The 144,179-nt window shown below is 43.0% G+C and overlaps 2 protein-coding genes and 3 long non-coding RNA genes across 14 annotated transcripts in view; 2 read left to right on the top strand and 3 right to left on the bottom strand.

Moving 5' to 3' along the window:
* The window catches only part of LOC131097098 (uncharacterized), a 153,413-nt gene extending 148,208 nt beyond the window's left edge, over positions 1 to 5,205 (top strand). Inside the window, exons 4-6 of the long non-coding RNA XR_009116036.1 lie at positions 1 to 122; positions 639 to 3,936; positions 4,707 to 5,205. The exon at positions 1 to 122 is cut by the window's left edge and continues 12 nt beyond it. This is a non-coding gene — a long non-coding RNA (uncharacterized LOC131097098). The remainder of the gene's footprint in view (positions 123 to 638; positions 3,937 to 4,706) is intronic.
* Positions 5,206 to 27,356: 22,151 nt separating this feature from the next.
* LOC131097097 (uncharacterized) lies at positions 27,357 to 32,805 on the bottom strand. The gene is made up of 2 exons (XR_009116035.1): positions 32,716 to 32,805; positions 27,357 to 29,061 (listed from the first exon to the last, which is right to left on the bottom strand). It is a non-coding gene; the product is annotated as an uncharacterized LOC131097097 (long non-coding RNA).
* Positions 32,806 to 38,286: 5,481 nt separating this feature from the next.
* On the bottom strand, positions 38,287 to 67,269 carry LOC131097096 (synaptic defective enhancer 1-like). 9 transcript variants are annotated; one of them, XR_009116033.1, is made up of 6 exons: positions 57,938 to 58,035; positions 51,050 to 51,131; positions 42,076 to 42,161; positions 40,810 to 40,983; positions 39,181 to 39,288; positions 38,287 to 38,358 (listed from the first exon to the last, which is right to left on the bottom strand). XR_009116033.1 is itself a non-coding variant. In XM_058045811.1 (4 exons), exons 1-4 carry the CDS (start codon positions 58,191 to 58,193, stop codon positions 38,389 to 38,391), a joined length of 480 nt encoding a protein of 159 aa, XP_057901794.1. In that variant the 3' UTR covers positions 38,331 to 38,388. The 9 variants fall into 9 exon arrangements, 2 of the variants coding, with proteins under 2 accessions (XP_057901795.1, XP_057901794.1); XR_009116032.1 differs by lacking the exon at positions 57,938 to 58,035 and adding an exon at positions 66,868 to 67,269 and having other exon boundaries at positions 39,181 to 40,983; XR_009116028.1 differs by lacking the exons at positions 39,181 to 39,288; positions 40,810 to 40,983 and adding an exon at positions 57,438 to 57,547 and having other exon boundaries at positions 57,938 to 58,193.
* Positions 67,270 to 70,375: 3,106 nt separating this feature from the next.
* POU3F3 (POU class 3 homeobox 3) lies at positions 70,376 to 71,736 on the top strand. The gene has a single exon (XM_058045810.1). The coding sequence runs from the start codon at positions 70,376 to 70,378 to the stop codon at positions 71,693 to 71,695; it is 1,320 nt and encodes a 439-aa protein (XP_057901793.1). The 3' UTR covers positions 71,696 to 71,736.
* A 7,331-nt stretch (positions 71,737 to 79,067) lies between these two features.
* Positions 79,068 to 86,119, bottom strand: LOC131096985 (uncharacterized). 2 transcript variants are annotated; one of them, XR_009116012.1, is made up of 4 exons: positions 85,986 to 86,119; positions 81,157 to 81,270; positions 80,122 to 80,220; positions 79,068 to 79,370 (listed from the first exon to the last, which is right to left on the bottom strand). It is a non-coding gene; the product is annotated as an uncharacterized LOC131096985 (long non-coding RNA). The 2 variants fall into 2 exon arrangements; XR_009116013.1 differs by lacking the exon at positions 80,122 to 80,220 and having other exon boundaries at positions 85,986 to 86,118.
* Between the last annotated feature and the right edge of the window lie 58,060 nt (positions 86,120 to 144,179).

The following is a 144,179-nucleotide window of genomic DNA, read 5'->3' as shown; positions in this document are numbered from 1 at the left end:
AATAAGATGTGGATGTTCATCTTTAATGAACTCTAGTCGCCAAGTGGAAGCCAGCTAAGTTTGATGATGCAATTGAATACCTTCTCAGCAGCAGCTGAATATTTGCTCCTCAAAACAGTAAGGTAATGTTGCATTCATAGACAATAGGAAGAACCACCTGTTGCTGTACTTGGATTTTTTTTTTTTTGTCTGTCATATAATTTCTTGGGACCTCTCTCATCAGTGGTAATAGCAGGATTTGCTGGCCAGTATTTATGCAGTCAGAAATGGTAATCAGCAAGAATAAAATTAATAAATAAGAATTAGAGTCTGTGTAATCCTGTAAAATATTGAGAAATTTATGTTTATGTATTTTAATCTATGTAAAGTAAGAAGTCCACTCATAACTTAATTGGTTTTGTTTGTTATCATGTTTGGCATTTTAGAGAAGAGTTCGCTAGAAGGGTTCTGTTTTATATTGTTCTCATTTTCTAATATAAGACTCTTATTTAAAAGACTCTTTGTTTTCAATTATGAAAATACTTTCCTGATCTCATTAGCCAAAAAAGATGAAGTGCTGTTTTTCCTTTTTATTTGTGACAATACAAATTAAACACACCTATGGCAAACCAATTACTGTGTTTATTCTTTTTATACAGAGCAAGCCTGTTAACTGCAAATGTGAAGAGATGAAGCAAGCAAAACAGAAAAAGTGTGAAGAGCTTTGCTGCCACATCATCCCTGTATCAGATAGTTTTGGGATCAATGAATGAACAGGTATGTAAAAGAGACTGATATTCTACAGAGAAGGGCTATTCCAGAGAAATGAAGGGGGGAAAATTAAAAGGCAGTACATTGTCACTATATGATGACAATATTAGAGAAAGAATTTCATTTATCTTCTTTTAATTTTGGATCTTTACAGTGGAAGAGTACTTCAGAGAGATCTTGATAATAATATCTTTTATCAAGTGTTGCCACAGTACCAGTATTTTTGTTTTCTTGTTGGAGTTACTCAAGTAAGAGGAACCACTCTGCTGTATAAGTTAAAAGTTCACATTTCGTCCTTCATTTTTGTGCTTTACATTATAAGACATTTTGTTTACTATAGAGGTAATAGATATCATCACCTTTGGTTAACCATGAAAATGTTGATTTTCAAATTACTAGAAGTTTTAATTATTCCAATTATAACTTAATACTGCTGCAATGACATTTCACATGCAGAAGTTATATCAGTGAAAATCACTTAGGATAACAGGTAGAAATTAAAATGTTTTCTCTGAGTATTCACAGTACACTGGAAATTGGGAGGTCAGGATTTCTCACAGATAAGACCATCCATTGCTGTGTTTCCATCCAAGGAGTTACATGCTACATTCCCTTCCTCCCTTATACACCAAAGCAAGAGAAACATTTCCCTCACTAGCAGGGATTCAGTGGTCTTCTTTGTCAGGCACTAGTTTTGGTGGTTTTGGCGCTGTACAAGGCAGAAGATATGAGAGATGTCTGGATTGTCAGCCTCAAGTGGTTACTTTAAATGCCAGAGGTGAAGGAATTCTGGAAAGAGCTGAAAAAATACAAGTAGATTAATTTGCACTTCACAGAAGTTTCTGTTAGAATAGAGACAGAAAGGGACTGAATGAGGCAGGAAGGGAAGAGAACATAGAGGCGAAGTAATGGCAAAAATTAAACATTTAATATTTCCTTTAACTGCACTCAGAGATGGGGATTATATTTGACCAAACAACGAAATCCTCCACCACAAGTCAGAGCTAAGGCTAACTCCACTTTTTCTTTTCAATACTTTCAACAGAAAGGACCCAGTCAGTTATTCTCTCTTCTCTATGGGTGCTACATAGTGTACTAGCAACACTAATCGACCAAGCAGATGGTTTTGTGGCATTGTATGAGTGGTATAATATTTTTCTGTAAATATAAATAGGATACTCACTCACCTTGTTCAAGTTCCCAATGTACTTCATAATAAACTAAATCATTTTAACAGAAAAATGTTGACCAACCCTAGCCTAACAGCATTCACAAAATGAGCTGAATAGTGACACAAATCCCACCCATTTACAAAAAAGTGGTATTACATTGACTTTGACAATTTGAAGGATAAACACAGATATGTGAAAGATGGAGCAATAAAAACCATGTACTCCCTGCTCTTCAAAGGTCTCACCAGAATCCACAAAGGTAATATACCTACTCTTTTTGATTTTAATAAGCTTTGTATGAGTCAAAAATCATTGAAAATTAGTAACAGGAAAAAGAATTACTCTGTTTATATTTGTTGGGCTATATCCATAATAAACTTATAAAAAAAAGAAAACAGTAGAAAACATTAAAACAGACCCAAATATTAAATTAATTCTAGACTTCAATGTTACCTCATTTTCTGGTCCAACATAAGTGTGTGATGACTTTTCCAAAGCCTTTATTGAAAACATTTCCGATCTTGGAACTGTGCATCTTGCTTTCCTCTTGCAGCTGTTCCTTCTAGGGACATGAATCCTTGGACAAGCAGTTACCAATATCAGAGGGTAGTCTGGAATGTACCACCCCCTGGGACACCCAAGGATTACAGATTGCTCTCATGGGAGCTGCTGGATGAGGGGTGGTGGGTCAGGAAAGCATCCAGCTAAAGCAGAGTGGCCAGGAGTGCCCCAGGGCACAGAAGCAAGGCCAAACACCATTCTGCCAGACACAGACGTCTGAGCTAACCTGGATTTTCAGGTAGAGCAGGTAGATTTTATTCTTTCAGTGGCTTTTTATCTGACAATAAAATAAAGCAAGCAAAAGAAGTATAAAATTAGATCCTCGTTCTGCATATCATAAAAGGAGAACTGAGGAAAAGACGGCTGGAGTGATTTTCTGGAGCAAGTTGAGCCCTAGGTCGAATTGGATCTCCTGCCTTGTTCAGAGGCTGCCCTTTCCTGACTGTGATGTGGAAGAAACACAGCCATTAGCAGGCACCTGCAAAAATGCTCCACCTGTTTTTGCTCAAAGTGACAAAGCCCAGAGGACGATGTCTGTGTTCCCTGCAGGTCTGTAGGGAGCATGATGTAGCTGATGCAATTCCCAGCTCCAGCACACCTGCAAGGTCTCATTGATCTGCTGTTCAGTGCTCTGAAAACTCAGAAATCTATTATCAGTGTGAGCATGTGCTTATTGATCAGGTTACCTGCTTCTGCTCCCTGTGTGTGCCTAATTCTACCAGCATACACACACACACACAGACACACGTAAATATTCACACATGTGTGCATAGATACAGGCACACACACATGGGTTAGGGGCATGTGTGTATGAAAAAGGCTTTACCTTTTCTCTTTTTTTTAGCTTTACAAAACTGCACATAAATAAAAAGAATGGACCTTCCCTGTGAAACGTGAGCACAGAAACGCTCACAAGTGGCCAAGAGCTGCTAAATAATTAATCAATAGAGCAGTGTGGCAGTTTGAAATGTAAATGTGATGGATGAATGTGTGATGCTTGTCATCAAGCAGAAAATGATGTGACTGGAATGGATAACCCACAGTACCTGCTAACTGGCAAGAGCTTGGACACAAAGATAAAGTAAAGCCATCAGAAAGCAGACCTGGCAACCCCTAATTCTTGCCTTTGACCCACAATTCACTTTCATGTCTCTGTCCCAGAAGAGATGTTTAAAAAAATGATGAAGAGAGATCTTGGGGTGGGAAAGGGGTGAGAAAAAAACCATCTGAAGAAATGCTACCTGACAAGGCTGCAGGCTACGTTCTTGAGAACACCTTTCTTTTCTTTATGTTCTCCTTCTCCCGTTAAATAAAAATGCGGCTCCTTTTTTCCCTTCCCTTTCTTCCGAAACTCTCCCGAGCCGTTCCTGCAAGTGGTTCTGTGACTCGGGAGCTGACAACAGCCGCATGCAAAGGAACAAAGAATGAGAGTGACAATTCAGAGTGCACGCAGGTGAGAAAGACACCTTTTACTTATCAAACTAGGCTGCAAAAAAATGCTCTTTTTACTCAGCGAGCTAGAAATAGCGGTGATCTAACAAGGCACTGATCCAAATTCTTTATTTATGCTGAGATGTAATGCTAACAGGATTTTTAGGTTGACTAGTAGTCTGTGGCCCCTCCGTTCAAGTAAGGAAGCATTCCTATGATTTGGAAAGAGGAAAATCCATATAATTACCGTATATTATGTGACAGGAAAATGTATGCTGTGATGGTAAAGAGTGACAGAAAATGTCCATCAAAAAATTTGTTCTCAGAGTCTTCCTATGCCAGTCATTGCATTCTCTCTGTGGAGAAACACGACGTGATAGAACTCAATTGGTCCAAATTTGAGAGAAATTAACTTTTGTAAAAAATGGGATTTTTCTGATCCTTTTTTTCCCCTACAAAATTGTAATCCTGCAAGTAGAATTTAAAAGTTCGATGCCTCCTTCTCCCTGGAAAAGAGAAACCTCTTTCTCAGTAAGTACCATTTAGCAGGTTGGAGATTTTTTTCTCTTTTGTTATCAAAAGCACACTTTACTGGAGGTGAAAAATACCACAGTTTCACATTAAATTTTCAAACTCCCCAAAATATACATTAGCAGTTAACACCCACTAAAAGTGAAAGCTAAATATAGATATATAATAATAGTGCTTTTGCATGCAAAACAGATGTTCTACCATTTCTAAGTCATAAAATATAAATACAAGTATTCTCTTAAAATCTTTCTGTGCTTTTAGGACCTCTACAGATGTGAAGCAGCCTGCAGAAGCAGTAGATCTCCAGGTGAACTGGCCAGTGTTTCCATATTTCCTCAAATGATTTTTTTTACCATTTTTGTTGGGATCAGGTTTTTAATCTTTATGATACCTTTATAAAGAGTCATCAAGAAAACACTTAAGTATTTCTACACAAAAAAAAAAAAAAATAACAACAAAAGAAAAACCAAACCAAAAAAAAAAAAAAAGGTGCCAAAATTAATTTTGGAAGTCAAGAATTAGAGCTTATATTAAAATAGAACCCTACTTTGTCCAGCTCCATAGTAAATAACCCACATTTTGTCTCGGACAGGTTGCTGATGTAAATCCATTGAAGGGAAATCCCTTCTGTAAGCTGGCTACCTGGATAAGCTTTGAGCAAAGTGCCAACTATCTGTGTATACAGGGAATCACCATGGTCCAAATAAATATTTTCTCTTTAGAATGGCAAAAATGTGGTCTGATTGGTAATTCAGCTTGAATTTCATTTTTGGGGCATTTTAAGTCGTGTTTTAAAACTTGATGTTTTGGTGTTTTCATCTAGCTCATGTCAGAGCCACTTAGCTGTATATATTTACTTACACAGCAGTGTGTTCATAATAATTTTTAGTGTTTTTTGACAGCTTCACAAATGCAATATCATCATAAGCAGGAATCAGACCTGAGAATTTGGAAAAATATGAGTACACTAGTCTGTGGGACGGAGGAATGATCCCACACTTTACATCTGTTATGTTTTTGATGGGATATGTTTGTAGATTTTGCAGGGTTAAAAAGGAATTTGGTCTAATGGCTCACAAAGATTGATGCTGAGTATAAGCAATTGCCATATTGCAGTAATGTAGCAATATTTATCACTAGTAGGTCTTCCATTCCCTCATAAACTGCTGTAGAAGTGGAAAAGAGACATTTTAGCACTCGGTTGTCACTAAACTCACAGAAGTCCATTTCTGTACCTCTAGTCTGTCTCAGAAGGTCTTGCAATAGAGAAATGACAGATTGGGCTGTAAATGCGCATCAGTCATCCCCAGCCTCAGGGAAGGAGAGAGCTGTGATGCACCCTGTCCTTGTGCCCAGACTGCAGGACCAGCTCATGCTGGACAGGCGCTTACCAGCCTGGCAAAGGGAGCACTGGTTCACTGTGGCAGGGACTGTACAGACACACCAGCATTAGCCAATATTTTCAAATACTATAGAAACAGAGGCACCACCAGGACTTTAAGTTTGGTAGGTACATAGAGGAAAGGGACATAAAAATTAACCTGACAAAGGCAGAGCTTAAAAACAGACCTGTGTCTTAAACCCCAGCAGCTGCCTACTGCAGAGGAGAAGATGCTAACCTCCTAGCAGAGTGTCCCAGATCACTGTCCCAGCCTCCAGCAATTTGAAGCTTGGACATTTCCCAGGTTAGGAAATTTTGCCTACTTTGCTGTAGCGATGATTGTTTAAATATACAGCCATGACTTGCCCATACAAGCAGGCTTTGTTTCACCCCAAGTGTTATGCCAAACTAGTTGTATATCATCATGAAGAATAGCTGCATTTCTCCAGAGCTGATTTCCTATGGCACATTTTACTTAGATACTTTCTCAACACCCTTGCAAATATGTCATAGATCTAAAGCACAATCTCCGTTTCAAAATGAATGGGTCTGATTACAGGCATATTCATTTTGTAAAAGGTACAAAAGGATACAAATGTGCCTTTCCATCTCCTATAATGTCAAAGTAAGACCCTCTTGCCCTTTTATTTCAATCCCCGCAATTTGAAAATATAAAAAATGACTTGATTATATGTTTTTTACCATTAAGTGTATAATTGCTTTTGTGTTTTGACATTTAATTCCTCTTACCAAAATACATGGTAGGAATTAAAAGTCAAACCTTTTATGTATTTGATGTACAGAACCTTCCACATATTTCAATGAGGAATACAGAGCAGTGAAATCTCACGGCAGGTACAGTGAAGCCATCTGAAAATGAAGTCACTTTTTATACTGGAAATCTGACTGTGGCCCCAGTTCTGCCCTCCCTTATCTAGGTCAATGGCTTTTGAAATCACTGGAAGGTCTGAATGAGTCAAAACCAGGCAAAACCTGCAGGACTTGACCTTTAAAATAGAGCTGGGATTATACCGTGCCCTCTCAGGCAGATTTTGAGATTACAGTCCAGTCTGAAAATTAGTTCTGAAAGCCCTAAGACAGGAGTTGGTCAGGCACTTGAGTGTATTGACCCGCTATGGGATGGCAGTAGGAAGGAACACGGATCCCAGAAGGGAGGAACAGGAGCAGCCAGGACATCAGTGGGGTGTCTCAGTTGGCCCAAGGCCAGCAGGAGGACTCTCATATTGAGAGAGAAAGTGAACTCTGGGCTGGTGAAATGTTGTAGCTGCACACAAAATGTTGCTTGTAGGTGTTTCACACAGGTTTTATCTTCCCTTTGTCTCAACTTTCCCAGTAAGGTTTTCTCACTTCCTGTATTGTCCTTCCCTATATTGCATTCTTCCCTCTCTTTCTCATGGTTTTCATATTCCTCCTTTTCCTCTGTTCTTCTGTCTCTCTTTCACTACTTGTGCCCTTTATTTGAATTCTCTCACTCCTTCCTTCCCTGTACTGCATGCCAAATTATCCGTCTTTAATTTCTGTTCATACTCATTCACAACCTATAGTTTGAGATTTCTTCTGGCTGCATTTCCTTCCACTGGTCACTCCATTGCGATTTATCCCCATTCACTCAAGTCCCAAAGTGACTCGGCCCTGCAGCCATAGCTGGGATTAGTGCCCTGAGGTTCAGATTTATGGAGTCTAGTGCTGTCTGAAAAAGTTTTCTGCAATCTGGGAAACAGACTCTGTCCGGGACATCAGATGAATTGATCTTGGGACTGCCTGAGCCAGGAATTTTGATGATAGGCAGTAATTGCAAACAAGAGCTCAGCAATGCTCTTCCCAATGTTGGTATTCTCACTCACAAATTCTGTCATGACTTCTAACAAAAACTGCTGGTCTAGGAGAATATGCTCTTGGAGTAAAATTTGTGCTGTCTTTCTCCTTTTCCCGAAGCCAGGGACACAGTTTTATTTCTTTTACCTCAGGAAAGATGCCATCAACAAAGGTAAAGGAGAATATAAAGGGTATCCAGGAAGAGAAGTAAAGGGAGCAGGAAATAGTTGTGTCAGGAAGAAGCAAGTCAGAGAGAGAGGGAGAGGAGGGGGAGAGAGAAAGAGTGTGAGAGCTGATAATATCTCCACACAACAGTTGTAAGTGTCACGAAATCTCATGGAGACACACTTAGCTCCCCATAATGAAAGCAGCTTGCATTGCATGGGTGCCAGCCACACAAATGCTGGAAATTGCTTCCCTTTGGCCATCATGTGCTTGCACTTTGCAGGGGGAATGAGAGAGCTTGGGGCAGTTCCAGACCAGCCATGGCTTCCAAGAGCCTCCTTTCCATGCATCCTACTGCTGGCAGGACTGTGAGCATGAAGAAATTTTCAGTGGTGTGTTGAAGGTTCATTTAGACATACACACGTGTGTACATGCACATGCACTTGCAAATTTTCTCATCACTGTTTGCACAGACAAAAATTTCCGTCTAAAAATGAGAAGGGAATGGAAAGCCCACAACATGTAAATCACATAATTGGCCCAAGCCCATACATTCAGGAAGGCAGATTTACAACAATGAGCAGAATTACTACAAAGAAATGGATCTCATTTTTGTTAAATTAGTTACTGCAAGTAATAGCAGTCATTGATTTATACCTGTATCATCCTGTCTTCAAAGAAGTCTCTTGATAGAATTTTAAGATCAGCCGTCTTTAACATCCTATGTTCATATGAGTAGCTATTTTACCCACAATTGGGTGTCATTTGAAAATTCTGTGTTTTTGAAAATCTGTAATCTTCTCAATTGACCTGCTTCACAGTAGCCATCAACTCAAGGAGATGCTTCAAAGTTAACAACTTTTTATTCTTTTATGATCATGCAGTTCTGAATTTGGGAGGTGCAAGACAGGTGCAAATTATTGCTTTCTTGCAGCTCTTACAGGGTGACCAAAGTCTTCAATAGGTCACCTTGCATGGTACAGTATTTCAGAACACACTTGCATCCAAACAAGAGTAATTACACATGCTACTCATAAGGGGTTGTCTGTTCACACCACACGCCAAATGGTTTTGGGGTCATTCACAATGACCTTTTAAATATTTTTTTTTAAGGAAATAATGTCAAACTACAGAATTTACTGCTGCTCAGCCTGAAAGAGAGCTTTTTCTCAGAATGGAGAACTAGGGGAAGATGTTTTCGCTCAGCTGGAAGTTTTATGGGGCAGATTTCATCCATAATCCAGAATTAAATGTCAGGTCCCTTGAGATCTTGAAACTCAGTGGATGTTGAGCCCCAGAAATCAGGTGATGAACCAGAACTTCAGACTCTCAGAAACCAAACACTTTGTGCTTCAGAGAGATTTGGTTTGGTTTTATGTTTTCTCCATTTTTTTTTTCTTTTTTTCCTTAATTTTGATGGATGATGTTTTGTTCTGCAATGAGTTTTAATGTGTGTAGCTGTGGAACATTTTCAATTGTCGCAAACAACAACAACAAAAAGCAATATTTCAATATTTCTCAAGAAAAGGCTTCAAAGGTTTCAGATCTTTTTAAAATGTTTCTGCTTTATTTTGACGTGGCATAAAAGTTTTGTATGCAGTCTCGCATCCGCTATTGTGACAGCTGTATTTAATGAGTGCAAAATGATCAGAAAAACATCCTTTTCTGTGGGTTGCCATTGCCAGCAGATGACAGGAGAGAGGCAGTACTGTAATAACAGAAGCGATGAAGTAGTTCATATTACTACTGATGAGGTATTTCTAGCTCAAACACCTAGGTATGCCTTTTGAAAATAATGCATTGGTCACATTACCTGATGGTTTCATCAGATTTTGTTTCCAAGAGCATTTTGAAGTAAAATTGTGCATTCTTAGCCTCAGGTCATGAAGTGGTTGGTTGTGACATATTATTTGGGGATAACAAAGTCAGTTTCCTTAAGATGAAGAGGGAAAGGTCCTAGTCTTGTCTATAAATACCGGCCTTTTCATCAAACTAACGCTAAGCATGAAATGCAGATCCACAGATATGCTAGAAATGAACCATTGCACAATGCGTTTGATTTCTATTTTATATGCATATTTATTATCAGACTATTTTAGTCCAAATTGGAGAGAGTATAAAAATAAATCTAAATGGATTTGAAAGGCAGGGTATTTCTTTTTTCAAAGCTTAGTCGTTCCTGACTTCCTCTGGTGACTGTTAGCTTATCATGCCTTTGTACAGGAGATCTAAGTATTTCATTCTCTCTTGTGTCTCCATATGGTACCATTTCGCAGATAGTCTTCCTTTGGTCGCAAGATGACAGTGAGAATGGATTGTCAAACTGGACCACTATGACAATTTACTCTGAGGGAGAAAATCCTGTGGGTGTTTAGAAGCTTTACTGTAAGTTATATTTGATTAACTTATCCTACTACTGACAAATAATTAGGTCAGCAATTAATTTCAAAATGCAAATGTGCTACAGGCCTTCATATTTTAAGAAATTCCCTTTGTCTTTAGTTTCTACTTGTGTTAAAGTCTTAATGGATTTAGCTGAATGAAGAAACAAAATTATGTTTTCTAATGCTTTATTTACTGGTTGAGTTGGACTTTTTCAGCAAATATTGACAGCAAATGTTTGTTCAGAAATGATCATGTGGAATGGAATTTAATGGAGTAAGAAAACAGAAGACTAATTATGAACCACACTTAAAAAAAAAAAAAGTAAATATATAATATATTTTCACATTTCTGCTGCAAAATATTTATATACCTTCATGAAATAGGAACAGAAAGACATACCAGAAGGTCAGGAGGAGATAATTTTGGCAAAATCTTTAGTACCTGCTTAAGCAGTCTAGGAAACCAGGGTATATCAGAAAAAAACCCCATACCTAACATTGATACAAGAGTGTCTCAAAGAAACTTTTCTATCAGCCTATCTCAGGGACTTTATTATTAAACAAACAAAGATTAAAGGCTCAACCCTTCCCAAGAGAAGCTCAAGAGAGTTTTCTGTTAACTTTAAGGAAGTGAGGCACCTAAGTCTATGTTTTCTGTGATTAAAATCATGCAATTTTTTAAAAAATATTCAAAATATACTGCTGCAAACAAAACTAACCAGGTATCCTGATGTAAAATCTGAATGAATTTACATAGGTGGCAGAATTATATTAGAATTTTCTATGAGTTATTTTGCTCAAATGTGTCAAATCAAGGAGAACAATCACTCAAAAATTTGGTGAGGGTTTTTCACAAAATTTTTACTGACCTGAAGATGAAAAAATTTTTTATGCTGAATGATGCAAGCCACTTTGGAAGAAATAATGGTTAAAAAAAAGGTCAAGTTTTGGCTTTCTGGGCTTTTTTGGTTTAAAATAATGCTTTTCTATCACATTCGCTTAAATTAGTAATGCAAATAATTACATGAGGAAAAAAATAGAAAATAAGATAAAACTAAGCATTGCATTTTTTAGGCGGTTTTCATATTGGAAGGAAAAGACAGAGAGAAAGAGAAAAATGGCATGGGGTCAAATGTGCCCCATGTACACAGAAAAATCTTGGTTTTCATTCTCCTCCAAAAGATAACATCCAAGACCCTCTTTCCCTCTTAAGCAGCTCCTGAAGAACTTTGAAGGTTCCACTAGGTAGGAGCAGGCAACACAAGACTGGAGCTTGATTTTGAATGAGGTAGAATCTCTCTTTTTCTCTCTCCCAGAATTGTGGGAAAGAAAATCAGAAACATATCTGGGTGCCAGAGGGCTGAGCTGTTGGGAGCTGAGCAGACAGAAGCTTTCTTGTAAGATAAGGCAGTGATCATGCTGCTCAGCTGCACGCTAGCAGGGACCCCATTAAAAAATCACTTTTCAAAAAAGATACAGCTGCCTTCAAAAGTGTCCGAAGGAGAGGAATGGGAATGATCAGAAATTTGGGAAATGTCACCTACAGAGAAATCTGAACTGGGGTGATTTCATCTGGAAAAGAAAATGAGTGGACATAAAATCCAAGGACTTCAAATGCTAAAAGCCTTCTGGGATGAGGCAGGGAAGAGTTTGTATTTCAGGACTACAGCCAGATGACAGAAAGTGACAGTACTACATTGAAACAAAGGAACGTCAGGTCAAATGCTGGCAAAAATTTTCTAACAGTGAAGATATTGAAGCTGTGGAAATTATTGTTTGTGGAGGGTCTGGAGTCTCCTCCACTGAAAACCTTTGAGAAAAGGCTGCGCAAGCTACTTTCCAAAATAATGTGAATATAGTTTTTAGCTGACAGCAATTCCTTAGCAGTTATTACATTGATATTTAATTTATTTTAAGAAGCTGATGGAACTCTTGCTTTTGTGGTACCATAAAAAAAACAAAAAAAAACAAAAAACCCTTTTAAATTAATCTAGGGTAAAAAACACACTATAAATGCCCAGTACAGCTGCCATTATGAGTGAGAGGAATTGTGGATGGGACTAATCTGCTGAAACAGGATGGATAGAATGGTCTGCATGACCAAAGGTGAGTTCATTCACATAACATAACAAAACAGAACAAAATTAAAAATAAAAATAAAAATAAAAATAAAAATAAAAATAAAAATAAAAATAAAATTAAAAATAAAAATAAAAATAAAAAAATTAAAATTAAATAAAAATAAAATAAAAATAAAATAAAAATGTAGAATCTTTCCATGATGAATTAGCTGGCTGAAGTACTATAAAATAAAGTAAGTCAATATGACAAAACTTTATCATCAGAATTGGAGTATATGCAACAGATTTTAGAAGCAGAGTCTCTATGACTGTGACCAAACAGAGAGTACAAAGCAATCCCAAACTCTGTTCCAATGTCAATAGCAACTTGATATAATAGCACTTTGCCAAAACTACACAGAATACAACCTGTATAATGTAAGTCTGAATGAGAATATTATTTCTTTCAGGTAGTATCTGTATATTTGATGAAAAAACATCATATAACCACAGAATCACAGAATATGCTGAGTTGAAAGGGATCCACAATGACCACTGAGTCCAGCTCCTGCCCCTGTTTAATACCATCCCCAAGAGTCATACCTGTATAACATTTACTTCACTCTTAAATACAAAAAAAGCAAACAAATATATCATTTAAAACATAACTTTTTCAAATCAGAATGATCTCTGGAGTCATAAGGGTTAAAGTATGTAACAAGCTAAAAAGTATTTTGAAATTTTGTCATACTCTAAAATTAGGACTTTTCACATTATTTCATTAACACATTTGTATCTGTTTAAATTGAGGCATCCATACTAGCTATCCTAGCCTTTTACAAAAGCCTTCTCCTGGCTTCCCTTCCCTTGGCTGCTGGTGTGTTAGTGCCTTCTCTTTGTCTCAGAAAGGGAGCGGCGCATCCCGCCTCACATGGTCTGTCTTTCTCTCTGTCATCCTTGGGAAAGAAGAGATTTCCCTTATCCTGTAAAATGTTGTCTGAGGATTTCCTTGCGGGGATCAGAGGCAATGGCTGAGGCCTGATGAGTATTTGTTTCTCCTGTCATCCATTCTGAGGGGCATAATCCCAAGGAAATCAGTGGGGAGTTTAATATGGACTTTGAAGGCCACCTACACCTAAGAACATAAAGGTGATTAAGAAAATATTCTACTGAAGCTTTCCCAACAATCTAGGGCTGGCATTTTTTGAAAAATAAACCAAAATAAAAACGTCTTCCTTTGTTTTTCATGAATGTCAGATGACAAATCTTAGCCCTTTCTTATAGCCTAAACCACATTTGCCACGCAACCGAAAACATAGGTTCCAACCTCAGGTAAACTTATTATGCTAAATCCTCCCAGTTGTGTCATTTGGATCCCAAGTGTAGTTTTGAAGTTGGCCTGATTCTTTTCTTATTTGGTTTCAACTCCAGTAAGGCTTGTTCATGTATATGAGAATAGTGGTACAACTATCTTTTATAAATGAGTGAAATTCACAAGATTTACCAAAAAATGCAAAGTTTAGCTTTATGAAATCTTTACAGAAATATCTTATCTGACATTCTGCTTAGATAAAGTTTTCCCTTTGTAACATAGTATGCATAGTATGGCTTTATAAAAGGCCTCTTTTTTTATAACAAGGTACAGTCAGACTCTAGACTGCCTGTTATCATCTCAGAGCATTTATCCCCTCTGCACCCCACAGCCGCCCCACAGTCTCTCCTTGAGTGTGTCCCATCTACTTGGGCCCTGGACATTTGGCATCCCTTTCTTTCAGGGGCCGAATCTCCAAACCAAGGAAGCAGATACAGACTCCAAAGGACCCACTGGCTTTCAGATCATGCTGTCTGCAGAGTGAAGATTTTATCACTCTTGAAAATCCTCTTCAGCACTCAACAATCTCCACTTCAAGTGTCATAACCACTTGCTGGCATCAACATCCTCTAACAGCTACCACAGAAGATATTGAAGAGCAACTGAAAGAGGAAAGCTACCTTAAGCCAGATGGCACACTTTAATTTTTTTAGAAATAGTACAACCACACACAAGAGCCAACCAGCAGAGGAAAAAAGTAGGGAAACAGAGGAGAATTAATTACCTGGAAATCACACACTGGTCTAGGAAGGGAGGTGAGGGGAGAAGCTTTCTTTTCCTCAGAAAACACATATTGCAGCGTCTTCAAGTATGTAAAGAAGTAAACAAGTATGAAACCTTGAGAGTGATTACCTGTGCTGCTCTCTTCCTTACCACCCTAGCCAGCCACCCATGACAACAGAGCCAGTTAGAGAGTCCCAGCCGGCAAAAGGATTAAAAAAGAAAAAAGTAAAGTGGAAAAATGCCTCAGGCCCCACACATGTGACTTCACAGCAAAACCTAGAGCCAGCCCTGAGGGGTCTGGTACAGAGAGTGAAGTAATGTGACTGTGATTAGGATGTGTGGAAATTAGAAACCCTCTTGTTTTAAGAAGGCAGGTTATCTACCAAGGCTGCTCTACACTTCTTTTAACTGTAATGTGGTGAACAAAGGCTGTCTGTACAAGATGCTGTATTTTTCTACTGAGCCTATGTCACTTAGAGCTTTTTATGCTAGACTCGTTTTAAAAACTTCAATTTAAAGCAACATGAAAGGTCCTTAAACAGTAAATAGCATATTATATCAAAAACAAATAGATTAAAAAGTGAACAACCGTAGCCAGTATATCTCTTTCCAGAGGAGTTTCACTTTCCACACTAACTAAAACTCTAAGACTGGCAGATCTGGGCCAGAGGTTTGTAATGGGCCTTTTACTTTTTTTTTCCTCTCTCTCCAGAGATAAATAATCACTTTTAGAGAACTGATAAAAAGAGACAAGAATGAAAAGTGAGTGTGACACATTTATGAGAAGGATTTTTCATCTGTTTCTTAAATACAGCACCTTTATTTCAGATTGTATTAAAAAAAGAGATGGGAGAGCCAACCAATTTATGTTGTGCTGCAGTAGTGAATACATATGAATGTACAGAAAACAGCCTGGAAGAGACAGAAAATTCACCCAAAAGTTCCTGACAAGTTGCAAAAAGTTATGTTATCATTCAAGAATCATTTATTTGAAAAAAGAAAAATAAAAAACAGGCCACATGACTAAAGGCAGCAGAGAACAAAACACATTGTTTCCAGACAAATCCCCATCAAAGACATATGACTCGGGAGTCTGAAGTCAAAATATCTTCGTATTTTAAATTTCCATGAGCACTTTCAAGAAAAGCTGCAGTTCTGCTAAAGGATTTGCTGCACACTTTTCATTACTGATTGATAGTAAGAAGTGGCATTAGCAGTATTTTTCCCCCATCGTTCCTCTGAAGCTAATGGAGTCGAGGATTCGTTACTTGATCTAATGGCAATAGCTTTCCAATAGACATGCACAGAATCATTGATTAGTTTGTCCTCTTCTTGTTTGCCTTGGAACACTGTTCAATTTACACCAATTAAAGAATGCTTGGTTTGTGTATTGAAGAATAATTAAGGGATGGAATTCCCTATAGGCTACTAAAAATGACATCTGACTAGAATGGTGATTACAGCATGAAGACAGCATTAGTATTTAAATAGTTTGACTGCTATATAAAATCATTACAGCACCTCACCATGAAAAAGAGCATTAGTTAATTTTGCCTATAACAAAATTAGTTGTATGTATTTGCCTGGTCACTTTAAGTAAATTTGACAAGGCTAATTTTAAAGCAAGCGATCCAGGTTTGGTGGAAGGAGCAGATAGACCACGGTTTAAAGCAATCATCTTGATAGATATGTATATAATCTTCAACCAAAAATACACAAAAATAAGTAACAAGAGCTTTGTCAGAGATGCTCAAATCAAACATAAACATTAAAAACACATCGGTTGCTAAAACTGAAAATCCAAGGGTAACTGACATGTTAATTATACAACAATCAAGGTTTCACAAACCGTAAACACACAAGAAATCCTTATTTGTCTGCCACTGTGATTGTCAAACCTTTGCTACCCTTTCTAGCACTGCATGGTAGAAAGAATCATGGGAAGCAAACAGGCACCATGGAAGGAGTCATCCTTACTAAAAGGACTTCCCTGTGAAATATCCCAAATCATTAAAGAAATTGGAGTGGCCTAGCCCATCTATATAATGCCTTGTTAGACAAGCTTGGGGTTTTTTTGGATTACAAGGTGGAGGTGAGGTTCATTCCTGAAAGTACTGTTGAGGAAAGAGGACTTTTTATCCTCTGTTTAAATTTCTCCATGCATATTAAATTCTATCTTCTAGCCTTAGATTATAGTATCTACAGCAATGATCTATCCAAAATGTGACAGCAGCATTACCGTAACATAAACTGCTTGGGGCCAGTCCTGAAGCATATTTACATTTCCATAGTCTACTTAAATAAAGTGTGTTTGTTTTACTAAACTTAGATACTGTAGTATATTCTATAAGGTCATCTGCCTGCCTCAAGACCTCATATTGCAACTACTATCCTTCCTATGAGAATTTATGCAGTTTCAATTGAAGGCTGTCAACACTCTCTTTAATTCAGCAAAGGGTTCTCTGTGAAGGAACATAAGACTTTTCCATTTAAGCCTCTAAGGGCATGTAGCCATGCTTATTAGCATGTGTACATTGTGCAATGCTCAACTGTGTCAAAGATGCCCAAGCTCCCAAGCCCACGTTCCAAATGAGGTGATACATCTGCACAGCACAATGTACCTTTATTTGCATGGCCCAGCACCTCTGGCCAATCTGAAGTGCCTCTTTGCAGATCAAATTAGTCTTTGGTGGCATGCTGTTCTTGTGAACATGCGTGGTTCTGCAGGTCATGAATGGATATTTTCAACAGCGCTGTATTCCACCAGATGGATCTGCCCTAGAGTTAGGTTTGGGACAGTACACTTCTTCATATAGTATATCCACTGACTTTCCATGGGGTTTTGTTCCAACATTTAAAAAGTCTTCTGTTCTGACTTTTGTTTTCATGTTGGACAAGTAGTTCTCGCTTCTGTACCAGACCTCCTGTTGGGATCTCCCACTATAATCTGCCTGACTAGAGCCTGGGCTTTCAGGAGTGAGACTAACACTTTTTTTCAATGAATAATATTCTTTTGCAACAGGGCTGATATAAGGGTGTATTCTTCCTTCCACCCATGAGAAGAAAGTCCATTAATTTCAATAGAAATTCTCCATGCAGAAAAGGGAGAACTGTGCCCCAGGGAACATTCACGGAAGATTAATGGCGAGGAGAGAAAAGTGATACAGTACAGGCAGAACAAAATCAGAACCCACCACACAAATAAAACTGGACAAGGGTTCATTTTTTAAAAGTCAGTCAGAAACGGCAGGAAGGCTTTGAAAAAAAAATCAGGGCTGTTTCAGCACTTTTGCATACATTGGCTTTCAGGAGACATGAATAGAAACCTAACAGTAACTCTTTTTGCGTACCTCCTTTCACAAGTCTCACTGGCAAAGAAGGATTTAGCACTTAATTCCTGTACTTTTATGTGGCAAATTAGGAATTTGCACCTTAAAAGGAAATTGCTTTTCAAACTCCCATAAATTCTGGATTCTATTTTTTTAAATGGTGGAAAACATTCCCTACGTTCATCCCAACACATAATAAATAGCACTCTCCATTACTGCTCCTCAGAAAGGTGTAGGAAACTGGACCTGGCCAAAGAGAGAGGTGTTTATCTTCTCTCCTGAGGAGATCCTAAGGGTCTAGACCCTGTCCTTAACACTTTTGTCTCCTTAGTCCTTTTTGATTTAGACTAGCACGTTTGCTCTCTTTCTCAAAATCAAGTATCTGTTGAGGAAAGCATTTCACTTGAGACTTGGTTGCTTGATGAAGTAGGGCATGCTGACACTGAATAGTCCAGACCAAAACTGGAATAAGAACAGAGTTCCAATATGTTTTATTTTTCAGTTTACCATCACCTAAAAATAAAGTCCCTACACCATTTTTTGCAACATTTCAGATAACAACTGCCTGATTGGCAACTGCACCAAAGCAGGAGGAAGATGGCAAAAGAGACTGACACAGCACGAGAGCCTGCAGACAGCAGTGGGTGGCTCCCCAGCAGGAAGCACTGAAATGTGGATGGTAATGCTGATCCCAACACAAGGTCCCATGTCTGGGGCACTTGAGACTGAGGTGGTGCCCACCAAAGTGGGACAAAGAACATGATCAGAGAACCTCTGAAGACCTTTTCTTCATGAGGGCAAGACAAGACTGAAAGACAAGGAAGTGCAGCCCAGTGTTCTCTCACAGTGTGGCACCATGGCTGTCATCAAAACACCTTTCATTCTGACTGTCAATACAGAAGTGAAAACAAGCTTTCAAAAAGGTTGGTACACACCCTGACTTGTTTTATTTTTGAGTCATTTATGGCCTGGTTTCTTTGTCTCTGCACTTTCTAGCATGACAAAAGACACAGGGCAGGTGTTTGGATGGCATCACTTTTTCTCATTTAATCTATGAGAACATAAAAAACAGTGAATGAGCATGGAGCATGCTCTGGATGTGTCTAAGAGTAAGTGGCTCAACTACTAACATGTGAATCTAGTAAAGTTAAACTCTGTGGAATGGAGATAAATGACAGCAGCAACTGAAGTTGAATGTGATATAGAAATCCAACTAACAGAAGACTGTCTGGAAACAATTATTCAGAAAGCTGCTGACCCTCTCTTTCTTTAAAGAGTTAAACATTTGGATCAGTTAACTGGCAGCTGCAATAATAGGCATATGCTCTAATCTTTGATCCATAGCTGAATTTTCAACTCTTTGTATGAGAAGCAGATCACATAGATTTGCATATTTTTAAGGATCTATGGGGAGAAGAAGAAGAACAAAACCTGGCTTTCCAAGACACCACACACAGTGTCATGGGTCCTCCCAAGTACACTAATGTTCAGAGCCAGTTGCAAGACTCAAAAATTTAATAAATGGCCCTAAACTGTGACATTTGCATCTGAAGATTAATCAAAATTCCTCCTAGAACAGGCTCTTGCAAGCCAAGGTTACATCGTAACTCTTCAGAGAGTTATGTACATCTATTCTTAAGATCCCATTTCCACATCCAAACTTGTGTCACAACTTTACTAAAATCTTAAAGAGTCCAGAAGTAATAGATAAATTTAAAAATGCTTTGTAACTAAATGAGAAACTGTTGACTAGACTCAAATTCATGAGCAAGTAAAAGATTTATGCCAAGATCTTGGCATTTTCTTAGATTTGGCAAAACCTTTCAATATTGATGAAAATTTCCAGAGAGAAGACAACCACAAATCACTCCATGAATGGAATGGATGTAATCAACCAATTGCTTTGCATTTAAAGTTCATTTCTTGTTCATCTCTGTTTTCAACACCAACTGAAAGATGTTTCCTAATCATTTTGGATCAACCATCATACCTATGGCACAGATTTCCTCCATTCAGTAGTAGTTCTTCAGGGAGTAGGTCCTACCAAGAGAAGAGAGCAGTATTCTGAGTACTGTGAAGTGAAGAAGTAATCATCCCTGCAAACATGCTCAATTGTGTGGATTGTTTCAACATAGTCTTTACTCGATTCATGCTTTACAATAGGCTTTCCCTCCTGGTTCACCTACACAACAGCTTTTTACATCAATGAAGATGATGAGAGCAGCTGTTTGTTATTTGTCTGTGAATATTTCCTATCATCCCAAGCAAAAGTGCGGACTACTGCATGGGAATATGCAGAAATGTGTGAGAAAGGCAATGCAAAGAAATCATTCTCCAAAAAACATTCTGTGTAGATTTCTTGTAGTTGCCCACAGTAAGCCATATGGGGGCATGGGGGATTTTTAGAAGCCTGACTGACACAGGAGGCAGCACTTCCAGACACTATCTGTCTTGACCTATCTGCCTTGTTAAGTCCTGGCAAAAATCCCATGAAGAGGAAAGGAAGGTGTTGCACATTCCTGGGTAAGGTGTAGTAAGGAGCTGGGGTGATGTGATGGTGGGTGTGATCAGACCACAGGCAGGTAAACCAGAATCTGAGCCTTGAACAATCATTTCAGTATCTTATAGAGGGAGAGAATGGAGAAGGAGAATAGCATACAAGTTTTAATGAGAAAAATTGATTGCTGATGCAGAGCAGCAGTCCCTTTGAGAAGGGACCAGCCTGTGTCCTGACAGCACATACATTCCACACAGTAAACAGACTTCAAAGTAACTCAAAAGCCAAAATAAAGGTTTGCTGCTTTTTGTACCTTTCCAACACCAGTAGTTGGTACTCTCCTCTCACCAGCATGGCCATGTAACAGGCTTTTCAAGTTCTGGAAGCATTATTAAAATAAAAGGCCATCTTTCCTTGCTTCTGAATTAGGAAGAGCTATAGATCTCTACAGGACTATTCTTTATTGTTGTCTTCTGTGCTTTGTATACCTTTTGGTGTCTCTTCCCAATGGCCTCTGAAAGATTTTTGATCTCCTAGAATGTTACATTTTAGGGCATTGTGTATCCTGCTTGTTTTGTGAGAAGGCAGAGTGCAAAAATTGAGAAATTGCCTTATGTGCTACATAGTATGATTTCAATCATTTCACTAAGTTATTGCTAACCATATTTTATAAATATCAACACATTATATTTTGTCTGGCCATTGAAATTATGCTTTCCAATTAATTCAAATGTGTATTCTGATATATTTTGTCAATATTACAATTGTACAAAATTGGTTATATCGGTTAGGAGAAGCATCTTAAAATTGCCTCCCTGCAATTCATTCTCGGTATCTTAACTTTGTGCAGTACTACAAGATCATTTTGCTCATGTGCTAAATGGGATCCTAGCATATCACTACATTCAGTCAAAATATTGTAAGTTAAAATAAGAATACCTGTAGATTATGAAAATGAGACCAAGAAAGTAGCATTTCTTGTTACATAAGCAGAAAAACTGGAAATAATTTCAGGAAAAACAGATTTGAATAGGGTTATTTTGGAGGCATTGTCATTATTGTAGACTACAGTAAAAGAAAAACGTACATCAAATCAGAATTACTTACCTTGAATTTAAAATGTTAATAAACCAAGACATTAGCAAAGAGAGAGTATCACCTTAGTGGTTTGCTCTAAGGCAATTGCCTACACTCCCTCTGTAGCTGAGAGAGAAAGCAACTCCAGCAGTAACAGAGACTTATTTTCATATGGCTGCACGAGATACCATCCTACAATGGCCATATGAAATGGTTGAACAGAGATCTGGAAGTGCTACCCATGACAGACAGGGAAAGAAGAGTTATCTGAGACTAGATAGCTAATTCTAAGACAGCCACAGCAATTTATAAAGAATCCTGGTCTGTACATGAAGTGCCAAATTTTAAAAAATGAAAGACCCAACTAATTTCTAAGGTATTTTCATTTATTACAGACAGATGTACTAGGGATGAGCATGACTGTTTGTATCTTGACATAGATTTCATAGGCTGGGCTTCAGCTGGCAGCTCTGCAGTTATGAATCTTGAGACACATTTCATTTCAATTTAGGAAGTTTTAGGAAGCTCAGGGTCTTTATTCACAAAAGCCTATGAGAAATAGAGCTTTCTGATTTTAATTCTTCATAAGAAATAAGAAAGTGAAATAAGGATACCCACAATAGGCTTTCTACAGCTTTTCCTTTCAGAAAGCTAGGACAAACTCAACAGCATAAATGCTTTTCAATTTGATGGATGAAGGTCATGGAAATGATTTCTGATATAGTCTCCATATCTGGGCTTCAGGCAGCTCTAGTGAACATCAGTCTCATATCCATACCATATCAAAGGGATTCTTGTCTGTATCTCAAATCAGACATATGTTTCTTTAGTGAATGCAGTACAAATTAACATAATTTCTTGGGTTTGAATCTATAAACAAGCCAAGTAATGGGCATCAAAGTTCATTGAAATATATTTTAAGTCACAAAACTCAGTAGTTTTTGTGAGTATTTTTTTCATAAAACTGACCTTCTTTTGAAATATTGGGACTGAAGGCCAATCTACACTGGCCAGGGAATAAAACAGGACATGGAGAGTATTTGCCCCATTTCTGATGTTCTAGTTCTGTCCTTCAAAATAATTAAAGACTGAATTTACCATACGGCAGTTTCCATCTTTCTCAAAACAGAAAGGGAGTGGAAAGAAACAGAAATAAAAATGCATAAATGAAAGAGCAGAAAAGAGAAGGGATTGCTCCAGCCCTCCAACTTCCATTTATGAAAGGCAGAAGACCAAAGGATTTTTCACTTGATGAGGGCCAGACCACGGGTTAGGATATCAACCCTGCTCCTCTTGGATTGTGGTGCTGAGCACTCATCCTGCCCGTTTGCTGTGACCTGTCAGGGGGTGGATTGCCAAGGCACTAGGGAAGGATTTCCTGCAGGACCAGCTCCTCTCCTGAGCATCTCTCTAGGGACAGAGCCAGTCTGCATGGGCGAGAATTTAACCCATGTGTGACAGACATAGTGCAGAGGAATGATACTGGGCTTAATAAACCAGCCAAGTAAAATGTGCTGGGATTGGCTGTAGTAACATAAAGAAATATCCTTCAGTGGAACAGCAAGAGAATACCAGTTGAGAGACAAGCCTCTCCTGTTGGTGAATACTATTCTTAGTCTGGACTTTGCACAAAAACATTGCAGAAATCCTCACAAAGCCATATACGGTGGGTCAGGAGAGTGCAACAAGCTAGCAGAGGAGTTAAATTAATCTCTTGCATTGTGTCTGCTGCTGAGAGCAGTGTAGAAATTCCTGTGCCAAAGGCACTTTGCAAAGAAAATCAGAGTGTGGCCTTTATACAGATTGAAGTCTCTAAGGAGGAAGTTGTAGAGTAACTTGAGAAACTCAAGTGCAGTAAATCACCACAACCGGATGGTGTTCATCTGGGAGTTCTGAGGGGAAATAAAGTGAGAAAAAGCCAAAATACTGACAAGAGGATGCCTTCTTCCCTTGAAAAATGCAGCAGCACAAGAAGGCTGGGAAGCACTATTATGTTGCCTATCGTCAAAAGGAGATGAGGAGAATACTGGGAATAAAAGAGTTTTGAAGTTTACCACAGTTTTAGGGAGACCAAAAACCCCAGTTCTGAACAACAGCTCAAGAGAGAGCTTGTTGGACAAGAACACCCCATGAAGGTGTTCTTCAGTCTCCCAAACCACTAAGGCAGTTAAAATGGGGGAAAGTGCACTCAGTTACTTTGAAAAACCAGTGGAGCAGCCTTCAGAGGAAAAGTGGGATGACAGAGTCTTCTCAGAGAAAGATGACCAAATGATCCAAAGATTCTAAAGGTTTTATGGAGGTCAATAATGAGCAATTGTCACAGAGAATATTAAGAAATAAAACTGAGAATAATACTTGATGATGATTCCATCATGGAATGAACTACAAATCAGTCTGGAAGGACTGAATATGAGAAGAATTTCTCTTTCTATTGAGACAGGGAAAGGTGAACACCCAGTAGTAGGTATCAGGACTAGTGTCATAACAAATAAATGAGTCTGAATCCCAAGCCCCAAGGCATTCAAATTAGAGTATCCAGAATCCACCCAAGATCTGGATTCACATGTCACACATGTGGTTCCCATCTTAAAAGAGGACAAATCAATTCCTGGGTAGAAACTCCTGAGGTTTGTGCTCTGAGGTTTGAATACTCCATATTCAAAGACTTCAGCCTACACAACAGTTACATATGAAATATGGGGGGTGGGAGGAGTGCATGTGTACACATAGCATGCAAAGGAAGCAATTAAATATAAGCCCAAAACAATTTAAAAAGTGATCCATGGCAAAAAGTGCTCTGATGCAGAGACTGTATTTGTTCTTTACATTAACTTGCTGCAGCTAGCTGAAAGGACACAAGATTACAAGTAATAGACAGTGGGAATTTTGCTGGTTTGGTAGCCTATTTACCATCAAACATTTAAAATTATCTGGATTTACATGGCTTTGTACCCTTCCATCTTCTCTCCTAGTTATTTTTAGTTCCTAGAGTAGGCCCAGTGTACTGAAGGCAAAGCATTTCCAGTTTTAATTTGCTTTGTCTTGAATTTATTAGATTTTGAAAGCTTTCAAAGGAATTCACAGGTAGGAATTAGAGAAAATATAGAAAGTGGGACATTTCTGACTAGCTTGTATGTTTCCAGTGTCTAAAAAGAAAGCTTTTTTTAAAAGCAAACTGTAGGAGGGTTTGTAAAAATAGATATTTACATTTACATATTGGGACAGATCCTCAGCTGCCATGGAGCAGTATTGCTCCATCCTCTTGAACAGGACACAGATGAGAGCCTGCCTCTCACACATGCACATACATGTGTGGAGTATGTCCAGGATTCTGTATTTTTCCAAATGTACAGGAATCTGCTTCTCCCTCCAGGTACTTTTGCTTGTGCACTAGGTTGTGGGAGTTACAGCTCCTCTGTTTTTAACTGAGGGTAGTGTCTTCAGGAAGGCAGGGTGTGATGGAATGTTGAAGTGTTAGGAGAGGGACGCATGAACAAAGAAACTCAGAGAAGAAGGTGATGGAGAGAAATAGGAAAGAAAATGGTATCCTACGTAGCCATGCTGTGCCAAGCAATGTCTGCATTCACAGCAACAGGGAGTTAAACTGTGATTATGAAGCAACCATGACTTCTGGAAAACACCTCAGGTGTTTCCAGCTAGGTAACAGGAATAGCAGGAGACCTGCTACTGATAGCAAGGTGGAGAAAAAGGAGCTCTGGGCTCAGCTGTGCTGTTGCAGGAGTCACATAACACAGCACAGAGAGTAGGTGTCACATCAGATAGTGCTAATAGGTGCCAACAGCCACCTTCACCCCTTTCCCCTCAGTCTTTCCCTGTGTGAGAGTCAAGTGAATATCAATGTGAAACAACTCTGCGTGACTGTGTGCTTCTGCCCACAAAGTGGGACCCTGGTAGTGATTCAGACTGTACTGGACTTTAGACACATAATGTACACTGAATATCCATAATAAATAATAATTACCACAGTAGGGGGCAGCAGCCAGCTGTGGAGGAAGAGTAGGGCCAGCTGCTGGAAGAGATGTAGGCACTGGCTGAGCATGCAAGCTGGGCACTGGGGAGGGCGAGAGGGCCATGGCTGGGAGCCAGTGGCAGTTTACTGCCAAGAAAAGGGAGATAAAAGCACAAAAGAGTTTCACCAGAGGGAGCTGCTCCTGGCCACCCCTCAGCAATCGGTAGCGGCCCTGATCCAGGAGGGAAGGCTGATGGCAAACAGGAGCATCGCCAGCCTGTGAGTGTGGCCAACACTGCTCACACGCACCATGCTGGAGCTAGCACGACGGGTGTCTGTAAGCCAAGCAAGCCTGCTGCAGGGAAACAGCCCTGCACAGACCTCTGGCTTGCAGGAGACACATACCTCCTCCAGAAATGAGGACCGACCCATCTTGTTCCCCTCAACATGTCCCCAGATGCACGTCCAGCTAAAGCAGAGTCAATACTCCAGAAATGAGTGCAGATACAAAAGGGACCGATAGACACATGGTCAATGTTTTTCTGAATCCCCTGGTGCTCAGGTCTCCTTGATTTCATCTACAGAGAAGTGTCCTAGGAGCACTGAAGATTCCAGAAGGGATTTTTTTGTCTGAAGGGCTATTTTTTGTCTGAATTCCTCAGAAGGCCTGACACTTAGTGCTTAGGTTGCCCAGGTGGTATGATAAACACAAAACTGCTTTTGAACACACTGCACACACTCAGCAGTCCAGTCATCCAGTACAACAAAAATTTATCAGAGATTTAAAATATTTTTCTAACCCCTCTGAAAAGTAATTTCTAAGACGAAATCAGCTCACCAGTCTCATTTTCACAAGGACATTCATGGCATGCTCCTCACACACTGGCTCCTAAACAAGAGTCAACAGCATCCCAGGGTCAGCTCCTCTCTTTGTCCCACATGGAATACTCAACTCTTGCACCAGCACAGTGTAACAATTAATTAGCACATGTTCTCTGTAATAATTATAACAATGTGGCACATTTCCCTTGAATTTAGCGTAGTGATATTTATCTTTACTCATATTCATATCTTACCTTCAAACATGCTTTCTCTGCCTGGTTATTTTTCACTGAGTTCAATTGCAAATAGATAAAACCTGTTTGCTTTTCTCTCCCAAGGAGGAGTATGTGTATTTCCAGATTCTATTCGCATCCACCAGGAAAAGTCACACACAACAACTGAAGCTCAGTTGGGCTTTTTTTTGCCGTGTTCCTGGTTGGTGGAGGATAGGGGGTGTAGTATGAGGGGTGTTAAAGTAAAGCTGCTTTTCCTCCCTTTCTCAGTATAGCAGCTGACAGATTTTTCAGTCCCAGTAAAAAGAAAGGGCTCTCACCTGAATCTCAGTTTATGTAGCCCACAAGAGAGTGAAGAAATTGATAGAGGACAAACCAGGCAAATAAGGTATAGAATCAGGGAGAAACATCCATCAATTTTGCAGGTAGTAGACAAGCATAACCCATATGTGAGCTCAAATGCAAATTCATGGGCAACAAAAAGCCTATATGTTGAACATATCTACAGCTCAAACATAAAGAATCACATTCTTTCTGAATAACTTATTTCTGAACATCTGACCTTAAGAACCAGCCTCAGTTAAGCACTGGCAAACACCAAGATTTGGAAGGAAGCTAGGGGTGTTGCACTACTTTGAAAGCTCTGTTTTGAACCAGCTGTCATTACGAATGTCTGCTGGTACCCCGCCTTAGCACACAGCCTGTCACGGGTGAGCATAATGAGACTGAGCCAATGGAGTATACTGAGCTATGTCTTCTTGCATGTCCTTGTAGCTCAAATTATCCCTTCATACAGCCATAACAGGTAAGCTCTGAATCTACTTATGCCACATTCTAATTGGTTTCATTTAATTTGTGTATATGTCTCTCTGTGTTTGTATATACATATATGCATATTTATATGCACATATGTATATTTGGACATCATTATTAAAAGTAAATATGCATACTTTCACAGATTATTTCTATGCTTGTAAGAGATTCTTAGAGTAATTTGCTTTATTACACAATAAAACCATGGAAATTAATTGCCTTCTTTAAAATAAATAAGAAACACAGGACTCATTGTACCATATATGTTTAATAGTTTGGACATCTCAGTGCCCACATAAAACAAGGAAACATACACTGCAATAGGCAGGATAATTATTTCAGCGAGGAACATCCATCCCACACTCATAGAAATATGAGATTCAGCATCACGAGATTCTAGAATTATGTCATCAGCTGCACGAGTTTCACAGCTTATCTTTATGATTTTATCTTACAGAAGTAAACTCCAACAAAAATGTATAACACTGCCAAATTTAACAGCACATTCATGTTAATACTAGCTGTAAAGATTTCAAAAAGGTGAATAGCATCAGCATTTCTATACGTCTGTGTGCACTTACGTATATATTCACATGTATACACAGACATGCACATATAAATGCACACATACATGACTGTGCTATGTATATAACCTGTCTTTAAAGATGCCATTATTTTACAAGGTTAATTCCAAGTACGTTAAACTTGAAAACAACGTTCTATACAGTTTACCCATTTAAAGAGGTCCCTGCTGGTGCACAGAAGATCGAGCTAGTTGAGTTCATTAAGCATCATCGGATGAGGCTGCAGGTAGCCGAAACATTCCTTAATGGAAATTTAAAGAGAGCAGATTAAAATTATATTCCTCCCATCCAACAGAACACAAAGGTAAAGACAGTCAATTACAACCAAGATCTCATCTAGCACAAAAGGAGTATTGTAGTTTGTAGATCAGAACTTATTGCCTGAAGTGAACAGCTAGGCTTGTCTCTGTGTATATAATCACTTTCTACAATGTACTCTTCTAGCATTCAGATGTAGTTATGGAAGATGATGTTTTCCATAATGTTAATCTGTTATGTTCATGACCAAGAGTTAGATAATCTCAACAGCATCAAAGATGTTTTATCTGTGCTATTCTGTCTGTTTACTCTATGAGAAATAAATAAAAAAATGCCATGTACTTTATTTTTTTAACTCCTAGGTTAACTGTTTTAGTAGTGTTTTGTGGGTCAATAAAGTGGCACCAAGGAAGTGGTTCAAGCAGGATACCTGTGTGCCTGTTCAGAATGCTTGCAGCTTTCCCCTGGACACGGTGACAAGACACTAAGGGGGCTCAGCTCTACACCAGATCTGTTGTTAGATCAGAGAAATGCACCACGTCTTTAAAATCTCATAACTAAAAAAGATACTGACAGGCAGTTGTGTGATGAGAGGAAATGAAGAATAACAAGAGGGGTGAAAGGACTGCTACATTAGGAAAGATTAGGTGAGCTAAATACCTATGAGTTTCCTTAATGCTATCTAAAGACAACATCACACTAGTTAAAAGAGATCAAAGGGAAAAAAGGAAATTTGCAAAGGGACATAAATAGAAGAAACATGATGACGTTAACAATGGGAAAAAACTCCTGACAACAGGATGCTCTAGGCAACACAACCTCTCCCTTGAGATATGGCATCACTTAGGAAATTTAATCTAGGCACAAAAAACCAAAAAAATATGCCATAAGAAACAACTTCATACTGTCAAGAAGATGTACTGGATGACCCAAAAGATACATTGCTAATTGGTGTGCACCTGTTATCTGTAATTTTCCTTGCTTGTATGGCCAACTCATCATTACTTGTCTGTATTTGGTTTCTCTGGGTCCCATCCAACTCATGCTGCAGTCAACAGAAGTTTCCGACAGGAGCAAGAGGACCTCGATGCCTGTTCCCAGTCTTTGCTGTTCTAAAAAGAAGAGGGGAAAAAAGCCCACACAACTTTGCAAGAACTTAATGCATCCAGTGTATGAACCCATATGCAACTGAACCCTTAAATTTTTTTGTATATTTAAACCTGTGTTTATCCTTAGAAATATCTGAGGAACTGTGCATTTGCTTTCACTTGGTGCAGCTAAAATTTTTGCTGGGGAGGAAACTTACAGTTCATCTAAAAATACCTTCTAATGAAAAACTGCTTTGGTCATGGAAGAGTGAAGAAAATTCTCTACACCAAATTAAAAGTAAATTCTATACATTACACAGAAATGGCAGAGACCTTTCTATCACTAAAGCAGTAATGCAACTGATTAAATAAACTAACCATGAATTCTGAACTCAAGACCATAGTTTTCAAATATTTTTACCCAATGTCTTATATATATAATCAAATTGTACTTAAAATCCACTTGCTTGCAGGTAGAGAATCACAAGTTTGTGGCAGCTCAGTGTTGGCCCCTTGAGAGACACAAATTTCTGTGTGAGGCTGAATGTCCAGGGGTCAGAGCTGTGTTGGTGCTGTCCATATATCTAGCAGCTGGTATTGTTAATCTTTAGAACAACGTTTCTGAAAATACTAAACAGACACTTTGGTAGCCAGTATTGAGCCTGTGGCTACACCGCTTCAGGCTGTGATCTTGTCAGGTTTTACAAGATAAGTAGGGTCAGGCAGGGTCACCACTTGGATTGGAAATCCTAAGGAAAGGCGGGAGCTGCCGGAAGTGTCTCAGGTGATAGAATAGCTGTAACCATTTTCCCTGAGCCTTTTCTAATATCCCAATGAAGGCATAATGCCAAGCCATGACGCAAGAGCAAGATCCTCACCCTCTGCAGCCATCAAGTGCATCATTTGCAAAGGGATCTTTCCCTGGCCTGGCATGGAAGTCTGAGGTGCAGTATATGGGAGATGGCAAAATTCAGGTGCTGCATGTGCACTTGGTCCTGGATAAACAGCATGTAAATGTTGGGCTCCAGCATGTTTCATCAGGAAGGAGGTAGAGGTGAATGCCCTTTCTGACATTTTGGGAATGCTGGTAGCTCCAAATTAGGTTTTGTCCCTGTCTATAAAGCAAAAGACAAGCCTATTGAGTGAAGATCCTATACACTAACTTTCAGCCTCACACACTTCTACAGAAAGTATAGAAATACATATAGATAATGAAATCCTTGCCCAATGGTCTACATTGCCAAGAATTTTAAATTGTAAGTTAACCAATTTCTCCTCTAAAGTTCAAACAATAAATAAAATTCTATGTGAAAAATGGAGCCTTTTATTCCTTTGTTAAAATCTGATCAGAGTAAACTACAGATGTTAAAAGGCATTGTAGTTCAAAGAATTAAAAGAATCTTACAGGGTTTGTACAAAGAAAAGAGTTTTAGAGAATAATATGGAAAATATTATAATGCTATTATATAAATCAGTGGCACATCCTCACTTTGAATACTGTCTTCAAATTTGGTCACCTCATCCCTGAAAAAAGAAAGTAGAAATAGAACAAGTCCAGAGAATGGTAATAAAAATGATAAAAGTCAAAAGGATGGGAAATTTCTTGAGAAAAGAGAAAGAACATAGGCATCACCTTGTCTCTCAGGAAAAATATATTCTCATGGGACATTCATAGATATGGCACTTAGGGACATGGTTTAGTGGTGACCTTGGCAGTGGTAGGTTAATGTTTGGACTTGATCTTAGAGGTCTATGATCCAAACCATACTGAACTGAACAAAGCCTCTCCATATACTTAGAACACATGCTGTTGTCTCAGACAATCTAGAAAATGTCCTTGGACCCCAGCAGTTCTGGAAAGCCCTGGGACCTTTCATGAACCAGATATTGTAGGTATTTTCCTCAGTGTACTCTGTTGTTTTAAAGAACTTTCAGCCACTGGAGGCCAATCTGACTCATGAACAGTGGACAGGACACAGAGCTACATATTAGAAACAGTTTTCCTTTGTTAAATCATAGGATCATAGAATGGTTAGGGTTGAAAGGGACCTTAAAGATCATCTAATTCTGATCCCACCACCATAAGCAGGGATACCTTCCATTAGAGCAGGTTACTCAGAGTCCCTTATAACCTAGCCTTGAACATTTCCAAGGGTGAGGCGTCCCACTTCTCTGGACAACATGTTCCAGTGCCTTACTTAGAAACTCTTATAGTAAAGAGTTTCATCGTAATATCTAATCTAAATCTATTCTTCTTCCTCTTATGGCCATTGTCCCTTGTCCTGTCACCCTCATGCACTTGTAAAAAGTCCTTTCCAAGGAACTGGACTACAGTCCTAACTCATTTTTTGGGTCTAACTTTTAGAAACTTCTCTTTTCCCTACCTTTCTCTTCTGAAAGGCATAGGTGGTTGAGAGATAACAATCCATTGACTTGACTGGCAACTTTTTCAGTTTAATCACTCATCTTCCTTGAAAATGTGCCATGTGTCTATTAAAACAGTCTCAGTCCCAAAGGACTTGCACAGTCTCCCTCACTTTGTGTGAGGGGATCCCCAGGCTTCGTCAGAGTTCTACTTAAGCATGACTATAATATAAATAACATTTTGTCCTCAGGATCTTTGAACTTTAATTAGCAGCAGAGGAAAAAGTCTTTCCTATCCTGCAAGGTGATACAAAAAGGTATTGAATTTTAAATGGATGAAAGGAATTGCTTTTCCAAACAATGTACAGCTAATTAATGGAACTTGCTATCATATGGTTAGTAAGAGAAACAGCATCATATTTGTAAACAAGAAGTCAATCTTAGGCATAAAAGCAAAACTTCACACAAAGCTCAGGTTGGGTTAAATTCAGTTGAAAGCAGAAGATCAGATTAGATAATAATAATGGTTGCTTGTAGCCGTAAAAAAATCTGTGTTTTACTAGCTGCTACTGTACAGTGATGCCAAATCATCCCAGTGGTTCGTGGTACGTGCCAATCAATAGGCAGTGTCAGGACAGCACCTTCACACATGGTAAACCATCACAATGGGCCTTCAGAGGGTCAGGAAAGTCCAGGAGGCTTTTCAAATTGGTGACTGTCTCATCTCTTTCTAGAATGGGACAAATTCTTTCTCCTCCAGCCCTGTACGGGAACCTTGGAGGCATCAGTCATACTCATGCTAGCATGGTGGTTCTTCAGCTCTGTCTGCAGGTCTGCAGGATGACCAAGTCCAACAAGGTAAAAAGGGCAAAAAAGGTTTGGAGGAAGGTGAGGAAATCAAAAGGTCAATCTCTTGACTGGTATGACAGCACACACTGGAGTCCCAGTGCCCCATTACCCACATCTGCATCCCTTCTATCCCATCCAAACCCAGAACCACCCACAGGAACCTGAGGAAGCAGAAGGTCCATCCTCAGGTGCCCATGGTTGAATTGTTAACTGAACCTTGGAACGGGACAACATTCCCCGTGGACAAGTGTGTTCTATGGTGTTTCTGGCACTCTTTTCTACTTGAGATATCCTAAGGTGGGAGCAGAACCAGGAGATCTCTTTTGTCCTTATTGCCTTATCTCATATTACCTTACTGTGGTGGGGCATGATAGATACCTGATTCATCTCTGAACTGTTAAGAATATGTTCATGCTGACAAGGTACCAAGAGAATAGAGGCACTTTTTGACATGATTGCACTTACCTACAACTTCAGTCATCTCATGGGCCCCCCCAAGAAATCAAGGAGGATGTCTTCTAGTGAATAGCTGTGCTGGGGTCATTTCAGTTAAGGGAAGTTGTTTCAGTCTTGTGGGTTCAAAAAGTTATCTCCTGGGGGAAAAAGAAAACAAAAAAAATTAAAAGGGGCAAATCAGCTCCTTACACTGGCGGTTTTATACCATCAAGGTGTACTTTTACATAAAGTCAAAGAATACACATAAAGTAAGCACAAAATGCTCATGCAGTTGCTCTTCCAGGATGTTTGTAATGGCAAGCTAGATTGTAAATTATTTCTTTGGAGGCCAGAAAGCACAGTGGAAATAATGTATATTATTCATAAAAATGATTGTCCTGTTCACTTGTATACCTCTGCAATTTATTCTGTAACAGCTTTTTACTTCAAAGAAATCACTAGCTAATGACATCTCAAACTTAAAAAAATCCACTTATTCACAACCCTGCCCCTGAGGGAATTCCTGCATGTTATCAGAAATTTTTCCAAAGATCATTAACAGATATTACAAACCAATTGAAACTGAGTATTTTCTTTGCAAATTACTTTTAACTTTAGAGCTATTGAAAAAAGACATTGAGTGATTTAATTTACTTAATCTGTCTACAGATTGCAGCTATGTGCATATCCTGTGATTGCATTTCCAACAAAAAGCATATATAACTATCCCTAATAGGGATATTTTTCTAAATTATCGTACAAGATCAGTAAGATCTCTGCAGATATTAATGTTTACTTTTTCATTTAGAAAATTGCACTCAAAAAAGAAATGGGCATCTTTATTCTGTTGTTATTTTAGAAGTAATAGCACACTATAATACTTATTTTACCTGCTATTTTAATTAAAACTCCAATAATCATCATATCCTTTGAGGTTATGTTCTACTGATTTTTCTGAAAAATCACTGTATTTTCATTAGGCTATGAAGACAATGTTTTAGAAACACCTTACACAGCAATGAGTATACCAAAAGAGATCCTCTATCTTGCATCAATCCAAAACACCAAGCTAATTCAGCAGTGGATGGCTGGAGATTGTATTCTGTACCTCATTGCCTTAAACTCCTCCCAGACAACCTTACATGTGTCAGCACCACTTCTGCAGGAAGTATGAAAAATCTCTCCCCCCATGAATATTTAGCATGCAGCTTCCTACCGAAGGGTCCTGCTCTCTCTGCAGATAAGAGATAAGGGCTTGAAGCCCCTGAAGATTGGGTGGAGTTTGAAGTTAATGCCTTTGAATGACAGTGAACACAGCTGCTGTACTTTGTGTACTGCTCAGTCCTGATCATGTGTTACATGTGCTTTACCACGAACTCTTGGAAGACATATGGGTGAAGCAGTGGATGGTTTGAGGAGATGAATCAGGATTAACTGCTGGGAAGTTCAACTTAGCTGAGCTGGTGACTGTCAAAGAGACATGAGCAGAAAAAAGCTTTTAGATGTCTTAAGAACTTTTGTATCAAAAATGCAGGTGATAAAAAATGCAAAGGATGAGTAGATTGGGAACCTGGACTTGGACATCTATATCCCACACAAGTCTCAGTTATCCCCTTTCATGGCCTTGGGCCCAAAGATAACTATTCAGAGAAGGATGCAGATTTTTCACAGCAAATAGATGCATAAACATCTTTTAATATCTTGCTTTGAGTGGTGAGAGAAATGGCAGAAAGGGTAACAGAGAATTTGCAGGTTGTAGTGCCTTCCTTGGATAGTCTGCATTTTCCTATCAGCTGGGTCAGAGGTCTGCAACCAGTCTAAAAACTTCTCCAGTCCCAGTATTATTGAACTCACTCTCTTGCTGTTTTCCTTTCCTGGGTTATGACAGAAAGATCTCACAATTAAAATAATTTTTTTTACAGTGCATCAAAATACATGGGGTCAGTTAAGCTAATGTCCAAACTCTGTCAAGAGCTGAAAAAATTACTCCCTGAGCTACCTGATGTCCAGTTTTGTCCTGTAAATATTAAGAAACCATAAATCTTTACAAAGGTCCCATGCCATTAGCTGTTCCTGCCACCATCCTGTGAAGGTAGGTAGGCATGAGAAAGAGGAACTGGCTGCTACTGAGCAATATCTGGGCTGGTTACTGGCCTGGTGTTAACCCACACAGCACTCAGATATCTGCAAAGGGAGGATGCCTTTTTCCCTGAAAAAATGCCCTTTTCCCCTGATAAAATTGCAGCCTCTCATTCCTGCTCTTCATTCACCCCCATGAACTGCTCAAGACACTTTTCTAGTCATGGTCCAAACCTCTAGTTTACAGCTATAATAGCACTGAGACTGTCAGTAGCTATCTCTGTGAAATTCAATTGCTTTTCAGGATCCCCTGCTTTTAAATGTGTTTCCCTCACCCTTCTGCCGCACACTTGCAACTGGCATTACAGTGTCAGATCAGATGGCACACATGGAAAGCCAGAGCCTCAACACATTTGCTAGTGGCTTTTGCTTCTCAAGCAGTGCAATGTCTTTGCATATCCAGCTTCAGGGACCAGGCAGTTCAGCACTCTATCCTCTCTGTCTTCCCTGCCTGCCATCCTCCTCCCAGGAGTCCTGTGTTGTTTGTGCTTTACTACAACCACACGCCTGGTGCTCTGGTCTCTGTCGGCAGCTCCTTCTACTTGGAGACTGGTGACAGAGGCCACCAGCGTGCCTCTGTCAGGGGTGACCTGGCCTTTCCACCTGCCAGCATCGGGTGCTGTGCCATCAGCTGCCAAACTGGCACAGCTCCACCGGCTGCAGCAGCTGAGCGTTTCTCTTGTCACTCAACCCAGGACATCTCCACGGAGTCTGATAACACATCTGCTAATTAATGCCAGTTGTGATCATTGGTCAGATCCTCAACTGGGTTAAATTGAAACGCGTCCATTTAAGCCTGTGACAATTAGCAGCAGCTTAGAGCTGACCCGATGGTTTTCTCTATGACGTGAATATGTGTCTTGTTCTAAGTGAGTAAAACCCACCAACAAATTGCATAAAAACTGCCAAATTATCAGAAAATGAAATGAGTGTTAGTAACTCCAAGCCAAGACAAAACTACAATGGTGGCAAAGTGATAGCCCCAGCTATATTAACAACTTTCTGAGCCATCCAAGTTCCTTATAATAAAAATAATTAATAATAAGAGATATGCTTCTGGACACATTCACCTTTCTGTAAAGTAAGCATAATGAGTCTGTGTTTTGAAAAACAGACTGTCAGAAAATTTAAGTGTGATTCTATTAACTTGTAAGCATAGTGTTTAACATTTTAACAATAGAATAGATAAAATCTATTGTTGAATTCAGTTTTTAAGATTTGTAAAGCAGCACTAGTAAGTGGAAAGGAACAGTTCAAGAATTTTCTTTGTATTTTGTTTCTGCCCTTTGTCAAAATTTTATTGCAGTCAATACTTCCACCCTGTTAGGTTGTATTACCAGTTCTCTCAACCATAACAAGCAGAGTTGTAGAAGGTATTAAATCTTAAACAGAGGTAAGTAAGGTACTCCTGGAAATAAAGCAAAAGTTTGATAGGTTGTGTCAAAAGGAACTGCAGTTATTATTATAATTTATTATTTGTTAAGCACTGACAATGTGCTCAGTTCTGCTGATTAAGTTTTTCTGAGCAAGTTCTACTGATTATCTTCTGAGGACAACACACTGTACTACAAAGAAGATATGTGACAGCTATCAAGACTTTTGCTTTCAAGACTCACTTAGCAAAACAATTACATGCCAGTTATGCAGGTTTTATGGAAAAAAAGAGAGAAAATGCATAAACTGAGTAAATATCATGACTTTTGTGTTCACTAATTTTCCTACTCCAGATCTCTCACTTCAGCACTGTCTGACAATCTCAAAGTTACAGTGAGATTTGAGGAAGATCTAAAGCCTCATCCCTGTTTATATTCAGTTATAAGCATCATGTTATATTAGAGGCATGCACACAGGCTGTATTGTTAGAATCTGTCTTTGGATCTGGGACTCGCTCCCCAGCAAGGGCAGAGATGGCTGAATGGGGCCAGCCTGAGACAGACAAAAATCCAGACTGGAGACAGACAACGCCAGACTCACACATGCATTTCCTTCATGCCACAAAGCAGACCAGACTGAGCCAGCCTGTGCTCTACCCATAGGTGGTGATCTGACCGTACAAAGATATTTGGGGTGCAGGTGCCTCAAGGGAGCCTTCCTATCCTTGCTAGAGGGCTCTCAGGGCTGTTTCTCTAACAGACCTATTGTTAAGTTTCTCCAGCCTGAGCTATAGGCACGTTCTTGGGCATCTAGGAGTCAAGGATGTTTGGGTTTTGCTGATCTAGAGGCACTGCAGATATTCTATTCCTGTTAGCTCTGTGCCTGGTTTATATCTACTTTAGCATGTAAAGAAATCACAGTTTCTCCCTTCACCTTTACCCTCAGATCATTTATGTACAGTTTACCTCCAGTGTGGAAGATCCTCCAAAACAGGCATTTGATGGCAAAATAATGTCCATGCATCGGTGTATGCACAGCAAGGGACAGGGCAGAGGACTGCTCTAAGAATCTCTGGCCAAATTTGCATGTCAGGAGGGTGCCAAACAGATATTGTCCCTTGCCCCAGCCAGGCAACACCTAGGCTTTCAAACCACAGCACTGCCAGGGTTCCAGCTGTGCAGATGTTCTTAGACGAAAAACTCCCTTTTGTCTGCTTCTATCCTTTAGCCTGCACACTTCCCTAAATCCTGCCAGCATGCTTTTTTTTTTTTTTTTTTTGTAACTGACAGAGAGAAGTGAGTTCTTATATAAATCTTTTGTGTGAAGATCAAACTGCGCACATGTAGAACTATTTTTTTTTTTAGGGAAAAATCTGCCCTAAAATAATCATTCCATGTTATCCTCACAGAGCGCCTGCACTGCCTTTTAAAACGCATCCAAGGCCACCCTCAAGAGCAGACTCAACGCTGTCAGCTGCAGCTGAAGCATTTGTGCACGGAGTGTGCACTGTGTGTGCACGGAGGGCAGAGCGTGGGCAGCCCGGGGCAGGACTGGGGTCAGGGGCAATGCAGCTGGAAGGGACCGTAATCTGAGTTGCTCCTTGCAGACAAAGTCAGCCTTTGTACTGATAGAAACTTGTGGGGCAACTCAGGAGCCGAGCTGGGTCATGTGAAAAAGGTGTTTCTTTACCTAGCCAGCTTGGACTCCTCAAACATCCAGCTGGCAGAGCCTGAGGTTTCAGTCAAATCTTGTAAGTTAACATTAGTTTACTAATAGACTGAGGAGCAAAGGATTTGGCCCTTCATAGCCTTTCATTCACAAACTCAGAAACTTTTGTAATGGAGAGGAAAATCAGTAAAAATTATCACCCGATAACAGTACTATTGGGAAATTCTTTCTAAAAAAAGAAAATACTGCAGAAGATTGCCCCAAATGGCAGTACACCAGCAGTTTTAGAGTCAATTTCAGTGCTGTTTTGTTTCACTGTTTACAATTTAATTACCAGCTAGAAAAATGATCAGGTATTAGGTATAGTGAAGCCCCCATGTGTTGCACCAAGCAGTAGCACAACTCACTGTAGCAGCTTATCTTTGGGAGGCCTCTCTCTCTCCCTTTTTCACTATTCTCTTCATCCTGCTTCCTTCTTCTGCTCCCAATTTCCTTAAATACAATATAGTCAGAGTTTTGCACTCAGCTTTCATTTTCCCAGAAAGGACAGCCCTTAAAAAGCAGCACAAGTTATTTTACTCAAGACCATAAAAAGGGACTTGCACTCCAGTGCAGCCATCTAATAGACAGATGAACCAATTCCATTAATATAAAAACATTCTACCTGTGCCCTTCCCCCAGCAAAGCTTTTGCCAAAACTGGAACAAAACCCTAATCTAGCCTTTATTAAAGTGGAGAAAAATCAACTTCCTTTCACTCTCCCACTCATTTTCCACCACTGTGATTTTCTAAATTTCAGGCAGGCCTGTGACCAAGAGCTACAGGGCCAAAAGTGGCTGGATGTGCTATATTCCTGGCCCAAATGGAAGCAGGAAATACTAAACATCTTGCATGGAAGCCTGTTCTCATCAGGTTTATAGCCCAGCTTTTTTCATCAAAAGCAGTGAGGATAGTACACAGTTCAGAAATGCATCCAAGCATATGGGAGTCTCTCTACACTAATCCTCCTTTTGAGTTTCATCCAGCACTAAATCAGAGCCACACCGGAGAGAGAAATAATGCAATAGCTTGTGGAAAATACATGGCTCCTCTCTGTTAGGGTATGGAAAATCAAACATGACTCACTTTTCTCCTTAAAAATTGTTGGAGGAATATTAACAGCATAAAGTATGACAGAGATTGGAAAAGAACAAAAGCCAGATACCTTTTAAACTTGCCTGCCCTGGGACTGTACATCCCTGGGTAGCCTTTGCTGGGACAGCAACAACAATCTTGGAAGAGTAACAGGATAATGACACAGGTGACAAAACTCACCTGAGAGGCTAAGAAAACACCTCTTTGCAGAGTTAACCTGCAATGCTCACAGCATTGCAACTGCAGCCACCACTTTGAGAGGCCCCCGAGATCATCACTGCTGGAATTCTGGGGAAGAAGGGATGCACAGTCATATTTTCCCAGACAGAATACAGAGCTCTCTGTCTGGGGGAGAGAAAGGGCTTTGCTGAGCTCATCCAAGGACAAGAGGGCCCTATGGCTGCACTGAGGCCCAAAGAGTGTGCTGTCAGTGCTGCCTTGGAGGTGGGAGCAGAAAAGGCAGAGTGCTGACACCCCACTCCCCACCACAGCATCTGGCCTCACCTACTGAAAGCAAAAACAGAAAAAGCGATAAGAGGAGACCTACACAAACTTCTCAAGATGCTGTAGCAGAGAAGCACAGGCTGACCAGGCCTTGAGCCCTTCATTCCCTTTTCAGTATGTCAAAAGTAAAAAAATTCGAAATACAGCCCTGATCCACAGGCTCCAAACGCCACTCTCTGGACTTCAGACAGGGACAGAAATGAAAGTTTTTAACAGAGCTTGCTTCAGGAGTGCTGATGTGTTTGGGAGCTGAAAAAGAGCTGTCAGCTGACAAAATGATGTGGGTAGTTAAGGGTACAAGTTAGGAGAGGCATTGGCTATGTAATTAGCAACAGGAAAAATAAATGCAGCTCCAAGCACACAGGCAGGTACACGTGCAGAGCCAACTTGGAACTTGTAAACAGCCTATTGTTTCCATACATAAGGATTTGCAAACAGCCTATTGTTTCCATACATCAGCATCTTCAAACTTGAATTTTTCTTGATCACATTTATTGCTTTTTCCTGATTAAAAGGAAATTACAGAAATCCCTTTTTTTTCTTAATTTTCTAAAAGAAAGAAATCAGTATTTGACTTCTAGCTCTTGAAAATTATTGACCAGAATCTTGTTTGGCATAACTCAGCTTTGCTATCATAGAATCATAGTTATCACGGAATTCTAGAATCACAGAATTGTTTGGGTTGGAAGGGACTTTAAAGACCAACTAGTCCAACTCCTCTGCCTTGCACAGGGACACCTTCCACTAGACCAGGATGCTCAAAGTCCCATCTAACTTGGCCTTAAACAATTCCAGAGATAGAGTATCCACAGCTTCTCTGGACAACCTGTTCCAGTGCCTCGCCAGCTTCTCAGTGAAGGATTTCTTCCTAATATCCAATCTAAACATACCCTCTTTCAGTTCAAAACTAAATTGCCATCTACAAAGCAGAGCATCTTTACTGAGGCTTAAGATTTTCTCCCATATGCTGTTTCTTTAGAACAACTTGTCTTCCTCTTTTTCTTTTTTTTCCTTTTTTTTCACAATATGCATCTGGTTTAAGGTGACTTTTTCTTTCCCAGCATATGGAGCAGAATGATTATGATGATTTAGATTTATTTTAAATCACAACCTACTAAATGGAAAAATAAATGCTAATATGTTGATATTGTTTACTTCTGAATGAATTATTGATATGAATGAGTAGTTGCTTCTATCATAATGTCTTTATTAAATGAATATATTTTGAATTAGACATCCTTAATTAAGAAATCACATTTTTTCCTGAAAATTCTTTCCCTGGTGCTAGTATAAAAAATACCTTACATTACTCAATGGAGAAAAAAAAAGGCTGGTGAAATTATTCTATTTTTTATCTTTTCCTTTGCTCTGTGAATTTGGCAGTGCTTTGTGCATATTCCCTTTCACTGCTTCTCTTCTCTAATCAGTTAAGTGAGGCTCTTTCCCCTCTGTTGTTTGTGTGGATCTGTCACATAGCACCTAGAGACAGAAAAAACCATTTTAAGTAGGAAAATGCAAAACACAAAAACTAAAGGATTGAGGATCAGATACCTGAAACTCCTCTCAACATTTTCTTTCAAGCTGAGCACGTTTCAGATTAATAGTGACTCTTTAACATAAATAATGATCTAATGAAATAAATATGAAATAGAAAGAATCATAAAAAGAATTTTACATTTAAGAATGCCATCTGTGTAACACTTAGCCTAACAATGAAATCATTTCAGTGCCAAAACAGCTCACTCTCCTTCCAGCACAAGTTACAGGAGAGGGTAATGGCTTTGTAAAATGGCATAAAAGTCTGAGCTCAATCACAGAAGGAACACCTGGGTTCAAAGTCACTCTGCTTCACACAGACAATGGGTCTCACACATGAGTTTTGAGCTCACCCCTGCTAATGTTTCCACCTCGAATCATCACGAATTTTTCACAAAGCTGACGATTTTTATTGCAGGGATATAAGATTTTGTGGGTCAAGGTGAGGGAATCTTGCAACAACTGACTCTCTGCTTTCCAGCTGTGGAATCCAGAGTCGGTATTGTCTGGCTGAAGTGCACAGGACTCAGAAACAAGACCCTGTGTAAGTACCTCTGCCGCAAGAAAAATTCCCTCATTCCCTCACCTAGGACTTAACACCAGAGCAGCAATCAGTTTGGGGCCAGTGTCCTAAGCTGCAGGTCTCGCTGGGCACGCACTGCGTCGCAGAACGGAGATGCTGTTTCTGAGAGCAGGGAAGCCAAGCTCTTGCCATGTGCAAGGCGGCGCAGCAGAGCCATGCAGAACACAATGGAGATTGTTTGTTTATACCAGCCAAAGAGAAGGGAACATATTTGTTTTGAGTGAGCTGTGTTAGAATACATATTGTTGTATATGCCCAGGCCTCATTACGCCATGCTAGTCTTCAATATGGATCAGATCCTAAAACTGCTCGACATACTGAAATAAATGTGAGTTCTACCCACAGAACATCTCCAGACTTAGGCCTCATGTCTGTCAATGTCATCTCAAAAAAACAAATGTTCAAAGAAGAAAAACAACAAAAGTATCTTAGAGACTGTGGAGGATGCTCACGTGTGGTAGATGCCATTCAAGGGTATGCTGAGGAATTACTTGGAGAGAGAGAAATCCACACACCAAGACTGGAGAAAAGAGTGGGCCTGAAAAAAAGGAGAGAGAATGAAGCTTCATGAAAGAAATATTTCTTACTTGTATTTCAGAAGTCCCTTCACATCAGCAATGAGGATGCATTAACATCTCCTCAGGCAAAGGTGGCCACAGCACAAATTTTGCTTAAAGATATAATCGTGAGGGCATTCACAGAGGAAGAGTTAAAGTGCTGTTCAGTAAACAACCTGAAGTGCTGTATGCTGTATTCATATAAGGAAAGGTATGAGCCAACGGAGAGAGATGTTCAGCTGCAATCAAAGAGGATCTAAGCCTAACTGAGCGCTCACATGACAGTTGGGATCATTTCGGATCCCTTCCAATGAAGATAAAATAGCATCAAAAGCAGAGAGGGTTTTTTTTTTCTTTCTTTTAAGGATGAAAACACAACATCATTAGTCAAATTTACTCTGAACTTCCACCTCCTCATGTTGATTTGTACTCAGGTTCAGTAAACATATCTTTCCATCAAGGTAAATAAATGTAAAAGCCCATCAGTAACTTAATTGCTTAACGATGGATGCAGTGTGGGGTGTAACAGTGTTTCTGACTATACTGTTCAAGTTAACGACCTCTCAAAAACACCTATTATACAGCTTGGCAGTAAAAAAAAAATCTGTTCCTGCTTGGAAATCTGCTTATAAAATTTCAACCTTTTTTTCCTGATGCTGGGGACGGGGCGGAAACCTCTGAGGACAATTTTTCAGGTGGACTGATGTAAAATGGAGTTTATTCATTTGAGATGCCATCCTTTGTGGGTCTGCATGACCCAGGGAAATTGGGCTCAAGAGAAGTGGGGAATCCACAGTGAGGGCAAAAGTTACACAGCCTGGGGAAAACATCTCCAAATTAAAATGCTCGGGGTTCTGAGTGGGACCATTTTCTGGGAGGGGTAGAGGGCTGGGTCTGCAGATGTCAGGAAGACGTCTGATCCTGCATGCATAGCACACACCTAGGGACATCTGGAAATGTGACCTCCTCCTCTGTCCTTGCACACCTAGAGCACTGGACTGAGGACCCGTGAGAGAAAGCAGTTGTTCCCATTAAAACCAAGGCGTTTAATAGAGGTGAAGGCAAAATCAGCTCTCCAGTGAGAGAACAGTGAGGGTGGAGGGTATGCCAAGCATCTGAGAGTGAAATCTGGCTCACGGTGGGCAGGCAGGCTCAGTGCAGAGGCACAGCTGCCAGCCTGACATGATGGATCAGAAAAGCTACTAAGGAGCTGTGAGAGTCCGGGCAATTGAAACAAAGCAAAACATGAAAAGGCAATAGGTCAGACCTTCTTTGCAATCTATCAATTAAACAAGCATCCACTTCCAAAGGAGTATGATGTCCTAAGCAGTAGACATCCCAGCACGTGATTGCTACTGTGATGGAGGGACAGGCTTACCAAAAAGAATTAATAATAATAATTACTAGTAGTGCTAATAATTTGGTTGAAATTGTTCTTTAGTGAACCCCTCTGAGGAAATAACATGGTTGGGCATTTTGGCTTAATTCTATAGTCCCATACCAGCTTTACTCAGCCTGTTTAAAAACAAAGGTGTGTTCAAATCTGTCCATTACATACATACATGGGAGGCTTGTGCCAAAATCTTGCCCTCCTTCAGTTAGGCAACAGTGGTGAGTGCCACAGAGTTGGCTTCAGCTGCTTTCTCCAAAAACCCTGAAGCTTTCAGAAACATTCATTTCTGCTGGCATCACTCAACAGCTCATTGTTAGGATTTGTACTCATTGGCATGCAGGAACTGAGACTGATGTACAGGGTGATCCAGAGTGACAGCCTTCAGCCCCAAAAGTGGATACCTGCTTCCCTTAGAGTCCAGCAACTCACACTTGACTCAGAAGGATATATACAAAAATTATCTTTCCTCTCTCATTTGTGCGTGCTAAAGCTAAGTGTGTTCAGCCAAATTAGCAATCAGGCAAACTGTGCACGCAGAAATCTGCACTCGTACAAACTGTGCATTTTTTTTGTAACATTCCAAGATTAAATATCTTGACAAAAGATGAAAACCCTTTAACAAATTTGCCTCTAGAGAAAAGTAACATTTTTTTATTCCATTTACTGTCAAACGACACATAGTTGAACACAGTCCTATAGGTTGATTTGTTGCTTTAAATAATGTCACTAACATCCAGATATCAATGTGATGGTACAGAAAAAAGAGTTCACATTGAGCTAGATTCAATTACAGACCTAGAAATTGAAATTAAGTCTGATGCTACATGCTTAATTCATGTTTGTGTGACTGAGAAAGGGAGTATCTGGTTTACCTTGAATTTCCTGCCTTAGTGTGGTGAAAACATGACCCGTCGCATTAATTAAAAAATAGTTTACAAATGTAACTTAAGTGGTATTGCACTGGCAGGAGGAGACAAACACCTTTTTGTCCTTGACATGTTATGTGATATAAAGGAAGCTGTTCAATAGCTTTTTCCTCGATTCCAAGGTAGGTCTTACAATTCCCACTGAGGAACAGGAACAAAGGTATGATGACACTTCGCAACGAGAAGCCAAAGATTGTGCTTTACTTTAAAAAAAATTTAAGCATTTATCCCTCAAAACCCATAACCCTCTTCTGACCACACCGTTTATACAGGTGCCTATAGGTAGCTGTCACATATGTTATGCAGGTCTATATTTATCTAATTTGAGCATGTTACTCAGGTTGATATTTTCACGTTTAATACCCCAAAATACCATATCACAGCAATGGACTTTCAACCAGCACACATTTGACTACTGATTTCACATATGCGGCTGGGACTAACTTTTCTCCTAATATGGTGATGGCACAGGCACTATTTAAATGATTCCTGAGCCTCGTAAATATACACCAGATGTATCTTTTGTAAATGTTACATTTTTCAACATCTCAGCATTTGTGAATAGTTGAAAGCGATGCCAGCCATGCTTTAATGGGGCACAGAAGCGTACTGCATTCAAAGAAATGGCACACCATTGCAATAGTCAAAATTACAAGTGCTGTCAAAAAGCTACATTTTTGCTTTATTGATTAGCACCAGGTAACACAGTGCTTCACATAATACCTTCATACGTGCCTCTTTCAGCTGATGATGTTTCTCTGCACATGGACAACACAGAGAGGGATGTGGAACTTCCCTGGGGCTGCTCTGGGGAAGGAGAAGGGCAGAGGGGCCTGGAGAGTCACATGAGGCCAGAGGTGGGGGCAGAAGGGCTGGGGGAGCTGCCACTCCCACAGCCATGGTCACAACCCACTGCCATAAGGATGTGCCCACCGTCCCAGAGCTGGGGAGGGAGCAAAGCTCACCTTTCCCACAGGTACTGATGCAGTTTGAAGCTACGACACATTTTCCTGCAGCTCAGGCTTCTGCTGCTTGGTCCTCCCTTGTTGCACAGGTAACTCAGCACCAGGGAGAGGTATCTCTGTTAGGGACCTCTCTGTGAGCACAGGGCGAATTCAGCATAAGAAGAAGCCACCTCCTGGGCTTTTCCAGACCTCTCTATTTTCCTAAGCTTTTCCTGGCTTTCCTGTGTCATTGCAGAAATCTCACAGAAGACCCAGGAGCATTTGAGTAACAGGTTATGGGAAATGTGCTCTCTGCACCTTCTACCTCCTCACACTCGCCCACCACCACCACATCCAGACTGCCCTCACAGTCTCCCCATTAGCACCAGGCAGTAAAAGGAGCTGTCAGAAATCAGCCATCACATTTGCCTAAAACTGCAAATTTTTGTGGAATTTGTTCCCCAATTCTCTCACAGATAAGAGGAAAGATCTTTATAATATTGCAAAATTACTATTATTTGCAAGGCAGAGTGCTTTTGCTCAGTGAATTTTGTGCTGTAATTGCACCATGCAACCCAGTTCAGCAAATCAGCTAAAATCAAAGCTAGGTGACACAGGACAATAAACTTAGAGGGAATGGACTAGACATAATGCCCCACTACAAGTATTATTTCCAAGTTCACAGGCTTGCAAATTAAAATGTCCCTGGACCAGTGCCATAAGAAAGAACATTAAAAATCAGGGGAAGAGGTCTGGGCATCTGTTAGAAGAATCTAATATATACCAAATGTGTATGCTGAGCTTCTTAGATATATGCATTGCTGAAATATAGCCTACGATTAATGTAAAAGCAGAAATCTTTTAATTGTATTTTTCCATTTGATATTCAAATGAAAAAAATATATCTTATTAAACACAACGCTTGGCTTTGCTATTTTAATAAAAAAATAAGTTGTTGAGGAAAAGAAAAGCAAAACTACTGATTCCTTTCCTTATGATGATCAAATGAGCCTTTCATGTTTGTATCTTATACTTCACTTTTTAGCATTTTGAGGCAAATAGCAGATATCAAAACTTAGTAAATAATCAAAGACTTATTCAGTTTTCCAAACTGTCATGCTGCTTATCTTGTAATAACTGATCTCTTAGGTAGCATAAGCTATTTAATTGCTACTGAAGATTATTTGAATGAAAAATGAGACGACATTCTCCCTTACCCCTCAAAAAGACAAAACTATATTCTTCAAAAAGACACATGCCGACAGATAGATTCTGATCTCTTCTACACATGCACAAGTGCAGTAGCTAATTTTACAAGATTTGATAGGAGCTGTGTATCTGAGATTACACCCTGTCCTCCAGACTGCACATTCCACATGGAAAATGACTTAATTTGGAAATAAATTTTGTTGCTGATAAATCCAGACTCTCAAGTCTCTGGGCATCCAAAGAACCAAACCTATTAAATTATTGTAAAAAACAGCTACTGCATTTTAAAGGGACTTTTTACAGTGTTGGCAAAGTGCGTATTCATGTATCCCCCCTGACATGATAGACTGTAATGGTTCCAGTCTGTCATGTCAACCATCTGCATATTAAACAGTCCCCAAGTACACATTGACACAGCAGACCCTAATAGCTCTGAAGCTGTAACAATCTATTGAGTCAATAATATGCATGTTAAAGAGCATCTCCTGTACTTCCATCAATATCTTTTATCTTTTCCTTAATTTCTATCTTCTTTTTTATATGTATATTCAGAGTAAAAGTTTTAGGAACCTTTATCCTTTAATGTGCTGCCACAGATGTGAAACATGTGGCACAGAGAGGCACATGCAGTAGCAAAATCCTTCCCTAGTATTGGGGCCAGACCTTAAAATAAGAACTGTAATATTTTTACACTGACAGCATACATTCTTCCAGATAAGGTGGAAATGGCCCCTCTTTTCTGCTGGGCTGGACGCAATGATAGTGAAAAGCCCGGGAAAGGTTCCTGATGATTTCATGGGCTTTGGATGGAGCCCAGTGTGATGATACTCATTTCCTATTATGCATTTCCTTCTAATTAAATGAAATAGGTCACAGGGGGAAAATGAAACAAAAGACAAATGTATTTACTTACAGTAATATCAACCCCCCAAAAACGGCAATCAAAAACAAGAGAAAAGATAATACAAAACATACTGTCTCTACATTAACTTGAAATCATGTCTGTTACCACAGTCTTAATTCATTCCTGCATGATCTTGGGATCTTTTATACCATAGAAGAGAGAGACTGTTATTTAAGCATAAGAAAATGGAGATTTTACTTCTTTTGTCTAAATAACTGGAGATAAAAATTCTAATTTTCTTTTGCTTAACTTCACCGTACCCTGCTGCAATCCTTTCGCTCCCTGATTACAGGACTTCCCCATCTTCTTCCAATCTTCTTGGTCTCTATAAGCATCACAATTTGGCTTACACATTTAAAAGTGAAACCAAAGTACAATTTGTCTTTCCAAAATGTAGACCTAAGGACAGGGAGGTCACCTGACCCTATCAGCAGATCTTAGCTGTCCTAAATTCCCTTCTCCTTTCCATTAATTTGATACCAATGTATCTTTGATGCACATAGGGATTTATTCCAGCATATTCTTGATTAACTTTCACTCCAGTGAGAACAGAATCATGGTACTCTCCCTCTTGCTTTCCAGGAGTGTGCAGTTCATCCTACCTCTGCCTTGCATCACTCCATGTCCCGAAGGCACACTGGACCAGATCATCTACTTCTGTGCCTCATTCTGTACAGCATCCCTTAACCGCATGACAAGCACAGAAGGCACCTGCCTTCTATGAAGTCCTTGGTAACATCTCGTAGCCAGCAGGCTTTTCTTCCCAATGTAATGGTAGGGAAGTGGATCAGATGTCCACATGAATGCCCAGGGATTTGCCCAGCCATGAGGCATGTCCTCAAAACCTCAGACTAGTGCATAAACTTCATCTTATATGTGTTGTCTACTGTGTGTCTTATCAGGACAGGACTTTCTAAACTATGAATAACACGGTACTCAAAAAGCCACAGTAGTCACCTTTTGACCTTTTTCACTGAAGATCTTGCAAGCAGATTTAGTTTTGGGCAGGATATGATTTTCTTCCTAAATGAAAAAAAAAGCTATTTGAAAAAAACCTAAGCAAATGAACAAAACCTAAAGAATGGGTGCCATTAAAACAAACAAAAAAAAAAAAAAAAAAAAAAAAAAAAGAAAAAGAAAAAGTCACTGAAAGTCCTGCTATGTTGCCTGTATTTCCTTTAGCTGAGGGAAGCAGCCCCAGTGTAGCTCTGGAAGTGCTTGTTCCTACAGAAATGGTTTGTTGTCAGGTCCTCTCTGTGATGCTGCAACTCATCACCAAATTATAAATGAAGCACGGTCTTCTCTCTGTAATATTATGGGTACAGCTATGTCCATTTGAGGAATATAGGTCCTCTCTGGACCTCCTGCAGGAGCTGTCCTGTTATTCACTCTGGTACTTGCTGCAGAGCAACCCAACAGCCTAGACCGGTCCAGCTCTGGTGAAGGCAGTAACATCACACAGCAACCACACAGCAGGTCTGGATAATTTATGACATCCCTTCCTCCTCTGACACTTCTGTTTGTGCCTGATGAGCCTTTTAGGCTTCCCAGAGCTTAACAGAATTACCAGGCAATGGCAAAGAAGGACAGGAGGAGAGCTGCTGGCCCTGCAGCCAGAGTCCTTTAACAAAAATCCTCTGCACCAAGGGTTACTGGTAGGTCACACTCACTCTGGATGGCAGTGCTTCTGGGAATTGTTCCACTGATTTAAGTGGATAGGTTGCCCAGTCCAACTCCATGGACTTAGAGCAACCGATACCTGCCACCAAGCGAAAGAAGAGCCACCAGCCTTGGTCCGTAAATGAGATCGGTAAGAGAGATGAGAGGAGGGCAACGAAGGAAACATAATGCTGTAGGTGAAGTGCTCCATGTTCCCCCAGCAACCTTCTTGTGGGTGATATGAATGTAAGGTGGGCTCGCTTCCTGCTGCCTCGTCCCCCTCCTGCACAGCCTGTTCCACGCCCAGCTGTAGCTGAGCCTACCCCAGGCTGGCCTGACCCTGAATGGAAAAATTCCCAATTACTTCAGTGAAGAGGGCTCTGTGTCATCAGACAAATGCAGGAGAGCAAAATTTGGGTAGGGCTATGATTTCACTGCCTGTGTGCATAGGATGTCTCCTTTCCTACACAGAGGAACGCTGGCCACCCTTCCCACTTTTTTGGTTCTCAGTGTTCATCACTGCACCTGGAGTTATCTCCCATTTACCAAGGAGTTGATTTAAGTGTCTGACTCAGTCACATATGTTTGGCTCCCTTATTCAGAGTAAGATTTGGCCTACTAGCTGTGAAAACAGCTTATATCACATGTGCTGCAAAGCCTAGCCAGAACAGGCTGAATAAAGGATGAAGTTTAATCATGGAAATGTTGACCTACAAATAGAGAACAAAATGTTAAACCACATGGTATAGGGTGCTGCACGCCCCAAATATCAAGGAGAGATAAGAAGAATTGAACACATTTGGAAAGTAAAGCTTACTGTTTGGGGTATGGTTGGGGTTTTTTTTTACTTTTTCTTTCTGCATATTCGGAGAGTCAGACCCACACTGTTCCCGCTCGCAATGACACCCTGGCATCCGAAGAACAACATAACACCCACCACAAAATGCTACTGCTGGCTGGCGCCGTCTAAAGCAGCAAGGTTTGGTGAGGGAGGTGAGACTGCCAAAGGCAGGAGAGTGGGGGAGTCACAGAGAGTGGGACCCGGCCGCCAGTGTGACTCCAGTCTGTGGGACCTGTACAAACTGGGCAGAGGTAAATGTGATGAGGATCAAGACCCCTTTCATCTTGTGTCCTTGAAAACTTGACCTGAGTTACCTCTTACAGCTGGGGAGTGGGGGGATGTTGTCATTATTTACACACCACCTTTCAGCTGGGACATCCTCACCTTTGTGTCTTTCACACAAAGAAGGGCAGTGTTTTTGTCAGAGAATCCATTTCCATTTTTAATCACAACCATCACACAGACAGTTAATCTCATAGGATGGGAAAACTTTCTCATAGGCTTTATTTAACATAATTTTGGGTATTGCAAAGGACAAAGAATAATTTTTTTAATCAGTCATCTTGCTTTCAATAACTCGCCGGCTTTGTCTTTAGGTACACTACATTTTAAACAAATGTAGTTAACAGCAGCCGGCCAGGCCTTACTGACTGACAACTGTTCTTTACAGGATTTCTATGTGCCAAAGAGCTGGACAGTAATATCCATTTGGTATTCATGGAAGGTACTTGCAGAACAATAATGACAATAATTGCTTCTGATTCTTGTGTTTACAACACTGCCAAAGTATCATTAGAGCCTTATTTATAGATAATAATGCTTATTAATCACACATATTTGAATTTTGGAATGTATTAGATTAATATTCTTTTGTAACTTGGTTCTGTACTAATGCTATGAAAAGCACTTTCTGAATGCAGCCCACTGGGAAGTGCTTGCCTCGGTAAAGTAAAAGCATCCAAGCCATCTGCAGGTGAGGGACAAAGGGCATACCTCTTCCTCAGCGGGCATACACCAAAGCCGGACACACCAGTTCCAAAAGCAGCTCCTTTGGATTAAAATCAGGGGCAGACGCCTGAAAAAAAAATACCGTGAAAGGTGTGATTGTAGTGTTGTTCTTGAGCTTGCTTTTTGATGCTCTATGAAAAGGTTTGTTTTCTACTGCTTTATAAAGAAACTGGGTTTGGAAGGTGAGGAATAGATCCATCTATCATCTCACTCTCTAACAGCCCATTCTACCCTATGGGTGAGTTTCGCCTGGACCTTAGAATTCCTTATCGGTCAAGAGGTTGGCAATGAGAAATATAGGAAATATACTGCAAGAAAACACTCTTAGTTTTGGTTATTAAATAATTCCAACTCTATCTCAACACCTTCTACAATTCAATAGCATGATAGAAGAAAAACAGATTTTTTTAAAAGACATTTTCAACGTGTGAAAGTGCCACCCAAATCTAAATACCAAATGCCCTATATTCACATCCTCCTTTGTTTCCCTGTAGCTCATTACAATGGTGAAAAATATACCAAAGCAACTTACAATACCAAACTCTCCAATTTTTAGTGTGTGACCAGCACCATAAATTTTTGTTTAAATAAATAAATTCCAGAACAGTGTAGAATGTTGCTTTATTATTATTATTTTAAGATAGTCCTTCAAGCAAATTTGCAGAGGCTCTGTCAGCTTAGAGACAACATTTCCATCTGTTTGGTTGGGTTTTTTTCCTTTTTACCCACCGCCGATGCAGTGTAACTACTCTAACACCAGAAAGTAAAGAAACCAGGAAGCGGGGGAGCGGGTGTTGTTTTTTATTCTGTGTGTCCATTTTGTGGTTTTTATGGTGCTCCCTGCACATTGAGGATAACCTGTTGCTAAGTGTCACAGCCCCATTGTCTCCATGGATCTTTTACACTAACAGAAAAAAGAGAAATAATTAAAATGCAAAAGCTTTAAATTGTGAAGAACACTTGTGGCTTTACCGCAACTCCCCCAAGCTGCCCCTAGCCAACATGTTTTAGCTCACAAAATTACAAAGTGATGTTGCCCCTTTAAAATGTTTCACCTATTAATATTCCAGTGTGCTTTGCTTACCGTTTTTAGAAAATGCCAGTATTGAGGTTTCCCAGGAATTTCAAACCTATCAAGACAGCCAGTGCTGAGCACAGTCCAATCATCTCTAACTGAAGCCAGGATTTAAAATTTTAAAAACTGTAATAGAGAGATTAGAGACAAAACCAAAGCACAAAGTTGGCGTCGGGATGCGGAGGGAAGCCCTGTCCCTATGGGTTCTGCACAACAGAGCAGCCCTCCCATCCCAGAGACACCAGCTCCTACTGGGGGCTGTGGGGCCAGCTTGTCCTGGGCATTACTGGGAGGAGGGTCACGGCTTCAACCACCACTTTCAGACAACGGAATTATTTCTCAAATGTGGGCACAGGGGGTGCAAAGAGCTTTGGACTGTTCCTTTCCCAGTTGCAGCTCAATACTATCCAGTCAAAACAGATCCTAAAACTTGAAAGTCCTGCACTGAGGGGACTTTGATCAATAACTAGTCATGGGTTTTCGTTCTTCTGCTAGTCCTCTTCTGAAAAGAAAACCCATAGCCCCCGGTGCACACAACCTGCTACAGCATTCACTGGCGCAGAAGCATGTGCAGATACCCTCCTCTCCCCAGCCATTGGTGGCTCCCTGAAAAGTTTGGTATATTTTCCTTAGGTTTCAGAGTGTCACAGTGCAAAAAGCTGTTTCTCTAACAGGTGTGTGAAATCTGCATCCTATTCTTTCCTAATAGTTATGAAAATAGCTAAGAGAGTTCAGTACAAGGATCCTAATTTCAGAAAGGCAAATCAGCAGTTTACAAAATCATAATTCACCCTCTGCAGTTTACAGACTTCTTATTTTCTTAACTGAGTAGTGAACAATGATTTCTATTGTTTCTGTCTTTTTTTTTTTTCAGGGCAGTGGTGTTTTAATAATTTTTTCTACCTCTTAGAAGAAAAAGGCAAAGCAAACAGTTATCACATGAGGAAAGGTACATTTGCATTTTATATACATATAGCTAATGTTAAACCCACACAAAGATAAAAACAGACATTTCCAGCTATAGAATTTTACTATTTATTATAGCCAGACTTACACAAGTCAAATCTCCATGACATTTGACTTTCTAAAGAAAAATTGCCACTTTTTTTAAATACTGAGTTTTCACAGTTCTCACTGAAGTTAAATGAAGGTGTGAATGCCCAATGCCCTTGAAAAATAGTCGCTTTCCTGCAGTATCCCTTTTCTGTTTCTATCAGAATCCCCAGTATGAAAAAGCTGTCCTTCTTGCACAAAATAAGTAGATGACAAAATAAACACTGTTCACATGCACCAGAAATTTCAGCATGAGTTAGGGTATGCAAAATCAAGTCTCAAGTAAAATCTAAGCAAACAAGCAGCAAAATCACCCTCCTAACATCAAGTGAATTTACTACAAGTTGCATTTTTGGATTTGTAGATATGGGATAAGAAAATCAAGACAGAAAAGTATTGACTGGCTTGTTCACTAACTATATCTCAATAGTAACAAATGATTAAAAAGGAAAATTCAACTGGAAAAGTTTTAAACACGGAGGAAGTTTCATAAGTGTCTTTTTGTAGTATCATTTTATTTCCTATATTTCTCACTAGGACAATATTACTCTGCTTGTATTTAACATTGAGTTTATTGTCAAATAATTATTCTTTCTGTTTTCGGATTGCATTATTGTGTATTTCTTCCTCCAGATGCGTATCATGAACATTTTTCTTTCTTAGTTTTATATCATATATAGCAACTAAAGCCTGGAATTTGTAGCTTCCCATCACCTTCATAGAACTGTAAGATACAAGCAGGAATAAAAATAAAAACATACCTTATCATCAAGTAGTATGCTAACCAAAAGGAGAAAAAAAAGCTTTGTGTATTTCTAAATAGTCCTCTAGGAGTCTTATACTTCTACTACATGCTATATATGGTTTCTCCCTCTGTTATGACATCTCTGATTATTAAAAAAAAAAAAACTTTCAAAAATGTTAAGGCACAAACCTTTGTATGGAATACTTTTAGTATGCTTTTTATTCTGACAAGATTAATAATTATCCTATAAGCATGACACAGTGTTTTAAAATGTTTTTCATGCTATGAGTTAGGATTGTGCACATAAATGTGGAAAGAAAGGTTATTTCACAGCAGAGAAAAGTATATTTAAACAAACTGTGATTAAATGGTAAAGCTGCTTAGAAAGGAAAAGCATGGGTTTTTTTCTCACCACAGTTATTCTGAATTTAAAATACGCATAGTAAGTTTCCAAAGGACATTGGGCATTTGTAATGAAAACACAAGCTACTGAAATTAATGAGAGATAATTGAGAGAACCATAGCAAATGTCCCAGAGCTTTGGCCAAAACTGGACAGAAAAAGATCCGCTTGTGTAGCAAGTGATAACTGCGTGCCCTCCCTACCAACACCACTCTGTCTTCTGTGGCACTTGCAGCCAGCTCATGGTGGGAGCCACTGGCTCTGTGGGAACCAGTCTACAGACTAACCAGGCTTTTGCTGTCCTTCAACAAGACACCTCACAAGTGCTGACAGTCCTCATGGCAGCCTTAAGTCTTTCCAAGAACACACAACTGCCTTTTCTGCTGAGCTCACACACATCCAGCACTTCCCATCGATGCAAAGACGCAGGTATGGGGTTTTTCATCGCTCAAAATGCTCAGTAATGTATGTCCTACTTATCAGTATGTAGTGACCACAATTATTGCTGGCCTGATTCGCTAGTCAAAGTGTGTAGGATGTAACCCTTAGACAGCTGAGGCACAAGGGCGAGATCAATGTGGCCCTCATACCTAACTCCATTCACATCATATAAATGTAACAATAATCTCTCCACTGACATTAAGGCCTAATGGAAATATTTCAGGGAGCAGAATGAGAGCTAGGTCCTGCTCATTCCAATCAAACAAAACTCCACGTAGCTTCAATGAACGGGACAAGCAAGATTTGGCCCATCTTGAGCAGCACAGGTTTGGCTTCCAGATGCTGAGGTCATATCCACTCGTTGGAGAAGGACAGTGAAACACTGGAGCAAATACACCTTGAACTAAGGAGACGACCAAGGGTAACACCTTGCCTGCACTTGAACGGATGGCAAGGCAAGGAGCAGCACCCAATTTGCCCCTGAGCTTTAGTGCTGGGCTTCAACCATGGTACAGTCTTTCTACTAACTTTACTTGAAGGAGTAATTTTAAAATAATTTAATGCCAAGTGCCAGAGGGCTCACTTTTTCACAACATTAAACTGAATCACATCAGTTCCCATTCTAAATATAAAAGATGATTGCATTACTTGACTCCATACTTTTTATAAAGGTCCCATTGTGGTGGGGTTTCACAAGGCATAAAAGCCCATACAGGTATTATGGGCTATATCAGTCCATTTCATCTGATTAATCATCTGCTTAAAAATGTTTTTCTTGAATCATAGTAGAAAAAATAAAATAAGTATTATTTTTTATCATTTCCAAAATTAAATTTATATTCCATAATGACCGTATTTCGTGTGCAAAATAACAAGATATGCTTACATACCTGACTTCCCTCCTTTAGTGAGTTGCTTCATTTGTAAAACATTGCATATAAGATCAGAACCTAAAATGAATTACTTGGTTTTTCTTGATATGAAATCTTGTTTAAGTTCACAGCAATTTTAAATATGATACATTTAAAATATTAATACTTCCCATATATTATTCACTGACTTTCAGGTTTCATCTCAAGTTAGTGGCACTTCATATTTCAAAGGAAGAACTGTTTCTTTTTTTCAGTACTAATGTTCTATTAATTCACTTTGTAATATCATTCTGGTTCAGACAAATAAAATTGCACTAAATTGCTTATGCCAAGAATCGTGCTAAAGTTGTTGGCACTATATAAAATTCCATATTCCATTACTATTTTATAAGTTTTTTATATCAGTGGCATCTTTTTAGGCATAATTCACAGTCCCATTTAGTTAGTTCTAGAAGGGCAAATACACACAGAGGGATTTTTATGCTGAGATGGGGGTGTATGTAGGTATTTACAGTAATGTTTGAAACTAAAGTGACTTTTGCAGTGTATCAGATACCAACTCCCAGTGAACTACCTTAATGACTTTTCCTTTATGGATATTTTTTGGTTTGGGCAGTTTTCTCTTCCAGCATGTTTTTTATCACACACATGTATAAACATATACATATACACACACATACATATGCACACACATACATTTGTGAAAAATAAATTTGTGTGCATACAGAAATACTTGAAAGGCCTCATATGCATATTATGCAACATATGCCTTTCATGTATTCACTACATACAAAAAGAAAATTCATTTTATAGATACAAATAAAATATGCTAAAGTAGTCCTTAAAGGACCCATAAAGTCCTAAACATAGACGTATTCTTCATCACATCCAAAGAACTGAAAGAACCATGGATAAATCCAATCTTTTTATATGTTCATTTATATTTTATACTTTTTACATAAAGTCCACGTGGCCTCATAGCTATTTCCAGAGATGTGGATGAAAGTTACACCTGGATAAACTGAAAACTTTAATGAGTAATGCAGCATCTAATCCCATGAAATGCCTTGCTGAAGTGAATAATTACTAAGTGCTGTAGCAAAAGTAGCAAACAGCAGTAAAATCACCTGTAAATAGATGCAAGGAACTATAAATACACTTTAGCATTTGTATAGTTGACTTTCTCTGACTGATTTCTCTCATCAAAATCAGATGTTCAGGAGGCAGAAATCCAACTCCAAGGAATGCAGATTAATACATATATATGAATATATAGTCTGTGACTAAGTTTGCAACATTGTTAATAATGTATGCTCCTTTTCTAACGCCTAGTATTTGCTCCCTCGGCAATTTTAAAAATAAGAAAATTTGATCCAACTCTTTCAAAAAATAAATTGCAAAATAACTGATGCAAATCCCTGTCACTTGTGAACACAATGAAATTATACAGAAAGGAGCAAATGCAGGAGAGGCTCCTCCTCAAAAATAGAAACGAATGCCCTGTTCCTATACGGTCCTCAAATGGCAGAATTTTGAAACATGGATTAGACCTCAAATGCAAATTAACTTCGGAAAGCAGGGAGAGGGGGAAAAAAATCAGAGACATACCAAGTCAAACACTCCTTTTCCTGCCTATCTCGTCCGCAATGGTAAAATAGGCTAAACAAAACAAGTGCACATCAAGATACAGCCAATTAAGGAATAGAGAGCGGGGGGAGAGGGTGGAGAGGAAGGCACCTCACTGAGCACATGGGGAGTGGGAGCTCAGCATCCCACCATACCTACCTTATGAGTGTTCAAAGGAAGACAACTGGGGTAAATTGGAGCCAGCTTTGATTTTTGCCATCCGGTTGCACCCGGGATGCGGGGGAGAGGGGTGGGGCAGAAGGGTCGGTCTGGGCGGAGGTAGACGGGTGATAAAAAAAGTGGGGCTAAATACTGAGCGAGGGTGCCGAACGCTACGCAAATAGTTGGTCTTTGTTTGTCGTTTTATTTTTTGGGGCGGTGGGGGGTGTGAGAAAAGGCACCGTCAGCGGCGAGGTGAGTGGGTCCCCGCACGGTCCGCACCCGCGCGGGGCAGGGCCAGGGGAGTCGTGCGGGAGCCGCGGCGCGGGCAGCGCTGCCCCCCGAGGGGCGCGGGGCCGGGCGGCGGGCGCGGGGGCCGCGCCTTCCCGGGAGCAGCGGCCGCTCCAGATGGGGAGAGAGGGGGTGCGGACCCCCCCGTTCCGTCAGTCATCGCCTCCCTAACCCCCCGACCGCTCCCCCCCCCGTCACGGCTGCCTCACCGCTCCCGGCGGCTCCCCGCTTAGAAATGGAGACCGGCAACTCTCGCCAGAGCTCGCCCGCATCCCACGGTCCTGAGGAAGGAGTTTGGGGCGGCGGGGGGAAGCGAGGCGTGGGGAGGGGGGGTTGTTTGAGAGTGACGGTGAGGCGAGGAGGAGGAGGAAGGAGGAAGGCTGGGAAGAAGGGGGTGGAGGGAGACGGCTTCTGAAATGGAGCCAGCCTAAACGGGAGACGATGCTGGAACAGGGGCTGCGTCATTTCGGGGCTGGGAGAGGGCTCAGCTCCCCTCCGCCGCTTCCCTGTCTGCAGGCAGGGAGGACAGATTACCAGCAGGCCAGGGCAGGGTGCGGGGCGCTGCGGGGTCGGGACCACCGCCGGCCGCCCTTCTCCGCCAGCCCCCGGGGCCGGGACGGGGAAGGAAAACCCCACGCTGGGAAAAGGGATAAGCCGCCTTCGGTCTGCCTAGCGATGCCAGAAAAGACAGGGGCAAGGAGAGGACTCCGGGACTCGTCGGCCACAAAGCAGTAGGCAGGACGGGTGGGGGGGGCCGAGACGAACGGGGCCCGAGGCAGGGCCGGCTCCCGCGGAGGTGACAGGGTCCCGGGACGGCGAGGGTAGGAGGAATGATCGGCATTTATAGCGCCGGGGGAGGCTCACAGCCTTTCAAAGAGTTTCAGCTGGGTGAGTGGAAATGCCTTCTGCCCCTTACACATATGGAAGCACAGCGATCTTGGGGGGAAGGGGGGTGGGGGGGGGGAGAGAAAGCAAATTTTCTGCTGGACAGTGGATCTCTTTGAGCCTATTGTTATGTCCTATGGCAGCAATTAAAAATAAACTTTCTTTCTGCAGAGAGGAAGTAGCAGAGACTGAGGGTCTGAAGCTAGCAAGTGGCCAGCAGCTACCCTGATCTTTTCTGGCCCACGCCAGCAGGGTGGTGGCCTGGCCCTGTACTGAAAGACTGAAGGCACAGTATGCTGCATGTCTGAGACTTAATAACTGGCCTGGGAATACCTTTCCTTCCTTCAACTCTTCCCATCCAGTCCAACACAGTTTCCTTCTGAAGCTCATCCCCTCAAAAGCTTTCTAAAGTCAGCTTCAAATACTCACGTTCACATATTTTAATTTTTTTTTTTATTATTTTCATACCATCTCTGTGGTCCCATATTAAAAAGGCAAAGCTGCTCAGTGGCTTGAGACCACAGGTGCCATCATGGAGGTCCATAATGAGTATCAGTAAAAAGCAAGAGAGAATTAAGTCCCCAGGCCAGATTATAGTCCTGGTACACAACCATGTACAGCCTTGTCCAAGCCTTCTGCAGCACCTGCCACAGTAAAGGTGTTGCTTGTAAAGTCCTGACAATATTGACCATAGTCATTATTGTTATGTGCATTAATATTTTGGCTTCTTTTATGACTCTGCGCATGTGTGTGGGGGCAATATCTGTCTGTGTGCATGCTCATACAAACACATTTATATCTATGTATATATTCAATAGTGATGGGCCTGTTAAACTGAACAGTGATTTCTCTCCTACAGATAGTTGTATAATACACACATAGTGATGATACCTAAGGTGTTTGGGGGTGGGGATGCATAATATCTTATAAATTTGAAGTTTTTATCAGGCAGAGCAGATTACTTTAAGCGTTCAATTTCTCAGCGATCCAATTTTATTAGGATTTACTATCATTTGTGCTGCACATCCCTGGGGAAATAATGCTTTGATTAATGTAATCCTGGGCTGGGATCCGCCACATGCCCCTCTCCCAAGAGAAGGGCCCTGTTTGACAAACAAAAATAGAGCAGCAACTATTGCAATCTGCACTCACCTTTCACAAGCACATAGACCCACATGCACACACAGACACAAAATATAACCTTCTCCTCCCCCCAACCCCAAATACAATAGCAGCATCTCAAAACAATGTGCACTTATTCATTTACACACAATGACTCTGATTCAATGTGGGCTGTACAGTCCAGCCCTCAAATGCATAGAGACGGCCCAAAAAGGATTCTGCCCTGTCCCCCGCTGAGAAGCTGAAGCATCTCTGGGAAGCTCAATGCTTCTCTCTGTTCCAGGCCCTCCTTGGGCTCCCAACATTTCTGCCTCTTTGTTTCCCACTGCAGGGCTTGCCACAAACCGATTTCAAGTCTTCTCCTTCAGACCCAGGGGCTGGAGAAGCTGTCCCTCCAAGGCTCCCTGGCACCTACTGGGGGGACATGCGCCTCTCTAAACGGGCCCTGGTAAGTGAATCACAGCCAGGCACTCTGCTCAGCTCACAGGGTGAGTGGGGGAACCCAGAAAGCAACATCAAAGAGAAAGACTTGTCACATACGTTTTTAAAGGGAAAAAAAGAAGTATTCCTCTGCCTTTGGGGGTTGCTGGGGTTTGAGCATCTTTGTTCCAGCCACCACCACCACCTCCCCCCCCCGCGGCTCCCCCCCCTTTCTGTTTGTGTCAAAGGCTGGCAGGAACAATAGCGTTTAAACAGAAGTAAATATGCCCAGATCAGAGCCCAGCCCCAGAGAAAGGGAAAGCTTTCTTTATATCCCTAGGTGAACTGGCCGTTGTTCCCCCTTTTCCTCCTTCTCCCCTCTTGCCCACAAAACAACGCCCATTCCCGGCAGCCCAAATAGCAGTTTAATGTTGAATTTCTTCCTTCCACCCTGCCGGAACAAAGCAGGTCCCACTGCGCCTGAGGAGGACATACAGTGTCACAAAAAGGGCTCTGGCAGCATTCGGGCCACTCTTTCCCAAGTCCGGAGTAATAAATCCAGGGGAAGAAGGAGGGGAGGGATCTACCGTCTGGAGATAAGGAGGGATGCGGTTTGCGCCAGGGTTTTCAATAAGCTGCTGCTCTCTCCTTCGTGTTTACCCACTGACCCCCAACACGGTGACTCAGCGATTACAGAGCACTGGGTGTCTGCGTGTGTAAGGGTGTGAAGGGGAGCGGGGGGATTTCCTCCCCCTTTTCCTTTTCTTTTCTTTCCTGATGAAAAACGTTGCAATTACATTTCTGCATGCTGATCAGAGAGTTCAAATAACAAGCCTTAAACGCGTTATCAGGCTCTTGTTAAAGAGGGAAGAGGGAAGTGAAGGGGGGAACAAATCCAGAGGTATATGCCTGGATGTATGCATACCTATATAGATACAAATTTAAATGACAGACCGCTACAAGAAGAGATGGGCCGTTGTTCGGACCGAGTGCCTTCACCCCAGCAGATGAGGAAAGAGCCTCAGTTTAAAACACCAACCAAACTAGAGAGGAAAGCAAGACGCACAAACCACTCCAGGGAAAAGTTATTTAGACACAATCTCTAGATTTTCCCAGTGCAAACTGACTTTCCTATCGGGTTTGATCCAGTTTTCCTGCTCCTCTTCCCTCTCCCACCCCGGGGGGGATCCACCCCTATTTCGCGATTTCCTTCTCAGAAGTGGCTCCTGCCGCCCCGCCCGGGAGGGCGTTCGCCGGGACCTTGGCGTGGCCGGGCCCGTTCCGCGCCCGCGGAAAGGCCGGGGGTCGGGGGTCGCCCCCCGGGAACACGCGGGGTGGCTGCGGGCTTTCGGGTTCCAGCCGCCGCCCCCCACACTGCTGCCCCCCTGACTCTTGGCAGGCGGCGAGAAATTGTTTCAGAAGTCGGGTGGTGGGGCTGAATTTAGAGAGGGGAGGAGGGAATAAATGCAAGGAGATGATGAATAACTTTAACTTTTGACTGTAGGAGTCATGATGGAGTTGAGCGAAGCTGCGGGGAAATATGTCATTTAATCCCAGGGCTACTGAAGTCCCTTTTATCAAACGTCGTGATGCTGGAATTATACTGCTGTAAAAGCGACTGAGTACTTAAAAGTATCCAACATCAGGCAAATGTATAGATTGGAGGAATGGGTGTAAAATGAAGGCACGTACAAACTAATCACAGGACCGTGAAAACCCCAAGAGGATTAGATAAATATAAATAGATGTGCATTAAAAAAAAAAAAAAAAAAAAAAAAAAAAAAAAAAAAAAAAAAGCACGATAAATCTCTAGCTGGTGTATTCACACAAGGAGAACAGACAGCGTGTGCATGTTTGTGTGCAATGCCAAAAAGAGCAGCCTTAAGGTTGACCTACTGCAATCTGCACTGAGCTCCTCAGACAATAGACAAGTTCAAATGTCAAAAAATCTAATAATAATAACCAGAGCTGCCAAACTGCACGAACTGTTTTCTGGTGTATCACAATTATTCACCCTCATATCCACTAAAAGACTTCCAGTCCTTATGCGTGTAAAAGAAAATCTATGTAATGCATATGGATTTTTTTTTATCACATGTGAAACGCCATTGAGATGGCAAGCACGCAAATCGGAATGATATCATGTCTAATAAAAGCAGGGCTAAGGTTTTCACAGTCTCTTTTAAAAGACTCCAACTTGTAAATCCCCTTTTAATGTTGCTACATGCACAATTATTCTTATTAATAAAAATCTACATGTTCAAGGGTCTGGATTGAAACTATGTATCCCTCTGATTTTAACATCGGTGGGAGCATTAGGTTTGCATCATATGTAATGTGTCTACGTTGGGCTCAAGTCAACAGATAGATTGTTCCATTCATTTGGCAACTCTCATTACAGTCCGTGTGAGGTGAACCTTGAGCAAGACACGTTGGGTAATATCAAAATTATGCAGCTGGGAAATAAAGGAATCTTGCTTTGCATGTGCAGTTCTGTATTATTGTTCTAATTTATTACAGAACCCGAAATGCTTTGTTATGCTCAAAACAATAAATAAGGTTCCGAGTGAAGCCTTCAGAATAAAAGGTATGGATAAATGATCCGCCTGCCTATTGTGTTTATCGTTATTATCGTCAGCCTTTAAAAGTAATCTGTGTATTTTCCTATTTTCTCCAGATTGGTTAGTGTAATATCCCTAGTGCAGCTATCAACGTGGTCATAAGAACTATGAACTACATCGTGGGTAAGCTTGCAAAACCCAGAGCAGATCGCATTAGCCAAGAACGCTACATATCTGGAAGCCAGTCAACTTCACGTTTGCAGCTGACTGCTGTATTATGCACGAATGTGTTTTACATATAGCAGACTGTATACGGAATATGTCTTTATGTTTAACATTTTAATTTGTAAATGCTAATTAGGCAGTTGGTCTCCACGGTTATATTAGTACATACCTAATCATTTCCCACTATAAGTAAATGAATACTAAATACGGTAAACACTTTCTTTTCACTATTTCCATGACAGTATCTCTTCTACATCCGTTTTCCAAAGGCGTCCATTAGGACAAAATAGGCATTTATTTTAAAAAGGGGGAGGAAAAAAATGCACTCTGTAGCACTCTTACAATTGAGGTGCCACGGCAGGCATGGAGCCGGCAATCCTGGCCGGACCGGAGTCCTCCAAAGGCAGCTAGAAAAGTTTACTTTTGCCGAATTAACTTGTTGCTCGTTTTAGCGTTAGTTTTTCTCTCGCTTGCGGTACCTAGTCGCCTGCTGCGGCTAACTGGCGCAAGCACACAGCAGAGGAGCTGCGCTTCTAAACCCTGTTTTGTTTAAAAAATAACGCAGGTTACGCTTGGAGGATCGGGGGTAGGGGGGGCAGAGGAAAGCTGGGGGAAATCCGCTCAATCCCGACCCCGGGATGATGAACTTTGCTGGGCTCTTTCAACTCAAAAACCCGCCCGCTTCACAGGCGAGGGAAATGTTCACTAAACTGCAAATCTCAAGAAAGTGACCACGTTTCTGAGGAGAATTGAGCTCTGGAAATATGTTTTAATAGTCTGGAATATTCCTAGTGCTCATTGAGCCAAACGCGGTAGGTGGAAAGTTTTGTTCATGTAAATATCTCAACCATTTTACCTCACGGTCAATACACACAGAGACTTCACTCCGTTTTCCAAATGAAACCCCACGAACACTTTAAAAGAAAAGTGTAGAAAAGTGTAATTTCTTGTAGGTCGTTTTCTGTCTTTGATTACTTTTCTCTCTCTCTTTTTTCTTTTTTTTTTTTTTTTCTTTTTTTTTTTTTTTTTTTTTTGCTATGCATGTGTTAGGCTTTTAGGCGGGGAGTTCATCTTGCCAGGTTCTATCATATTTATGGGCTGTGTGATTTCCAGGGTTCCAATTGGTCTTTCCTTTATGGAGGCAAGAAATAAAACTTTCCTTGTAGCACAGAAACTGCTGGGGCTCCACCGCGGGGAAACAAAGTGGCTCCAAGCTCCCGCCCCCGCGGCCACGGCTCCCCGCCCGTCCCGGGAGGACGCAGGTGCCTTGCAGGATGCTGCAGCCACGCGGGTCCGCCCGTGCCCTGTGTCCTGCCCGCGGACGGGGGCGCGGGGCTGAGAAACTGCCGTGTTTGAGCAGGAATTCCATCCAAAAAAAACAAAAAAAAAAAAAAAAACAAAAAAAAAACAACAAACAAACAAAAAACAAAACAACCCGCTCCCCCACAAAAATCCCGAAAACTAAAAGCCACCAACTAAATTTCTCACTTCTGTCCCCTCTTAGCGAGGGAAGCAGAGGAAAGGAGTAAGGGCTGAGGGCAGGCGCGCTCGGGAAGGGACAGAAACCGGGCTGTGAGGAGCTAAGCTGCGGTCGCTGCCGATGCTGTGCTTAGTTGAGGCTGTTAATCTGCGAGTGTCCCGGACGGCGAAACTTGTGCCGGGTGCGCGGCCGGTGCGGGCAGGGCGGGAGGCGGGGGGAGCCCGGCGCTACCTCTGTCGCTGGCTCCCGCACATAGCCAGGTCTGAAGGGATCGGGGGGAGGAGTGGCCAGCTTGAGGGGGAAGGAGGGAAAAACGAAAGGAAAAAAAAAAAAAAAAAAAAAAAGAAAAAGAAAACTAACCACTTTTCCAGGTTTAATACAGCGATTAAATATTAAGTAATGTAAAAAACCTGAGTCGTTTTATTGCATCTCCAGAGGCTTAAGCGCCTTATTTGGACAGGAAGAAAACCACAAAAAAGCCCCGCGTGGCACCCCGGGTTGCCCCGAGCTGCGGTGCCCGTGCCTGTGTTTAATTACCGCTCTCACTCCTTGCAGGCCTCGGGTCCGTTGGAGGCACCGCACCGCCTGGGACACTTTCGGGCGGCCCCTGCACCGGCAGCCCCCGCTGCCGTTCCCCCGCCCGCCGGCCCCGGGGGTGGCGGGGCGCTGTCCCGGCGGCGGGGAGCGCCGGTGTGCGGGCAGCGCCGGTGTGCGGGCAGCGCCGGTGTGCGGGCAGCGCCGGCGGCGGGGCCGGGCCCGCAGCCCCCTCGGCCGCCCTCAGCCCCCGCCCGCCCGCCCGCCCGCCCGCGCGCGCGGGGAGGGGGCGTCGCGGGGCGCCCCCTGGCGGCCGGCCGGGGCCAGGCGGAGCGCGCCCAAAGTTGATTTTGTTCAGCAAGCCGTATCGTATAAAATTAACGACAGCCAATAAAATTAGCTTACATGTTTCAACCGTAAAAGTCCAAAACAAAATAAAGCTAGTTTTAGTGAAGCTAAGAAGCTCTGCTTTGGCCCCGTTCTCTCTGGCTTGAACTGGGGTCCTTTTATCTAAAGCCCAGTGCACAAACATATAGCTTAATGTGACTAGTGTTCTTCCTTTTATTTCTTTCTCTATGGCAACCAATATGTTCTGCTCAGAAATGTTCCCCCATCAAGGAAACAAATGATCTTGAGGGAGCAGCTCTATACGGCATCTGTTCCGATGGAGCACACAGAGTTAACCCCAGTCAAAAGAGACGCTGGGCGCGTCAACAAGAAGTGGAAAATGAGCGATTCTTCTCCCCCCCAAATTGAAACCTATACCTCCGTAGTTTTACAAGCCATTTTATTGATTTGGCTATCGACCGTTTCCAAAGAAGTAACTAATTCTAGGAAATTACAATGATCACCAGCTATTGTGTATCCAAAAGAGCAGCAACAGAGGTGGCAAGGAAAAATAAGTTTAAAAAAACAGGGTAAAATTAAAACAAATTAAAGTCACGTAATGAGATATTTAAGGTTCGGTAAAGTTTTCGGGAGCGGTATCTGGCCTGTTAATTTAACCCTACATTATTAATCACATTATTTATCACACTGACCCAAACGCTATAGAAGAGTTTCAGATCATTAGACTACACCTCGCAATTGGATGGGATTCGGGGAAAGCGGAGAGACAGGCAAGATTGTCAAGAGAGAGAAAGTGAAATCTGGTCTGTAATCCTCCAGCCCCAATCTCCTTGGAGAATAAAATGAAGGGATGTCCTGGTTAGTTTTGATTGATTATACTCTTTCTGATGGACTTTCACTACGGAGCTCTAGATGTTGTGCTTAACCGTCTGTTCCCTAGTTACAATATTAACCCTGTGCGCGCACCGCCGCTCCGCACCTTCCCCGGCCTCCCCCGCTCCCGTCCGTCCGTCCGTCCGTCCGTGCGTCCGTCCGTCCGCCGGCAGGTGCTCGGGTCAGCTCGGCCCCGGCCCCTCTCCCGCCCGCTGCACCGGCCGGGCCCCCTCCCCGCCCGCCGGGCGACCCCCCGCCCCCCCGAAGCAGCGTTTGAACACAGCCCGCATCTCTGCCTCGCCTCCCCTTCGCAAATCTGTAATATTTTCGAGAGCTTTCCTCGCCCCCCCCCACCCCCCCCGCCCCGGCCCAGCCTCCCCGAGTCTCGGTGCTACAATAATTAACAGTGCCCAGAAAAGTGAAGTAGTAACCAGAAAGACTTTCCAGCGCTGAAGAATTGCTTTGCTGCCTTGAGCTTTGGAATGAATCCATGCTTTTTATGTAATATTTCACTAAGGTGCTTTTTGTTGCTGGTGGGATTTTTTTCCCTTTCTCTTTCCCTTTTTTTTCCAGCCTGCTTCCTTCAAGGCAGTTGCCATGGGTTTCCCTGTCTTGTCCTAAGCTTTTGAAAATATATATCCAGAAGACTTTAAAGAAAACAAAAGTAGATAAAAAAATGTAAAACACTTACCGATCAAACTCCCAGGATTTAGAGAAATTTTTTTTAATTTTTGATTTTAATAAGGTGACAGGGGGGAAAAAGCATGTTCTCAACTCCAGCGAAACGATCCATGTTAAGATTTTCCTTTGCACTGACTCCACTAAGCCCCGCTCTCCACTAGTCTATTATTTTCACCAAAATATATGAAAATTTATGCAAATGAAAATCAGCACTAACTGTTCTCCCCTTGTTATACTTTGGATTTTTTTCCAGACAAAACAATCTCACTCTGCAAGGGAGGGGGTGGGAAGAGTTGGGGAACGAAGTTGGTTGTTTGTTTTTTGTTGGGATATTTTTTAAAATAAAAGACCATACTCCAGCTTGAGCTTTATTTTTTTGTTGTCGCTGTTATGAGGGTGTGCGGTGGTTTGGGTTTTTTTTCAGTATTTTTGGGGGATTTCTCCACCCCCCCCCCCCCCACACCTTCCTTTTTTATTAAGAAAGTAGATCTGTTTGCAGAGGCGCTATCACGTTTCATCAGGCCACCTGAGACGGCTTTTGAAAGCGTGTACTGTGAAATTCATAGCAGTAATTTAGACAAAATCCTCACTGTATATTAATGAAAGACGGCCCCATGGCACCGTTCCTATCCTCCCCATTCAGTGTAAACAAAACCACGAGACTCACTCGGTTTTTGAGCCTGATCCAAGCAAAATCGGCTGGAAAGGAAAACATGGGGTTCTGGCACTGACTATTCAAACGTCTGCACCTGGAGATCTCAGATTTATTCAATGAAATCTGTGTTGGATCTTTTATATATAAAAAAAGAAACCTTTGGAGGACGCATGGGAACAAATATATATACCTATATATATGCATGTGTATATATATATATATATACACACATATACATATATATATATATATATATATACACATATATATGTTTATAATTATTATGTTTGGTGTTATTTACCACCGCCCTTAAGATCCCTACGCTTCACTTGCATGGTTTTTCTAACCCGACCTGCCATGGTATTTCGTGCCGTGCCAGCCGGGGGCCGGAGGGAGCCCCGAGCCCCGGCTGCCGAGCGCGGCGGGAGCGGGACGGCGCGGAGGGCGCTGCCAGCGGGGCGCTGCTCCCCGCCTCGCAGGGCCGGCTTGCTCAGCGTGCGGAGGAGGGGAGCGGGGCGGGCAGGGCCGGGCGGGGACGGCGCTGCCCGTTCCCATGCCCGCACCGCGCGTTCTCTTGGCGCGGCCCCCGCCACCCGGGGCGGGAGCGCGCGTGGGACGGCGGGGCGGTCACCGGCAGCGCCGTGTCCCCTCCGTGTCCGAGCGATGTTATTGCACCGGCAGTCCCCGAGGAGCGTTCAATTTGCCCTTGTTTTTGTTGCCACTTTCTCTTTCTCCGTGGTTCACTGAGGTTGCCTGCGCGCAGTGTTTCCGCTCGGTCGCATCTCTCCCCCGCGCCCCCCGCCTTCCCCCGCCCCCCTTAACTCTTTCCGCTGGACGAGAAATAATACAGCGTTTCATGCCGCGGGGCTGGCTCCCTGCGAGCAGACCGCAGCGCGCAGGGCAAGCCCGGACGCCGGCTCCCCTTGCCACCTCCCCCGCCGACGGGGCGGCCCTCCTCCGGCGCTGCCGGGCCAGCCCCCCGGCGTGACGGCTGCGGACGGGCTGCCGGGCTCCGGGCGCACCCCGGGGTGCGGGGGCGGACAAAGGGAGGAGGGGGCGGGCGGGGGGCGGGCGCCTCCGGGGCTGAGCGCGGGGGGCGGGGGGGCAGCTCCGAATGCCGGTACGGGCACCGCCGGCGGGAGAGAAGCGGGTGCGTGTGCCCGGTGGTGACACCCTCGCACCAACGCCTTTCCGAATCCAGCCCGGTGCTGGCGTCGTTATTATTGTCGTTATTAGCGTTGGTATTAATTATTACGGCCCGCGCTCGCCCCTGCCCGAGCGGCGACGGCGGGAGAGCTCCGAGGTGCGTGTGTCCGCCGGGCAGGAAGAGTTAAGAGGCGGAGGGAGGGAGGGATGGAGGGAGGAGGAAGGAGGAAGAGGAGAGGGAGGAGGGATACAGGCGAGGGGGGGGCAACTTCCATCTCCGACGCCACTTCGCCTAAATTAAAAAGCAGCCAATCGGAACGGCCGGAAGGGGGGCCGCGCGGCCGGCGGCGCGCTGTCCGTCACGGGGCGCGCAGCCAATCGGCGGGGGCGGCGGCGGCCGCTTCCTCGCGGCGGGGCCGGGCGCTGGCGGCGCGGGCGGCGGCGGCGGCGGGAGGGAGGAGAGAGAGGGAGGGACCGACGGACGGACGGACGGACTGGAGGGGGGAGGGCGGAGGGAGGAGGGAGGGCGCGGGCACGGCCCGAGAGAGGGAGGCGGGGAGAGGCGAGCGGCGGGACTCCGGCACCGCCAGTGCGCGCTGCCAGCCCGGCAGCCAACTTCCCCGCTGGAGTTAGTGTATAAAGGATACCATATATGCACACACACATACACACACCTCTCCACCAAGGCGCTCCTCCTCCGCCTCCTCCCTCGACCAACTGCTGGAATTAAAATAAAAAGCAAAACAAACACAACCAAAAAAAAAAAAAAAAAGACAACAAACCGAGCGAGAGAGAGAGCGGGAGAGGGAAAGAAACAATTCGCGAGGTAACGAGAAAATTCAACTTTTTAAATTTCTTTTTACTTTTTTTTTTTTTCGACCGCCAAAAGGAGAGGTAGAGAGAAAAAAATGTCTTATCCAGAGCGTGACTCTAACAAGAAGGCTCCGGCAGGACTCTTGTTTCAAAGGGGACAAAGTGCTTCAGCAACAGCACAACTTTGAGAAATGCATCATCACCACCATCACCACCATCATCATCACAGGAAGTTTTCTTAGGACACCAACAAAACTTGCAATTAACAGAGCAAAAGGAGATCGAGGAACCGAGGAGAGAAAGACAGAGAGGCAGAAAAAAAGGAAAATATACCCACACACAAAGCCTTAAAGGAAGAAGAAAAGGAAAAGTTTCACTCTGAGAGGGGAAGGCTGAGAGGAGGAGATGTACTCCTAGGGGAGCGGAGGGGAGAAGGCACGGGGGCTTTTTGATCCCCCCCCCCCCTTTTTTTCGCTTTTTAGCCTTTGTTTGGTTTCCTCCCTGCGAGCAGCAAACCCGGGCGAGAAGAAGGCGGAGGAAAACTACATGTACAGCTAAATATTTCTCTTTTTTTGGAAAAAAAAAAAAAAGAAAGGCTAAAAAAATATAAAAGACGAAGCGAAGAGCCGGCGACCGCAACGAGCGCGCCGCGGAGCGGAGGCAGGACGGCCGGCGGACGGGCGGCGGAGAGCGCGCAGCGGAGCGCTAGCAGGTGAACCCCGCGCCCCGGCGCCCCGGCGAGGCTGGGAAGGCGGCGGCGGCGGCGGCGGCGCGGGCGGCGGCCCCGGCAGCGGCCCCGGCAGCGCCGGGCAAGGGCGCTCGCGGCGGGCGCCCGGCAGCCGGCGGCGGCGGCGCAGCGGCGTCTGCGGCGCGGCGGGGGCGAGCGGCGGGCGGCGGGCGCGGGATGGCCGCGGCCACCTCTAACCCCTACCTCCCCGGCAACGGCATCCTGGCGGCCGGCTCCATCGTCCACGCGGACTCGGGCGGCGGCGGCGGCGGCGGCGGCGGCGGCATGCAGCCGGGGAGCGTGGCCGTCACCTCGGTGGCGGGCGGCTACCGCGGCGACCCGGCGGCCAAGATGGTCCAGAGCGACTTCATGCCGGGCGCCATGGCCGCCAGCAACGGCGGCCATATGCTGAGCCATGCCCACCAGTGGGTGACAGCCCTGCCCCACGCCGCCGCCGCCGCCGCCGCCGCCGCCGCCGCTGCCGCCGAAGCGGGCTCGCCCTGGTCCGGCAGCCCCGTGGGCATGACGGGCAGCCCCCAGCAGCCGCCGCCGCCGCCCGACGTCAAGGGCAGCGGCGGACGCGACGACCTGCACTCGGGCGCGGCGCTGCACCACCGGCCGCCCCACCTGGGCCCCCCGCACCAGGGGCACCCGGCGGCCTGGGGGGCGGCGGCGGCCGCCCACCTACCCTCCATGGCCGGCGGGCAGCAGCAGCAGCAGTCGCTCCTCTACTCGCAGCCCGGGGGTTTCACGGTGAACGGCATGCTGAGCCCCCCCCCCGGCGGTCAGAGCCTGGTGCACCCGGGGCTCGTGCGCGGCGAGACGCCGGAGCTGGGCGAGCACCCCGGGCATCACCACCACCACCACCACCAGCACCCCGGGCACCACCCGCCGCACCACGGCGGCGTCAACAGCCACGACCCGCACTCGGACGAGGACACGCCGACCTCCGACGACCTGGAGCAGTTCGCCAAGCAGTTCAAGCAGCGGCGGATTAAGCTGGGCTTCACCCAGGCCGACGTGGGGCTGGCGCTGGGCACCCTGTACGGCAACGTCTTCTCGCAGACCACCATCTGCCGCTTCGAGGCCCTGCAGCTCAGCTTCAAGAACATGTGCAAGCTGAAGCCTTTGTTGAACAAGTGGCTGGAGGAAGCCGACTCTTCCACGGGCAGTCCCACCAGCATCGACAAGATCGCCGCCCAGGGCAGGAAGAGGAAGAAGCGGACCTCCATCGAGGTGAGTGTCAAGGGGGCCTTGGAGAGCCACTTTCTGAAATGCCCCAAGCCCTCCGCCCAGGAGATTACGAACCTAGCGGACAGCCTGCAGCTGGAGAAGGAGGTGGTCAGGGTTTGGTTTTGCAATCGGAGGCAGAAAGAGAAACGGATGACCCCCCCGGGGATCCAGCAGCAGACCCCCGACGATGTCTACTCCCAGGTCGGCACCGTCAACTCCGACACGCCGCCCCCTCACCACGGACTGCAGACCAGCGTGCAGTGAGGGCGCCGCGGGCGGGCCGGGCAGCGCGGGGCAGCGCGGGCCAGGCCGGGCCGGGCACCGCCGCCGGCACCGCCGCCGGCCCCAGCACCGCCGCGCACAGCCGCACGCTCACACCGACACACGCGCGCACACACACACACACACACACACACACACACACACGATCCAGGCTCGTTCAGACTGCTTGTGTTTATATATATATGGATATATGCGTGCATCTATATATATATAAGATCGATACCAATAGGGAGCGGTGGAGAAGGTCGATCCGAGCGAGAGCGTTTAGACCGTGTTGGGAAGACGGGGTGGAGATGCATAATGCACCAAAACTGCAGATGTGCCGGGGGGTTGGTTGGTTGGTTGTGGGGAAAGGGCTTGGGGGGTGGGCTTGGGCTTTTTAAATTTTATTTTTATTTTTATTTTTCTCCAAATTATCCCCTTCTCGCAGTAAGGAACACCACTGTCTGCGCTTCTTCTCTCCCCTCCTCCTCCCCCCCACCCCCCGCACTCTTCCCCCCATCCCCAAAAGGGCTCTCTTCTATGAATCACAGAAACTTTTTTTTCTCCTTTCTCTCTCCCTCTTTTTAATTTTTTTTCCAATGGGAGCAGTCAAAAAATGGGAAGCAGAAGAAAAATAATCTGGTTAATCAGAGGGTGCCTGCTGCATTCCGGCACCCTGTTTTTCTTGGCCAAACCGTAGAATTTTGGTGCAAGGCAGATAATCCACTCTGAAAACATATATATCTATATATCTATATATTCTGCAAAATGAAAGGGTCCACTTTTTCCAGGAAAAAAAAAATATGCACACAGCACTAAAAACAAGCAGGCTGAATAGGGAAGCAAATACATATATATATATTTATCTATATATATAGGTATAGCTATAGAACAAAAATATGGAAATAAATGCCCGCACGCGGAGAAAACTGACCCTGAGGATAAAGGGGGGAGGGACAGACGCCAGGGGGAGGGTGAGAGAAGGAGATGTTGTTGGTCCCTAAAGTTCGAGCTCTGTAGAAGGACTTTGCATGAATTAAAGGAACCAGGGAAAGAAAGGGAAATAATTTAGGGCTGTCAAAGTCCTGCTCCTGACGGCTGCCAATCATCATGGAAGAGTCATAAAAAAAATCCACTGCTAATATTTTTTTTATTAATATTTTTATTTTTTATTTCTGGACTGATTCAGATAAAGGGATTTAGAAGGACTGAGCATCTGCAGCTGCACTTATCTGAACTTCTCCTCTCCTAAATCCGTTGCCAACTTTGATTGAATGGGTGCTGTGGATGTGATTATATAATACTGCCATTTCCAAGCAGTGTTTTTGGTAGGTTTTAATAAACAGACTTTTCAAAAAGACGGCAATATAGAATTGTTAGATCCGTTGTTGATCTAAAAAAAAAAATTTGCTTTATATTTTCATTAAATGACTTCTTTTAATATTTTATTCAGAATACCTATGAACTGCTGCAAAACGGTAATTTATTTTTTCCCCAGATCTTGTATTACGTGTTTTTTTCAGACGAGCACAAATCAAAATGAAATGAAAATATGGACAGTTGTTAGGTAATAAGGGTATCTTTTGATGTGATAATTTGATTGTAATTTAATTTGAGTAGTGATTCCGTAAGAGCTGATTGAGAAAATAAATTTGTTAGAATGAAATAGTCTGTGTCTGATGCATAAACACTGTGTCGAAAAACAAACAAACGAAAAAGTTCTCTGAAGGGACATACTGCTAAAGTGAGAGGGATGCGGAGGGTGCGACCTGCGGGCTGCCCGGCCCGTGCTCCCGGCAGTGCCCCCGCCTCGCCCTCGCTGCTGCGCGCCCGGCGCGGGGCTGTGCCCTGCCCGCCGCTCCGCCGGGCCCGGCCGCGCTGCTGCCCTCAGCGCCGGGACCCTGTGTCACCGGGCAGGACGGCGGCATCAGAGCTCGCCACACGCCACCTTGCCCCGAAAGGGCTGCGGCGCCTCGGCTTGCGCTGGCACCCGGGCGCGGGCGGCACCTGAGCGCGTCCTCAGGTCCCGCGTGGCCGCTGCTCAGAGGGATGTTCCCAAAAGTTCAGCCTTGTTTCCTCTCTTTCCAAACTGAGGCTAGACGGGGGGGAGGTGCGGGGAGGGAGGGGGGGGCAAAGAGGGAGAAGGGGGGCTGACCTATAATTTATTTTGGCTCATTTCATGTATGTATTAATATTTGTATTTAATTTATCTTTATAATTTAAAGGAAATTATATTTTATAATTTTTTTCCCGATCGAATATATAGAATAATATTTTTAGCATCCCACGTGCGGTCTGCCTAGTTCACCGTTTCTGTTGTTGCTGTTGCTGTGGCTGTTGTTGTTGTTTTAAGGTTTTTCTGTGGGGTGTGAAGTGGTGTAGTCTAGTTTTCTCCTCCACTTTGCCATAGCGCTGCCATGCCTTCTTTGCAAACACACGCGCGTGTCAGTAACGTTGGAGATGCCGATAGATGCACTAGCTGACCTGTCATATTTATCCACTAGAATTTATTGCAATGTGGGGACAAGTGAACGACCGCCTCAACTCTCTTAATTTTGCAGCGGGGAGGTTGTGGGAAGTAGAGAGCTGCATCTAATGCATCCACCCGCCCCCATTGATAGTCTGCTGGAGAATAAGGTTTTCTTTTATGATCCAGCTCGTCTGTGGCTCCTTCCTCACCTTCCTCTTCCTCCCCTCCTCCGCACCCCCTCCCTCCTGCCTTGCTTCTCTACGTGCTATTGAGGCAGGGGTTAAACCCCCAGAAAACTGCTGTAGGAACAGCAAGCATTTCTTCCTTTCAGATAGGCCTTGTGTAAGTCCATAAATCAAAGCCAACCTGGGAGCCGCGCACCGGGATGCATTATTTTAACACCAGCTCGTAGTAAATATCACCGTCGGTTTGATTTGTGAAATCCGAAAGGCCCTACTGACACGGAGGAAATAAGCGGGGGGGGTGGGGGAAGAAGCCAACCCAACAAAGGGAAAGAGAATCCGAAAGGGTAAAGGACGCTATTTCTTTTGTTCGTTGTAGCAGAAGCCGCTGCTGATTTTGCAGCTGGGGAGGGAAGCAGGGCCGGGAGGGGGCCGGCGTGCGGGCGGCCCGGCCGGGCTCCGCTCCGGGGCCGGGTACCGCTGACACGCGAGGTGGGATCCTGCTTTCACACACGAAGGGGAGCAGTTGTATCAGCCGCGGAGAAAGTCTATTTAAATTTCGGAGCGGTATTTGGTTACTCGATTTGGATGGCAACAAAGAGCTAACGTTAGGCTTCACGCTGGTTTCTATTAAAAGGCAACCTTTGCGGGTTGCTGCCTCCGAAAAGCTGGGGGTTAGGCTGGAGGAGAAACGTGTGGTCGGAGGGACCGGCAAAATGTGCCCGTTCCGTGGACTTGTTATGCACAAAAAGTGAGGCCATGGGCGCTCCCCCCTCCGCCCCTCCGCCCCCTCCCCCGCCCCCGAGAAACTGAATCCTTTGAATGTATTTAGGAATTTCAGGGTTGTGAGTCTCTGAGATAGCGAGAGGTAGATAATAAGTGAGAGGGTTTGCGCTAAGGGTTATATTGTTACACGTGTAAATAATGAAAATATTGTTATATATCGCCAGATCTCTTAATGAATTTAGTAATTGTATTTATTTATAATATCAGTGTTCTGTGCTTGGTAATAGAGTCGGCATCGTTTTCCTTACTCTTTTTTTTTTTTTTTTTTTAATCTTCTTTTTTTTTTTCCCCTGCCTGAAGGAAAGCCAAATGTTTTACAAAGTTATGTTTGATCAGACTGGGTAATCCCGAGATGTGATTATTTATAGTTTACATTTTCATATCCTGCGGTCCTCTATTACGCCCCAGTCTTCTCACTCACATCCCATCTTTCCCCAGTCGAGTCTGTACACAATAAATCATTTTCAGGTGTATTTAAAATAGTCATGTCACTGCTGTTGGTCTGCGTATATTCCGAAATTTAGCAGAGAGCTCTACTTTGGTTTAAAAACGCAGCAGTTCCTATCGGAAAGTGATCTTTACAGAATCCTTATGCTTTAATGTAGTGACTCGTGTTTGCACATTACAATGCTCATAACTTGTTTTGTATGAATGGTTTTAAATGGAACGTTTAGAGAATAATTGGTTCTAATATGAAATGCAGTATATACTATTGATAATTTTATCAATAAGTGTACTATTTTAAATAACTTTAACAATTACATTTGGGTTTTTTTAAATTATATATTTGTAAAATATTTATCCTGTTGAAAGCAACAATACATTGTTGTATTTATTCGTTTATTTTTGTAATAAATGATCAACATCTTCAAGCTACAGCCAAATCGATACTTCTATATATTTATACAGGGATACCTTTCTGAAGCCCAGAGATGCACATTCCGATTTGGAAGCGAGTGTAAAGATTACCTCTGTAGCTGGCAAGCTGCAGGACAAACTGTAGGCGTGAGCTACTTCGCCACATGTACTTTAGTTTGCCTAAGTTCCAGGGTAATTAATCAAACTCTAAAAGGGACGCAACAAGTCCCGACCTCGGAGGCAGGCGTGGGGCGAGTGCTTGAGGACAGGGATTCATTTTGCTACTGCCAGGGTTGACGAGGAGCTCGGTCGCCTCTGGCGAGAGGAATGGGTGGCTGGATGGAGCGGTCGGAGGAGATGCAGGGAGGTGGTTATTGCCCCATCGGTGTTTTCAGTTGCAGTTTGGCACAATGGAGCGGGCGCAGCCTTCAATAGGCGGCGGAGCGAGGGGAGAGGAGGGCGGCGAGCGGCCCCGCAGTGTCAATGACACAGCAGTAGGGAGTTCTTCGCTTGAGAGCCTTTGGCGGCACAAAACGCTGAGGGGTGAAGGCCGAACGGGGGAAGGCTGGCCGCCCATCCCGTGCTGCCCGACCCCAAAGGAGCAGCGGGGTCGGCGGCGGTGCCCTCGGGGCTGCGGCGGGGCCCGCGTCCCGCTCGCCCCGCGGCCGGCCCGGGCTGGCTCGGCGGGCCCGGGCTCACGGCGCTGCCGCGCTCCTCCGCCCGCGGGCAGCTGGGCCGGGGCAGTGCCGACGGCGCGGCCGCCGCTGCCCGCCCGGCCCCGGTGCCCGGCGGTGCCCCCGGTGCCCGGCGGTGCCCCCGGTGCCCGGCGGGCGGTCCCGGGGCGGCGGGCGGCCCGGGGGAGCGGCGGGCGGGCGGCGCGGTGCCGCTGCCGCAGCTGCCGCGGGTCCCACAAGTTGTTTTCCTCGTGGCGACCATTCAGCAAAACGCAGGATCCTTTCTCCAAGATTTAAATTTCGCGGATGAATTACCATACAGCGGTTGCTTAGCAACTAAATTCAAGCCGGGCTAAGAATATGCAAGCTTTTTGTATTCTCATTAATAAAAATGCCACTCTGACACAGCAACCTGACTTTGGATCACTGCAACTTCTGTAAAAGCCATAGGAGAATACAAACCGGCTCCTCCATTTAATTACAGATCAGAGTGGCTTGAAATGTGATGTTTTGTTAATCTATCTTCCTAAAAGCGATGTAAAAAATAACGGCTTTTCAAGAGCAGTGGAAAACTACTTTTTTAATGGAGCTGTCTCCTGGTGCTACTGATGGCTGCAAAGCAAAACCTTTTTTTTGAGTCACACTTTCAAGTAGCATCCCCTCTTCCGTTTTGAGTTTCCTGAAATTAAAAAAAAAAAAAAAAAAATTAAGACATTTGGAGCCACAAGGGAAAAAAATAAAAATAAATAAGCTGCAGCCGATTAGCGCATTAGAGGGGAGAACATTGCTCGGGAAAGGGAAGAGGGGATTAAAAATGTCAAGGTGCAGCCCCTGCCAGGCACAGACCCACGATGAGAGGTGCAGTCTGTCCTTGCTCTGAAGCAGGAGTCTCTTGTGCAGAAGTGGCTCTCTTTGGCATAAAGTGCGTGGGCACATCGGCTGGGGAGGGCGGGGGAAAAGCCTTCAGGGACACCTTGTTGAATGTTTCTCTCCAAAATTTATTTCCCCTTCTGCTAACATTTACTTTATATTGCTTTTAGATCGGCAGTGATAAGATCTTGGCGTTAGAATCTGGCATCTTACACCCAATCTCATATATATGGGAGAATGACCTCATCAGAGGAGGACTGTGTGTATAGATAGAATAATTTAAACATAGACTAGACACCTACATATAAATCTATATATAAAGACGTGTGTGTATTATATATATATCTATATAGCTATATATATAGATATATATTTGTGTGTGTGTGTGTGTCTATGTGTGTGTGTGCCTTTAGCAGTACCAAAAAACTTCCCTGCCAGCCCCGCAGAGCCCGGGCAGGGCTGCTTTCCCCGCTGGGCGTTGGGAGGGGGGCGGCCCCCTCCCGGGGCAGGGCTGCGCGCAGGGTGCCGGCAGCCAGCGCCGGGGCTGCCCCTGCCTGCCCGTGTGTGCGGCAAGCGCTCCGGCCGCCGGGCACGCCGGGCGCTCTTGCTGGTGCCTGGGGGTTTGGGTTCTGTGATGCTTTAGCGACCAAGAGTTAAAGCCAAACTTTCTTCTCCCTTGTCCCCCCCCGCGCCCCGGCCCCCGCTCCGGGATTGTTAAAAATTGAGCCTGAATTGTATAAACGCCAAGCCACGTTAAAAGTTCAGGCATGTGGGGTTTTTCCTCTCCGTCGGGGCTTGTCTGCAGGAGGTGGAGGGGATCTTGGAGGTCTGTCCGAGCTGTGCAGGTCACTGAGGAATCAGGGGGTTCTCCCCCTTCCCCTCACCACCGCTTCTCTCTTTCTCTTTTAAGATTTTCTTTTTTCCCCTGAAAAGGGGACGATGACCTAATGGGGGGCAGTCGAAGTGGGTAGGCATTTGCCAAACGTGAGCTTGTGATGGAGGGTGCTCTCTCTCTTAGCAGGATTGAGTCTGTACTCACTTTAAAATGTAGAACAGCAGAAAAAAAATCCTGTATAACAGATACTGGGGGAAGAAAGGCAGTGAAGTGAGAACCTGCGAAGACTAGAGTCCCCCTGAAACTCAGGCTCACCCAAAGCTTTAGCAGGGTGTTTTGCTTCTCTCCCCAACAGTTATAGGATGAGCATCACAAGGCTATAGCACAAATAATCAGGTTCCATTCCATTTTGCATCGCTCTCTAACAAAGTTGAGATTAAAAGCCAAAATTCAAGCACAGCCCTTACAGAGCTGTCGAATAGTGCCAGTATATATGTTTCCCACTCACATATTGAAAACTGTACCTTCAAACATAGGCTTGTTTCTGATATCTTGCATTTTTTCAACTACAAGGGGGGAAAAGCTAAACAGAACTTTTCTGAATTGTTCCTATTGTGCCCATCCATGGGTGAAAAGACAGCATTACACCAGCTCTGTACCTCCAACATAAACAGGGAAAGTTTAGTAAGACAAGCTCACTGTCATACCACAATGGAGATCTTTATTTTAGACCTGGGACAGTTCAAACCAGTTTGACACTAGTATTGAGCACCACAAAGTATGTGGTTTGGAACAAACTTTCCTTCACATAGTGTGAAGTGGATTGTCAGGCTTGATGCCAGATGCTCGGTTACTTCCAGTGTCCCTTCGCTGCTTCTCTTGCAAGGCAGAGGAGAGTTTCCATTTGCAGGGAGAGTGCTTTCATATCAGACCACTGCCCCATGCCCTCCGAAGTCCAGGCATGGGGTCCTAGCAGAACTATTTCTTCCTCAAAAGGATCCTAAGATGAGAAAGGGGAAAATGGATTAGAAAGGGGGAACCAGCTGGGGACTGTTCCTTTCCCTGGTAGTAGGCCTGCTCTTAAAGCACAATGTCAAGGCACTGCGGTACGCATGTGAAATGACAAAGACAGATGCTGTTTCTTCCTGAGGTCCACAGTGAGTGGAGAAAGTCAAAGGGTTGTTGACTGTCTTGAGTATGGGGCCATTCTTTCAAACTGAAATGAATTGATTTTAAAAAGCAGGGACTGGCTAATGGGAAACCGGGTATGTCTGCTATATTTATATGCATCAAACCGAAATTTAAACAACTTGAGGGAATGTGGGCTGTATAAACATATTATATATAGTAACCTTTTTGTTATTAGTTTTGGAAATATTTGGAGCTACTTCCCTGCCACTGCTCCATACAGCTGACTAGACAGCATTCAGTCCACACTACAGTCAAACAGGAGTTGTTTGCTCAACAGCTCCAGGTTCCACTTTCAACTGGAGTACTAGTGTACACCTGGAGCTGGTCGCATAAACCCAGACAGCCCGATGTCTGCAGACCCTTTCACCAAGCAGGCAGATAAAATACAAAAACTAACTGCATGACTGTAGAGTTTTGGGCTGGAGGGTCTTCTGAACAGGTTGGCGTGGTTGTTTGGACTTTTCCTCTCTCTGTGTGAGTACTCATGAGAATCCTCTGAAGCTGAGATTGGGCTCATTTCTTCACCTCCCTTCTACATTCAAAACATTACAAATATTTACCAAGTAGAAAAGATATGAGAAGTGCTGGGCATTGATCATTATTATACTCCTTCACTGACAGAAAATGGGCCCAGGATAGGAGAGATGAAATTAATCTTTCTAGAAAAAAAAAAAAAAAAGTGTTGATAAAGAATTGTTCTGGAATAACATAAATTTCTTTCATCACCTGGAGCTCTCATTCAAAACAGGGGTCTCTCTGCCTGAGTGGGATATTTTTCAGAGAAATCTAATAGATATTTGTTTCAGAGTCCACACTAAAGCTACAGATCAAATGCGAGGTGCAAATCTCTCCATTTGTTTCTCACTCTCACACATATGCATCCACACGCACATGCATCCACACACACATGCAAACATGCACTCCCTTCTCTTCTTAAAATAATAAAACATTCTCTCCCCAGTTCTCTTGCCTTCTCTGTTTTATGCAGATCCGTATTCAGATGTGTACTAAATTTTTTTAACCCACATTGCTGATATTGCCTAGACTGTTGAGAAAATTAAACTAAACAAGGAGCTGTGTGAAATGTTGAACTTTAAATACCATCCGCTACCTTGAGAAGAAGAAAATTAGTCAATAAATGCTCAGGTTGCTACTGGTTTTAGATTATCAAAATTAAAATTATATTTTATTAGTTTCTTTGATTTTTTTTTTATTCTGATGAGAATTCCCTCAGGCTAATAAGTGGGTATTTGAAAATAGTGCCCTTTCCCTTTTGATTTGGTACTGAAGGACAGGGTTACGGTGTCTTCCCTACGTGTTAATGCTGTATAGGGATGTGTTTAATTTTATGAACGATGTGTGTGTTTCTGTGAATACCAGGCAAGACTACTATATCAGTCTCAGTAGCCCAGAAGAGGTGTGTTTTACCTGAAGAACTGGGCTTGGGCTGGATGCTGCTGTTGTTCTGGGTTTGGGTTTTAATTGCCCGGCCTATTCTCTCAAGTCAATATTAATGCCATACAGCACGGCTGAGGCCAGGGCTGAGTGAGCCCCGTCATTAACAATAGCATAAACAAAGGAAGGGGACCAGTTACCTTGACATTCGATGCCCGCTTTGTTCCCAAGCTTCCAACTGCATCCTGAAGCCCATACAGGGAAGTATTGCCCTACGGGAATGAATAATCCACTCCAGCTATTGTCCCAATCTCCTGCAAAACAAAACAACACAACCAAAACAAAGATGACAACACTCCCTCGCTCCGCAAGGAGTCAGCGAATGGTTTCATCCCTTCCTGCCTTTCCCTGCGCTTTCCCTGGCCACTCGTGTTATTGAGCTGCTCCCCACAAATGCTGCCCACTGCAGCCCACAGGTGCATCCCAATTTGCACATGCACTCCAGCCTGCTATTCCCCAGTTTTTTGGGGGCATGGGGTTGGAAGCACCCCCTCCTGTGCCAGCGCAGCCCGGCCGGGTCCCTACCGCAACCGGGCCGCGCTGGGGGAGCTCGGTGGGGTGGGCTGCCCTCCGGCCGTGCCCGCCCCCGGCCCCTCAGCGCATCTCCGTGCACCACTGTGGGGATGCGAGGGGCGAACGTGACCCTCTGTGTGTCTGTGTGCATCCCCATTGCCCTTCCAGCCTCTCCCTCGGGGCCGGTTTCCCGACCTTGCCCTCCCTGCCGGGCAGCTCCTGCTCCGTAGCCCCCTGTCTTTGGCAGAAAAGCCCGGAGGGGCCTCCCCTGCTCACGGCCAGTCGAGGGAGATGCATGGAGTGGGAACAGCTTTTTCCTCTGACAAATAATTAAGTTCCCCGAACTCAGTTTTTCTTGCCCTTCTCCTACAGTCCCATGCTGGCCGTCGGAGCAGAGGGAGGGATGGGCAGAAGTCCCCTTAAGTTTGTGGATGGCTGATTTGACCCCCCCCTTCCCCTCACGGAGGGAGACACGGGCCAGACCGCGGCAGCGCTGCCGTGGGGCTTGGGGCTCGTTCCCGAGCCGACCCCGCTTCTGAGGCAGGTTTTGCTCCCTCTGTGCTCGGAGGGGCCCCAGTTCAAGCTCCAGGAACCCTGCGCCTTCACCAGGTTCTCCGAGAGAAGATGAAGGAGACTTGGTAGCACAGCTTGAGGTAGAAGGAGGCCTGAGGAGACATTTACATCGATCCCATACAGCCAAATCCATCCTCGCACGGTGCCTCTGTGTGGGGAGGGGAGAGGCATACAGCGGGTTGCGAAGGAGGTAGTTTGAACCTAAAGCCCCTGCTTCAAAGGTTAATAGCTCCCTCGTCAAACGCTGCCAAACGCTACTGGGCCGAAGAAAGGGGAGAAGAGGGGGGGAAAAAGAGCATCAACATTACTACAAATTTCAAAGCACTGAAAATAGCTCTGAGAAATCCCGAGGATCCGCCACCGGTCCTTTTTTATCCCCGGGACATAGGCATTAGGAAAAGCTTTTCTCGGATGTGCTTGTGAGCAAGGCCAGTGGGAGCTGCGGCTGCCTTTGGGGCGAGCCGGGTGGCGGGGAGGGGGCTGCGGGCAGCGCCGCCCCCGCCTCCCCCATCCCCCGCACCTGCAGCCCCTGCGTGCGCTGGGGACCCTGCTGCTGTCGGCTCTGCCACCATCCCCCCGGGCCGTGTCGGGAGCAATCCCGCTCCCAAATCCTCCCCCAGCCCCGGCCCCCGGGCCGTGTTGCCACCGGGAGCCGCGGCGGCCGGGCAGGGGCCGGCCCCGGCAGCCCTTTATGCGCAGCGGTCAGCAGCCGGGTTGTGGGTTTGCAGCTGCATGCAAATAAATCCCCGGCAATAATCTAATGCGGGTGCTGCCCCGACGACAAAGTGCCGGCACAAACGCAAGTGCTTTTGTTTGGTTTTTACCACCTCGGTCCCGCATCCAAGGAAAATAAATAAAACTAGGGAGGGAGAGGGAGAAAGTTGGTTAATATGGGCGTTTCATCCAACGAAGCCTGCTTTCGTGATACACGAAAACCGAAGATTTGCATCCTGCACCTCTGCGAGACCTGCAACACTACCTATCCCAGCTGGAGAGAGCGATCCCACCCGTGAGGAGCAGGAACGAGGTGTCCTGTCCACCCGATCGACCTTAGCTGTTACGTTCACAAGTGGAAAACGCATCTCTTCCCACAGTTTTCAATTAATTTTAACTGCATTCTATATAGGACGGGGCGGGAGGGGCGGGGGGACGCATAATTTTGTACACTATCTTCTATTGCAGGTAAAAGGGGTTTTGTTTGTTTTACTTTTCTCCAAGAAAGGTCCGTTTGCACATACAGGGTGGAGTGGTTTGCTTTTTCCCTTGCTCGTCTTAAGCAAAAGCTGAGTAGAGTCAATGGGATGATGAAGGGGCATAATAAAAAAAAAAGAGAGAGAGAGGGAGGGAGGGAAGGGGAGTCTTTGAGAAAGAGTTGGAGTGAGAGAAGGAAAAAAAAAATCGGACCGCAAAAAAATCCCAGCAACACAATTCCAGAGAGGATGGGAGGGAATAGAGTTTCCCAATTGCTTTTCTGCGGACTGACATAAAAAAAAAAAAAAAAAAAAAAAAAAAAAAAAAAAAAAAAAGTCACATTGAAGCTGAGGCGGGGGAGAGCTTTACTTTTGCGAAGGGTAAATCTCTAAGGACAAGCAGTACTTGATGATGCCTGGTGCCTCCCGTGTCGGGCTCACCCCCCGCCGCGGCCGGAGGCCAAGGGGCAGGCAGGGCAAGGGTGAGGCGCCCAGCCCGGGGAGAACCTCCAGTTCTCCCTCTCTCCCGCCCCTAACTTCTGTGAGGAGGGGTCGTTATCATTGTGGAAAATCCCATCTCCCTGGCAAAAGACGGCAAGTTTGTCTGCCCTGGGGGTGCGGGCAGCCGGTGCGCGGTCCCCGGCCCAGCCAGGTCGCCCCCAGGCACGGCGCGGTGCAGTTGAGGGGGTGCCCGCTCCGCTTTCGCGTTCCTGCCCCGCCGAGGGGACGCTGCCCCGCAGTCTCAGTGCTGGGCACGCACGGCCGGGCCGCCCCTGCGCCCCGCTGCGGCCCTGGGGCCTCCCCTCGGCGCAGAGGCCCGGGGAGCTCCACCAGGCTCTGCCCGGCTGCCTCAGCGCCTCTCCCTGGCCTTGCTCGTCCCCAGCTCTCCCCGCTGAGCCCGCCCGGCACCCCCAGCACCCCGGTGCCGGCAGGGAATAGCCCTCCCCTCGGCTGCCCGTGTGCGCGACCCGGCTTCTCCTGCCCTCGGCCCTGCGGCCGTCCCTCTGGCCTCCCTGGCATTCACAGAGCCCGGCCCAGCTGTCGCTTGTCCCCTCGGGGAGCTATTTTCTCCTCTTTCCCCGCTTCCCTCTCCCCAGATGCTCCAGGCCGCGGGATGCAGTCGCCCCCCCGCGAGAGGACTCTGTGGATCCCTGGCTGCCCACCGCTGCCTCCTTGTCTCCGCCGCCGACACAAAAGCCCTGAGCAAAGCGGCCAAGCAGGGACGGCACAGCAAAGCCCACGCCCGCTGCCCTCCCCGTAATGCGAACTCCCGAGGGAAATCTCCCTGCGGGGCTGCGCTCCTCAATCCTAGACCCTCTTAATCTTTGCAGCTTTTGGTAGGAGAAAGAGGAGTTTGGCACCTAAGTTGCCCTTCGCACCTTGGTGTGACCTGACGCGGGCACCGGGACAACATTACGCGGGTTTCTGCAATCCAAGAGGACATCTCTGAGCAAGGGGCCGGGAAGTCTCCGGATCACCCCCTTCCCTACATCCCATGCACAGCCTTCTCCCCCTCGTCTTTGAAACTGTGCTTGACACAGCAGCTGAAACACAATTAATTGTAACTGATTAACATGGATCAGTTTCGCCTCCAAAGCACTTTAAGTCAATTCAGCAGCCATAATAATAATTAATTCATTAATAAGTACTACTGGTGCTTCGTCACTAACGCCAAGAAAAGTTTCCCTGAGAAGTACAGGTGGCAGGGAGTGTTAAAATGAAAACATTTGCATGCAACTTTTTAACCAGAAGGGAAAGCACTTTGGTTATATTTGGAGACATGTGTCTCACACATTTCCCCCTTTTTTTGTAAACTATGTAAGAATAAACATTACAGCTCTGGGCTTTTAATTTCTCCAGATGGAATCATAAAGTACCTAGTAGATTTTTTATATATATATACTATACAATTGAGGACACATGTCTGCTTTTCCCGATGAGGACCGAGAAGCAACTTAATTTGAAGGCATAACTACTGAACCACATTTTGAATAACACACTCGAACAAGTTCACTTTAAAAGGCAGGAAACCGCTAAGAGCACAGCACTGAAAGTTGCTCCTTCCCATTTGAGCTGCAGTGGAAGCTCACAAGCCTGACCTTCGCATACGCTGTGGCGTTTCTGACACCCGTACAGCAGCACACCCGCGCGGAGGCGGCAGGGCGCCTGGCTGCGGAGGGGGCTTTTCCGAGGCACTCGCATGTCCGGAAGGCTCCCCCCGCTCTCTGTGGGCTGAAGAGGCTGCCCGGGATGCCACCCCCGGCGCGACGGAGGAGTCCTCTGATCCGCGGGTGACGTGAGAGGTCCCCTCCTGCCCCCGGCTGCAGCGAGGGCTCCGCGCACCCTCCCGGCGCCGCTCTCCGCTCCTCACACGCACACTTGCGCGCCCAGCAAAGCGCTCTCGTGCAGGACAAAAAGAGGGAGGAAGTCTGGAAATCTCACTGATCTTAGGGATCCAGGCATGCTAGGCTGGGCGAAAAATAATAATAGTAATAAATTGTTTTGAATTGGTTTTTAAAATCCAAGGACAAGGTTTTTTTCCTTTTTTTGTTGGGGGGGGGGGTGACTCGGGGGGGGGGGGTGTTGGTGATGGAAATTACCAAAATACCCTACTAATCTCCCTAAATAGACTCAGTCTCCCTCTTCCATCTCCCCAGACCCCCCCATCCCCCCTCTCCCCCTCCATGACTTACATGTGTTCAGAGCAACGCAAGGAGTTCCCAACTGGAGCCCTGGCAGAGGGTGGGTTTAAAGTGGGGATGATTTACTCCTCCAGAGCTCGGGTCCCGCGTGTGAGCCTCCAGACCCGTGTCAGCTGGGCACCGCAGACAAACAGCCTTAAATATGCATAAGGAAGAGTTCGCTTTCTTAAAGGAGAACTTACCCCACCGGGAAGTTCGCAGCCCGGTGGCAGGCACGGGAGGAGGGCGCGGCGGTGGCCTTTGCGCCGGGACAGCCCTAACCCCTTCTTAAGGTGATCGCCTTAGCGGCAGGGCTGGGGACAACCAGCCGCCTTTCGGCCGGGCACCGGGCGGAGAAGCGTTGTCTCATAAGTCCTGGACTTAGTGAGTTCAGGACAAGCAGTTTCATACACGGTCCTGTCCCTCCTGCGCTCGGCCGGGATGGGTGAGGGACAGAGCCACCACCTTGGGCAGCCTCGCTCCGGCGGAGCCCCGCGGCAGCCGCCGACAGGCTGCCCGAAACTCGCGGGGTTCTACACCGAGGGGAAACGCGGGACTACCATAAGAAAAAAAAGTGTTGGGGGAGAAGAGTGGGACTGATCGAACACCCAGCCATCAGAACCCAAACAAGCTGTGGACATGGCACGAGCACCTTCCTGGAAAGGAGAAATAATACAGGGGAGGGATGGGAGACTACCCGTGGGTTTCGCTCAGCTCCCCGGCTGGGAACCGGCCGGCGCTTCCTGCCCGTTCCTGACAGGATGTTCTCCCGGTAGGAAGGACGGCTCCGCCACGAGCCCCCAGCTTCGCCCTGCTGGCTCCCGAGCCCCCAGCTCTGCCCTGGTGGCTCCCGAGAGCCAAGCCCCGGCAGCCGCCGCGGGGCTGCCGGCAACCCCGGGCAGGAAAGGGAAAGGGGCATCCCGACGCTGGGCGCCGCTTCCCCCAGGCCGACTCCCCGCGTTTCGGACAGAACGAGGCTTATTTCTTTTATTAGTGTTGTGATTCTTCCCCCCTCGCCTCCGCACACGTGGTTGCAAAGTCTGTAGCGCCATCTAACGGGAGGAGCGGGCCGGGCCGGGCGAGGGCACCCAGGCCGCGCTGGGCTGCGCTCCGGGCAGCGAGGAGGTGCCCCCGCATGGGGAAGGGAGCACATCCCGCGCATGAAACCGGCCCGAAAGGTGCTCTGAAACCCGGCCGGGGTTATCCTCCAGGAGCTCCCCCCAGCTTTGCGGTTTTATTGTGTCGTTGTAGCTGTGAAATCTGGAAGGGCTACCGCTATATTTTTAGGGAGGGGGAATGAATAAATTCCAGCAGAGTCTGACAGAGTTGAGAGTGGAAGGAGAGGACCTCTTAGCCCAGCAAGTTTGACTTCTTTCCCTTTGCAGGGAGGTCAGGGAGGGCCCCAGCCAGCTGCTATGTCTTATAAGTGAACAGGGCCCCCATTCTGCTGCTTTAGAACCTTTAGTATCCCAGGAAGCTTTTTGTTTCCAAAATTTTTGAGCATATGCTAATTTTTAACATTAAATTATGATGCTGCCCTTTTGACAGGGCACTTCGGTCACGCCTCTGTCCTCATCCAGATGGGAGGCATCTGACTTGGCCACCCCAGTTCTGTTAAGTCACTGCATTAGTTGCCCAGATTAGTAGGAGACTGTGCACCCCAGGCCTGTGGCATGAGCAGCAAAAAGAAAAAGAGACTCTCCACAATGTTTGAGCTCATTGAAGGTTACATCCAGTCTCTACAGGTGCCTGCCTCACTTCAGGTCTTGCTACCTCTAGGGCTTCAAGTTAGAATTAGACAATGCAGGCATTTCTGCTGAACAGGATGTAAGTTTTTCTTTAGGTTTGAAGTTTTCCTTATTTCTGCTTCTGCATTTCCTTTACAGGTACAGAATGTGAGCTAAGTCTTCAAGTGCACGTACCAATTTTATTGTGTTTACTTAGGTCTTCTGTACATGCATGTTGGCAGGGAGTACCAAAGAAGCATAGAAATCTTTCTGTCCATACCTCAAGTCATGGAATGGTGCTGTAGCCTTTGGCTAGTAAAAACTGTATTTGCATGAGCCATTCAAACTGTGTTTATTTTTTCAGTGCAGATTGTCCAATGCCTTTGGATGCCACTTCTGTGTGTGACAAATCCTATGTGACTTAAATGGCCAGGCTAAATTTGCCCAAGCGATTTTGGCAGATTAGGTGCCCGAGCATTGCTGACATTAATTGAGTCTGAATTGCCACTACTAAGGCCCAGCCCAAAAAGAGAGGGTTTAGGCTACCAAGTCCTGCATGGGATTTTGACTTCTTTCAGACACCTGTGGGGAAATAAAGGCTTAAACTAGAGTTACCAGTCCAAATTTTTTGTTGTATATTTAAGACCTCATTCTTAAAGCCCATACTGAAATATTCAGATTCTAACTCCCTCTTTATTTTGGTGAAACATCTGAAATGCCTTTGATGTCACCTGCATAGTTTGGAAATTGGATTCATCCACCTGCATTGCCTATTCCTTCTTAACAGAGTAACAACTAATTGTTTTGAAAAACCTAGACCTTAAAGTTCAACACTGAAGTCTCCAGATAGCCAGAAATCAACATTTTAGGCGCTCTTTCCTGGTTTATTGTATGGAGCAAAAACTTCCTCCACAGCAGAAGGAATTTTAAGGGAAAGGTGACCAGGACTTCATCCTTTCTAATTGTGCTGTGCCACAGGCCACTACATATACCAGACAATCAAGCAACAGTAACAACTGCTTGATCAGTATTCTGCTGCTTGGTCAAATTTTATCAGGGTTTGCACTTTCAGAGGTGAAAGTGTGATTCATAACTCCTGTCCCATGTCATTTCCTGACACCCTATGAGCACCAGCAATTAAAAATAGCACAAGTTTATTCCAATATCAAAATAAGGCTTGTAAATAAAAACTAAACTTCACATGAAAAAAATGAAATAGCATACCATCATTGAACTGGTTTTATTGACAAGAAAAGATAATGTGTATAGCAACAGACAGGAATAGATTTTCATTCCTGGCTCTGGGAATGCTCCTCTTCTTCAATGATTGTGAAGAAAGGCAATTTCTATCTGTGCTGAAAGGAAAATGCATTTTTGGCTTTATGAGCAATACACAGCCTCTAATAGTCAGGCTAGGATGTCTAAGAGTAGGCATGAAAAATGAGACACACTCCAGTTTGTTAGCCACCTAGGAAGAGTTAGGCTAGCAGGGTTTATGGCTAGTTCCACTGAAGGGTTTACATGTCTTAAAAGTTAGTTGTCTCAGTATTTGAATTTCAAGTGCCTTTTGCTAAGACTGGCATCCTTGATGTTGTGTTTGGCATCACGGGCTCACTATACTGTGAATTGAGCAGGTGTGTACAGACAAGTCTTTTGTGCCTTATCCAAAGCCATACTGTCCAGCAAATGACAGGAACAGCAGAGAAGCCCAGGATTGTGGTTATATTGAGAAATAATTACTGGTTTCAGCTGAGAAAGTTTTTTAAACTAAGAAAGTAAAAGTTTTTCCTCCACTTCTACATGAACAGTAATGGAAGAATAGCTGCTCAATGCCTTTTAGATGGAGGATTCCTCATGCCTTACCTCACAAGGACTGCAAATCTAGAAGAATGGCACATGACATGTTTTGCTGCCACAGCTTCTAGCTTAGCAAAGGTCCTCCTGGTATTGGTGGTGGAGACCTGCTTTGAGCTCTACAGTAGCAGATAATAATTTGTGTCTGTTGGGATGGGATATAAAGATTGTAATTCAACCTAAAATATGACACCTATTTTCTCTTACTATATAATCTTTGGGGCATCCCTATCACTCAAAGGAGTCAAGCTTTGGTTTCTAAATTACTTCAGTGTTGAGAATTTTCTCATACTTCAAAAATGAGAACAGTTCCTTGAGCTAATTTAACACAATGTACTTCCCAAGTCAGCCCCTGGGGGGGCAGGATTGTGGAGAGGCAGAATCTGTGGCAATCAGAGGTATCTTTCACTATGCAACCGATGGGGCTGAGCCCATCATAAGCTTTTGAGTTCAAATTTTCTGAAGCTATGGTGGTAGGTTTCTGTTTCTCCAAAGTCCTTTTGATCAGTCACTGGTGGCTTATGTGATGGGACTCTGTTTTTTGGTGGTTTCATTTGTTTGTTTACTTGGTTTTGTTTTGTTTTTTGAGGGGTTAGTTCTGATTCAACTGAAAAAAACCCCTCTGTCAGAACCAAAGGCTTCTCTTATTGTTTTTCCCATTCTGTTGCAGAAAGACAAGGGGCCAAACCCTTTTGGGATTCTTCTAGTAAAGCAAGGAGCATAAATATTCCTTTGTACAAAATTGAAGCAAGTTCATCCACATGAAGTTATTTAATTAAAATTGGAGTAGTTTTCAGAAGTGCTAGGGAATAAGTAGACTCAGCGGGTGCTCAGTCCCACTGTAATTCACAATCCCTTCATGTAGATGCCAATGTTTTGACTTGGCTGGCTATCTTTAATATTTGGGTTTAAAACTTTTGGCCCATGTGTTCTATTTCCTCAGGGCCCTCTAATCTTTAACTTTTACCATAGAAAAATCTTAATGTTTTCAAGGTTCCACCTTGCTAGCAATATGCTTTGAATCAGATACACTGCACAGAGACTATTTTGATTTTTTAAAAGAACAACCTTATGGTTTTATTTCTGCAGGTATGAATAGAAATCTGATAGATCTTGAGTTTAGAGCTTGCTTTCTCTTGATAGCAGACAGCATGAGGACTGTGATATGGATCAGTGATACAACATGTTTTCCTTCATTAGAAACACAACCCCGACATTAAAAACAGCCTGCTGAAGAATCATATTCATTTAGTAATCATGTAATTTCACAATCAAGGGGTTACTATCCCTCCCCCCACCCCGGCCTCCCTTTAGAACTGCCCATTTATGGGTAACATCTGATACCAATAAGTTCATGATACCTATTTCTAAAAGCAATGCCTGCAGTTCAAATGGAGCTTTAGCAGTTGAGTTATCAGATCCAGCACTAACTGCAGATGGGATTTATCTTCACTAACTTTAGCCATATACTAGTTAGTGTGTAGGCCAAGTCTCAGCTCCCTCCGCATTCAATGGAGAAAGGCAGAGGGCAATCCGTGCCAGCTTAGGCACCTACTAAAGGAGGGATGAGTCACCTTTTGAAGTTGCCTGCAGGGCTCAGTCAATTACAGCAGGCAGACAGGCAGTCAGCTTAGTTAGAGCGTACCTGACCAGATGGCTGAAGTTGGGGTAGATGGGTCCTGTTCTACCTGTCTGTAGGCAGTGCCAATAAGGACGTGCTGGATTCAGCACTGGCTCAAGCTTCAGGACTAGTCAAGATGTGCTGTTATTCCTGAGTGTCAATGTGTTTTGCCCATAACAAATAATATCTCTCAAACAGGTTCAGGAAAAATTACGCCAGCCTGTAGCACATTTGCTCAATTTATAGTGATGCCAACTAAATGCATTTTTATTCTTTTACCCTTTATTTGCAACCCAAGCTGGAGCAATTCTTAGAAGCAGATCTTACAGTTTTTTCATGACAGGGTAAATTGAACCCTCTCTTTTGTTCAAGCATCTTCTGCATAAAAATGTGAATCTAGGAGCCAGGCAATAAACAAAACAAAGACTTCCAAAACCCAAACCAAAACCAGGCAGGAATGAATGTAGGAACACCTTTTCATGTGGATTCAATGGGTTGAAATATAACCCTTTACCCATGTCTGGCACACAGAACTTGTATAGTGTTAAATCTACATCATGATAAAATCAAGTTTTTCTCTCACTTTCCAGTTAGTGAGACCCCATCAAGCAGGAGGTATGAAAGCAAGGGAGATGCTGGACTGGGAATTGGTAGAAGAAACATGCACCCACCAAAGCATTTTGTGTGTATTACAGTCCAAGGGCTCAGGCATCAGCTGGAGCCAGGTGGTGATGGTGATGGGATCAGTCACATTTAGCTTGGGAGGGCATCAGGCTGAGTCAGTCTGCAGCACTGGGCTGGAACAAAGGAAATTGTCAGAGTCATGGTGGAGACCAGACAGGTGAACCTCAAGAGCAGGGCATGACAGAGAATGTCTGGCTAACAGTGGCAGGAGCATGACCAAGCACATTCAGAATAACATATCTGGGGAAAAGAGGAGGGGAACTGTTACTATTATTGAAAATGTCACTCCAAGAACCTCTCTGGAGAAACAGCAGAAGCAGATGGACCCTGTGGGCAGAGAAGAAAATACCTGCTTGCTCATCTGTAAGGACTTCATATATACAATCCCAGTGAAGCCAATGGGTAATTTCCCATGGCCTCTTGCAAGAGGAAGAGCAAGTCTTTAGCTCTGCAAGTAGGTTTAGCTTCAAACTGGCAAAGAGCAGCACTGCATGCACATGAAATGGAAGAAGACAAATATTCTAGACAACTTTATTTTCATTTTTGATGGTGTTTGAGTGCCAGGTAGGTAGTGAATGGGGCTTTTTCTCTATGTAGGACATAGCCAGTCTGAATGTTTCAGATAGGAACGTTCAGCTGAGTAGTCAAACAAGTCTGAGAAAGATGTTTTAAATTTTCCATGAAAACCCACATTCTTCCTCTTATTCGACTCAAGCTTCAAAATATGGGTCCAAACGGAAAGGAAAAGTTTTTTCAAGGTTTGTGTCTTTCAGTTCATATTTGCCAAACTAGCAACAGTTTGGAACTAAAAAGCTGAGAAAAGATTTATTAAACATTGAAAGAGATCTGCAGTCTTCTTTCATTATGGAAATATCTCCCTTTAATCTCTCCCTCAGATATTCAGCCATGGTTGAGCCCACAAGACTAACTTGGACTAGCAAGACCTCTTCTTGCCACAAACACACAGATTTGCTTTCAACTGATGACTTTAACAGCTAGAAAACATTTTTCTGCTTTTGTTGATTTCTTGTGGTTGGCTTCTTTCTTCTTTTTTCTTTAATTTCTTTTTTTTTTTCTTTTTTTCCAACTTAACAATCCAAGTTATTTAGGCCTCTTCTTGTTTCCTACTGGTCAAGGTGGATATTATGGAAAGGTTTTTCACCCAGAAGGTGGTTGGGCACTGGAATAGGCTCCTCAGGGGATTTGTCACATCACCAAGCCTGACAGAGTTCAAGAAGAATTTGGACACCACTCTGAGGCGCATGGTGTGATTCCTGGGATTGTTCTGTGCAGGATCAGGAGTTGGACTTCAGTGATCCTTGTGGGACCCTTCCAACTCAGGATATCTGTGATAATCCTATGATTCTAAGTTATGTCATTCACAGAATATCCTTTGTTGGAAGAGACCTACAAGGGTCATTGAATCCTAATCTTAAGTATAGGGATGTGTCTGTACAGGGATCGAGCCTGCAACCTCAGTGTAGTCGTGCTTCTGCACGGCTGAAATCGAGCTTTCCTGAGCATGGGTGCTCAGAGCTGCACACAAGGTCTCCTCAGGTTTTCTGCTAAAGCAGAAATGCTAAATGCTATTGTAAATGTTAATGCTAAAGTATTAACCCTTTCTGATATCTGCCTCACTGGATTTTAGTTGCCTATTCTCATGTATGGGTTATACTGTAGCATAAGAATTACTTTGCATAGCATGGCCAGGTATTTGTGTTTATTTATAAGCTTGGAGCACCTAGGGGAAATTGTACTGGTTGTAGTAACTTTGCATTTACAGTTTTTGTTTAATCTTTACTGGTTTTCAGAGTCTTGACACACTTTTTATTCAATTAATGATACCTCTAAATGCTGCATGCTTAAAAATTAGGAAGTCATTACTAGTGTCATGATAGTTTATGAAAATATTAAACAAGACTTGTCCCTAAAGTTGGTTTGATGTGCCTTCCTAATTGCTTCTGTCCAACCTTGTGATGATTTTTTTTTCAGTGGTGTCTGTATGCTATGAGCCACATCCTTATTACACACACAGTTTTTCTGCAGAGCTCCAGCTAACAAATAACATACTCTGCACTGCTGTGCCAAACCCTGTAGTGAAACACAAGTGAAGAGTATTACACTGTTCCTCCTGTGTAGGATATCATCCAAGAAAGCTTAGGAAGACTTTGGTGTGATCTTTCCTGTCACATTTAAGTCCATTCCTTGCCTAAGATCTGGTCTTTCTTTTAAAAGACATAACCTAGTGTACCAGCACATCTCTTGAAGTGGTTACACAACCAGGCTTTCTCTTTTGTCTGGTACACAGATTCCCAAAACTTTTAGTCGCTCAGACCTCTAGAAACTCCAGGCCCCTCACGCTTTATTGCCCACACTCTGCAATCCATCTGACTTTAATAATCTATTCCGAAAGTTTACCAAAATCTGTCCTTTTGAAATGCAAAATCTTATTAGTAGTCATTTACTTGTTCCATTTAATTAGGAAGTGTCAACCCCTGATCACTTGAACCAAGGTCCTTTTTCTTTTTTTGCTGCAGTTATCAGTTACAAAAACCAAGTCTCAACCAGAATTACTTTTAATGGTTCTGTGAGAATTTTAAGACATTTTCTGACTAGTACATCCATAAATATCTGGAGTCTGTAATTTTTAGTGGTGGTTGTTCTTGATCCACATTTGGGGAGGTAAAAATTTGCCTGCATGATACAAACTCAAGAAAATTTGTGTCTCTAATGGCATCACCGATGCCTTTATGACTTTACACATAACAGGAGCAAAATAAGGGGGCTTGCATTGTCCAAGTACTCTCCTTTACCAGCTTTCCCCAAAATGATTTTAACTGGAATAAATTCTGCTTTTTGCATTCGATCATTTCTGCACATACTTCTTTGCAGTGTTTCATATCATTAATGCACAGTTCTCTGCCACCACCTTCACCTTTACCTCTGCTTTACTGAATAATGCATGTGCTTGGAGACCAGTGTTCCAGCTGTGATTGCTATTCTGTTCTGTTATGAATGTGTACCTGTCCCATCTAGTGCCCTGACAGCTTAGTTTATGCTCTTCCCTTTTTTGGTACATACATTGTTCTTAAAAATTTCTCTACCCCATAAACACAGTTTTGTCAAGAGCTGAACCTGACACTCCCTGCATTGCCACCTTGGAAGCAGCTCTCTTCACACTTTGCGCTTTCTTTATTCTTATTTCCTGCCATTCTGATCACTTGAATTTCTTTATCCTTTGGCATACCCTCGTGTGCCTACACTTTCTCCTCTGGTGCCCTATGGGCATGTGGAGATTATTCAAGTCTTTGACTCTGTACTCTTCCTTTCTCAGTTCAAAGCTTTGCTTATCAGTTCTGCCAGACTTGCTTTCAGAAGGCTGTTTCCACAGTTGCTTAGGCAGAGTCTGTCCTTCAAAAAGGGTCTTCTTCCAATAAATGCATCCCAATGGTCAAACATTTCCAGTCCTTTAGCTATCTGTTGATCTTTCTAAAGCACTCTTATTTTTGGCCTTGTTTTTATTTCCTATAGTATCAGTCAGTGCTAAACCCTAGTGCTCTCTTTAAATAAGCCACATTAAGAAGGGAAAATTAAAAAATATAATAACATCAACCCAAAATCTCCGTTAATCTCCACTTCTGAAAGTAAACTCCCCCACGCAATAAGGCAGCCCAGACAGACAACTGGGCAGCAACCACAACCAGCAGTGAATAGTCTGTTCCACACCCCTCAGGATTTCTTGTCTACACAGAAAGTTTTGCCATCCTTCTTTGTCTGCCAGAAGCATGAAAACAATTGCCTGAGGTGGACAGAAAAATATCAGGGAAAAAAAGTCCTTTTGCTGGTTTATTATTTTATTCATCAAAACAGTTCCACTGAGGTGGTTCTGTTGGCATTATTTTAGTGAAGGTTTGCTGGAAAACCCTTTCACAGGTAATAGCAAGATCTAATGGAGTAGCAGAGGGCAGGGGCTACTCCATATCCCTGGAGGATGATTCTTCAGGGGTGGCTTTAGAACCACATCAGTTTTGGTTAGAAATGAATGTGATGTGAGAAAGGGCAGGAATTGCCCCCAGAGAATTAAAAAAGACTGCAGTGGATGCCCTCATGGATGTTCTCTGCTCACAGAACTTCCTCAGATATCAGCATTCCCGAGCCACAGGCTCAACAAACTCAGCAACCACTCCTGATAAGCTAATATTTTGCTCATGGTAAACTATTAAAAACTACTTAGAATATGAGTGGTTTCATAACAAGGACAAACAGGTAAGGAAACAACTCATGTAATTGTAAGGGAACCTGAAGAAGTAAGGTCGTCACTTGACTTGGGGAGACAAAATACATTCAAGGACTCACCTTCCCTTCCCTTCCCTTCCCTTCCCTTCCCTTCCCTTCCCTTCCCTTCCCTTCCCTTCCCTTCCCTTCCCTTCCCTTCCCTTCCCTTCCCTTCCCTTCCCTTCCCTTCCCTTCCCTTCCCTTCCCTTCCCTTCCCTTCCCTTCCCTTCCCTTCCCTTCCCTTCCCTTCCCTTCCCTTCCCTTCCCTTCCCTTCCCTTCCCTTCCCTTCCCTTCCCTTCCCTTCCCTTCCCTTCCCTTCCCTTCCCTTCCCTTCCCTTCCCTTCCCTTCCCTTCCCTTCCCTTCCCTTCCCTTCCCTTCCCTTCCCTTCCCTTCCCTTCGTCTCCTGTTTTTTTTGGTAATGAAACAATTCTTGTTAGTTAAAATACCATATAAAGAGTCAAAACAATGTAATTTTGTACATGATCACCATAATAAGCACATGCTATAAATATTGAATAAAGTTCTGTGAGGAAACAGTCCCCTTGGTATATGGATCTCTGAGTTATGCCTCTAGGTTTAACAGTAAATTAAGTGAAAGGAAGTGCTGGCTAGCCATTGAAAACGGAGTCTTAGGAGTGAGTAGTTTCTATATCTGGTCTAGTTACCAGTTCACTTTGAACTTCAGAATAGTGATTTTAACTCTTAGTATCTGTAAAATCAGAAATGTGCTAATATTTTTCTGTCCTCCTGGGCCCACAGAGGGTTCTTAGAAAAATCCACAACATGTGTAAATCGCAGCTGTTGAATAACTGTGATCAGCATGGGAATGGACCTGTGAAAACTTGAACTAAGTTGGCCATTAACCACATTTCAGTCAACTACCTCTATCTACTCAGACACCTCTCTGCTCAAAGGGGTTTGAAGAGCATGTTTCAACCAGGGTGTTGACTCCCAAGACTGCAGCTGAAGGGCTGGATGGTCAGCCAGGTGCTGTGCTGGTCTTATCTCTTCCAGCCCACCTGAAGGGAGGCTCTGGACACTTGCAGTCAGCTTCAACCCCCAGCCCCCACCCCATTCCCCCACCCTGCTTTCCTCTGCTCAACAAATGTATGGTTAAGCTGAAGGGCAAAGATAGAAGTTCAGAGAGGCTGACTCTCTCTCCTACTTTAGCTAAGACATGCCACTGCAGCTTGAGGAAGTTTAATTCCTATGGGTGGCCCCAAAAGTTTCCAGCTGCAGGATTTCCCTCAGCATTTTTTCCTAGGCAGTATGTAACCTACCTATTTTTACCTTTAAAGGCCGAGAAAGAGCAATCAAGCAGAAATAAAAAATCCATCCATGCATCCATCCATGCATCTTAACCACAAAGATGGCTCTTCTGGCTCAGCTTGCTCTCTAGCTGCTAATCACTAGAAGATACAAGAGTGTTGGAGAACAACGGCTGCATTTTTTGGCTTTGTAATTTTTCCTAAATGTCTGCTATTTGTCACCATGAGAAGCAAGAGTCTAGAGGGATGTTGGTATTATCCAGTATGACCATTCTTTTACTTTGATATTATGTTCTGATAATTTGGCTTTACACAGACTCAGGAAGCCAAGACATGGTAGTATCTGGGCAAAAGGGCACAAATCAAACATTGCTGCCAAAGCCCATTCTCTAATATTTTGGAATAAGCACATAATAAAAATGATGAAGAATCTACCCTTCAGCTTGGCTGTTTGCAGCAAATATTATAAGGGTATTAAACCAAACAATGACTTGTACTCATCTGGCTCTCCAGATGTTTTCTATGACTCTTATTTTCTATCAATCAGTTAACCACGGTTTTTGCTTTCCTTAGCAACGTATTTCCAAATCACAATCAAAGAAACTAACGGCAAATAATAACAGCTAGATTGTATTTGATTGCTGCTAGTTGCTCATGGGAAAGGAAACTGCAAGAAACACTGCCAATCCTTCACACTGGCAGACCAGCCAGGAACACTTCCAGCCCCCCTGACTGCCCCCGCAGCGCGCTCTGTGCCAAAGGGGCTGAGCAGCGGTCCCGACTGATGGGGAGACCCTACGGCTAGCAGAGGAGGGAGACATGCCTGATTGCCATACAGGACAGGAGATACAGAATAATTTATCTCTCTTTCCACTCAGCCCTTTATTACAGCCTGCCCAACTCACTCAGAGACACAGCAGACTTCAGTCATTTAGAGTTTATCAGTGGGTGTTTCTAGCCTGGCTCCATGAGGAAGCACAGCTCATATAATTGCTCTGTGTGTGTATGTGCACATACAGTTGCCTAAAAACTTTTGTACTTTTGTACCCATTGGGTAATTGTAGCTGAACCTGGCAGAAAGGCAGAGGTTCAAGAGATAATCAACTTGGTAAGTTTTTGTGAATACAGAAAACTGAAGAGTTTTTCTACTGATGGAAAGGCTGCAGCCCGCGCTCGGTTCTCATTTGACACAGAGAGAATCCACTTGGGAAAGAGAATGGATGTATGTGAAGGAAAGTTTCAGTCAGAGCTTATACCTTATTAGATATAAGGGAATCCACTCCACAGCCAAGGCTTCTCTCCCCCATGGATTCTCCAGTGTCTGATAAGGGCAGAATTCACAGTGCAGCAATAGTATAATTCATTTAAAATGTCAGTCAGCCATGAAACACTAACTCCATTGGAAACTAGGCTTCTGGAATAATTCTGGTATTCATGGAAATACTTGTTCCCTCACATACTGCAAAGCTCCAGCAGGAATTATGGGTGTTTCTCCATTGCTTCCAGTCTCCAAGCTAGCTCTCTCAGAACTACCTCTGCCTAACAGTAGACTGGGTCTTTCTAGCGCCCACAGCCTCTGGAGGCTTCAGAGAGGAAAGTTGTACTTCACTTCTTCCCTCAGAGCCAGGCTCATCAAGTGTAACTTGTCTGAAGAACCTTATTCACAAAAGAGCTCCCCATTCCCTTTTAGGCACAGAAGGGTAAAAAAAAAAAAAAAAAGGCCAGCTTTCTCAATGGCTTCCTGGCCAGAAAGAATTGCTGGCTGCTGAGCGCTTGTGGAAAAATGCTCTATTGAGAAGTGTAAATGAGAATGGAATCTTTCTGAAAATCTGGATCCAACAGGGGACTATTGGCACTTGTAAGTTTGGCCCTCATTTCTTTTGAAATACGTAGCTCTTAAATGAGCAAAATCAGAAGTGATTTTTCAAAAGTCTCCTGCCTTCATTTCCTCTTATTCCCAGGTAGCACTGAAAATACTTGTGGTATTGATGTCAGGCATTATGCTTAAACCAGGAAAAAAGAAAAGGACACATTTCAGTTGTCTGAGTGCTCAGGTTTCCTCTAGATACTGTTTTAATAACAGACTCAGTAGGAAATTCCCCAATTATTTGTATTGTCTTCCCATGTTAAAAGACCGAATGTGATTTCTTAATTTCAATATTATTATTGAATAGGGTAGCTATTCCCTGCAGAATGAATGGATTATTCCATTCCACTCAGGGATCAGCATTATTTCTGGCTGCTACATTTTCCTAGGAATGCATAGTAATGTCATGATAGGTATTTGACAGTGGTATTAAAAAAGTAAGAAAGGAGAGAGACATATCAAGTCATTCGGTTAGTGATAAAGAGCGAGCAGGAGATCAGCACCTGGAAACACATGCAAGTTCTCCCATCAGAGAGAATCCCATGTAAAATGTAATAATTCTGACACCTGATCTTGGCAGAATGAAAGTCAGTGCTGATTTGTCACAGATCTGCATGGGAGAAGGGCTTCAATGACAAAGAAAGCAAAATTTACTTTCCACATAGCTACACGGTGCTGTTCGACTTCAATAGGGGTTGCAAATACATGCTGGGAGTTAGACTCTGGCTCTGCTAAAAGTCAGAGTTGCAGGAGATTGCCCTGAGATTGTAGGCAGGACAGATCAGATATTACACAAGCAAGAAGGAAATACAAACCTCACAGAATTAACATATATTGTCGCATTCTATTAAGGGTTTCTGTAGGGCTAGATCAGATTAAATGCATTGAATCGCAGTCATTTTACAGCATATGAAAATATTGTCATGGATAGAACTTTTCATTAGTGAATAAAATGCAGAATAATGAACAGTAGACAAAAAAGAGAGAAGATGTAAAGCCAATCAAAGGAAGGGCAGATGTTTAAAAAGTCTTTTGCTATTCAGGATTGTGATCCAACAAAAGCAATTATGTTTCTGCTTTCTCAATTTCAAAACAGCAGAAAAGAGCTTTGAGGTTTTTCCAGTGCTTATGGTCTATCTCCACACCGTTAACTGAACAGAAGGTAACATAATACCAAACACAGCCAAAGGCAACTGATTCCTTGCAAAGCTTGTAATTTGGGACATCCAGTGAGTTAAAGGGGATGGTAATCAAGAAGGAGATAGATATATATATTCAAAAATTGCCAAAGAAATCTATAAGAAGCCTAATTAAATTCTCTTATAAATCTGGAAGAGGAATCATAAAAAGAAGACTAAATCAGTGCCTACAGGTGGAAATTTCACTTGGTAACTGCCCTCTGAACTCATGAGAAAGATAATGTGTGGAATTTTGTTGAGTAATGGCTGGCATGCGACTGCAGAAAAACAATAGACTCTCTTGGAAAAATACTGAATATTATTTTTGCTCAAAATTTTATTGTGTTATTTTTGAATGGATAAATATCTGAGCTGTAATTATAAATACAGTCCACCACACTTTTCCAGTATCTTTAGGCATGCATCTAAACAAAAGTAAGTGAGGCTGAATATGGGAATCTTCACTGAACCCAGTGTGTGTATGGACCAATATACAATAGAACAGAGAGGAACATGACAGAATAGCAAGGGAAGAGATTAAATGCCAGTCATTCTATATTGTGAGAGAAAAACTTTCTTGATTACACAATACTCTTCCTGTATTACCAGATGCAGGTGTGATGTAAAGAGATGCTGCATGCTAGTCAGAGTAGCACCCGAATAAAAAAGGTGAAGGTCGCATTTCAGCCTTTGCAGCAGTCCTACAACTTATTAAAACTGTGTCTTTGAAAGTGGTCTGCAGTGAGACACAAGCACATGCAGCCATAGAATAGAAAGTTTTTGAAGTCTGTGGAACTTTTGCCAGGGACAAACAACATAGAATACTCCCTTCTTCCTTGCCTCCCTCACCAAGAGAGGAGGAGGCATAAAATCTACTTTTTGCAGGTAAGTGGGTAGAACTTCAAGGCACCCTAGGATGAACCTGAGCACAATCCCAAACAGTCTCTTTCGTGCCTAAAATACAACTCAGGCAAAATGTAGGGGCATACTGAAGGTCACACAGAAAATCCTGCCAATCTGAATTAGGTGTCTCCAAGGCATGTATGTTGCTGGAGTTACTTCCTTAGGTGCCCAGTACAGTTCCGCTGTATGAGTCCAGCCACTGCCACCCACAGCCAACTCAAGTGAAAAGGAGTGTGTAACTCTCCTGCAGGCAGAGGAGTTGGGGGCCTGCTTTCCTATGTAGCATGAAAGTGCTAAGGTACAGTGAAAGGAAGGACAAAGCCTGGAGCAGGTCCTAAGGATTCAGGAGAACAAGACTCTCGCTTTTTCCAGAGAAATAAGGAATAAGAGGCACCAATTGCTGCCCCAATACACAGGCTTCTGCCTCATTTTTCTGGTCTCTGTCTGAAGCAAAGTAGTGCTATCGTGTTTTTGTTTGCTTTGGGTTGGGTTTGGGGTTTTTTTTTTTTGCAACATGTGGCAGAAAAAGCAACAGCCTACTTGTTTTACATTTTGAACTGGCCCTCCTACAGTTACATGGTTAAACAATTCCTATTTCCTTCCACAAGCTGGGCCTCCCTACCTCATACTCTGTTGAGTCAGAACCTATGGGGTTTGCCTCAAAGGTACACAGGACCATAATGTAGGACTATTCTGGGTTTTGGCAGCAACAGAGAGCCCTCCTTCTTGTTTTTGGGGGCACATGGTGCTAACTAGAAGCTTTTGAACATGAAGGAGTGTAGTTTCATTACTCAGGATCAGCTTACAGTAAAGCAGTTCCCCATCTGGCTTGGAAAAAGGACAAAACAGGCTCACCTCCATCTGCAAAAGACCATGTCAGCATAGTCTCATATACTCTGCGTCTCAGTGTTCTCAGCCACTTCCTTTCAAACATGACAGCCACTGTCTGCTCTTTGTGTAATTGCCTGGCAGCGTGAATGCTTTGGGAAACAAAAGTTTTCAGTTCTCTTGATTTTGAAGGTCCCTTAAGGAGACTCTCACTGAAAAAGAGGAGGTAGCAGGGAAGAGGACTACATTCTACTTTGCTCTGAAGTGAGCAGCAGTGTAGTCAAGGAGTCTAGAGCTGCAGAGCTAAATAGAGCAAAGGCAAGGCACTGTTTTAACATTGTGTGTAGATAGGGAGGGCCAAACTTAAGGGTTCAGAGCCTCTCATTCTCAGTGGGAATACTTATTACCTGCACCACTCATGGCACTCCTTTCTGCTACCTCTGGCTCTACAATCTGTGCTTTCTGCTGCATAGTTACCCAGCAGAGAAAACAGAAGCACTCTCTCATCACTATTGCCAGTCTCACCTATATCCTTCTGATGAAACCACTCTCTCTGCATTATTGTACAGTCTGCTGAGATAGAGCTTGAGTCCCACTTCTGGGGCTCATATTCAACTGGTTATTAGCTAAGAGTGGTATCATTATGAACCTCATCCCAAAGGAAAAAGAAACAAGCCACCTGCCTTCAAATATGCAAGTAAGATAGCTGAAGACAGGACAGCTTTGTTTAGAAGCTGACATTCAAAGGCACATTTAACTGCAGCTCTGATGTGGGGCAAAACTCCCCTTACTGGGATTTCTTATTGGCTTCAGTGACATACTTAGCTTGCTGTGCCCATGCTTAGGATATATTTACATTGATGAGTACAGACAGACTTGTCTGCTCCATCTGTGACCCCGGCAATGAATACATGACACTATCATCCTGGCGATTTTCTTGTGACCTTAGGTCCAGAACTGCAGCTGTATGAGAGTATCCATAGGAGCAGACAGAGGTCTCACTGTACTCATCTTCAAATGGTTACTTTTTAAGTGCTAGATTTCACCAGTCAGTGTCAAGGGAATTTAAACTTTTTCTACTTCCATGTTGCCTATACCTTAGCCCATGCCTGTGACCTGGGAGTTTACTCACTGCTGATATCTAAAGCCAGATTGCCACTCCCTAGGCTGGATCTTCAAACTGTTGGGTCAGTGGAGATTCTGTGATGGCAGCTTGTGTGGACACACTTGAATTCTGTTGAGGGCCAGCTGTTAGCACAAGCAAAATGTGAGCAGTGGCTTAGACTGACCTTTGCCCAGGTTATAATGGGCTATTATAATAGCCATTTAACCCGTGTCTTATGTCCTTGAAATCCAGGCTCTGTGATGACACAAAGTGAGAGGTCAGTATGCATCAAGGAACCTGCTGCTCCTCCAAGGATCAGCAGTCACCCCCACAGTTACCCAGTGACAGCAGCATCCAACTATGGCTCTTCAACATGCTTAACTTCTTCCTCTCCCCTCTTATAACTTGAAAAGCTCTGGGGACCTGGTCTTCTTTCTCTTCCTTGAGCAACAATGCTGGATTTTGGGACATTGCAAGGCATCCTTGGTTTGTCCCACACATGGTTGGTATGCTGTCACACTCCAAATGTGCCAGTTGCTCAGAAGCTTGGGCTGAGAGAAAGAAGCAAATATCTTAATGGTGGTATTAAAAAAAAAAAAAAACACAAAGAAACAGCACATCAAGACTCCCCCTCAGCCCATAGTCACCACTTCATTGCTGAGATAGGTTTACTCTGTTCCTGTTTCACTCCAGGGAAGGCAGGACCCTGCTTCCTCACCAGCCTGCCTGATGGTGAAGAAGGACATGCTCCTCCTCACAGAGTAACAAGCGGCACCAGTTGAGAGGTGGTTTAAAAAACCATCCCTTGCTACCTCTCAGATAATTGTTGGTGCCTTCAAGCAGAGAAACCTGCCAGAGTACGCGCCATTGGGATCATAGCGTCAGGAGAGTCACAAAGCTCATCAGGACAAATCCATAGGCAAACATCCAGTGTACACAGAGCTTTAAGGGTCTTTCTCAGCACTGTGAATTTTGATTCAAGAGCTAAGTACCCCCTTCCAGGTATCACATAGCTGGCTGAGGGCTGCTATTAGATGAGATTTTCTGCTGATCAGGGTAAAAAGGTGGATGCACACAGCTTTGTCCAGAAATTTGTACCCCTTTCTCCTTTCCCCCTTTCCTCAGATATTACAGCCCAATCAGTTTTGCAATTTAACTCTATCTGATTGTTTCTTGACTTCCAGAAGGTGATTCAGGTTTAAAGAAAAGAGCCTTTGGAGCTGGTCTGTTTTGCATGGCTTCTTGGATTATCCCTGGCAAATTGTACTGGGTAAAGCTTAGAGGAAGAGCTAGAGAGCTCATTTTAGCTTTTTGTCCCTGGGATTTGTGTTGTACTGTAACAGGTTAACTACTGACTCCATGAGGGTCTTGAAAAGGGAGAGGAAAATACAGAAATACCTCAATTGCACCCCTGGTCTGCCTCCACTAGGCTCTTCTAAATGGTTTCTGTAGGAACAGATGGCATAGGAATTGGCTCTGTCAGCTTTGTATGAGCTAGGAACTCCCTAGTGCCAAGGGAATCCTTGAATGGGAAGATTCAGCAGCTCCCCAGCTCTTTTGAAGTGGGTCAAAATGATTTAAGAATCTGGCCCATTGCATCCTCATTTCCTCTGAAAATCGTACCAAATTGAGGGGGTGATGAGAAGATAGAGAATAAAATTTCAAAGAGGATCAAAATATGCCATTTTAGCTTTTGTATGTATAAACACGCATAATATGACATTTTGTTTAGACAGTTATTTAAAAAGAAACTTACAATCTTTTTAATTAACACGAATGCAAAGGAATAGGCTATAAATATGAACACAGGAAGGTAGGAGTTGACAGCACACAGCCTTCCAGACAATCTTTTTTTTCAGTTGTTATGGGGTATAATAAAATCCTGTTTTCCTTTGCAAATTTTCCATAATGATTATGTTTGTTTTAGGTAACAAATTAACTGTAGGTGACATTTTTTTTCCATGTATCATGTCATGTGTCAGAAGCCGTCACCTTACAGCTAGAGTGGGAACAGTGGATGAAATTAAAAGATGAAAGAGAGAGCAAGATCACCATATGGGCAGACCATACCTGAATGGTGGATGTGATATACCATCTAATTTATGCTGCTGCCACTATTAAAACATCTCTGGCTCCATGTCTCATTACCTTACCTCACCTTACCTCTGCAATTCCACTGCTGCCCACTTCACTTTACCTCTGCTGCCTGTCTGCCTGACTCGTGAAATGCTAAACAATTTTGATATTTACCTGTTTATGATTAAATTGCAAAATGATCTGTTTAGTTCTGTTCTAAATTAAGGTCTACATTAAATGTCATAGCATTTATCTTTCATAAAACGAGACAGCAAGGACACTAATTTCCCAGGCACTCAATCACTGCCCGGTGCCACCGGAGAGAGTGGCTGTGGAGGCGCGTGCCCGCCATTCACAGCCGGCTTGACAGCGCCCAGGCGGAATCATAAAAGTCAATTAATCATTAAAAGCTGTTACCAGCCTGTATTGAACTGCTGTGGCACAAAATGTTAATCAGCCCCACATCAATACCATAAATTCCTGCAAATTGGAGCGGTCGATAGCGCCGAGGCCCGGCAGGTCGATGGGAGGGCGCAAGGCCTCTCTGCCAAACATGGTGGCTTGGCAGCCGCCCTGTCCTGTGCGGGCCCGCTGGGGCTGAGCAGGTGCCGATGCATCACTGCCCCTGATGGGTCTGTCAATAACAGCGAGCAGGGAAGGGCAGCCCTCACAATTTAATCGCTTCAGGCGCCGTGTGTCACTGCATATGTGGCAGCTTAAAAGCAGGGCCAGGTCAGTGGCTGCCCAGGGACGGGATGGGGCGGCTGGCGCCGTGCGCCATTAACCCCGGGCGCTGCTGTGGAAGGAGTCACCTGGAGCTCCCTGGCTTAGGAAACTGTTCCCTGCTGAGTTATAATGTTACTCATGAATGGTTGTGGAGTTGTTCATTAATTCCCTGTGGGCCCAGGGACGGTGTTTTTTATTAGCCTCTGGCACACTGCTGCCAGGCACCCATGAAATGGGGCACATGGAGGTGTGGGCAATAGGAGAAGGTCGCTTCTGCCTTGGCACCTGCGTAACACTTTTCCCCTCGTAACTATTGCTGCCATGGAAGTATGAGCAGTACAAGTGAGCTGCCCCTGCAGAAGAGATCTCCCTCTGTGGAGCACTTTGGGCCTTTCCTTCTCAAAGCAACCCTATGTTTTTCAGTGTTAGCTACACCAAAGAGGTCACATGGCTTCGTCTCTTCCTCACCACCCTCATTCCCAGGGCCAAAGAGGACTCCTGGCCTTCCCGCCCAGACATGCAGAACAGACTGGGCCAAGCAGAAGACCCTCTAGAAGAGACGTGAGTGCCATGGAAGGTGCTACATCCCTAGGGAGAAGGACTTGAGGGCATCACAGCAATGCCCCTACTGCCTTCTGCTGCTGCTTCTCCCGAGAGGGGACAGATCCCTGTCTACCATCCACAGGGCTGCTGAAAGCTTGACTGAGCCAAATCAATTTATCTCCTGGTACTGTTATTAAATCTGACCTGAAGTGGGGGAAAAAATAGCTTTTTTAGGATTGCAGGATATTAAGAAACCTCTTTAGACATGAAAGAAATGCCCGGTACCATTACTCTGGGGAAGGATTGTGTTCCACTGGTTTCATTGTCATTTAACACAGAACATAAAGGTTAATGCTGAATAAAATAATACTCATGTTGATTATTTTAATAGTCTCAAAGTATAACTTTTTCCCTGGACTGCAGTTATCTAATCCATGTGCTGTACATGCACCAGCAGTATTTTGTACTTTTCCACAGCGCAGATAGGATGGTTCCATTAAGTTCAGGCTGGGAAGCTATTGTGTGTATCTAACACAATTGTTCCATACTCTATGGAAAATGGAAAATACACGGATCTACAGACATGCTAATCCCCAAGATTTGTACATTTTTAAAGATTAATAAAAAAGTCCATCTTATTATTATCCGAGTTATAGGAAACATCAAAATAAATTAAGAATCCTACTGCAAAGAAATCCCCTATTCAACATATCGAGACAGGATGATGTTATGAGTGTTCAGACAAAGGTAATACAGTCCCTCTATTTAATTGCCCTGACACCTTGCTCAGTTCCTCCAGCTATACTCTGGGAGCTAAAAAACCCCTCTCATTGTTATTAATTGTATTCCTTTTTAAATGTAATGTCATATTGCTGTGAACTGAGCTAATGAAACATACTCATATTACCAAAATAGGTATATTTCTTCTTGTACAACACATTCTATCAAAACTGTCTGCTAAAGACATTGTGTTAAAGACCTTTCATAGAGCTTTATAAAGAATATCTCAGCTACTCCAACATTTCTATTACACGATCATTAAAATGCCCAAGAGAACTAAACAATATAGTGTGGATCCAGTTATCATATAAGACTTTAGAAATATTATTAATTCCTGCCACTGATTTATGTTAATACTAATGCTAGATTACATGCTATGGCTACTAAACAGCCACTGAATACAAATTCACACAAAGACAGTCCCTGTCCTCTCTGTGAAAGCTGCACTCTTCTGTTGTAATGAGAACCTGAATTATTTATCTCTCTTTATCCTACAGTAGTTCACCTGACCACAATCACTTTTTTCTCCCCTGTTTCTACCACACACACATAAATGCATGTAAACATGACATAATAACAGCTACTATCTTTGCCAGTTTCAGCCACATGAGATCAATCATAGGATGGAAGCAAAAGTACTGCCCAGGGCTGAGCAGGAATGGAGTATGAGGTTGGCTAAATGGCACCCTCACCTGAGCAGCCTTCAGTATTTTTAATTGCAGGTCCAGTGTAAACCACAAACTGAGCAATACAAAAGACTTCCTTGCTGATGGTTTCCACTGCTGGCAGCTTGTCTCAGGTGCTTACTGCTTTTCACAGCTCTAGCTGGGTGTGAACAGCTCCTCCGCAGCACGTGCACAGGCTCTGCTCACTCTGAATGAGATTCCAGGCAAAGCCAGCAGCGTGGGCAGGATCAACTACTGGTCCATTTTGGATATTCATGCAAGAAATTAATTGCAGAATATTCTGAGTCACAGAATATCCTGAGCTGGAAGGCACCCACAAAGACCACCGAGTCCAGATCTTAAGTGAGGGGCCCGTACAGGGATCAAACCCACAACCATGGCACTATTAGCGCCATGCTCCAAACGACTGAGCTAGTCTCATCTTTTTCCTAATCAAGAACAGAGGTGTGGCCAAAGCTCTTTGACATGAGAGGTGAGTACTGCATCCACAATGTCGCTCGGCAATCCGTGGCATTTTTGTGGGAGTATTTTAACCTGTCTGTAATGCCTGTTCTGTAGTCTTCAGTGCTGGGTTTATGCATTATTAGTCAGAATGTATTTTGTTCCCTTCATACGTGGCACGGGTAAATTGAATTCCGTCTGTGGTATTTGTATGCTGCAGCCCCACTACCTGCTATCTCACTCTGCACTTTGACTAGCCTTGGCTCATCCAGAGGGTAGGAACACTGCTCTGCTGAATTAGTTCCGAGAATCCTTCTGGGGAGTTCTTTGGGGAGGATCTGTTTTCCTTTTACCACAATAAAGAAGCTCAGACTGCATCTAGGACGTTATTTCAGCAGTAGGACACCAGCACATCTCACCAGTTCTTCCACGCCTTTTGCAAACAGCAGAAAAAAGGATGTTCTTGGTCATGGCAGCCATCCTACAAGTGTTGGGGAGGCATGCAGATTCCCATTGTACACCTACTGCTTGGTGACCCAGGCTCAAAATAGAGTCCACAACTGCATGTTTTTTGCCATAAGGAGTTGCAGAATGCCATTTTACCTGGTGACAGGACAGGTAGAAACTTGATCTGAGCTGCTAAGGATCCATAATGGACACAGAGTAGCATGCTGTAAATGGAAGATGGTCAGCTCTGGAAAGAGCAAAAAAGAAAAACCATTCATGGAAATTTGAACCACAGCTGTCAAGGAAGATGACTATTGTAATTCTCAGGAAATGCTGAGGAAGGGATTGAAAAGGTTATTTAGAAACGTACAATCCAAATTACTTTTGCTAGACATTTTGAAATGGGAATAATGGAAAAGAGAGAGATAGTTCACAAGGCAGCATGTGCCATTTAGAAGACTCTGGTACTCTGCTACCTATAGGTATTGGATGCACAAAGCTTGGGGTCTATCAGGACTGTTAGAAGACCTACAGCACAATTTTCTGTATTCTTGACCTTTCAGTTACGAATTAGTTGAGAGGCATATTTTTCCACTGTGTTTTTAACTGTCTTCACTGCACTGTTTCACTGCCAGTGCCAGTCAGCTAATAGGACATCCCATGATGGGCTTTCCACAGCCCTTGCTTGTCCAAGGCTCTGCGGTGCCTCAGTTATCCTGGCAGGGAAACCTATCAAGGTCAACAGAACCATCATGTTAACCACTGTCCAAGTTAGTGACTCTTTCGCTGCAAATTTCAGCCACCATCTAGAGTGCCAAAGTTTTTCACCAGAAAAAACTGAGGAGTACAAATAGAAGGGTGAGATTTTTATCAACACCCCTTCCCCTCACTTCCTTTAAAGAGATTGATTAGGCTAGGCAGAATCACTTGTGAGTAAGTATGACTGTGGATGTTAAAAACCACAGAAATGGGTATATGTGTGTTATTAAAAGCCAGTCACTGTAAGGACTTGAATCACAACAAGAGCTCTTGTGGTGAGCTCTGAAATACTTCCTTCACTGGAAGGATGTAAACAAGGCATTTGCTGTTGGGCCACAGGAGAGGGGACCTCAGAGTCCAGCTGTGTAACCTGAAGATGGAGACTCTGGCTGAGCTGCTGACCCACACAATCTCTTTCTTCCCTTCTCCCTGCATCTGGTTTTCTTTGCACACATTTTCTTGGTAAGGTAGTGATGTCTGACTAATGCCCTACAGCTTAATAACCTGCAGGCTCCTGAAACTGAAAGAGAGGGGAGAAGGACATCACTGACAGGGGGGCAGAAATGAGTGGGGAGGGAGGAGCAGAAGTGGCCCACAAACAGTATGGGCTCTTGAGCCTGTGTGCATGGGGAGCTTTGGAAGTAATGTTGACCATATACTGTGAACCAACTCTCTTTTATAACCAAGGAAGCCTAGCCCCGCACTATACAGTGATGTTATTGATATGGCATCTCAGAGGTGGACTCTGAATTCTAATTAGTTATAATAATTAGTGAAGTTCAGTACCCCAAAAAATGGTATTTTTTTTTAGGAAAACAGAAGGTCAGATTTTATGTGTTGTAAATTAATCTAACTCCAAACCCTTTGGTACCACACTATAATTTCTATTATCTGATCTGCTGGTTATGGTTGCAGTGGCTACCATGACAAACATTTTTCTTTTGGGGAGCAAAGGTATAGAGGTAGACTTTAACCTCTTATGGCAGTCTAAACCTAGAGTAATTTTATTGAGTTTGAAGGATTTACGTCATATTGACAGTGCAAGAAATGGGGTCCAAATCAACACAGTAAAGCAGTGCCATTTAGCATCTATCAGAGTTGATGAGGGCTTACCTTGTAATATTTAAAACCATAGGTATTTTAGTCAGATAGGGAAATGCACTTTCAGAGTCCAATTTAACAAAGTCTAATTTTAAAAACTGAAGTCCTGTTCTCCTAATCTGAGTGACTTTAGATACATATGGGAATATCAAAACATGATTGCCCTGAAACTCAATCTTCTTCTTTTTAATTAAAGAAAGAATCCTATCTTAGTCACCTGAGAATCTGAAAGATAGTCTAAGTATTTGACACTCAGAAAAACTTTTAACAGATAAATTATAATGACAAGAGACAAAAACTACCATCAATAGTAAAAGCAAATTTAAAATAAAATTAAAGATGCTTTAATAATTTAGAAAAAAAAAGCTAATCAATCCCGATCTTAAAATTCTTCCTTCAAGCCAAAAATAAATGTGTTGCAGTAATTAATTTGAGTGATAGAAAGTCATGACTAGATCTCAACTGTTGTAAATCAGCAGAGCTCAACTGATTTAAATGGAGCTGCACTAAGATAGGTTAGATAACAATCTGACCCTCAATTGCTTTGTAATTTTTTTCCTAATCAACAAACAAAATACAGTTTTATGTTAATGTAGAGTCATACAGTCCTAGAATGGTTTGTGTTGGAAGGGACCCTTGAAGGTCATCTGGTACAACCTCCCTGCAACGAGAAGGCATCTTCAATTAGCTCAGGTCACCCAGAGCCCTGTTCAACCTGACCTTGGATGTTTTCAGGGATGGGGCATCTTTAAATCTGTTCCAGTGTTTCATCATACAAAATGTCTTCCTTATATCTACTCTGAATCTACCCACCTTGATGTTAAAACCATTACCCCTTGCCCTATAGCAACAGGCCCTGCTAAAAAGTATGTTCTCCTGTTTCTTATGCATCCCCTTTAAGTACAGAAAGGCTGCAATAAGATCTCCCTGGAGCCTTCTCTTCATCAGGCTGCTCTACCTCAGTCCTCTCAGTCTTTCCTCACAGGTGAGGTGTTTCAGCCTTCTAATCATGCTGTGGGCAGGGTCTCATGGCAGTGGAGGAGAGAGGGAGAATCACCTCCCTCGATCTGCTGGCCACACTTCTTTTGATGCAGCCCAGGACATCACTGGTTTTCTGAGTTGCAAGCACACCTTGCCAGCTCCTGTCCAGCTTGTCATTGATGAAACATCTGTCTTAGCCCTTGCTGTTCCTCAGTCCTAACCTGGTGTTTCTTTTGCACCAGGTCTCTCAGTTTCTCTGTTTTAACAGTTTTAGAAGTAAGAAAAAACATTGAGAAAACACTTCATTTAAATCAAATTCTGCAACCTTGACAAAATATGTGTCTTTTACAATGCATTCACCACTTTCTCCTGACTTTGAAGAAGAACTAGGCAATGTTAAGGGATTAATTTCCTGGCATAATTTTTCTGGTGTCATTCAGGCTAACAAACATAGGAATGCACATGCAAGTCACATACCCTATATTGCTTGACAGGCTTTTGTTAAAAAAGTTTTACTGGGCACATCCCACTTTTCCATTTTTAAAGTGTGTTCATCTCCAAGAATGTTGTATTGAAAAAAGAGAAATTGAATGCAGCTGAGATAAATAGATCACACTAATACTAACACTCCTCTGATCCCTGCAGGCAAAAGCTGAAAAAGCAGTTCAGGCTCTGGACTGATGCTGTGAGTGCTGCGCACAGACTTGTGCTTCCAAGGAGCAATGACTGGTGCAGACCACGGTTCCTCAAGTGGTCCCTCAGTGCCAGGACTGGAGTTCTGGGCAGTGCTGGCAAAATTGCCTCCACAGCCAAACAGTGAACAAGGTGGGGGATGCAAGATGTGCTTTTTCCACTAGATGAATGAACTGCTGTTCATTCGTGGCCACATAAACACCTGGCTAAGCAAAGCATTGCAATGACATGGAGCTGGAAATGAGTAGTCGAGGGGCTGGAGGGTCAAGAGCTACCTAAGGCCATCTAAATAACACCAAATTTGTCACCAAATAAGAAGCCACACAATCTGCTACACAATCTGCCACACCATACCACACTAAACTTTCAAGAGCCGTTCCACAGCCTGAATTACAGACGAGAAGCAAACAGGAAGCAGAGACAAATGGTGGAGCTCTGGTATCCTATGCCAAACCAATTAAGCAGTCAGGCCCATCGGTAAAATTGTCTGGAAAGAAAACAGCTTTGTGCCCTTCCTGAGTACAGCGCAAAGAGAACTGGGAATACTGCACGGCTGGAAGGAGACCCAAGCCAACCAGCAAATTGCAGTGTGGTGGCTACACTGAGTTCCGTCCCCTCAGTGGCCTTGGATTTACAGGTGTAGTGGTCCCCAGATCACTTCCTAATAACTTTTCACTGAATGCAATAAAAATTAAACCCATGTAGTTTTTCTCTCGTCGACAGTGAAGCTTTTAAAACTTGGGAATGTAGATATGCAATGTATTTTGTGCTGTATTCTTTTCCATTTGCAGGTCTGGTTTATGGTCTTAGCAATGGCAGGAGGAGGATAGAATGCCCCCTATATTTTAACCATCAGGTTGCCATTGTGAACATTAAATAGCATTCTGCCTGCTTCAAAATAAAAAGCACCAGCAAATATTTAATGCTATTCAAAAATTAGAAAAGTCTGGAATTGTCTCTCATTCGCTAACCTTAATCATATCAACCTGTTCACATACATGAGTGTATCAAATGCCAAAAGCCTGCTGGGAACCTATCCCTTTGCCAGCTGGTGTGCAGTGTATTTGATCAGGACCTTTTTCGTATGGGAAACAATGAAAGAGCATCCACAGCCGTTTGACAAAAAAAGATGAAAACCAGCAAACACAACTGGAATTTTCTGAGAGCAAGCACACACACTGTGTGTTCATTTATTTTCCCACAAACAGGGAGATAGACAAGAGGATGCAGCCTGTGAAAGCCATGCTTATCTAGGACAATATCACTGGGGCATAATATATTACTGCAGAGAAAGCACATGTACTTCCAGTTTTCACCAGGAAGAGAAGCTAACAGTAGGTCTGGGTACACAGAGCAAGCCACAGAGATTGACAAGGAATTTTGTTACCAAATGTTCATCACCCCTTGAAGAAGGTATGTGCTTTGCTGCACAGAGCTATCATTTTTTTTCCCCCCCACAGAAAGTGGAAAGAAATTCAGCACAGTGGAGGAGCATATCAGCAAGTAAGGTGCCCAGAGTTATGCCTACAAATGTCCTCTGCAGCCCTTGAGAGGGAAGAGGGAAAGGGAGCCTGCTATTCCTGCCTGGCTCATTAAATGTGCTCTGAGCCATCCTGTTGAATGCCTTTCCTTCCTGCAGCTGAATAATTTTTTGACTGAAAAAGGAGTAAATTTTACACTAGAAACTTTCTCTTAAAAAACAACATTGGTGAAAGACAAGTGGGATGATACCTGTTGTTATTAGCCTTTTAGTCTAAGATTGAATTTAAACACATGGGCTTAAATTTTCTTCTCGCTTTACTGGTCTTGCCACTCTCAGCCTCGCCTGCTGTTTTTGCTCCTGACCAATATGCCAGCAGCTGTTTCCCTTCTATTGCTCTTTTCCCTGGGTAGGTAAAGTGAGGTCTCTCTTAGCACTGAATTCTGCACTAAATAAAATTCTGCCTTTTTAATAACGAATCCTTCCCATTGTCTCAAGGGCCACACACACAATTAAGAACAATATGAAATTTAATTAACACAGGATAATAATAAGGGTATGAATGTCACAGGGAACTCTGAATACAGACCCCCCACAGCAAATGATTTGGGAACTAGAGGGAAAGCCAGCTGCTAACACTCAGGTCCCAGAAACCCAAGTGGCATTTCAACACCTGACCTCAAGTATCAAGGTACTGGAAGGACAGAAAAGATGACTGCCAAGCAATTAAAACCCAAGTGCTACAGATCTGTATAGGGTAATGCAATAACAGGGAATTATACCCATAGGTGGTGATGGAGGGACTGGAGTCTGGGCACTAAGAACTCTGAATGCCTGCAGCCTGCCCAAGGCACCACCTGTGGGGGCACCTCAGGCCCCATTAAAGGGACATTTCCCAAAGGGCACTCCTGTGCTAGTCACTGTGATGGTCACAGACTTGTCCTTTAAACTGCAAAATCCACTTCTGGTCACATAAGGTGTTAGCTGTTTTACCATGTGTGTCTACATCCAGAGTGTATTCCGCAGTCCTGGAGCACCTTCAGACATTGCTTGGGAACACCAAAGAGTACACCTTAAGTAGCATCACAAGTACAAATTTTATTGCAAAACCAAAAAGGCTACAATAAGATAAAAGGGTAGCGGGTAGAGAAAGGAAAGAAACGATTGCTGCAGACAGCATTTCCATTAGGGGAAAATACTCACTTGCTGAGATTTAGATAAATCTTCATTACAAAATCCAAGCACAAAGGTAGACATCTGAAGTGTGGTTAAAGTATTTCCACCCTCTTGCTTCTCCTGCCTTTTTCCCTCTCCCCAAGGAGCCAACACAGCTCTGGCAGTGCACACTGGCTGAGAAATGGGCTTCTATTCCTTAGACTGCAGTCATGTGCGTGTGTCTTCTCATTTAAGCTCTTCCATTCTGTTTCTTTCAGAGGCTGAGAAATCTGCTTTTGGGGAGAAGATAAAAAAAAAAAAGAAGCGGGGAAGCTCATTAGCAATTTGTTTAGAATTTGAATGTCAGCATAGTCACTTATGTCTAAGTGACTAAAAAATGTATGCGAGTACTCTGACTTTCAGCAAGAGATACAGCGTTCTAACATCAGAATGAACAATATAATTACTGTGTGTATGAAGACATATTGGTCTCCGTATAATGAGGTATTCAAATCTGCTCCACTTGAATCAGATCACAGAGATATATTAAACACACATGGCGAAAGAATTCAGTGTAAGGGTAACCATGTGTTCTGCCAAGTCTTTCTATGCATGAATGGGCTGCCAGGGCACCATAGGCTACAGACAAAGTACAGGATAGCTGTGTTCAGAGGTAGGGAAGTGAGGTTGCAAAGGTATTTCCTCTTCATTCCCTCGAACATGTGAGTGTCTCCCATTTCTCTTCCTCTTTCACAGGCTGGTGCACCTCAAAAACAATTCCACCAGAATTTACTGTAACATTACTGCATCATGGTTCCTTGGTACGGTTTATTACTGTGTATTTACAGCACCCAGGAGTGAGCTGGCTGCCTGAGAGGGGTAGCGATTGCAAAGGCTATTCTCAGTTTTGGTTGCAGAATTGTTTTCACAAGTTTGCGACACTGTGGAAAACATGCCTCCTTTTCCAGCGCCACTGCAGCTATTTTCAAGTGGAGGTGCTTGAACTTGCTGGCTGGTGGCAGCGTGTGTGTGCCTGATAGGTGCTGAGGATTGATTGACACACTGGGAAGCCAAGGCCTGGGCCCCTTGCTGTGCCTGAGATCATGACTACGATCAGGAGCAATCATTGTCAAAGCATAAAATGTCAATTTTTTGGCAGTGTTATTTCAACATCTAGATACTATGAAAAACATGGTAAGATGAAAACAGTAGCTGTTTTGCTTACTGGTAGAATTGTTTAAGCGTGGATACCATAGCAGATTGAGTTACACCCAGCTGCCAAAACAGACAGGGAGAATGTTTCTGTGGGTCACAGAAAAGACTGAGCATGCCGTTCCTTGGGTGGCTGAGCTACTGCAGAGACCCCAGTGTGACAGATCAGAAAAACACAAATGAATCAAGGCCGTGATTTCAGTCTCTGCCGCTCACAAGGGAGCCTGTGGTTAGACGGACAAGTTTCTCTGCTCAGAGTGTTGACTGATTTTAAAGGAAATTTTGTCTTGCTTTTTGTTCCCAGGGCATGTGTGATATTTATGATGTACTAAAAATGCATTTCTCTGGGTACAGCTGCTCATATGTCTGTTGAGTACATGGGCATTATCAGAAGATGCTTCTCTTCCATATGTTGATGGAGGCAGAATTTCAGGGTGGCAGGAGCAAGCTGGGAAGGCGGGAGGAGTCCTTGCTCCTCTCTTGGCAGACGCTGTTACAGCGTTCTGCAGAGCACTTATCAAGATGAGGATGGCAACTCATACAGAACACAGGTTCTGGGGAGAAAACATCAGTTCATGTTGCTGCCAGTGATACAAACCTGGTAAGAGATTTACCAGGAGAAGCCTGTCCATTTTTCAGAAGTGAAAACTCACTGTTTTGAAGTAGAAAAGAGAGTGATACCTATCTATGTCTTCAGGAAACCACAGCTGCCAGAAGGAAAGGTGTTAGATGTGGTTACCAAACCCAATTCTTTTACAGGCTTCAGTGGTATCCAGGGAAGGGGAAGAGTTGAAAAGATTTGATGGGAATAGCATGTGTACAGCATCACTGAGAATAAAGCTCAGACCTTGTAATTTATTTCACTTAAAGAGGTACTACAGAGTTTATTTGTGCAGAACTGGTGAGGTAAAGCTGCAGCTTTAGGAAAAGCAAACTATGGATGGTTCCTATCTTCTTTTGTTCCATACAGCTCTTTGAAGACTATGTGATGTTTCAGATACTGAACTGGGGTTCAGATGCCAAGCTGAGTTTTCAATGCACATTTGAATTAATAGTTCATATATGTAGAGCTGGACTACTGAAAACCTTTTCTCACAGCAATATTTTAATAATGAGATCAGCTATAACTCTATACTGCAACCCCATTGAAAGGAAAACCTACACTGTGCCTTATTCTGGAAAAAAGGACACATTCTTGCTTTTTAAAAACAAGTGTAGTAATATTTATTTAGCACAGTGGTGGATTTCTTCTTTCCAGGGCATAAGGCTGCCTTTTAGTTTCACCAATTGTATCTGAAGAGTATGGAAAAACAAAAAGCGACAAATAAGCAGATAGTTAAGCTGCATGGATAGACTGACTTCATCAGACAATGTTTGTCTGGCTAAAAACTCCCTTTCATTATTAAAAGAGTTAGTTCATATCTTCACCCTGGGGAAGTGGTTAGCTTTTAATTCATTCAAGAGGCGTTAACGAAAAAGAAGGAGGTATTTTTTACGATCCCAGCCCCAAAATAATACTGTTAAACAATACATAATTCATATCTCTTCAGAATTCTGAATGTGGTCAGAAATAAATAGCAGCACAGCCATTTAAGAGCTATTCTCATTGAAAAAATGTAATTAATTGGTGTTATGCACAAAATATTTCTTTGAGGGGGGGAGCAGCATTGCTTTAATTACAAGTAATTGTTCTCAAAATCATGCAGCTCATAAGTTTTGCAGGCTAGACAGTGATTATGCATCAATACACTAATCTATCACCTTCATTATTGTAGTCATCTGGGTATGATCATCAAATTTTGGAGTGTAACCCAGACAAGAAACCAGACATATCTCATGCTTATATTCTTTCCAAACTGGTTTGTTTTAGAAGCAGTTTGCACTGGTCATGCAAATTGCAATGCTTTTGTTTCAAGTAAAGACAGTAACTTAAATTAAATTCCCCTTTGTATATTATTAGATGATGACAATGGAAAGGATATTCTTGTGACTGCACAGTGGCCTGGAGCGCATTCAGGAGACCCCAATATTTCTACATTTTGCCACAGACTGTCTTTGTAGACAGGAGATTCCCCTTATTGATTTTGTTCAAGCTGGCCAGTGAGCATAGAGGGAACCAGCTACAGGACAGACCAAGCAGGCTGACCAGCTCATTGCTTTCTTTATCTTAGGCACCACAGTTGTGTGATTCCCACACTGTTGATCTTTAGGTGCTCTGTTAACCTGGGTGAATGGCCAAAACTTCCTCCCAGCTCAGGAATGCACGGAGCCTTAAATCATTATTTTTTGTGCAGCTTACTATTTGATCAATTTAAATGAAAGTAGCTACCTAGCCACAAATTATCGTTGTTACCATCATTGCTATTAACATTACTAGATGAATACAGAGCTGTATCTGTTATTAATTGAGGCAGGGCTCATCCCAGCCTTTAGTCATTCCTATCTGAGATACCTCATAAGCACCCATGTAAATCAAAGTTAAGCAGAGGATTAAGTGCTGTCCTGCATAAAGATGTTTTAAGTACATGCTTCCTGAATCGGGGCATAAGCTGTTATTTTACTACCGTCTCTGCAGTACTGCTTTTTCTACCTCATTAGAATGAGAGGATGTTTGCATAAATTCCTCATATTGACACACAAGACTATGCCTGTCTCCCTGAGAATTTGGAGATTTCTTTCCCTTTCCCCCAAATTAATAAGTGCTGTCAGCTGCATCGCTAAACACCAATTTGCTGCTTACCGCTAACAAGACCTCCACGTAATGTAGCTAACAGTAGTATCTCAAAAATAGAGCTCTCCTGTTCCCAGCATGTCTGACAAGAATACATTAGAGGCACCTGTCTCTGGCACCAATATTTTGTTTTCTCTTTATCTACCTGGGAAGAAAGAAGTCTAAAGCAGTGAAATTTGCCTTGAAAACAAAGCTAATGTGAGCATAGGAATCTGTTTCCCTATCCTGCATGCCCTGTTTCAGTTCTCTCCAATCGTATGGAGATTTTAGATAGTAAGTAAACACTAAAATCATATCCATTTGAGTGGAAAACTAAAATTATCTCTTTCTTAATAATTTTCACTTGAAAACAATCAGGAAATCTTTTAATTATGTTTGAAACTATGAGATTGGCTCTGTTCTCACCAAATCAAAGATATAAATACTGCATTATACTTCAAATATACTGAAATACCATCAAGCTTAAAACAAGTTCATCATACCCATTATTTATCTGGGTCAAGACCAGTAACAATAGTACAATAGAAACTCAGAACTGTAAAATCTAGATATTCCTCACCCCACAGAATATGAAATGGCACAATATGTTTCTATATCCTTTCTTTGTATTGCAAGAGCAGCTCTTATCCTGGTTTAAACTTGGATAGAGTTAACTTCCTTCCTAGTAGCTATCATAATAGACTGTGGGACAGATTCCTTCAATCCTTAGTTTCAGACACCTCAGGGTGATTCCTTGAATCCCTTCAACATCTCTAGAGGGAAATCAGTGTTTTGCAACTTGATTCATCATGTCAGATGTAGATGTCAGCCCTAGGAGATGCTGAGTAGGTACCTCCTAAAAATGCCAGTTTCTATGTATTTACTTCAAAAGGAGACTTAAGTGATATAAACATCTGGATGGAAACAACCATGTTTAGTTAGATAAATTCCAGGATTCTGGGAGCTCAGATGAATCCTCAGACTTCACAGGTCTGCTCAGCTGCTTTTATTAGGCTCTACCTCTGTCCATGGGCATTAGTTTTATTTGGATGTCTTCTATTCAAAAACAACTGATTTGTGCTTTTATCCCTGTGAAAATGTCGCTGTAAGCTGACAAAGTACTTTCATTACATGAATGTCTCTCCTATCTAGGATGCTTTGTAAATTCCTTTCAGCTTTCCCTAGCACAGAGCAGCAGATTTGAATAATCTTAGACATGGATTTAATGCTAGATCTGACTCAGTGGGATTTTGTATTAAAAATATCCAAAATATGTCCATTGACCAACAAGGAAATTGTGTTGGGTCTCTTAAGTGTGCTGTCACAAAGACAGCCAAGGCAGTGCTGTAAATCAATAATATTAATTTCAATTAAATCCATTGACAATAGTTGGGAAAATAAATGTAAAACTGTTTCCTTTCTTATTCGTCTGAGAAATTTTACATGCTATAGGAAAGAAGGGGTGCCCAAACAACACATTTAGGGTGGATTTATCCTATAATTTTTTGGTGTTGCTGTCATGTGAAAAGACAGTCTCCTCATTCTCCTTATGATTTATATGGCGTTTCCAGTAGGATCTCTTGTTTAATGTTCCCTCTTATCCCAACCTGATGTTTGAATAATGACCATTTGTAAAAGGAAGCAGCAAAATATATTGACTAATCAAATATTCCAAAAAAGATTGTTTAACACTTGTTGCAATTAATTACTATTTCATTATACATGTCTCTGCTCAGCCTTCTAGTAGGATTTCCAGACACATGGTTTTAAAGAACCTGGCAGTTCTAAGACAAACTTTGCAGAAGTAGCTCCGATAAATCTTTGTAAGGTAAATATGAAGCAGAATGACCTCAGACTAAAATTTCCTTCTTGCTTGCTTTCTTGAGTAAGAATTTAAGTTTGAAAAAGCTGCCTTGTTTAAATGAGGAGTTCACTTTATAAATAATAAGGTTGTATCCATTTTCTTTTACCAAGTTAGTCATCTTTTGACTATTTCATGTCCTCCTAGATCATGTCGCAATAAGGAATAAAGACACTTTATGGACCTAATTTTTCAAACACTTACTTCACTGTACACCAGAAGAACCTCCCTTGTAGTCATTAGGTCTGATTTCTCTCATACTTCATTCCTGCCTGGCTTCCAAAAAACATGGGGCTTGGGAAGGGGCTGGGGAGTTCTTCTGTCCCTCTCCTCAGGCCTCTTCAAGTTATGGCTCACATAACTTACAGTGCTGCCATCCTCTAGGCTCACACAGGTGGAATATGGCACCAAGCACAAGGAGCCCCAAGACTTGGAGAGTCCCTTTTTAGAATTACACACGTTTTACTTTAAGTCTCATTGTGAAGAAAAGAGCCCCACACACAAAACCTGGCCCTGTTTCTGTCCATAATCTTCTGTGTTCACAGATACTAAAGAAAACAGGTTGAGTCTTCACAAAAATTTAAATTTAATGAAAAAAGAAAAAAGCCATTGTGAAGTCACACTTTGATTATAATTAAAAACTTTTCAGTTGATTTAACAAGTCACTTTAGGCATTTTTTTAAACTGTCAAAACAGCAGTGCTTTTAAGATAAAGAACATTGTATGATTCCTAATAAAATACACATATGCACACATATATAAATATATATATACATGATATATAGATACAGGCTATATATGTGTTTATACTATACATTTATCCATCTACTACATAAATATAGAATCTTCTTAAGTTCATCTAAAAAGAAATCAAATGTGAGGGAAAGCACATTTTTCAAATGTGGCTCTAATTGTCTTTTGTGCATGTTCTATAGAACTTTACTGATTGTTTACAAACCTTGTGTGGAATGGCTTTATGGCAATAGAGGGGGTAACATACCTTCATTGTTTATAAAATGACAGCTCCTAATGGACCATATTAGCTTTAACACAAACTATTAAATCCTTTTCATTAAATTATTCTGTGCTCTATTTTGGAATCTTGTTAGCTCTGGGAAGTAGGTGCAAACTCCTAAGGAAACATGAGCACACATTGAGACTATTATAGATAATGTTTATTAAATAAGCCTCTGAGGATGTTTTTCTTGGGTTGCTCTCAAGCATTTTGAAGGAGTCGTGTTCCATGTTTGAGGTCCCATGTTTCTTCCTCTTAAACTATGAGCAGCTGTAGCACATGACCTACTTCTGTAGAACCCTGTAATGATTTCCTTCCTTCAGTGGCTTCAGGAGTCCCTCTTCTGCCCTGTGAAAAAAAGGGACAAATATTTTAATCCAAGCAAAATGGTAAAGCAGGTTTTGTTGGTTTCAGGGAAGAAACTCAATACAGCTACATCACCGAGCGTAGGCCTCAAATTGGAACCATCTGGCCTGCAGAAGCACCATGAGATCGTTGGGAAAGGCATGGATATTTTGCCTTGGGCTGTAACACATACACCTGCAGAATGGGTAGACATGTTGGCAGACAAGCTGGACTCGTGTAGCAATACAAGCCTTCCCTCATAGAGCTGTGGCAGTGCTGGAGTTTGGAAATTTCCCATATATATTTAATAAATGCAATCTCTGTGCTTCATACTCTCCGGATAGCAAGTATTCATCTGCGCTTGCCATTAAGTTAATTCATACAGGTCTGCACTCCAAGGCCTGTGTCTTTTCACCCTTCTTGCACAGATAGCTCCTTTGAAATAAAAATAAGGACAAGGGAAGGAAGACAGTAAGCACAAAATCATGCACTACATCTTAAGGCTGCCTCTTGCAGGAGGTAGCCTCATGTGATATTCATGTGAACTGGATTAGATTGAGGAGATTTTTGTTGGTAAATATTATAGCTCTTGGAGAACACAAAAGAATGCAGGAGACAGCGTAATCCATCCCCCTTGGTGGAAGATTTGTAAAATCTCTAAGCTGGATGCAGAAGGAACAAGAAGCCACACACAGACTCTAAAGGTCATGGCTCCAGAAACTGGCAGAAAGAGGCAATGTGCTAGCCCATCCAAAAAATGAAAATGCATATCACAGGAGCAGAAGGTGGTCTATCCTTTGACTGGAATGTTATTAAATAATCAGGATCACGGGTTTTACTGGAGCTCTGCACAGGGCCCAGTTTTCTGCCTGCAGGCTGTCGGATGGCAGAGCAAAAGACCAGAACGTGGCATTTGCACCTTTGTGATCTGTAGTTGCAAATACAACTTTGCACCTGCAAATTTGTACCCTGCCCCTACAGGCACTCTTCAGACAAAACTCTGAGCAGTCCCTCGGGGCTAAAAGGTTAAGGCCTGTAATAGCTGGACATTATTACTGTGTTATTCTTCTTTCAGCAACATAATATATACAACATCCAAGGCAGAATATCTGCTGCTGGGTTAGACAGTGCAGCTGCTCACGTTATGCAGTAAATACACTGAAGGGGAACAGGTTTCCCCCAACTTTCAGTCACTCCACCTGGAAATCACACTGACTGTATCAAACTTTCAATGGGGAAAGTTTACACCCTGAATCTCAAGCTATACTTTCCCATACTGCTGAAGAAGTCCAAAGAGAACATTTTGGTCCAGCTCTGCTTTCAATGTACTCTGTATTGCTAGCATCTGGAGTCACGTACATGGGCTATCCCAGCCCTCAGCCAGGGAATAAAACAGACAGGATGCGTGCAAGATCGCAGTCCAGTCCTTCACAACGCTGCATTCTGAGCACTGCTAGCTCCCCAGTTGTCTTCTCTTTAGGAGGTGCTGAAGTGTTATCTGAGATAAATCCTCAAGGTGACTTTTTAATTGTTTCACCGAGTTAAACTCAGGAAGAGATAAATGAAGCCTATGTCCAGTGTGTAAATATCAAGTGTGAAATCTCCAGCTCTCCTCTCCTTCACTCCTCTGTAAATGTGAAGCAGCTCTACACAAACCTACAGAACTCTGCCAGGGTAAAACAAATGATGGAGAGAGCAAAATATTTTTTCTGTGACCTATGGAGACCTTACAGAGATTTTGTGGACAGTCAAACACAACAGGATGTAACATGTAAAATGTAAAATTGGAGCTATCTTAAAGGATAGTGGTCTGAAATGGCTTCCTCAGTTTCCAACTCACTCTTCACTGATTTTGGGAAGGAAATCTGTGATGTATTGACACATAAGAAAGAGGAGGTATAGTACACATTGCTGTAGACAAACTTCCTTCTGGACTCATATTTGATTTCCTTTTGCTTTTCACTATACCTTGGTTCACCTCACCTCACAGCAGCTTCTCACTGCTGTCCACACAAGCCAAGGCAGCTTTGCCTAATATACATCTCCAACAGTTTCCAGTGCTGTTTCAGCAACAAGATGAGAGTTAATGAGGCTCAACACACTTCCCACCATACTTTATGGGGAAAACCCCTTGAGTGAGAGCAGGAAATCCATCTTGTAAGAATTACAACATGGTCTCAGTTCCTCAACTAGAAGCTGAAGAGAATATTGATATTTTTCAAAATACCAAATACTAAATGCGGGGGTTCCCCAGCTAAATATCCCTTTGGTGTAACGGGACAATTTTTCATTTCAGTGTCATTTAGATTTCTGAAATAATTTATTATGTACTTGAAGAATATTTCCCTAAACCACATTCTACTACCTCTATTTATGTAGGCTGTGCAAAGGCAATTCCACTTCTGACAGGAAAAAAAGGTGCTGTTTGCTATGAGGGAAGGAGGGAGGGCAGAATCCAGCCCTTCTTAAAAGCCTTCTGAAAGATGGGGAAAAGCAAGAGGGCCCAGGTTTCACTTAGTGCATTTTGACAAATAACTAAAGTACCTTGTGATCTCAACCAGTAAACCAGGGAGGCTTACCACAGCCTCGCCGAATGCCTTTGACAAACAGGAATTCCTCCATCACATTCTGGGAATAACAACAACAAAAAAGAAATCTTTATGAGAGGAAAGCAAATGCAGCTGTGAACTTGGGGGCCAGGAAAAAAGGATTTGCAAGAATATAAAGAGAGAAGTACTTTCCCTTAGCGAGTTTTTTCAGCCATCTGGCTCTTCCCTCTCTCCCCTCCCCAGTCCTGGGGGTGATGGTCCTTGCTGCACACTTTTCCAGACACGCACCAAAGCTGACACATGGGCTGCAGCCGCAAGCCAAATGTCTGCTTCCAGATGTGCCTGCCGGCCCCAGCGGAGCTGCTCCCCCATCACACAGCCCGCGACCCCGGCTTGGCAGCTAAACTTTCCCGGGGTACCAAACAAATAAGTGACTGCCCAAACCCTGATCCTTCCTTAGCTCTGCCTCCGCTCTCGTTTCAAACAAACATGGGAGAGGTGTTTCCTGCTTGCCTCGATCATGTTTCACAGCACTGGCTGTTCCCTTTCTGCCCAGACACAGGCATTTTCTTCCTGTGGAAACCACAGCACAGGACAGGAGAAGGAGGATCCACCTAAACACAGGTCCCATCCCTGTACACAGCCAGATACTACCAGAATCTGCATCTAAATCAAAAAGCTGGTGAGCACTTGTGGCCCCATGATTTAGGTGCTGTTCAAGTGCTGCTAGAAGAGTCATGTATATGCAGTTTACAGAAATTGAGTTTTTTATGAGATGCTTTTCCCTTTCCATCAGTAAAGGCAATAGAGAGCTCTTTCTCCTCTGGAGTTTCAGGCCTTGGAGTTCATTTTGAAATGCTCACAGTCTTTTGAGGTTGACAGAGTTCCAGATATTGATTTTCTTGACTTGTTCATAAGTTAATATTTACTGTAAATATCTTGTTGAGAAAATGAAATGAAAAAAACACATTTTCAAAACAGCAGAAGCTGGTGAGATAATGAACCAGACACAAATTTAAACAAGATACTTTAAGAAACTTTTCCCCTGTTTTTAAATTAGTGGTAAAAATTAAAAATGAAAAACAAGTGCCCCTAAACCAGAAGGATGATAAGCAGATTTTATGGTTGAGTTCATTACTGTGGTTATTTTGAGAGAGAAGACATTTTTCTCTTAATTTATGAGCCAGACACGAGCTCTTTGGAGGCTGTAGTAAAAAGTTCTCCTTAAAAATGGCTGCAGAAAGATGACTTTGCTAGAAAATGAGGGCTGGTTCAACCATATCCAGATGCCTGAGAAGCATGATTACAGCTTGACTAACTCTCACCTAGTCTCATCAAAGAACAGCCAAGACCAGGATTTCCTAGGAACAAGCACCCCACCAGCAGCAGCACAGCAAGTGAAGCATGTGATGGGCTGGAGCACCATAAGCAAAGTCAATGGCTTTGGCTGTGGGGAAAGGTTGTGTTGCTGCAGCCCAGCTGGTTGCTAACACAGAGCCCTAGCTTGCTCCCGTCCAACCTGTAGAAACTGGAGATCAGCTTGTAGCCCCAGTGTGGATTTTGCAAGTCTGCTAGTCTGGGGTCCCACACTTGCTTGTCACCATCTGCTCTGGAAATGGCAGCAAACTTCACTCACCCCCTTCCCATCTCCCCAGCCCCTTGCTGGGGAGAGCTGCCGACAAACTCACCGACAGGGAGGGTAATGCATGAAAGAAAACACAGACCTGACAGAAAAACGAAACGCACATGGTGGGGAATAATATTTCATTTGTGCAGTAGCAGCCCTGCTCAAGCAGTGTAAATAAAGCAGGTTACTGAGATGTGAATATACCACTGTTTATAAATACTAGCCCTTCTGCCCAGAGACGTGCGTGAGGAGAGCTGGACACTCGTGAGGTCACCCCACCAGATTTTATGATTTACATAAATCATGTCAACACCGTGAGCAGAAACGGCAGGCGAATGGTGCTGCATGAAGTGAACCATTCAGCCTCCTGTCACAGGTCTTAAAACAGGTAGAAGCTGTTAACGGGCCCACCAAATCTCTTAAAATGCAGAGGGGATGAGGGATAATCCAGTCAAGGAAACAAGGCATTCACCCACCCCATGTATCTCAGCTGACAGAGACCTTCCTGAGCTCTGAGGAACAGAAAGCCAGCCAAAAATAGGGTGCTAGCAAAGGCCAGGAGCTAAACTTGTGATTAATATTCACCTTCACAGAGGGTAGTGTGTCCCACCAAGCAATTGCTCTAATGTAGAAAATGCCTGCACGCCTGGCAAAGGTGAAGAAAACGCCCCAGGTTTTGCTGCGTGTGGGACACTTCCTCCCCTTATTTACCATGCACATTGAAAATGTGATTTTTCTGGCAGAGGGATCAATATTCTGGGACTAAACGGAAGCCTCTCTGTAGGTTTGCCTTGTATCCAAGTACCTGTGGTTTGGGGGCCAGGGATGAAGGCAGTGGGGATAGATGCAGGAAAGCAGTGTGCAGCTTCCCGTGAATTTCATTCACCTCCCCAAGAGCGGTGTGTCTGGGATCACATTGTACAAAGGCTAAAGCTGCAGCTAAGGATAAAAGCAGCAGCGACAAACAATTTATTTTTCCTTGCCACTTCACAGTCATGGATGTCTCTGGGGTTGTTCTAATTTCAGTGGACAGTAGTCCCTTTTGGTCCAATTTGCCTGTCTCAGGAGACAGATGATGCCATCAGGGTGGGTGCCTGAAACATTGAGGATCTGGCTTGCAGTCTTTAACTGTGCCCAAATTTCAGCTCTAATAACATGTAATTATGTAAAATAATTGTAAAAATTACAATCACACATGAATCGTGTATAATTATGCAAAAGAAATGTAAAAAATGTAAAAGCGGTACAAAATCCTTATGATACATTGCTGGTATATGGACATGTGCTATTCACTACTCTTAAATACAAGTTGATTTAAAAATATTATTTTGACCATAAATCAACCGTGTTCTATGCGATTCCTGTTGATCTACAGCTGTGACACATTCTCAGAGAAGAATAGATGTAAATATTAGGCAAAATTGGGAAGTGTTCCTTAAAATGTTTTTCACTCGAAGATGTGGATTTGTCAAAAGCAAAGCCTTAGGGAGGAGATGGGATTTTTAAAATTAAAATGCCATATTCAAATACAATTGGAAAATGTTTTCAAAAATTATCAGAATATCCTCTTTCTAGAACTTTCAAAAGAAAATATGCAATTTTCAAACTGAAAGTAAGTTTCTGTTCTGAAATCTAAGTAAGATTTGACCAAAAACATCAGGAAAAAATACTTAAGTCAAAACACTTCAAGGCTTACCAAAAGCCAACATTGCAGAATTTTCTATCTGATCTAAATTTTTGCATTTTACTCTTTAAATTCAATTTCTACACATGCAAAAACTGATAAATGCAAAAACCTATTTTTTTCACCTTGGCAGATCTATAAAAAGTGTGTTTTCAGCAGACAGATCGCACAAATGTGATCACAGACAGATCACACAAGCTTCCGTACCTTTTCCAGAGAAGCTTCACCCATCAAGAAGGTGGGGGAGGCGAATCTCAATCCTTCAGCCCTGGGGCATTAGGAAATAATCTCTATTCTGTTTCCCCAGTCTCACTCTGGACCCCAGCAAAAGCTTTTTTTCCCCAAGGAGAAACGCAGAGGTGCCTTGCAGCTGGTGCCTTCCCCCTCGACATAGAGGTGGCACCACGGTGGGATCCTTCCTTGCACAGGTGTGTGACCTCTGTCTTCTAGTCTGGTCAAGGTCACAGCTTGGAGAAGCAGGTACCTGCTACCTGAAATGAAGCCCTGAATGAAAACGAAAAGATTTGGGTTCTAATACTGTGCCTTTCTGACAGTGACGTCTTTTCAGGGGCAATTAAATGCTAAGCATCGGTCTGTTAAATTTAGTGGCAATTTCAGTTGTATGTGGCACCAAGCCAAGGACAATTTCAGTTTCAGGGCAGTTTGTTTTGAAACTGCAAGTGCTTTTTATTCAAGAGCAGCTTTTGTTTGAAATACTATAGCCTAGCTGTTTCTCTGTGGTCCTGATCCTGCATCTCAGAAAGGACCTTTCTCGCAGCCAGAATCCTACTGGTAATCAGGTATTTTCAGCAGGGAAACTGACGTGCCCAAAGCAAAGGCTGGGCCTGCTGTGCATGTCTGTCTTAGTGTGGGGTGGGTTTTTAAGATCCAGGTGTTTTCTCCCTCTAAGGTCCCCAACCCACCTGTTGACTCTTTGGGATAAGAGTCACACGAAGGATTTGACTTCAGATGAAGACCCAGATCAGAGGTTTGCAAAGGCATTTCATTCAGGCATGTCATTGGGTTCCCTGTATGAGAGGGTTTGTGTACCTGCTCATTCATGCCTGCATAGCCATACTTCATCTGTCTATAGGCAACAGCTTCCCTGAGTTGCCTTCCTTAAGACTCAGGTTTTATATTACCAGGTAAATTTCCTTTCAGTTTTATTTGCATGGAGCAAGAGTGACATTCTGTGGCCAGTTAGATTTATGGCAGTATTTCCTCACTGTTTTTCCCATCCCATAAATACCTCGGGATATAAACCATCCTCTTTTGTTTCATTTGTGGCTTCTATCACAGTTTGTGAGAAATAAATATAGAGGAATCCTCAAACACATTTCTGTGGCATATAATCCTTAGGGACTGCTTTACCATGAATTCCTGACAAATTCAGATGTCTATGTACTGATTACTATTTTATGAGAGCAATGCCCGATTATAATGTAAGAAACCAGAAGCATGAGGAGACTATGACATGCTCCTCGGGCTCCACTCTAGCTGGCTCAGCCTGTTGTACTTGGAAGGGATGAGGAAACCATGTTCCAAAACCCCATAAAAAAATAAAGCAGAGTGCTGTTAAAAACAAAGCAGTGGGCTTTTTAGGTACTTATGTGCTCCAGATAATACACCAATGACACTAAATTGAACTCATTTAGCTGTAAACATGATATTACATTTGACAGCTTCCAGTGGTAAAATACCAGATAGTCCATGCTGAGGAGAAAAGAAACAATATGGAAGGAGAAAAACTCATCAAAAAAAGAAGCCACAAAAGGGCCAAGAGGGGAAAAAAATACCCAACAAAACCCCAGCATTTTTCAGTGGTTACAGTCATAACTCAGCACAGACACACATGGTACCAAATGCAACCTGCCCAGTTTAAACAGCGGAGAGCAGGCGCTGGAGTTTATGTTGTTCCCCTGTTTATTAAAAACGGATGGGAGCACTTGACAGAAAAATCAAACTTCTGGTCACAGCTCATTAATCTCTGTTGTATCTGTCAGATATGTGTGTCTAGAGTTTCAACAAGGCTCTAGAATCAAGATTGCTGCTGAGCTCTGTTGTTTTCTCTAATTTTGAATGAGGGGAAATGCTGCCAATCACCCTAGGCAAGAGGCGAGCGCAGGGCCATGGCTGCAACCCTTTGCAGCCGGCATCTCCCTGCCCAGTGGTTTGGATCTGATTTCAGAGGCAGCAACTCCTCTTTCCCTTCCTCACCACAGCCAGTTTTGGCTGGCTGCCTCCTCTCCCTTTCCCCTGAAAACCAGACTCATCACCCACCACCAAAGCACATGGCTGTCAGTGTTAAGGTGATGACGAGGTTGATCTGAGGCAGGGTGGATGCTCCTTCATCCCTGAATTCTGCTCTCATACACAAAAGTGTTAATCCCATTAATCCACTGAAGACAGTGGAGCTCCTCCTGTGTAAAACCAGGGTAAGTGATGGGCTCAGCAGGCCTAGAGTGGGCTCAGCAGGCCTGAGACAAATATGGTATGAAACAATTAGCTGCAGATGGTATAGGAATATCGTTTTCTGGAAATACAGATTTTGCCTGGAGATTTTTCTATATATATTGGATTTGTCAAACTGATAATGACTTGAACATTTGGAGGGAGAGGATAACCCACCGCAGGGCCAGATGCAGCTGTGATGGGGAGGATGGAGGATGTATATTAGCCTCAAAATGTGTCTGTCTCCCCATCACATTCCCATGCCAATCTATGGCGGTGGGAGGATGGATGAGGCCCTGAGCAGAGCAGGGCAGAGGAGCTCACCCGCTGCCTCCCCTTATGCCGTTACTTTCCTTATTTGTTTTGGACATTGCTCATTTCTTCACTCATTCTTTTCTTCCCCCCCTTTCCTCCTCTTCAAATCGTCAGTGTTGCTGTTTCCAGAGACAGAAAAACTGATGGGCACTGAGAAGATGAGGCACAAGATTTAGCTGTGGCTTCGCTTAAGCGCAAAACACAGGCAGTTGTTAGAGGAGGCTTCCAGCTCTGCCTGCCAGAGGACAGGCTGGGGATTCCTTTCAATCTTGATACCACAAGCACTGTTCTTCAGGCAGGAACAGTGGAATCACATAACACAAGCATAGACACAGACAGAAAAATAGCAAAGAAAATATGATGTTTTATGACTGCAGGTACACCACAAGCAGGCAGCCTGACCCTCACTGCTCACCAACTGTAAATGGCAGTAACAACACTGTGTAAAAGCCATGCTTGCCAGCTCTCTTCTCAATGAAACACATGGAGGTTTCCTCCAGGGGATGTCTCTCCTGCCTGCCAAAGTCTGCCCTCAAGATCAGCCCTGCCTGCTGCGCCAACTGCAGGATTGCAGGCACGGCTGCCGCATGGTGTTTCAGATCATATGGAAAGCCATATTCCTGAGGATGTTCAGACATGCCAGAGAGCCTGTCTGCATGGCAGTCAGCTGGATTGGGAGTGGGCAGTAGGCAAATGGCAAAGAGCAGCACTTACTGCTGGGCTGCAGCTCGCTGTTTTGACAAGCACAGGCATAGCCCTGTGTTTGTTTCAGCCTTAGGAGAGATTTCCTGTGCAGAACACTTCCCAAGACCATTTTGAAGATCAGATTTAGAAAGCTAGACCTACTAAGAAACAGAATGTCTTACTAGATCTCAACAGACAGGATGAATCCAGTGGCCTGCTAACCTGCCTGCAATGTGGTGGACCCTTATAATCCCAAGAGCAAATTCCCATTGTTTTAATGTTAGGTCCTATCACTTAAAATACTTTTCCAGTGGGTTTTTAGGAATCCGGGTTATTGGGCCAAGAAATCTGGGCCTCCTGACCTGTTTATTCTTGCAGACATATGAGTGGCTATACTAGTTGGTGTAACTTTTGTTGTTGCTCAGACAAGACTGTGCTTCTCTGTCTCTCTCTATACATATATATGTGTTTTCAGCATTTCTGAAGCTTCTCTGTATTTAACACTTAATTTTTTTCAATAAAGTGTATATGATATAGGAGTCATTTTTAACAGTGACATCAGCAATTAAGCCTGGATCATTTAAGCTATTCAAGTACTTATACATATATATACATATACCTTATATATATACACCTATATCTCTTGGTGGAAGTGTTTCAGACATCTCAGTGAGTTAGATGAGTAGCTTCCAATGAAATCTGCCCCCAGTTCCAGCTTCTCCTCAGTTGCTTAAGTTGTTTTTTTTGGATTTAGACCCTGAGATGATAGGCACCTAAAATATGCAATAACTGCATGACATGCATAAGGTAAAGATGGGTGTTTGAACACTGTAGGATGCAGGATCATCTTTAGCTGAGGGACAGCTCAGGAAAAGGCCACATGGCCCTCCTAGGTATCCCCTGGTCACCAATAGCCCTAGAGTAAAATTGTCAGGCAGCATATGCTGACACGTATCTTGCTACATGCTTGGGTATGTGAAATTTTTTGTGCAGATACAGAAGGCACAGCACAGGGAAAATCTCCTTGCTAGGCAGCTTATTGGGAGCCAAGTCATAGTAGTGAACCTCTATTGAGAGCAGTGCAGGTCAGCTCAGGTGTAACTGAGAGCAGAGAAGGGACCCACACATCAACCTGGCAGAAATAAGGGCTGGTTTCATTGAAATAGTGGGGGCATTTTTAATGGCAGCCTGTCAGGAAGCTATACTGTATTCTTCAAAGAGCAGTTGCAAGGGCTGCAGGTAGGCAATAGCTGAGTGGGCTTGCTGGGTCTTATTGCTTCCTGACTTTGTGCATTGTTCATGCAAAGTCACTAACTATGAACCCAGCATGTGTTATCTTATTCCATCCTTTCGAGTATTAATTTTTTTTCTAGGAGACAAAGAGAAACCTGAGCTAACAGACCTGCTCCAACTCTACTCCTGTCTCCAGGATATAGACATTACAGGAGTCCTTGGTGTCCTTTACTGCATGGTGTGACAGCAGCATTCCCTTTGATGTGACAGCAGCATTCCCTTTATTCTCAAAAAGACTTTGTGTCTCCTTGGACAGAATCACAGAATCCTCGAAGGGTTTGGTTGCAAAGGACCTTTAACAGTCATCTAGTTCAATCCCCTGCAATGAGAAGTCAGGAGGTTCCTTTGGGTGGTGTAATTTGGTACTGCTGTGTACCAAGAATGACATTTTAAGCAGCCATCATGTCCTTTGTCTTCGCCATTTCCTTTCTGCTCTCTATTGCTGGTAATTTTTTTGCATGCATCTGTTATTTGAACAAAATAAAATGTTTTCAAGTGAGTAAGTCTATAAAATCAAGTTACTTGTAGTTTGCTGGAAAGGTTAGTGGAAGGCAATTACAAATGTTTTAATGCTTAGCAAAATATAGCTGAAGATGTTATTTGCTTTGAACTGCAAAATCAGAAAGCACAAACCCTTTTGTTATTTGAGATGTGTCACTAAATAAAAAATCTTTTTATGAAGGGAAAGCTAAAAAACCCAATGATATTCTATTCAGTTACTCTAAAACTGCAACCTTTCCCTCTGCATCTCTGTTTCTACCATCAGCCATAAAAAGCCCTTCTTCTTAGCACAGAATATATCAACTGCAGGTCTCCAGTTAACTCATGTGTGAAATGTGCTTGATACTAAATGAATGGATGATCATAAAAACAGCGTTCCTTTTTCCTGGAAACAAAAAGCAGTGGTGATACATATTGCTTCTGTTTTCAGCCAAAGACTATAGTACCAGATGGCTAACACAACCGTAACAGCTAGCTGCATCTGGATTAAAAAGTTTGAAGGGTGTGAGTTAATCTTTAAAAAATGCCAGATAACTTTTGCCTCTTTAAATCATGCTACTGCTCACACCATCCTAGGACTGCTCAAACATGCCTTAGTCATGTTCATTCAGCATAATTAAATTGAACAAAAGGCTAGTAACTATCTTGGTCAAGTCAGAGGCCGTCTTTTAGGATATGATCCAAGATCCACTGAAGGCAAAGGAAGATGTCGCACTGGTTTTTGTGGCTCTGAAGTAGGAGTGTAGTGGTTATTTCTGCTTGTCCACATTGATTACGGCTGCAGATGAAACTTATACTAGTTAAGGTTCTTTTCCAACTTTTTTCTCTGTACGACATGACTTGGTTTTTCAAACTCAAATGTACTTTTTCCCATAAAAGCAATATGTTTGGGTAACAAAGGTTGTAACCCGAATACTGACCACCTAGGAAAGAAATATATCTTTTTGTTTGATATGATTATGAGATACCTGAAACTTGTAGTAAAGCCCTAGGCTTAGCTACAGGTACTTACATTACAACAGTCAGGTACCATTTTAAATTACTTTTATTTCAATGTCTTTCATAATCAGCTAGGAATGAAATTAATACACTGTTGTACAGGAGAGTTTGCAGGGGCTTTAAGGGAAAAAAGCATTTTTATTTTGTGAACACCAAGGCTGAAATGTGTGGATACAGACTAGATACAGAGCGGCAATTCTTTTTTTCCATTGACTGTGCCAGGCTACCAAAGTTCTGAGGGCTAGCTCTTGGGTTGGTTTTGCTTTTCTTCCCTCTTTCATTTTCTTTCCTGTAATGGTAGCAGCATACCTTAAAATTCCACAATTTCCCACCCTAATCTTTGCTATATTGTCAGACAGTCAATGGGAAGAGTTTCACAATTTCTCAGTGTTTCCTGGTGTTAAAATGTCATAACCATTTCGGTGTTTTTTCATGTGAGAACATCTACAAAACTTCTTGAGAACATCTACAAAACTTCATGACTCACCCTACCAGGACAGAGAAAGAGAACAGCCTTGCAATACCTTATGCCATTTCTAAAATGTTTGCTATCTTAATGGGGTCAGCACTGACATTTGTCTTGAAAGCCACCCAGCAATAGCAGGAAGTTCTCACACAGTCTTCCTCACAGATGGTGAGACGTGCCAGCAGTTTTATGGCTCGGCAGTGAATGGCTCTGCAGCTGTATGGGCATACCTGCTGGAAGGCTGCCCGAGTGATGCAGGCAACACGAGCAGCAAAACCCCCAGCGCCACTGGTGGCTTCCTTTGTTTAATCTTCCTCCAGCAAACAAAAAGTGACGTGGCTTCAAAACAATGGGAGGGAGCGAGAAAAATAAGGGGAGAGGGTGCTACTGAAAGATTTAGTTAAAGTCTATTCTTCTCTGGTATTTCTCAGAGTAGGGGTCAATGGTTTAAGCACAACAGGCTTGATTCACTGCCTGGGTGAAGCAGATGGGGCAGATCACCAGGCCGCGGCTTCCGAATAAAAGCCATGGAAGGCAGCTTTAACTTTCCCTGCAGACCAAAGGGCCATTGTAACAGTGAGAATGTGGGACCTGACCTGACTCAGCCTTCACTGCCATCTGCTCCTGAGAATCCTTCATACAGCAGTTTGGGTCAGAAGGACCACCTGGACTATCCCTTTCCTCATCCACCAGCATCTTGGAGATCCAGTAGAGGAATTGACAGACAATCTGCACAGGAGAATACAGGGATTGCCTAAGACAATCAGCCCCAGTGTGTTGATTTATACTCTCACCTGGAGCCCACAGCTTACTGCAAGAAAAGGTGCTGCACCAGCAACTCACAAAAGGTCCTCTTGCCTGGAAGATGAGAAAGTCTAAGAATGAAACTAGAGATAGAATTGGGAACACAGACACTTAGAGGGAAGTACAAAGAGAGAGCTGACATTGTTCAGCATCATGGCCAGCAGCCTGACTGTTGTTGTAGGGGTTGCAGGCCTTGAGATCCTTTTAAAGCAGAGAATGAGGTAAGCTTGCAGACATCTGCTGGTAATTCTTCCCAAGAGAAAGATGAGCAAAAGGGTAAAAGTACTTATTTGGAAGTGCAATAAGTGGGTAATAACTGTGGTTTTATGGGACAAGGATGCAAGATTCAAAACAATACTAGGCAGTGAAGATCCAAGAAACTGGAAACAAACAGTTTATATCAAGAACCAAGATGGAAACCAGAAGAGAGAAGCAAAAATATTAAGTAAATATGCCGTCTAGAAGAATTATTTTTTTCAGTAGAAGTCAAAATATGTTTTTGTGACATTCAGCTTTCCATGATTTAGCTATGATGCCTATAGCTGTTTTCCAAGGCCCCTTTCCCTTCTTAAACCTGGAATAGATCCTAGGAAATCCTTCAGAGACCTGATAGAGGAGTACCTGGAACTAAGACACACAGACAGCTACTTCTTTTTGAGGTTTTCATCATTGGGGGTCCAAGTGTCACCCTCTACTGAGGAGTCTCCATTTTATACCTTTTCTAGGTTTTTTGAGACCCTGACTTTGAGCTACCAGCACCCATGTTGTTTTCCAAGCTTTTGGGAAGCTTGAGTTATGAGTGTGCATGGTGATACACAGCTCTGATGAAAGGGTATTGTACACATTCCTATCCCATGTATGGAAATGTGTGGATAAATCTTTCCATGTCTCTTTGGGCTCATGTATTATTAGCAGATAGTCTGAAAGACAAATAGTTAAAGCATTCAACACGTTGTGTCCCCAGAATATTCCACTGTCAGTGAAGTAACACATATTTCTATAATATCTTTTTTTCATTTGTTGATTCATAATTTTTTCACTTCTTTCACACCAACCTCTGCTTGTTTCTCGAGTCTCTAAACACGCACCACATAATTGCCTTTCAAATGTCCAATATCTACCACTGCCTTTGCTTTCAGCCACAAAGTTTCCTAGACACCAAAACAAAGCATTCGTCAGTACGTGTTCAGGAGCTTTGCTCTCATACATCACTAGCTGGGCATCTAGTTCCCACATAGTTCAGTGCTCTACTAATTGTGAAGAAAACTACTCTTGCCCAACTCCAAAAGGATTTTAATTTGGAATTCCTGTTTTCCATGGGAGTTATGTATGGATCGGGATACAGATATTCAGCCACAATGAAGAGAAATGTGCAAACTACATCTACAGGAGAAGAAAACCATGATGGTTTGATTCCATAGTCCTGGGACAACAGGAATACTAGAACTAGGTAAAGTCACAATTTCTGCCTTCTGCCCTGTCCCTGTGCCTTATCATCAGCATGTAATTCTTCAATTACCTATGTATTGCAGTGATGAAACCTTGACTGTTTTGACTTCAATGGATTTTGAAGAACTGGGTCAGAATGTGTGTATGACAGATAATAAGCCTTAACTATTAAAGCAATAAAAACGCAGGAGGTGCTATCTGTGTAATACAGTTCCATTAACATATCACACTTGAAATCTTAATTTTGGAATTTCCTGAGGTAATTTTAACTATGTAGTCTTCACTTTACATTAAGAGTCCTCCTTGTATAACACCCAGGGTGGCACAGCAAGTGTAGCAGGAGCTGAAACGTGGGTTTCTGAGCTTAGTGACTTTAACCTCTGCTGCCTGAGCTTAAAGTTGGCAGACAGGAGCGACACAGAGTGCCAGCGTGGGTTACAGTAGCATATTCTTTCATTTTCTGCTACTCACACCCTTGTTTTCACAGCAGAAAAGGAAGATCAACAGGCCTGAAGGAAATTGGATGGAAGTGTTCCTAGACTCAAAATAAAATAGTAAGACTTATTTTGAGTATTAAGACACATATGCATAGATGGGGGTTGGGAGTGAGGAAAAGAAAAATACTCAGCATGGGTGTTAAGGAGAGAAAAACAGTGTCTGCTTTGACAGTTAGTATTTGGTGCCCTCTTCTGCACCCATCCGTATTTCTGAAGTTGTGTAGAATGAGGAGAAGAGCATCTGTCTGTCGTCCATTTCTGCATAGCAGCGCTTTGCTGCGAGGGGCAGGGGGTCAGCCTAGCAGATGTCAGCCATCGTGGTGATGGGAAAAGTAGAATCTTTTTTTAGGTGAGAGGAATGAGTGTGTCAATAGAGAATAAAAGGCTGTGAATAGAAATTAAAAAATATTTAACTGAGATCTCAGTTATGACATCTAAATTATTATATTAATAAAAGAAGGTTGTATTTTGATTGTGACTGAAAAAGAAGCACACCATGTATATAAGGTATATAATCAGTTTAATCATATGCTGATCCCAGGACAATCTCATTCCGACATTTTATGAAACTACAAATAATATATAGCACACACAATTCTTCATAGTAATTTAAATGTCACTTTGCTAAATGAACTTGAAGACAGATTTGCACTTCTTGAATGCAGAATCATTTCAATATTAATTTCTATTTTTTCCATTACTGAAAGATAATTTTATGCTAGAATTTCAAATACTTAAAACCAAATGGTTCACTAATTCTGGTCTCAGCTTTTGAGTCTCAGTTTGAGTTTCAAATTCAATTGGAAAGTTTCCTGACTACCTTTTTCTGTCTTCCTTGAACGTCACTTTATCCACAGATGCACGAAGCATTGCAAACATATTCTTACAGCATTCTCTACCAGTCTGCCACAGCCTGGGCAGCTCTTGTTTCCTGCAAGATTATTCATTTATTTTGAAGAGGAATGGTATGGAGGTTATAATTGTGCCAGCTCACAGCTCCTCCACTCAGAACTGAAGAGAGTATTATCTAAATTATAGATGCTGTTGTGAAAATGACAAGCCTCAGGTTCCTGTACAACAGTCCACCTGAGCCCCTGAACCTGGACAGAGTTACTCAGAAACATCATATGAGCAAGAAACAGCAAACTGAGGTCTAGTTTTACCCTTCCAGGTATGGTTCTGTTCCTGTTTATTGCTGGTTGACTTCATGAGAAGAAATCCATTTGACATTTTAAGATTTTCTTTCTTGGATACATAGGTTTGAGCAGCTGCTGCTAACCTCCCCTACAGTTTTGAAGCCAGTTTGTTTTCAGTCAAGTTAAACCTTAGAGCCAAAACTGTCAAACTTGGGTGACTACATTCCACAGAGAGACATGAAAGCAATTGGCCAGATTTTTGAGGATGGAAAACATTCTGAATTTGGATCAACTTAGCACCTCCAAAAGTCAGGCCATTCATTTAAGTGAGCAAATATGTATTTAGATTCCCAAATAGATTTTTTTATTTGGAATAGCTGGCTATTGTTTTCAATTGAACTGTCATTCTCAGTAACCTGTCCTGAAAACTGTTACCTTCTTTCTTATTTTCAAACTTCGGAGTAGAGAAGATATATCTTTAGTGCAATGACTAAGTTTTATACATATGTCAGAGGATAGATAAAATGGGGTATATCACAGGAAAAGGCTCAGGAAAATATGAAGACTATTACTGTAAGCAGGCACCTGACCTCAAAAGCAGCAGTCACAGTGCACCCAGGCAAGCTCATCCTGAATCTGACATATTATTGTCACTAAGCAGATCTGAGCAATATAAGGAAATCTTGCTATACAAGATCTACGTCTTACTGTGCAGGAGTGCAAATTCCAAATGCAAGAACATCTCTGCAAAGCTAATTTTAGCCTAAATGTTGCCCAAGTTTAACCAGGATCCCAACTTCAGTGTGGTGAAGCCTGTGGCTCTAACTGGCTGGCCCACTAATGCATGCAGTCTAACAATTGATCTCCCTGTAGCAGGGACATATGTTTGCTCCATGGGAAAACTTCAAGGGTATACAGTCCTTCAGTGCCTTCTGCTCATCTAAAGAGGTCAGCCTTTTCTTATAAACAATTAACTGGGGATGTTTTGTTTTGTTTTGTTTGGCAGCCTGCTCCAGTAAAGAAATCCATAGGATGCCCATCCACAACTGTTAGTATTACATACAAGCATAGCGTGGACAAAACAAACTCTAGTGTTATTTCACAGTGTGGTTGCTTTCATGCAAACAGAGCTTATACAAACAGAGTAACTCAAGCACGGATAATTCATGTTAACTCTTCACTGAAGACACATCCATCAGTGGTGCATAGGAAGTGATTTTACCCTTGCTTTGTTTTCACTGAGGTTGCTAATTAAGAGAAGTTAATCTAAACAAGTTTGAACTGGATTCAAAGTGTCAGCCTCATGGATTTTTTTCTAGTTTACATAGATCAAATAAAATTAATTAATGTAAACTTTTGGAACTTTTCTACTGAGGACAAGATCCTGTGTAATAGAAAATATTAGCACAGACTGCAAAGATAGATTCCAGAGCTTACAGCACCTCTTTTTCTGATGTCTTATACTTTTATATCATATGATTGTCTGCAGCTAAGTGGAGCTGGCCATTTAACAAAGGGACTAGTCAGGTCACTGAAATATGGAGTTGCCCTTTGCTTGTATTTGGATAACTCAGATGGATAAAACATTGCTGAACATTATTCAGGAATGACATCAAACATTTTGCCTCTGTATACAAAAAATAGCAGTCTAGACTGAGAGGAGACATTCAGCATTCTTATTTTCTATTCAACTTTGCAAAAAAAATTTTTTTGAATTAATTATTAAATGAAGGCATTTAAAAATAATAAACCAAAGCTGCATTTAAATTTCAAACAAGGATGAAGTACCTGTGGAAAGAGGAAGGACATTTTCCTCCTTTTACCATGGTACCTTACAGTTTTTGAAGGTGATTAACTATTGAATGCTCTAATATTAAAAGGATTCTTAAAAGGCATTTTATTGTGAGGATTTCTGATTTAAAGAGGTGCTTCAGGAAGTAATCAGCTGTTTTACTATCCTGTTGAGATAGCTATCACTGACACTGTAAGCTCAAGTAGTATTCATACCAATGTAAGCAATGTTATGGCATACAATCTCAGATTAAACTGTGTGGAAAGCAGTTTCTAACATTGCATCATCTACATAGCAAAAATATATGCCATTAATAGAATCTACTTACAAAGGCAACAAACAAATATAATAGGTAGGTTGTTTAGGAGCAAAAAGCTTCATCACTATGTCATCACCATAGTCCTCTAACCTAACAAAACAAAATAACTTTGATGAGTTAAGAACATGATTTCAGAATAAAACCACTTGAGTTTTCTTTTTCTATGTCAGTCTGCGCACATCAGATCAACTGCCTTGGCATTTAAACTGCTTGCCTCGTGTCACACTGCATCCACCAAGACAGGCAGAGGGACTTGCGCTAGAAATCTCTTCTTTGAAAAGGAGAAGCCTTTAAGGGGGTGAATTTCAGAGGAGCTACCCTGGAAACCATTTTGGATTTTGGAAACCTGGATTTTGGAAACCATTCCCTGTACCAGCTGGTTTATCTAGGATATTTTTGAGTCTGTCCTTACAGATTTCAGAAGCTAGTTGTTCTACTAGACTGACAACAAGGCTCTAAAAAAGCCCCTTTTTAACTCAAAACCTCATCTAGCACAACCAGAATCCAAAAGCTAGTGCAATATTCTCAGCCCAAAACTCATGAGGAAAACACTCTGACCTGCTACCTAAGGTGACTCAGCACTGATCAAAAAACATAGGTTCCTGAGGAGAAAGAGTTTAATTGACCTAATTCTAAATCTATAGTATTCTGCTTACATATTCAGATAAAAGGATTGAGCCCAAGATCAAGTGTCTAGTAGCTGCATATTCTGAAATTAGCTTGGATCTCATCTGGAACTCATCTCATCTGAGCTCTGGAAGTGCGTGCTGTCACACAGTTCCCCACAGCTCAGGGTAACTGCCACCTTATTTAGTGTTAACCACCTCAGATCTTCAAGGGAGACTGGCATCCCCCTTCCAAGCCCAGCCCACCCAGCTTGCAGCATGGGGACAATACCTCCAAGCAGAGGCAACACCTGTGCACAGGGACCTCGGTGTCATCATGAGTCTTAAAGTCAGCAGAGGTTTTCTCCTAAATGTCGTAAAGCCAGGGCATAGAAATCAGATTCCTTGGCCTATGTCTATGTGATTCTTGGTACTCTCTTACTGATCCAATACCTAGGGTTATATACTGTTAAGTTAAACAATGTCAGGCAAAGTTCTTGGGTGGGGAAGTCCATCAGCTATACTGTAAAATTACAGTTAGAATAGTTGCAACAGTTGCAATAGCTGCAAGCACAGCTTTGGTCTTGCCATATAGGACTTCCCCAGCCATAGTTCAAGAATTAGTACAGCCCTGGCACCACTCCAAGAGGTGGAATGGATGTGGATGCCCTTTGCTGAAGGGTAAGACTTTATTAGTGCAGTTGCAAGCCACTCTGTGACAGCTGGCCCTAGTGCCAGAACAGGGCCCCAGGATGCTTTGCTTAACACCAAACACAGTTTAAGCATTTGCCAGGTGAAGACATACTTGGTCTCTTCACAAAATCAGGACCAGGTGTGAGGCATTCTCCAAAGGTTTGGAGACACTGAGAGAGCAGATGATGAAGTGGACCACTTCAGTCACCCTCAGTACTCCAGGCAGTCTCTGACACACCTATGGAGATCAATACCTTTTCATGGCTATCAGAAATGGAAGTGGAAGAACCACAAAGCACAGGTTTGCTTCTGTTATAGGCAATATAAAAATGAAAAGGGTGATACATCTTCCCACTAGGTGCTCATTTCCATATTTGTAATTTTCAGATGAAAGGGTATGTCCTGTTGCAGTCTTACCTTCCAGTAAACAGAGATATGGTTTTTAATAGATGCATACTGTGGCCCATGGAAAGTACAAATCATGTCCCTTGCTACTATGCAATAAACCTTCTGGATACCTTTTATTTAATTAATCAATGCATAGTGAGAATTTTATTTTAACATCAAGTCACTCCTTAACTATTAGAGTTCACTCCCGGGAGAGAAATGTCCCCAATTATCATAATTATCGTATAGTTCAGCTCCTGCAAATTTTATATTATGCATTTAACTTCTGGCATCATAAAATGTGAAGTGCAAAGTACACATGATGTGCCTTCCTTCACAGCTTAAGAGTAGCATCACCTACTTCCTAGATCTGTGCACTTTTTGTACTTTTGACAGGGAATTACATTAACATTAGCCATTCTTCTCTGTTGCTAAAGTAAAAAACATTTCTTTGCTTCAAAACTACTTGCTATAAACCTTTCCTTCATGATAGCAACCATTCAAAAACTGTATATTCAATTTTTAGAAAAATTCCTGGAGAAATTTCTGAAATCATCATAACAAGCTAGTTTGTAAACTTTTACTTTGGAGATTACATGTATAGAAATTTTTCAAGCAAGTTTCCTATCTACAGAGACATTTGTTCAACCTGCCTGATTTTCTCCTCACTTATTTTTAAGAGGTAGGAGCCGTCTCTGTTACAGTGGCACTGACATACCAGGGCTACTCCCAGCAATGGTGATGTATTAAATGCTCCCCAAGAAAGAATGTTCTCTCTGCAGTAGTAGCCTGCTTACCTGATAAATTATCCCAGAAATTCAAAATGTTAATATGCTTAATCTTCAGGGATTTCTTCAGAAGTTTTTCAAGATATTTACTTGAGGAAAGATCAAGATAGATCATAGTTGGAAATTTTAAGAAAATCTCGCCACATGAAATTACAAATTGTTGAGTTGCATTTGTAATTAAAAATAATTCATCTGCATTTGATACTTTTTATAGTATATGCTTTGAATCCTCGGATAAGCAACCTAAGGATGTATTTAAGATTTTTTTCCTTTGCATTTAAGAATAAGAGCTTTTATTCTCAGTCTTGTTTATTTAGGTGCTTTGGACACATTCTATAGCTTCCTTTCTGCCACAGGCTTCTATCCCACCATCATCATCCATTTATTTTTACGCCTAAATGAGCATTTGGAATTGTCACTTAAGAGAAAGCACATTTTGTCAACATCCTTCTCTGTTCTACTTTACTCAGTTCTGTTTATTTTCTTGTCATATCTTCACTTACATTTCTTTAAATATTGACTTAGAAATTCTTTAAATCTTAACTAAGAAAAAAGACAGACTTCTTTATTGGTTTGTGTTAGAATTGCTCATAAGGTACTATATATGTCCATGCAATAAAATAAATTTTAAAAAACAGATTTTGTTCTAAATCAAGAAAATCTACCACAAATAGAACCATAACAGCTTGTTAGCAGACAGTGAGAATATTGCTGTGACACAAAGGTTTCTAGATTTTTCCAAAGACAAGTAAAACAATGAGATAGTGGTGTGAAAAGGAAGAATCTTCAGACATGGATTATGGAAGAAAGCTCAAGACTGTAGGTTCACTTGGAGCTACTAAAA

The sequence above is a fragment of the Melospiza georgiana genome, chromosome 2, assembly GCF_028018845.1.
Source record: "Melospiza georgiana isolate bMelGeo1 chromosome 2, bMelGeo1.pri, whole genome shotgun sequence".
NCBI classification, from domain to species: Eukaryota; Metazoa; Chordata; class Aves; order Passeriformes; family Passerellidae; genus Melospiza; species Melospiza georgiana.
Note: the sequence above shows the minus strand (reverse complement) of the source record. Positions and strands in the feature narration are given on the sequence as shown.

Bases quoted from the DNA above. Each gene is read 5' to 3' on its own strand.
- LOC131097096 (XM_058045811.1), bottom strand. From the start codon at position 58,193: ATGACGCAGCCCCTGTTCCAGCATCGTCTCCCGTTTAGGCTGGCTCCA. The intron at 39,289-42,075 runs GTGAGCATCCTC...CTTCTTCCCCAG, and splicing joins TTGAATGGCATCTACCACAC to AATTCCAGCAGTGATGATCT. The intron at 38,419-39,180 runs GTGAGTTTTGTC...CTGCTTTTTAAG, and splicing joins GTGTTTTCTTAGCCTCTCAG to GGCTGTCCTTTCTGGGAAAA.
- POU3F3 (XM_058045810.1), top strand. From the start codon at position 70,376: ATGGCCGCGGCCACCTCTAACCCCTACCTCCCCGGCAACGGCATCCTG.